A 144,179-nucleotide genomic window follows, 5' to 3' on the forward strand; every position below is an offset into this window, starting at 1 on the left:
ATGAAGCTTGGAGGTATAACTGTTTTAGTATTTTCTGTCGAAAAGATTCTGTAATTATGTCCATCATAATTGTCAGCACCAAGCCCAATGGGATCTTAATCTGGCCCTGCATATTGTATTCCAGATGAAAGGAATAGAACATATCTCAACGAAAGTCAAACTTTTGCTCTGTGTATATGTGAGGAGTCAATAATTGGAGTACTCATCACTATTAATGTGTGGGTCATTTGTCGGGACCAAGCTAATTTGAACCCTCCATAAAGTAGTTATGAGAACTTTCAAATGTTCGTGCTGGTTATCTATTTTATTTTTAATGTTTACGAAATATGAAATCACACGTCAGCCATGTCTGCCAAATCTACCCCTTCTCATTAGTCAGACATAATGAGTGTTGCTGCCAATTCTTAACATTTCCAACAGGAGAAACAAGCATCAAAAATGGATAAGCCTAGATACATAAATTATGTATTCTCCTGTGCAATGTGTATATAATGGCATGTGATCCTATTTAAATAAAATCATCATTGCACTGAAAGGTAGCTTGTTATGCAGTTAATTTCACAACAGATCAAAGTCTGCTATCTAGAAATAAAGGGTAAAGGTGAGGGACCCAGAACACTTTAAAGGAACACACAAAAATACCAATTTGGGGAGGTGGAGGGGAGGTAGAGAGGGTGTTTTTTTGGCAGCCAATCACATCAGTGGTTTAAACATAAACGGTAACTATTTAACTGTCTTTTGACATATTGGACATCTGACCACTGCAAGACAAGTTTCTGTCAAACAAAATGGTAAGGATTTATTTTGTGATGTTGATTTTGATAATTATTCTTAAATTGTTCCAATATGGCCATTTGACTTGGCATATTTCAAATAAGCACACTATAAACTTGAATAAACAAAATAAACAAACCTTAAAATAACCAAAGATAAGGATGAATTTTTAAACCAGACTAGAAATATTGTTCTATCCTGCAGTCTATATTGCAATGTGCACCTGCTGAATTTTTATTTTCAAACATGCATTTATTTTTACTTACTGCATTCATGCACTTATTACACATTTTATTTTGCTTGTTACACTTAACCCATAAGGGCTCTCTTAGTCTTGAAATACAGATTTTGGAGGTGAGGTGACAGACTTATTTACATTTTGTGACTGTATAGTTTACAGCACGTAAACTTTTAAGGTAAGATATAATAGCAACATCTTCTATGACACTTTTCAACAGGCAAGCAAAACATACAACTAAATGGTGAAAAACATATAAAATATGCAGAAATATACTTAATCTACACTTTAATGGAGTGGATATCATATTATGGCAAGTCCATAACCCAGAGGGCATATTTAGGTCCCAATCCAAGCAGCAAATGGGTTTCGACTGAGGATCTTCTTCATGTACTCATGGAGTATGCTGCTGCTAGACAGATATCCTGTAGCCCATATTGGCACATTGAGGCCTTTTATACAGAGCTGGCGTGGCTTTAATTCATGGGAGTGTGACTCCAAACCCTTACCCTTCACTTTACTATTTTTTATGTACTTTACACTGTTATTATGTTTTTTACCTATTCTAGATACAATGTATTTAAATTCAGTATTCATGTAAACAAATCTCTGGAAGAATAAGTATTTTTCTATGTATTTTATATGTTTTTAACCATTTATATAGAGTGTATATAACTTTAGTACTGGTATATTATTTGTTGTTCTATGTATATAGTTTAAATGTTGTGGAATCACTATTTATACCAGTAATATACATACTGTACAAATATCTGCTGAAGTAGTTGATGACATCCAGACAATATAATTAAGTATTGGTATCTTTTTGGCCTCATCTCAAACAACACCATTTGTAAAATCTTTCAAATGTGTGTGGTAAAAATCTGCAACCTAACGTAAGTAATCGATTAGAACACAGATTAACACATAAATGATTTGCTTTTCTTTCAGACTTCTTACACAGACAAAGGAGAAAAGGTAATTCTATATATTTTGTTTCTATCAAATTGTTACTAAATTAAAAAGAGTATATAATCTAAGCAATTATTTGAAATGTCTCTAGTAAGGCAGTTCTTACGATATAGGTTATGTAATAGGAAAGAGTAGAACTGTAAAATGTTTTGCATAGCTCTAAATTTACTTTTGAATTGTAAAATATATCAATATTATCTAAATTTAACCCATATTTGCCATTTAGAGGAACTGGGAAATTAACTCTAGAAGGGCAAATTTGCATTAATAATTCATCTGTTACCTGCTAAAATATGAGTACATGACTCTCAAAAATCTCTTAATGTTATGCACATTTCCCCAGAATGTGTTAGATGGTATATTGAAACATTTCAGTTTGCCTGCTCCTGCTTTAAATTGTGAACTGAAATCCGCAATCAGCCACTGGAGAGTGGAAGTTAAAGCATTGGCAATGTCAGTGGGTTATAAACTGAAACACAGGATGCAGGACACATAGCATGAGGTAGGGGACCTTACATGGGAAAAATCCAAAAATGTGTAGTCCAGAAACGTCAAGGTCAAAGTTCAGATGACAACACAGATCTGGGAACACAGTATGTTCCCAGCCTAAAAGACAGGTCAGGTAGCAAGGCAAAGATCAGACTCTAAGTGTACCAAATGGTTAAAGTTGAGGAACACATGATCAATGTAAAGACAAGGTCAAGTAGCAGAGCCAAAGTTATAGAGTGTAAAAGACATGCAAAGAGCACAAAACATCAGAGCACTTGCTCAGCCAGTTCAGTATTTTTAAAATAGTCAGTCAGGCCACATCTCCCTTCTAGACTGCCAGACCAACCTCCATATTTTAGGGTCCAGCTGATACACCATTGTGGATTATGCAAATTGTGTCAAGCGAGACACAGGACCTGGCCATTCCTCCTTGAAATAACTGTGTGTCAGTCCAATGATGTATTCCACTCGGCTAGGCATATCTCTTGAAATGGAGACACAAGCCATCAGGACAAGAAGATGGAGACCCTGAAAGGGACTGGCAATTGCAGATGCTACACAGGAGCCCAATGAAGTGGACCATGCAGCCCTCGTTGGTGATGCTGGAGCATGCAAATGCAACCATGATAGATGAATGGAATTGTGCCATGGACCCACCACTGCCTGCCTATCAGAACAGATATCTGCGCCATCAAAAGTAACATTAACTAACGGAATGAAGTAGTATACAAGTTGTAAAATTATGCATGTCAATTAGTAGCCTTAACCCAACTTAGGCACTGTATAAAGAGTACTTCAAATGTTGCAAACAATAGCCTGTATGCCTTCCAGAAAGGCTGACAGATTTATAGAGTAATGTTATAGCCTCCATGGGCTTCCCTTACCTGCATCTTGGTATCTGCATGGCCAGACAGGTGAGCATCTCCATGGTATGTCTGGACCATGGTGGCAGTGAGCATTAAAATAATTTTGTCTACAACAGTCACCCAGGTCAGAGCATCAATTTCTGATTCTGAAACTGGCATTGTTATGTTGGTGACAATATGGCACCAAGGCTGATGTATTTTGTGTTGCTATTGAACATTGGGGATGCCCCATTTCCATCACTTAGGAAGCAGCGAAGAGTCATGTCACATGCCCCATAAGCCTGTCCCTGCTGATGAAACCCCCTAAATGAGTGCTCACTTATTCATTGCATGCTTGCTATTAGATTTCACCTTATCACTCATGCTCCTGATCTTTGAATCTTGACATTGACTACGGGAACCTGCCCTGAACTCCAGATCTCTTTGGGAGTGGTGCTCTGCATTCTGCCACGTAGTCCCTTCAACTTCAACTCACAGATCCATCTCCATTCACACTGACAATGGAGAGAGATCTCAGTTAAGATCTCATTCCACGCTCCTCCTCACAACTGCAGAACACATAATAAAAGATGCTAATCATAGTTAATAGTATACTGATTTCTCTATTTGCGCTACATATTGAGCTATGCTAGGGCAAGCTTGGAAAGTACTCCAGAAACTCAGATAACACAATGTTTAAAATGCCTTCAAAGAAAGCGAGATGAAAAACAAGAAAATGAAAAAGAATATAACACATTTATTCAAATATATTTATTTTAATAATAACCGTACTTATCAGATCCTTGCAATATGTAAATAAATAATGATATTTTAGGTGGGAAGAAAAAGTAATACGTTTTACACGTGACTGGAGCCACACTTTTCTTTTTATTATTTATTAGCGTCATTTACACTATTTATTATTTATTTGGTGTTTTACTTGCAAGAATATGTTTATAAGTGTCCTAAAATACTAACAAACTGTGAGTACAATACTCGGTTCTTTATGGCTTTTGATGAATAAAAGATCTCATTATATATCTAAAACTAAAGTGTCCAGTACTCTCCTCTAATTATTGCAATTTTAAAGGTGGTGTTGACATTCAGTACTGGTCCGTACTCCAAAAATAAGCCTTGTTTGTACGCAAGATTTACAGTATGTTTTTGCTGATTGAATCTTTCTTTCCCAACAATATGCCTTTGTACAGCTTCTCCAAGTTGATTAATTTAAATACACAGCCACTGTTCAATGAAAGCATTATCTATTAGGATCTCATGATATGATTTCACTGTTAATTTATAATTTAATTTCAACTATTTTAAAAAAAAAATGTTTTACATCTTGTCTATTTTCAATTTATTTAGATGCTTGATTAAACCACCATTATACAAATCACCATTATACATACTTAATCATCGTGCCAGATTTAAAACACTGTCAAATGAGAAAAGTAATGCTAATTATAGTGTGATAGTGAGTGAACCTTTCAGATTACAACTATAATTTTCATCTGCAAATGTGGTAAGACCAGTGTATATAAAGGCAAGCTGATCAAACAATTAAACAAACCCCAAAACATACTTGTCAAACGCGACTGAACATAGATAACCAACAATCACTTTCATTATTAGAAAAAGATAGGTCAAAAATGGTATATTGAATAAATCTTTCTAAATTAGATGACACTAAGAGGTGATAAGTAAGAGGAATAACGGTCTGGACAATGTTTTAGGGTTTGGACTAAGCTCCTTAGTTCCAGTAGAGGGCCATCTTAATGTATAGAAAGACAGTTTAGACAATTGGGTACTTACAACTTTGTGCCAACGGATTAGGGAAGGCGGTCCCAGCATGCATCTGCTACTGTGCAGCAAGTGAAGACATGGCTTGTTGAGTTTCGTGTGGAGAAACTTGAGTGGCTGCGCAGAGCCCTGATCTCAACCCCACTGAGCCCTTCTAGAGTGACTTGCAACGCAGACTGCAGTGCCTGCCCTTAGGACGCTTGAATAGGATCCAACAAGCTCATATAGCTATGATGGTTTGGATTCTACTAACTTTTAGCCATATAGTGTATCAGTAACTTGAAGCAGTTCTGGAAAGAAGACTGTATTAAAATTCCTCCAGGCTGACGTGTGGAACTGGTCAACAGGTACACTAAACATTTGGTTAAAAACAAGGAGAGGGGAGGCTACATGTCAGGAGACTGATATAACGCAACAGGGGCTAAACGTTTGCATGTATAAGTATGTATATGTTTTGTTTTCCTATCTTTTCTCCTCTATACTTGGGTGTGATATATATATATATATATATATTTTTTTATTTAATGCTTTGGAATGCCGAACATAGTATAACCCTGTATAGCATGACTTTACCTACCTTATCCAACAGTTTTTACTTTATTACCTATTCTTAGTTTACCTGATACTACAGGGAGTGCAGAATTATTAGGCAAGTTGTATTTTTGAGGATTAATTTTATTATTGAACAACAACCATGTTCTCAATGAACCCAAAAAACTCATTAATATCAAAGCTGAATATTTTTGGAAGTAGTTTTTAGTTTGTTTTTAGTTATAGCTATTTTAGGGGGATATCTGTGTGTGCAGGTGACTATTACTGTGCATAATTATTAGGCAACTTAACAAAAAACAAATATATACCCATTTCAATTATTTATTTTTACCAGTGAAACCAATATAACATCTCAACATTCACAAATATACATTTCTGACATTCAAAAACATAACAAAAACAAATCAGTGACCAATATAGCCACCTTTCTTTGCAAGGACACTCAAAAGCCTACCATCCATGGATTCTGTCAGTGTTTTGATCTGTTCACCATCAACATTGCGTGCAGCAGCAACCACAGCCTCCCAGACACTGTTCAGAGAGGTGTACTGTTTTCCCTCCTTGTAAATCTCACATTTGATGATGGACCACAGGTTCTCAATGGGGTTCAGATCAGGTGAACAAGGAGGCCATGTCATTAGATTTTCTTCTTTTATACCCTTTCTTGCCAGCCACGCTGTGGAGTACTTGGACGCGTGTGATGGAGCATTGTCCTGCAGGAAAATCATGTTTTTCTTGAAGGATGCAGACTTCTTCCTGTACCACTGCTTGAAGAAGGTGTCTTCCAGAAACTGGGAGTTGAGCTTGACTCCATCCTCAACCCGAAAAGGCCCCACAAGCTCATCTTTGATGATACCAGCCCAAACCAGTACTCCACCTCCACCTTGCTGGCGTCTGAGTCGGACTGGAGCTCTCTGCCCTTTACCAATCCATCCATCTGGCCCATCAAGACTCACTCTCATTTCATCAGTCCATAAAACCTTAGAAAAATCAGTCTTGAGATATTTCTTGGCCCAGTCTTGACGTTTCAGCTTGTGTGTCTTGTTCAGTGGTGGTCGTCTTTCAGCCTTTCTTACCTTGGCCATGAGTATTGCACACCTTGTGCTTTCGGGCACTCCAGTGATGTTGCAGCTCTGAAATATGGCCAAACTGGTGGCAAGTGGCATCTTGGCAGCTGCACGCTTGACTTTTCTCAGTTCATGGGCAGTTATTTTGCGCCTTGGTTTCTCCACACGCTTCTTGCGACCCTGTTGACTATTTTGAATGAAATGCTTGATTGTTCGATGATCACGCTTCAGAAGCTTTGCAATTTTAAGAGTGCTGCATCCCTCTGCAAGATATCTCACTATTTTTGACTTTTCTGAGCCTGTCAAGTCGTTCTTTTGACCCATTTTGCCAAAGGAAAGGAAGTTGCCTAATAATTATGCACACCTGATATAGGGTGTTGATGTCATTAGACCACACCCCTTCTCATTACAGAGATGCACATCACCTAATATGCTTAATTGGTAGTAGGCTTTCGAGCCTATACAGCTTGGAGTAAGACAACATGCATAAAGAGGATGATGTGGTCAAAATACTCATTTGCCTAATAATTCTGCACACAGTGTATCTGGCACTCCCAATGACAAATGCATTTTGAGGGGGAGGAGACTTTTCCCTGTTTACATCTTAATATTACACTTTCCTTCTGTTATAATGTGAACAAACTGGCTTTGGCTCACGGTCTACTGACCTGCTTTTCGGAGCGACACCTGGCTTCCATACTTTGGAATCCATTTCTAGGGTACAGTTCATATATCCCGGGTCCTTTATCCCCAATTTTAAGTCCTTTCTTTAGCTATAGGGGGAAGGATTGGGGACTGGGAAGGGGGGGGGGGGGGGGGGGTTCTGACCAGGTCAGGTGGTGGCTTTGTGCTCACTGTCCATAACTCTTTCTTTTTCATCTTGTTACAATTTTGTCTTTAAACATCAACAAAATTTGGTATGTTGATTATTGTATCATTTTAAATACTGTAAACATGCTTAATTTCTCATGATGTATAATAATCTCTGTACGTTTTCACCTTTTTCAAAGAAAACTGACATTCCACATAAAAATGTATTTTCAAAAAATCAAATCAAAAACAACTCAAGTTAAATATGAACCCCATTACCAGATTACAAAGTCTAAAGGTTCACATACCTTTTCAAACAAAAATTATATGAGAAGGAAAGGATCCATTTCTTGCACCCTGCTGTGGATACTTATAGCAGGAAATACAACTCAAAATATGCTCTTGCATATAAAATGTCTTCTTCTTTTCTGTTTCAGCACCAAAGAGGCCGCTTTATAAGTTTTCATCATCTTTCTTTTTGGGTTGGAAATGCCAAACAGGTATGTAGTACAATCTAATCAAATACATGATGCAAATTTGTATAGCATGTGCTTTACTAAGAAGAATGCATTAAAGGGCTACTAAAGTCACCAAGACCACTTCATCTCAATATATAAAATTATGTTATTCTGTAAATCTAAGTAATTAAGTACATATAATGAACATCTTTAATTTAAGTTGTTCTCTAAATATTAGTGATTTACTTATAAGAGATGTACTTTTCTTACAGGCTGCATCATACTACTGTGATAAGTTTGGATTTGAACCTTATGCCTACAAAGGTCTTGAGACTGGCAGTCGTGAAGTGGTATCCCATGCTATTAAGCAGAACAAGGTAAGGATGAAAAGACAAAACTTTTGTAAAATCATAATTGATGTGTTAAATTTTGTAAATTGATTTCTTTTTCTACTTTCAAAATAATACATTAAGAGGGATATTCATTGAAGTCCGGATAGTCGCGTACAGAGCAAGGCAAAACCATTGCATGCGGCCATTTGGACTATAAAATCCGAACATTGTTAACACTGTTTAACAATGACTGAGAAAATCGCTAGCTGAGAATTTAACAATACAGTATGTAACTTGAAAGATTGATGATTGCAACTTCTTTCTTTAGAATACTGGATACTTTGTGTTCCATGATGTCATTGCCTGTGATTTGCCTGTGATTTGGCTTCCGCATGCTACTTGAAACCCTCTTGCATTTGAGAATCCCCTTATAGTGTTGACTATTGACTAAAAAACATGGCATGATGATGCTTCCAAATCTGGGGACTTCCACCGTCACCAGAATTCCCATAATAGGTGATTCTTTGTTTTCCTTTCCCTTTTACATGAGCAGCTTTTACAATCATGGTTTGAGGGCATTATTCTGTTTATGTCTCTATGGAATATTTAGTGGCCAGGGAGCAGGAAAGGCCTGGCATAGGTCTTTTCAAGAGGATTTCTTAGATTGCACTCTGAAAGTTTATTGCCATGGTTGATTGGACTGTTTCAATGGAGAAATGAACATTCTAAGCATCAAACAACTTTAGATTAATGAAGTAATTTTTAGTGTATAAACCATACCCCAGCAGTCTCGCTGCTCAATTTTACCACGACAGGAGGCCTCATATTTTGCATAAACTTTCTTTACTTCCAGCAGCACTGATTAATCATAAAGTTAAACCAATCAGAAAACAAAGAGTCATGTACTATATAATAACCTTGTGATGCTTGACTCCTCCTCTTTCTTTGCTGCTCCTGCTGTGCACAGGTCAGAGTATTGAATCTCCTACTTTTATTTGATTGTTTTATACTGTTCTCCTGTTGTTTTACCATCTAAATTGTACCTATTCGGTATACTTTTTTATTGCCTTTCTTACAGTCCCTGCTACTCCTTCCTACTAACATTTTTCACCCTTTGATGTTTAATCACCCTTCTCCTAACTGCCTTCTGCTACTTCCAGCCTGTCTGTATCTCCTGACACTTTGTGCCGCGGATGGCTCGTCCTCACACACGGCACAATTCTGTTTGGCTCTTTTTCCCCTTACTGTGCTTTGGGTGGCAGGGGGTGGTTGGGTGGCAGGGACCCGGTTACCACATTCTGCTTGATAAACCAGGCAAAAGTCTACTCTAGACAATATAATTTGCTGTAACTTTCCAACACACGATAAAATCTGTACATGCATGGTTCTGTTGTACTCAGGAGACTTCGCGAGTGTTTAAAAACAGTTAAATGTATCGTATCAGGTGAAGTGCAGGTTAGGTGTGGGAAAAAAATGCAAAAAAAATAATATGAATGTTAACTTTGGCCAGGGTTTGTGACTAAATGGCTACTAAAAACTGGACATATTCCATTTTGAATACCCTGGGTTGTCTACTTTTGCAAATGGTATGCCATGATGAGGTAATTTTCATTCCTAGGCAACATTGACTCAGCAAACCAGTATGGCAAATTTCCATGTTTAAAAACTGAAAAGGGGAAAGCCCTATATTTGACCCTGTAACTTTCCAAACCCCCCAAACTCCTGAAAAGGCAGCATTTACATTAAAAAGCCTGCAGGGACATGCTATAGACACCAGAACCACTACTTTAAGCTGCAGTGGTTCTGGTGACTATAGTTTCACTTTAAGCAAGCAGGAATGTGAAAAATAGCTCAGAAATCAGTTGAAAGGGTTTCTAATGTGTTATGGCTTGAACATAAGACATGTTTTTATATAAGCATAGTTGGATTCTAGTATCCAATTCTAATGCAATTATAAAGCTGCATTACGCTAAATGTACCATTAGGGAGCAGCAAAATACCATAATTTCCTAATACATCTTAATTTAGCATACATTGATCAGCCACAACATTAAACTGCCTGCCTAACCTTTGCGTTGCCAAAACAGCTTTGATGCATTGAGGCATGGACTCCACAAGACCTCGGAACACAAAGGATCTGCTGATATTTTTTTGTTGCCAGATACCATAAAGTCCTGTAAAGTACGAGGTGGGGCCTACATGGATCAGATTTGTAGTACCAGCACATTCATCTCATCTGATTGAGATCTGGGGAATTTCGAGGCCAAGCCAAAGCCTTGAATTATTTGTCAAACCATTCCTGAATAAATTTTGCTGTGTGGCAGGGTGCACTATCTGCTAAAAGAGGCCACTGCCATCAGGGAACACCATTGCCATGAAGAGCATAACACTGCCTCTGCCGGCCTGGCTTCTTCCCATAGAGCATCCTGTTGCCATCTCTTCCCAGGTACACCACGCACACAGACATGACCATCCACCGGATCTAAAAGAAAACGTGATTCATCAGACCAGGCAACCTTCTCCCATTGCGTCATGGTCCAGTTCTGACGCTCACGTCTCTATTGAAGTTGCTTTCGGTGGTGGACAGGGGTCATCACTGTGACCAGTCTGTACCTATGCAGCAAACTGTGATGCACGGTGTTGTGACACCTTTCTTTAATGGCCAGCATTACGTTTTTCAGCAATTTGAGCTATAGTAGCTATTCTTTGTGATCGGACCAGATGGGGTAGCCTTTACTCCCCAACGAGCATCAATTAGCATTGTTCGTCCATGACCTTGGCCGGTTTGTTCTTCCTTGCACCATGTTGGGTAGGTGCTAACTACTATATACTGGGAAAATCCCCACAAGAATTGCAGTTTTGAAGATGCTCTGACACAGTTTTCTAGCCATCGCTATTTGGCCCCTCTCAAAGTCACTCAGGTGTTTTTGGTTGCCCATTTTTACTGCTTCCAACAAATGAAATGCAAGAACTGACTGTTGACTTGTTTCCTAATATATTTCACCTCTTGACAGGTGCCATTGTAAAAATGTAATCAATGCAATTAACTTCACCTGTCAGAGGTTTTAATGTTGTGGTTGATCATTATATACGAGACATATCACATTGTAGTACACTAGCTATATTCCTACATTTTGTCATGAAACAAATTAAGCATATCAGCCACTCTTTTTAGGTAATATAAGAAGAAATGAAAGCAGTTCAAATATGCTTAAGTAAAAAAAAGAATAATAAAACCGATGAAGGGACGTGGATAACACAAAGAATTATCACAAGAAGCTGTACCATCACAGAAAGGCCTATCCTGTCTATGGCAGATAGCAAGAACTAGTTAACTGTCAGAAACAAAACTAAAGGCTTATAGGAGTTATCAACTATGGGTAAACGCTCCTGAGATACACCCCAAAAGACTGGGAATCTCCTGGCCCCATCATGTGGATATTACTATCTTTATTCCTAAAGCCCATGGGTTGCAGGAAAGGTAGGGGGGACTCCCCTACTCCTTGCTCTCCTACATGGTATATCTCTGTTCTATCTCACCAGACAAATGATAGAATAAGAGGAGAGGTTGCTCACTGCCACTTTCAGTGCCACACGGGAGAGCAAAGCATCATGTAGTTCTCTCCTGCAGCACTGAAAGTACTAATTATGCTGGTTTAGGTAGCTTATTGACACTTTGTCTGGGATCACTAGATAAAGCCTTCACAATGGTAAAAATGCTATTGTTTTAGCCCTGTGAAACCACCAAGACACTTAATAAGTAGCAAATGATTTTGTTGTTGGATAGTTTCCTATAGAGAGTTTATGAACCATTTTCAACCCTTTACTAATTGGCACTGCACCAAATTATACCACATTATTCTTATGTAACTTTGCTACAATGGCAGATAAAATAGCGAATTGGATGGACAGAATAAAAAGCTGCAAATTAAAAGTATTTTAAGTATTTTTAGTTTCAGTTATGGAAATAATCCTCACCCATTCTCACATATATTCAGGGGCAAGGGAAATTGGTAAAGAAACTTTTGTTTTATTTGTGGCCCCTAAGACTTTATAATTATTTTTTTTTTAGTTTGTCTTATGGTATATTTTGCAAACACATACACAGAGTATCTGAGATACATTGATGCTTTCCTTAGTGATAGAAATTAGGTAACATTTATGATGTGGTATAGATGACATTATTAGAGGATCCCCTTAAAGGACGGGTCTCCATATTGCTTAATCTTTTTTTTTTTTTTTTTATTCTTTATTTTTATTGTGCATGGGATTTACAGCAGTGCTTGCATAGCCACAACAGCTTCCACAAGAGCAATAATATTTGAACATAGGTACGTTATGCGTTAAACTTGCACATTTTTACATTTAGTGGTTTGTATAAAGGGATTGTGTTAAAGAATCTCCAGTGGGAGATTTGCGTTATGTTTATAGATCTTATATGTTAGTCAGGTATGCCTAGATTGGGTGGGTGTGTAGTGTTGGTTCATCTGAGAGAGTCTAGGCAGGTGCTTAGGGGGTTTAAGCTGTTTGTCAGCTTACGTTTGGTTGGTGGAGGCTGAGGGGCCCCTGTGTAGGCGCTACATATTGGTTCCATAGGGGGTATGGATCGTTCCTTAGGAGTTTGGAGGAGTTGTGCGTATAGATTTGCTATGTGTGGAGCATTACGTACATCTGGCTGAACAGGCTCATACGCAGCCAACTGTTAGGGATTGCGATAGTAGGGTATCTTATTGTGTGGTAGGTGGGTTAGTAATTCCCGTACCTGTCGGCTAGCATAGACCCCGCTGTGTCAGAGGGATGGGGGGGAGGAGGGTGCTTGGGCCCCTCGGAGTAGTTCGCCCTCATCTGAGAGGGGTGTTAGTGGGGGGTTGTGAGGGGTGGGTGCCATCTCGGTTCTTTATATTTTTAGCCCAGTTTTGGGACATTCATAGCTAGCTGTTGTGCGCCTTAAAAACATATACATGAACTGAAAATATTAAACGTTAAACACATTCTAAACCAGATTGTGATGCGTTGAGCTCTGCGCGGGTTTTCAGCCTCCTTGTCTAGTTGTTTCACGTGAATTATGCTCAGTCCTGCCAGGGTTCAGATTCCCCGGATGTGGTGGCTCTTAGTGTGAACGTGGTTGTGGTCGTTGGGTCCCATGTGATGGGTGGCTTGTCTCGAGGTGCGCTCGTCTCGAAGCCTTCTATGCCTAATGATGTAAGGAAGGTGGGTATGTCTGCTCCAAATTCTAGCGTGCGAACAGTCCCGTTGTGTGTAGCTAGCAGAGTTCCAGGGGGGCCCCATCTGTATACCACCCCTGCGGAGTTGGGAGGTGACCGGTGCTAGTGATTTGCGCCATAGCAGTGTTGCTCTTGTTAAGTCCTGGTAAAAGGTTAGAGAGGCGCCTTCAAATGACAGCGGTGTTTTATCCTTCAGAGCCAGCATAATGTGGGCTTTATCTTGCGAGGTGGAGCAGCGGAGTATGACGTCCCGTATTTGGCCAGGTTTTGCCGTGGGCGAGCCTGATATTCTGTGTGCTCCTTCAATGGATAGTTTCCTGGCCATTGGGTGGGGTAGAATGGTCGCCAGCAGTCGCCTGGTGTAGTGTGGTAGCTCGTCTGCTGTGATGTTGGCAGGGACACCCCTTATCTTGATGTGGTTGCGGCGTTGTCTGTCTTCGAATGCCATCATCCTGAGGGACAGGGCTGATTGATGGACCTGTAGTTGGGTGACTGTGTCTTTAATTGTGGTCAGTTCAGAGTTGATGTTGCTGATGTTTGTGTTACTCGGCCTGTGACTGCCTGTATGTCTGATCTGAGTTGCTGGAGGTCTGCAGCCCAGACCTTGTGGATGTCTGCCAGCAGTGCTTTTAAATCTGCTTTGGTGGTGGGGGCAGTGCCATCATAGGGCTCTGGGGGTGAAGCCTGACCTTTCTGAGGGTCCTGTGTGGCCCCTACCTCGTCGCTTGTCCCTGTGGCCTCCAGGTGTGAGGGCTGCTGTGCGTCCGTGGGAGTTTGGGCCTGTGCCGGCCTTTGCAGCATGGAGCTGATGTCTCTGCCCTCAGCCGCCGTATTCGGTTTTTGGGACCGACGTCCCATTGCTGGCATCAGAGTTTGTCGCGGGGGCGAGGTGTCTGACCCACACAGGCTGATTCCCGCGTTTCAGATAGCCAGGAGATCGCCCAGGCTGTAGGCTTGTGGTGCGCGGTAGGCCCCAGGCCTGCGTTTTCCCTCAGGCTGCTTGGGCGGCTGAAAAAATGGCATCGGCGGGTGCCGGACCGCTCCGTGAGGCAGGTCAGTCTGGTTGGGATGCTAGATGGGGCAGGGTGCCTTAGATTTTGGGGTATAATGTGGGCTATTTGCGTGGAGCTGGCCGAGATGGCGTCCGACCCAGTTGGTGGCAAGCTCCGCCCCCCTATAATTTTTTCAATGGAAGACAACACTGACAATCTCGAACACTGAATATCACCCATTACTGTATGGTATGGTATGATTTGGTATGGGTGGGCATAACTGTTGCCAGGGGACTTGGTACTGGAACTATATTATTGAGCAGATAGGCATACTCAATACATGGTATTTATATTTAGTGTTTAAGGTTGCTATAGTAATCTCCCAATAAAAAAAATAAAAAAAATAAAGAATCCACTTCTCTACCAATAAAATACATATTACTCTTCTACTCCCCCATGTGATAATGGGTAAGGGTTTCTTCCATAACCTTGTCCTAAAATTAAAAATACTTTTTACTTACCCAATCCACCATAGTAAAATAATTTCCAGCTATTGTCAATTTCTGCCCTTGAAATTTGTCATCTGTTGATGTGGCGGGGGGAGGCATCACTTCCTAATTAAGGGGTAAGTATGCAGATGAGAACAGACAAACCATCGCATTTCATAATAGTTGTAACTCATATCAAGAGATAAGGAAATTGGGAGAACTACAGGTACTTATGATTGATAACTGTCTAAACTAGACTACAGATCATTATCTTTAGTGCACCCAAAAAAAACGATCTCCTTTGTATATACAGGATCAAAGTACTTTTTGTTTTCTGTGCATGAAAATACAATCCAGCAGGTAAAGCCACAACAGCAACAAGGACATAAAAGAACATATAGTGGATTAGTTGCACAACATTCTTATATACAGCACATTTTTTTAGTATTATATATATATACACATATAAAGGCTCTAAATCTGTATCGGTAGAAAGTGAAGAGGTTATCAGAGGTAGAGACATGCGTACAAGATTCAATAACAGATTAGTCAGGATAAATCTTTGCATAGGTAGACAAGATGAAGGGGTCCACCAGAATTTTAGGAACCTATGTAAAGTGTCCTTCTGCTCCCAGTGATGGTGAATTCCATCACAATTTTTTTAACCCCCTTACCTGGTGCACAGCAAATACAGGGATAGGAAAGAGACCATTGACCAGACCCTCCTAGCAAAATATATAGTTACCTAAAGTGCTTCCTCTGCCTTTAACATGGGGTTTTGCAAATGATGAGCCATCAATAAAAACTAATTACATTATTTTACAAAATGACACTCTCAGTCTAACTCTAAAAAGCAGTTAAATGCCTGATACAAATAAACATTAAAACTATATCATACTTATTTCATACTTATTCACTATGTAGACTATAATTGCAGCGTGTGGCAATGGTTGGAGATTAGTTGCCCTCTTTGATCACGACAGATACAATAAATACAATACAATGAGACTGTGGCGGAACTAACCTCGCCACTGGGCACTGGAGAAGCCTGGTTGCTCGCCTGCTGCCCCTGGACTATGGGCTCCTTGTTAAAACCTTTATTTCTCCATACAGAACGGCTTGTTCGTGCCTTTCTGCTATGGCGTTTGGTAAATTGAGTTTATCGAACCAACATACGAATGACCGGAGCACCTGTGTAGGGAGTGTGGCAGCAATTTACTGCCCAGAAGCTGCGCTTAACCGCAGCTTAATTGACGAACGCTGGGTGGCCGTTGTTCGTATTGCCATCTTAAACCGTCGAACGGCCAGCGGTGTTCAGCTACAAAACTCTGGAACTAAAAACTGACACTTTTCTTCACGAACACCACTGAAGCCGCCGATCTCCCTTCTCCTACCTCATTCGTCCATATGAACGCCGGCACATTCGGGAGATTAACAGACGAACAGAGCTACCTCAGATAGCTATCCCATGGAGCCCATTCATATAACGAAAGACTATGTGAAAGACTTTGGCTCCATGGCGATTGAACTGTATGTATGTGATCTGAGCGCCATTCGGTAATAATGTCCGCTCAGATCTAAGCAATCTGGGGATATGTTGAATGTGGGCATTCGGTTCGGGAGTTTTAGTGTTATATATTGTTATGTCTTTTTATTAGTATGTACAAAATGGAGTTTGGTCTCTATCTTTGGAGATAATTGAGTTACTTCCCAATTATCTCCAGGATAGAGAGGAGGGATTACAATGTACCTGTGGGAGTTGTGTATGTCTGTGATCAGTCACTATGTAAAGTTGTCACAGTTTTCCACCAGGTCCCCTAGGGGTGTGTCCACCTGGTGGGAGACCTGCATAAATACCGGGCAGGTAGCCCACATTAAACGAGATCACCTGCTGACCCTCAATACGGAGCCTCGTCTCGTACTTGGGGGGGTTATTCATATGGTTATACTATTTGGCTGTTTGGGAGTATAAACCTTTCGTATGGTTTGGAGTATTCGTATAGATATCCTGTTCGGCGGATTGGTGTATTTGGTAGCTGCCTTTATATCTGGAAATGGAATATCTCCTAAACGGCGTTTAACCCCTTTTATGCCTGTGCCATTATAGAGACTAAACCGGGCACATATGGATACCTCAAAATACCACAAACTGATCACCACTGTTGTCACTGAACATTCTGACATATCTTTTCCATATTATTGTCTTCCCTTCAGTACATCTGTGTTTCACTCCCTGTTTGAATAAACACCTTAAATCTGTTTTAGATAAAGCTAGTTAAACGTGTAAAGTCTTATTTATCCTCTCCGAACTCCCCTCAAGTGTTGTGTGATTTGTGAGAGCATCTAAGTCTTGTACACTTCTGGTGCCTCAGTAGAGACACATTTATCTGGAACCTCTTTGTTTTGTGAAATGATCTTGATCTCACATATATTTTGCTATGGGCAGTTCCTATTATTTATGAAGACATGAAATCTTGAAAAGTTTTTGTGTCCTACATATATCGTCCTTCATTCTGTTGACCCTCTGTAGATCCTGCGTTGATCTGGAGAATCTTATCACGTTTTCTAGTGCTTGCTTGGTTAACCTTGTTATGTTCTTGGACTGAACTCTCCTTGTCAACATAAATTGGATCTTGTTGATTCTGTAAGCTCCTAGAGCCCCTTAACATCTATTCTACATAAATGATATGGCAATCTGATCATTAGAAGCAGATAATTATAATTCCGTTTAACTCTTTGAGGTGAAAGGATTTCAAACTGTAGTTCTGAAGACCAGCAAAGAAATCTGATTCTCATTATGACTACACAGCATTTCATTCCCAGTGTTAGTTGTTTGACAACCTGATAATGAAAGAAATACTAAAACTCTGGCTGAATTACATCCCTTGTGGATTGAATTAGAGATTGTAAACATGGAATTCTGAGTTTTCCTCTAATCTGATATCTATATTAAACAAGCACACTTTCAATTCTATGTTTGGCTCTGGAAGCAGAAAAAACAATATGGGATCTATTATGCTTTTCTTTCTCTTTTTTTTAATTTACATCCTGTGAAATTATGTACTTAAAGGGAGACTCTAAATAAAATAACCACTACAGCTCATGCAGTGGTAATCTTACAAAGAGTATCCTGGCACTGTTTCAAATTGAATGTCAGCGCCAGTTTCATCCAATTTATGTGGCACTAATTAATTTAGAGCGCTGGCCTAACCTGCAATCACCACCATTCAAACTGGACAATATTGTGGAAATGTGGCTAAATGAGGATAAGGTCTCTGGGTGTATATAAAAACCCAGGTTTATGTTCTTAAATGGTTTCACATTAAAACAGAGGTAATTTAATATTAGGTGAGTTTTAAACAACTCATACCATTCTGAACACAAATTAGATGATTTTTTTTCCAAGTATGTCTGGCAGTAGGTGGTTCTGGGAGTGTTATCAGTGACTATTAGGCTTAAGTAGCTTATATGGTTGATGCATTAAAAAACTAAGCTATTTTTAAGTGTAACATGGTGTCTGGAGTCTCAAATAATGTTATTAACATACCCAAGGACTCTTCTAACTTGCCTGAGCACCACTGAGTAATCAGAGGATTCTGGGGAAGCAAAATAAATTATATAGAGAAGGAACACTATAGGGTCGGGAACATAAACATGTATTCCTGACCCTATAGTGTTAAAACCACCATCTAGCTCCCTCCCCCGACCCCCCCCAGGCACCCCTTGCCTCCCTAAATATAGTAAATCTTACTTGTATTCAAGTCTGCAGCTGCTGCCTCTGCCCCTGATCTGCCTGCTAGGCTGACTTCATCAGAAGTGTTGAACAAAAGCCAATCACATATAGGATTGGCTAAGACTGTCAAGGAGGCATATCAGAGGCAGAGCAAGCACAAGTCAAACACAGCCCTGATGGAGCTGCAGCTCCAGGCCCATGGAATAGACCCATTGCTAAAAAAAAAAAAAAAAATGTTTTACTACTTTTCATATGTGGATGTAGGGAAGCAAAACTTGTGTGGACTGGTTGAAAATGAAATTAGTTAATGTAAAGATGACTTTGCGCACTATGCAAATGCTCTTGCTGCTTCAGTCGCTCTAAATCTGTGGCATGTTCCCTTTCTTTTACACTCACTACATACACCTTTTTCCTGTCCCAGACTGTATAACAGACGCTTCTGCATGCTAGTAATAAGGTAAGGAGAGGGGTGGACAAGTGAGTGCTACGATATAGTCCTTAGAAAGTGTGGAGCGAGTACATCATTTGACGCATTTATGCCAAGTTCAGAGTGCTGTCTGCATAGTATCCCCTTATTGGCCAGCCTGAATGATTGGCAGGCAGCCTGACATGCATTCATGCCAGGTTGACCTTCTAACTCCTCGGACAGATTTTTTTGGGCATGATTGCCTCTTTGGGCAGTACTGGTTACGTGATTCGCGTCAGTGGCCCACCCTTGTAACCCACGCACCGAAATCCTGCTTCACCGGACACTGCTGTTAGGGGGTATGGATTTACTTCAAAGATGTAAGCGAGATATTAGCATAGGGTATGTGTTTTCTGAAAGCTATATCCTGTGAGCCTGCCTCCAGCACCACCTCTTTCAGATACATGAATATTGGGAGGTATGACTGTTTTAGTGTTTTCTGTCGATGCGATTCTATAATTAGGCCCATCAAAATTGTCAGCACCAGGCCAAATAGGCTCTTAATATGGCCTTGTCTTCAGTGCCATATTAAGAGCCCTGGAGACAGGGCCATATTAATGGAACAAATACAATAAGCTGTAGTTGTTCAGGTGACTATAGTGTCCCTTTAATCCATTCTTCCCATATATGATAAATGTCATAGATTACGTAGCCAAGACATTGCATTTAACAACTTTAAAGCATTACTCCAAACTTCACTGATTTGAAGTTGTTATGTTCCTTGAAATCTGTATATGCAGTGTTTTGTTGTAAAATGTACAAACAGAGTACAGCCCCTCTGCTGATGTAACTCTCTGCTGATGGACTCTAAGGTAAATTATGTGCATATTTGGCGTCTGACATCAGCAAACACTGGATGCTGGTGAAAGAGTACCATTCTCTTCTCAGCCAATATTCCCTCTAAATCCCTTCCCAGGAAGTGGAGGAGGATGAGGCTGCCAGTAGAACTAAGCCCCAGCACTGAAAGGTGAGTTTGATCTATTTTCCTTTTTTTTATATATACTTTTTTTGCAAGGGGAATAGCCATGACCCTTTAAGCATGACACCAATTAAAGGCTGGCTGAACATTTAATCAATGCTAAATGTTTAGTTTAAAAAAATGTATTTTAATTCTTTATTTTTTCCGTCCCCAGATTATTTTTGTCTTTCAATCTCCACTGAACCCTGGTAATGAAGGTAAAAATCAACATTTACAGTATTTAAATCAGCACTCTGGAATTTGCAAGAAGCCATCTCATGAGAATTTATTCTAATCTGAAAACTATTTGATGTGTGTGGGCCTTTGAACTAATCTATTCATTCGCCGCAATGCAAAGAATGCTGTGATTATTCATTTATGAAAAGTAACTGTTCCTTGTTGGTTGTCACCCCAGTAAACATTGTAGTAGTTAATCAGGGTGAACAAAGCAGCAAAGTAATACAAAATGCACTTACCTCTGCTGCATGTTGTATGATTTTGTTGCCCCCTGATACCTCTTAGCACTTATGCTGAGGCATCAACATAAAAATTCCATAAGGGCACAAGTAAATTCAGGCATTCTTCCAGTAGTGCTGCATGCATGCCGGAGTCGTACCTACAGCTCTACCGGGGTTAAATTAACTTACATGCTCTGCCAAGGATACATATCTACTTAATGTATTACAAAGGACAACAACAAAATATTTACAAAAATGTAATTATAGGCACCCAGACCACAGCAGCTCATTGAAGCACTGTCCCAGGTCCATTAACCCTGAGCAGGTAATTATTACAGTTTTAAAGAAACTTCAATAATTACCAGCTAGGGTAAACTCCCCCTCTATAGGCTGTCTACCAGACAGCCATTAGAGGGACTTCTGGTTCTTAGACAACTTCCGAGCAATGCATGAGGACTTCCAGCGGCTCCCAAATTCCCATAGGAAAGCATTGAATAATGCCCCATGGAAAAATCCTAAAGCACATTAGTCCTCCCCCACCGAAGGAGGGGCCTTGATGGAGGGAGAAGCTATAGTGTCAGGAAAACAAGTAATTTCCCTTTAAAGGTGAGTTGGCCTAGCACTAGGTAACTTACCATAGTGCAGATTGTACCTTGAGTCTCCATTAGTAGCAAGAGAGTCCTGGAGCACTCAGCCAATCAATGTCATCAAGATGATAAAAATGCTTAATTGTTATAGGACTACTATAGACACCCAGACCATTTGATCTCAATGAAGTTGTCTGGGTCCAGTGGTTTGCAATGTTTACATTGCAAGGTTAAGTCTATCGCTTTAAGGAGCATTGGATTGGACCGTGCCTCATTGACGATGTTGCAAGAGGCTGGGTCTCAGGTGCTGAAATTAGATGAGTAAAAAAGAGGGACCCGTGTATAATTAGGAACAGGGGCACTGCAACGTTACAAATACAGGTTTGTATTCCTGAAGTTATTGTGTTTTTTCAATACCACATAATCAATGTGGCCACGATGAAGTGGTGCCTCATTGCTCATTCTCTGTTTTTTATTAAACCATTCATAAATAGTATGATATTAAACAGGGGGGTGGTGCCAGGGCACGCTAAGCAACAGAGACACGAAAGCAAGCTGTAGTGGTTATGCTGCTTAGGGTTACTCTTTAAACAATCTAATTTAATATGCCTTTCTGGGGAGGGTATTGTTGCTTTCCAGAAATGGCAGTGAATAACACTAACAGGGTTATTCAGAAAATTGAGAATTCAAAGTGAATTCAAGATGAATTTGAAATTTAAGGCCAAACTTAAAGCAAAGCTGACTTAGAGAGTTTTTTCCAGTTTGACTATTTTGATCTTAAATTTGTGATTCTCTTTGAATTATCACTTTAGTGTATAACGCTGTAAATATAATGAACAAGCAAATACAGGTGGTACTCATTTAGCGACCTACCTGTTTTACGATGGCTCGCACTTACGACCAGGCGTAAGTGCGAGCAGTCCTGGGGATTCCCTGCTCTGGTGCGCATGTCTATGTTCGGGGAAACTTTCCCGAACATAGACGAACACACTAGAGCAGGGAATCCCTCTAATCTATGTTCGGGGAAATTTCCGCGAGCATAGACTAGAGGTATTCCCTCAAATCTCTATGTTCGGGGAAATTTCCCCGAACATAGATTAAAGGGATTCCCTGCTCTGGTGCGTTCGTCTATGTTCAGGGAAGTTTCACCGAACATAGACGAACGCACCAGAGCAGGGAATCCCTTAACTCCTCACTTACCGACCAATTCGTTCTACGACCAGGTCATAGGAACGGAACCCGGTCTGTAAGTGAGGAGTGTCTGTAATAAATAAATACATATATTAGCGTAATTACTCTTGGGGACAAACCTGATTATACCTTTCTGCACAGAGATGGGACAACACATGATCAAACATGGAGATGGTGTAAAGGATGTAGCTTTCCAAGTTGAAGATTGCGACTTCTTATTTCAGGTATTTTCAATTACTGATTGCATTTCTCACCATTTATTTTATCTAACATTCTGCATTTTACAGTTGGATTATCTGCTAAACTAATTTCAAATATAGCTGAAACTGCAAGGGTCCCCGTCCATTCTACATTCCATTCCAAAAGTTTTAGATTTGTCTAATCAAAATCTGTAACCCGGGGAGAGAGAAATGTCGATGTAACGTGAGACACACGAACTGTGGTTTGACTTTAATGTAAGAACAAACAAGCCGGCACTTTGAAAAATGGGTTTGTTTAATTTTTCTGTTTAAGTGTTTGCTAAGGTGCAAGCAAAGTGCTGAGCTCAGTGACATCACAGGCCAAATCAAATAAGCTAATGGAATAAAGAGGAGGAGGTGAGGGGTATAGAGGAGGAGAAATGGGCAGCTGCATAAAGGTACCAATTAAAGTAACATTGAACGCCCACTTCAGGAAAAGTCAGGAAATATTAACAAGTAAACAGGTGGAGAAGGTGTAGCATAATAAAACTGTAAATTGTGCACTTGTAGCTTTGTGATCAAACCTGATGATGGTGTCTTTAAACACACTAGAGGGCAGATTTATCAAGGCAAAAGTGCTAAATAAGAAGAAATCAACCATGTTATGTCTCTTAACATTTGGTACCAGAAATAGCACCAGTTTAGCATTGACAAATCTCTCCCAGTGCATTTAGTGGATCTAAATAACACTGTTCTGCAAAAGGACACTCTATACACCTTAACAGATTTTCTACATTTACAGGGTAATTTACTAAATTGAGAATTCAAAGTGAATTTCAAATATAAGGCCCGAGTAGTTGAACTGAAAGCATAGCTGACTTAGATATTTTTCCAGTTCTGTTATTTTGACCTTAAATGTGAAGTTCACTTTGAATTCTCGCTTTAGTGCATAACCCTACTCTGCACACACTCTCAGTTCTAAAAGTGGCTTACTTAATATCAGGTCAAGTTGGGTAGTTACTATTTAAGTGAAATTGCATTAACGTAGGTATGTGATAAAATACCTATTTTTTACTCTCGGCATTCGATACGTTTGGAGCACTCTCAAACCTGAAACTCAATGCAACAAAGTCGGAAGCTCTCCCCCTATCCCTGCCACACGGGATGGTGGAACAACTGGAAGCACACTTCCCCTTTCAGTGGTGCCCGCAGCGACTAAAATACCTAGGGATCTGGTTGACAAAAGACCTGTATCGGCTCTACCAAGAGAACTTCCTCCCCATCTTCCGCACACTTCACACGGACTTGATACGATGGGGGAAACTCTGTGTGTCATGGTTCGGACGGATAAATGCAGTGAAAATGAACCTGCTACCACGCTTGTTGTATCTGTTCCAAACCATCCCGATAGTTATCCCACAAGCCTTCTTCAGGTCCCTAGGCTCCGCGATATTGAAATTCTTATGGTCGTTGGGCCCCCCCGAGAGTGAAGAGGGCACAGCTCACCCTCCCGAAGCACCGAGGAGGCACGGGACTGCCATCTATGCAGGGATACTACCAAGCCTCCCATCTTCTACGTGTCATCGATTGGCATGTGCAGGACACGGAAAAACAGTGGGTACATCTGGAACGAACATGGGCTGGGGGACGAGTCCCGCTGGTGACGTGGACGCGGGCCCCGATGCGAGACCAAGAACTCAGGAACCACCCCTTTATTGGGATATGGTCGATCATCCGATACAAGCTGCAGCTCACGACCTACATTACTACGCCACCCTCCAAGGGAGACAACTACTGCACAGAGACCCCACGCAATTCGAGACATTCTGCTCTAGCGGAGAACATTTGACCCAAGGGATTTCGATACTCTATGCAATGCTCTTAGCGTCTGACCAAGGGGCGCCGGCGCTTTTCCACTCCAAGTGGGAACAGGCCACGGGGGTTACCCTAACGGACCAGCAATGGGAGAAGATACACATACTTGCGCACCAAGGGATACTAAGTACCAAAATGCAAGAACTTAACTACAAAATCTAGACCTGCTGGTACAGGACCCCGTCCAAATTAAGAACCATGGGGTTGACATCTGATGGTACATGCTGGCGATGCAAAGCCGCAGAGGGAACGGACCTGCACGTTTGGTGGACATGCCCTCAGATCACAGGCTACTGGCAACAGATCCACGACAAGCTCGCGGAAATCCTAGACGAAGACATTCCCATTTAACCCTTGCCTATGCTGCTTAACAACACACAGATGCCTGTACCACGCTACAATAAATCTCTAATTAGGCACTTCCTCAATGCTGCCAAAAGCCTGATCCCTGCCAGATGGAAATCGACGGACATCCCCACGATAGCACAATGGATAGACAAAGTGGACGAAACATACACGATGGAGACCCTCACGGCTGAGCTACGGGGGACACAGGAGCGCTGCACCCGCCTGTGAACCCCTTGGATCATCTACATGGCCGACCGGGGGCGGGGCTCGCCGGCGTGGGTTCACCAGGGGCTGGGGAGAGGAGCTGAGGACGGATAATGGGAGCCCGCGGGACACTGGGACGCAGGACCCCCCCCCTTCCCTTTCCCCCCCGACCAGCTCCCCTACGCAGAACAGGAGTGGACAACCCGCAGACGGCCACTCTAGCCTCGCACTAGCGCCCAAAGGGACCCGACCGACTTCCTCAACCAAAAGGATTAGGAACAAACGACAAGGGCCCCCACTTCCCTAAGACTGACCCCACACGACTTACGCATGAACATGAAAGGGACTGATAGAGCCACACATACAACACAGCCGGCCCAGGCACCATAGGCTGTCACAAACTGGAGTGAGACGGTGCAGGGAGAGACGCACACGCTGCAAACTGCTAGACGACCGGACCGAAGGGTGTACACCCCACACAAACCACCCCCACAGGACGGGACGGGGCCCTCTGGGAAAAGGGGGACCACACGACCCGGACGGGCTCTGAAACCAGACAGACTCCAGAAGAGACCATAAGGTACCGCCATAGTACCGAATAGATCACCCAGGGGGGTGGCCAGCACATAGACCCCCTCTTCCCCGACCGGGAACTGGGTGATGCCGGCAGCCTATGGGCAATACTAACCACCCTTGACAGTACATGGTCACTACATCACCCAATCCCACGATAACGAGGATGAGACATAACTGACCCCGACTAACTAGGGTTTGTCAAATCAGTCACCTTGAACAAGAGTGCCGCCCGGCGACGGATAGTCGCATCGACACGCAAAGGCAACAACCTAACAGTAAGATACCACCTACTCACCTGGCTGGCAATGCCGGGCCTTAGGGGAGGGTAACTCCACAAGACAACTCCCTCTATTCCCACTAGAGGACAGGGCACGACCCACCCTCGAACCGACACTACACTACACACAACCCTCTTCGCCCAAAATTCGAGACCATGGGACGGGGGTTCGAGACGGAGGGAGGGGAACGGGAGAAATGCACCCTTAACAGACATTTTGAGGCTGCACCACCAACCCCTACGGACCCAAATACAAGCGGAGCCCCATCAGTAGCCCTGTAGTACACCAGAGAGAGCGATACGGGGTAGGGTACGCTAGAACAGAAGGGGAGCCTCCCAATAGTTCCCACGTGTTGGCCAGTTAGCACTCCAGACGAGGTCATTAGCGAAACATTGTTACATTGAAAAATGTTTGTTGGTTGCACTGTTACCTACTGACGAAAAACAAAACTAAAAAAAGAATGTCAAATCTTTATTATTTTTTTTTTAAATACCTATTTTTAGTGCATACAGAAATAATATACACCTCTCCTATACAAAACAAAGACATTCTACACTTTACCAATTTAAAAAACATAGATTACACTCTCTTTCAGGTCAAAAGACATTTTTTCCAATGACAAATTCAGACTGACAGTTTATTGTCACATGATACTGAAAACCTCTATCTACTTATATGAATATAATGGTATATTTTGACAAACACTGGTGCTGAATATTTTTGGAAGAGCAAAGGCTATGAATGTGTTTTTTCATAGATGTGACAGATCAGATATTTGGCTATTATAAAAGGCAATAGCACATGTTGTAGAAAGGGCATGCCAGAGCTTTGAATCAATTACTAAATGATGTTTTAAGGATGAGAGGGACTAAATATTTTCTTATGCCTAACGCAACAGTTGAGGAGCAGCTGGACAACAAAGAGATTTATTCACTAAATGGAAAATTATGGAGCATTATGGAGAACTGAAAATCCATTTGCAAATTTTATTTGGGAAATTTGTTACCATTTGGCTATTCTAGCATCACATGCACAATTCCCTGTGTAAATGCAAACTATATTCTTAAAAAGAGAGGTAGTTTCCATATAATATAAGCACTAGCAGCAAACAGTTATACCTTAAGGCAGCGTTTCCCAGTTAGGATTTGCCTGTTTGGTGGCCCAAGCATTTAGGTCCACCCGATGGGTATCGCTAAACACGGGTCCAGTCAGGCACCGCAGGCTTCTAAGACAACTGTTGTATGGGATGCTGGGAGTAAGTGACAGCACTTGCTCCCAGACAGAACACGCCGGCTGGAGGGAGAGGGAGCACAGCGCGGAGTGAGCAGCTTTTGACCTGGCACACCATCGTCAGCTAGCAGCCTAAAGGAGTGTGTGTGTGTGTGTTTATGTGTACCTGTGTCAGTGTGTAAATCTGTGTGTGTGTGTGTGTGTGCCAGTTTGTGTATCTGTGTATCAAGGTGTGTACGTGTCATTGTGTGTGTATATATGTCTGTCAGTGTCTGTGAGTGTCAGTGTGTGTATGTGCCAGTGTGTGTGTGTTTATATGTGTGTCAAAACACACTGGCACATACAAACACAGATACACACATCTTAACACACTTGCATATACAAACACAGATACACACACTTTGACACACAGATACACACACCTTGACACACAGATATATGCACATACAGATACATACACACACACACACTGTGTGTCAAGGTGTGTGTATCTCAGTGTGTCAATGTGTGTGTATCTGTGTGCCACTATGTGCCAGTGTGTCAGATACATACACACTGACACACAGATACACACACCTTGACACACACAAACACAGATACACACACCTTGACACACAGATACATACATACACACTGTGTGTGTATATCTATGTGTAAAGGTGTGTGTATCTGTGTGCCACTATGTGCCAGTGTGTGTGTGTGTGTGTGTGTGTATCTATCTGTGTGTCAGATACATATGCACACACACACGGATATACACTGACAAACAGGTACACACACTGGCACATACAAACACAGATACACACATCTTGATACACAGACACACACAAAAAAAAAAGGTTTATGCAATGATGCAAAATTGTTTTTTTTTGTTTTTTTTTTATGGGGGGGCAGAGGGGTTCCATGATCTTGATACACTATGTGAAAGGGTTCCACTGGAAAATTAATTGGAAACCCCTGCCTTAAAGCGTTACTATAACTATCTGGGGATTTAGCAAATTCAAAAAGCCCCAACGGTGATTTTGCAGCTGAGGATTTGGTGGCAGGGGTAGTCCTGATAGTGGCAAGGGGGAGCAGATTGGGACATTTATTTACCTTAAAGGGACGCTATATTCACCAAACAACTGTATGTTAAAGGGACACTATAGTCACCTGAACAACTACAGCTTAATGTAGTTGTTCAGGTGAGATCTATAGCTCCGTGCAGGCAATCTAATGTAAACACTGTATTTTCAGAGAAAATACAGTGTTTACATTGATTGATAGGAATACCTCCAGTGGCCGTCACTCAGACGGCCACCAGAGGGACTTCCTATCATGTATGGCCCTAAAAAAGCCATGTACACGTCAAATGTATTAAAATACGTCTGACGCTTGCAGGAGTGTGCGCGCCTTCTCTCTCCTGCCTGTCAGCAGAGGAGAGGGGGCAGGCAAAGACCGCGAGCTGAGCTGTCAGTCAGCTCAGCCCGCGGCCTCGCACACCGCGCGAATGCGCGGTAGTGCGCTCAGGGCTTCATAGGGCAGTATGAATGCCACCCTATGAAGTATGTGCGCATGTGCGGCGAAGCCGCGCATGCGCACAAGGGAGCAATGACGCTTCCAATCATTTTGACGAAATAGGGGGCGCGGCTTCACGAGGCTCCCGGCGCTGGAACCAGGTGAATAAAAACTGCTGCCTGGAGAGTCCCTTTAATGATCAGTTTTGGTGTACAGATCATGTCCCTGCTCTGCTTTGTTAATTGTCTTGTAGACCATGTGGCAGTCTCTTGTGTGTGATTAAAGTTCAATTTACTGAGGAGAAAAAAAGTACCACTCCACACCCAAAAAGCACTTCAGCTTGCTAAAGTGCTTTATGGGTGAGGAGTACCCTCATTTATCCCTAGTTTATAAAATTGCTGATTTCTATGAGAAATAACAGCCAGGGAGGATTCCTTCCCTCTTTACTCTACTTGAGCATGCCTGCCTCCCCCTCCCTCCCTCACAGACCTCAGACCAGCTCCTCAGCAACAGAAGTGCACACGTGAACCAGCGCGTGCGTGCATGTAAGGACCAAGTCAGAGGCTTCTCAATGAGAGACTGAAAGTCTCTTCCGGGAAAAAAGGTAGGACTTACAAAGACTGTAATCATTAGAACTGCAGCTTTTGTAAGCTCTTTTAGACTATACTCCCAATGAATACATGGCAATATGCATGCATGTATTCATTGAGGGTATATCTACTAAACTGTGGGAGTTAGGAGTGTGTAGTGGTCCTTTAAAGGACCACTATAGTGCCAGGAAAACATACTCATTTTCCTGGCACTATAGTGCCCTGAGGGTGCCCCCACCCTCAGGGTCCCCCTCCCGCCCGGCTCTGGAAAGGGGTAAAACTAACCTTTTTCCAGCGCTGGGCGGGGAGCTCTCTGCTTCCGATCCTCCTCCGTTCCGCCCCGTCGGCTGAATGCGCACGCGCGGCAAGAGCTGCGCGTGCATTCAGCCGGTCGCATAGGAAAGCATTTACAATGATTTTCACAGTGAGAATCACGCAAGCGCCTCTAGCGGCTGTCAGTGAGAAAGCCACTAGAGGATTTGGGGGAAGGCTTAACCAATTTATAAACATAGCAGTTTCTCTGAAACTGCTATGTTTATAAAAAAAAAATGGGTTAACCCTAGCTGGACCTGGCACCCAGACCACTTCATTAAGCTGAAGTGGTCTGGGTGCCTAGAGTGGTCCTTTAAGATCTGATTGAAAATCAAACCAAGGTGAGTGAAGCCTCCTGGTTTTATGCCCTTAATGCATAACATAATCCTTTAGCCATATACATGCAGTTTTGGTCAGGTAGTGTTTAAAAATAGAGCGTTTCAGGGGCGGAGCTTGACTATAATGGCGACTAGACAGTGTCCATTCTCTGGCTGTTCTATTCATATTTTTGCAGCGTGCAAAATATTTTCTGCTGCACACAGACAAACTGACCTTTACAGTCATCCCAGACGCTGATTACCAGTGAGGCATAACAGGCGCTGAGGAGGGGAGAGGCGGTAGATCTCCTGGACCAACGCAGGCAGGGCTCCTAGCATTATTCTGATACCCCGAAACCCCCGCCTCCTTTGAACCTGTGATGGCTCCCAAGATTCGTCAAGGAGCCGTGGCGGTGCAGCAGAAGTCAGTGATACTATCGGAGGTACATTTAAGATGACAGATGCCGCGAGTACCCCAGTTCTTGTAGGAGAGACATCCACTACTCTCCAACGCTTAGAGGCACTCTTTGATGTATTCTGGAGGAAGCTGAGGAGCAAGCAGACCTTACCTGAGATGGTAGAGGTTCCCTCCAAACCATCCAAACGCATCCTGAACCATCCTGCAGCTCTCTCAAAAGGACAGACACACCTGAGGCGGCAAAAGCCGCACCGGTACACCACGAGGAAGGCAGTATACCGGCAAGCATTGAAGCTGCATATCTCTGGGTCCAGCATGAAGGATGTGCGGAGGGGGAGGCTGACCGTCATAATAAGCCTTTTGTTACATGTCATATCTCAGTATGCTGATTCTAATCATAACACACTCTCTTATTTTCCTGTTTGATTTATTTAGACTTTCTTCTTCTATAACCTATTTTAGCACGCTCCAGATAATATCACAATTTATTAATCTGCTACATAAGTAAGATGTCTCTACTAAGTCTCTAGAGCTGTCGCGGATGGTATATTTTGATATTGTCCTATTCCAACCAGGTCTAGAAATTATAGATATGTTCTACTTTTTTTGTTAGCCATCATATCTAGATATGTTTATTTAGCCTGTTTTTATTTATAATATAAAATTGTGCATAAATGTCTTATGCCATATACATACCTGTTTAACATTTTAATTGACCTGGGTCCCCCTGACGACCCCACAGACTGGTCAGACATATGGGAAGCTACAGTCTCCATATCCATTTGTGTGACACACAAAGAACAACCATACAAAATTTTATTTTGCTGGTATTTAACACCCCAACGCCTGGCCACCATGCACCAAGCACCATCCAATCAATGTTGGAAGAGGTGCAGAGAGGTGGGGACTTTCCTCCGCTGCTGGTGGACATGCCGCAAATTAAAACCATTATGGCAAAGAAATTACTGCACTGATTTCCAGACTGCTTGACATACTGTGCCCCTTATACCACTGGACGATGTTGCTCTCCAAGCCCATGGACTCATTTACAAGAGCGGACAACAAACTAATTGCACGCATACCACTAGCAACACGTAGAGCATTAGCCGAATTATGGTCGACACTGAACATCCCTTCACACACTGCCACCGCCAAAAAAATACAAGATAGTGTAACTATGGATAGCCTCAAATCTCAGATACACGAGACACCCAAACAGTTCCACAAGACTTGGGACTCATGGCTAACAGGAGATACATACTTACCCTGGTAAGAGACACACCCCGCAAGAAGAATCTAACCTGGACTCCCTAGAGACCTTACCCAATATAGCAAGAGCTGGCATGAAACTAACATAGTCCAAAGACACCTTTACCTTTCACCCGCTCCCCCCCCTCTACCTCTCCCTGGGTGGGGAGTGGCGGGGGTCAGTGGACCATGCGATACACCTAACCCCTAAAACTTCCCCTACCTACATGTTCACCCCTATACCAACCATCCCCTTCGACCTCGCTCTTCTCTCCACTTCCCTTCTCCCCTATCAAGACATACATACACTTACCCACACAAGCGCAGATAAACCTGGGGCCAGGCGCGGTACCTGAACATCAACAAAATAGAGATTTACGAACAAACTACCTACCCCATGCTCACAACAATATAAATCGGGGCATACGCCAACAAGGCAACCAACAGCAAGACATGCCACAATCCTGGCATACCCCACGATAAACACAGCAGACCACCCCTGACTCCTACTAGCCGTCAAGCATGATTGTCCCAACACTTACCATGAAGTACCTCAGTGCTAGCTTCCTCACATAATAATGAGAACCTGGCTGGACAGAAACAACAAAAGCAAGAGGGAATAACTGATTCTAAGCAGGGAGTCAGCTTAAACGCATGTCATACTTGAATGTCTGAAACTGCAATGTATAACCCGGTTCAATTGCCTGTATTGGAACACTGTTACAAAAACTATTCTTGTATGTCACTATGTACTACTTCTATTACCCGGTTTCTGTACTACTCCTGACAACTCTAAAGCTAAATAAAACAAACAAAATAAAATAGAATAAAGAATTGAAAAAAATAATAATAATAACTGCTTGCTCCAGCTAATAAAGGTCAATAAAAGCTGTTGCTGGCTGCCATGCACTTAAACAAGTGGATCATGTTTTTTTTCCCCCCAAGTACCTGAGATGCAGTTCCCTGCTTTATTGCTCATTCAACACCTTCATATATATGACTAAGTACTAAGGTTTGAGTAAGGGGTTATTCACAAATCAGAGATTTGTCTGGAATTGACTAGAAAATTACAAGTTTTACCGTAAACTATATCCAGTTGGAAAAACAGATTTTTTTCCAGTTCAGCTATTTTTTTTGTGAATATTTCTTTTATTATGGCACATGCGATATGGGGTACAGAAAAGAGAGAGGAGGCATTGTGAGGTAACACGAGTTGATGATAACAATATAGTGAACAATACACCTCTAAGAAAGACTGCCATATTTTTTGTTTTTAGAAACGTCATGCAAACAGATTGATACAAGCTTGGTTAATAAAATAAAAATTAAGTATGCTAAACAACGCTTACGTTATGGTTACTGAAGTTAATATCAAGGGTAGGTTACATGTTAGGCAGGGAACAACTGTGAATATCCTGGTCAAATCTGATTGGGAACACGCTAAATATCACACAGTAGGCCCCTCAGGAAGTTAAATAATCTGCACAAGCTGGGTACACGCTATGACCAAAGCCCTCATAGTAAGTCGCTTAGGTGAACTGTTTGAAAAACTTCCTGTTAGCCCCGGCATCAGGCTATACATGAGTAGTTTAAGGGTACTTACTTAAAATCAAGGTGAGAAATAAAGAAAAATATTGAAAAATATTGAAAAAACATTGAAAAAACAGCACCCGCATGCATTATGCAAAAGGAGACCTCTAGGAGGCAGTTAACTGGTGAAGGCATAAAACGACTATAATATCATTAATCATTGAGATTACTCATGTCCCGCTGCAAAACATCACATTAGCCCTCTTAGACTGTCAAGTAGCCTTGTTACATTCTCTAGACCGTACAAGGCGTGTGTTCTAGTGTAGCATGAGATCTCATAACAATATATAGAACTTAACACGTAAGACATCCTTGCTAACATTTGCATTTAAAACGAGTGCCGTGCTATCAGGGCTAAAGATCAAAGCATTATGTATCATGAAAACATGCGTAGAACACTATTTAAAGCGGAGTTCGATTACTGCTTAATATGGTATCTAGCCTGATACTGTTAGAGGGCGAACCCCAATAGGCAAATTAGAGATAGTGCAAGAGAGTGAAACAAAAGTAAAACGAAAACAAAAAGTCACAGGCAATACATCAACACCAAAAGCAAATGCCATGGTAGTAAGTGAGGCGGCTGCAGGAGCGTGGCTTGTATGAGGCCTGAGTCCATAATCTGTGGCATTGTCCCATGTATTACGAGTGCAGGCCTGTGTTTGGAGTCCCGATCAGCTCACGCCTGCGCTGGTCAGAACAAAATAAACGAGGGATAAGGAGCTTTACTGGCTAGAATTATCAGAGTCAGGTGGGGTAGTCTAGGTATGCATCAGTTATTTCCCAAAGGCAAGCGGTATCTGTGTGGTTCTTTTAGCCGATGCCCATGAGTGGGGGGACAGTGACCAAGGTGTGCAAAAGTCTCGGGTGTCGTGGCCCTAACTGGGGCCAGTTAGGCTGGCTGGGGCATTGCAGGAGTGGGACAAGCACTGTCCTACCTCGCTCCCTTGGATATGTACGGCCTTCTCCGCTCGCGCGGCAATTGGCAGGTGTTGTCAGTCCTGCAACGTTCCGGTTTTTCCATGCGCCATCTGGCTGTATGTGCCACCGTTGGGTCCCGATATTTCGGTGTGGACGTCTCGGATCTGTTCCCAGAACTGCTGCAGAGGTTCGGCGTGTCGGCAGTAACGAGGATTTCAGCCTTACGTCTCTGGGTGCCCCTTCGCTGTGTCGACTGCGCTGTTGGGCCTGTGTGCACGGGGGGTTTGGTGCCTCACCCCGCCTCAGAGCCCGGCGGTATCTGTTGTGCCGGACGGCCATCTTGGAAGCCTGGGGTATCTGTAAATAGTAGCTGCGCCTCGCTGCAGGACGTATCCATGAGGCCACCTTTAATTCAGCTTTGCGGTGGGTTACTCCCCGGCTGTGTAAAGCCTTCCTGAGGCCCGTGCAGAGCCAGTCAAAGGTTTCCAGTGAGGACCTGTGCGTCCCGAGGCTGGCGCTCTGTTTTTCAGGCCCTGGCTGAGTGGCCCTTGTGGGCAGGCTGTGTGGATTTTTTGCCCCGCTTTGCTTCACCACCCTTTTGCTCGCTTTAGGAACGTGAGTGGGTATTGCAGGCTGCTGATGTGTGCCTCGAGTTCTGTGGTCGCTTGTGTCCGCCATTTTGGGCACCCTCACCTCCAGTCTGTTTGTTCCGGCTGTCGGTCCCGACTGCAGGCGTGCAGCCGAGCCAGCTCCATGTGGCGGGGACCGGGATATCCCCCCTGGTCCGTAGGGGGGGGGGAGATGCTTGGTGCCTGTTCGTGGCCCGGTGTGGTGAGCAGGAAGCGGCCGCCTTCCCAGCCCGTCCAGCCCCGTAGGCCTCACTCTGCCGTTTCGGTTCCCGTGCATTCTGCGTGGCAGGTCGGGTGTCCACAGGTGTGTGCTGGTTTCCCCAAGCTTTGTATACGCTGAATGTGGTTCCTTCTGCGGTTCAACCCCAGTTATTAGGCGTTAAGCGTTCCGATCGGCGGGAGCTCGAGCAGAGCACGTCTTGCTCGCTTGCTTGTCAGGCTCCGCCCCCCCCCCAGTTCAGCTATTTTAACCTAAAATGTTAAACTCCCTGGTCAATTTCAGGTTTAGTGAATAATCCTGTATGTAGCTTTTTTTTGCACATTTTCCTGATAATGTTACCACTGAATACATTCACACAATAAGACAAATGAGTAATATCCCTAGGAGAGAAGCAGATTCAATTTTAACCCCTTAAGGACCAAACTTCTGGAATAAAAGGGAATCATGACATGTCACAAATGTCATGTGTCCTTAAGGGGTTAAAGGGACCCTCCAGCACCAAAACAACTTCATCAGAATAAAGTGAGTGGTTATGGTGCCAGGAGGTCCCGGGTGCAGGCTTAGATTTAGGGTTTAAGCTCAAAGTCTCCTCTCCATTGTTGTTTTACTTCAACATTTTCATTTTCTGAAAATGGAAGCCTTGGATTGCCAGGAGCGTCACTGACTGGCTTAGAGCAGTCAGCTGATGCTCTAAGCTAATCAGTAGCTCCCCACTCACAAGACTGTTTAACAAAAATACGTTTTTCAAGCCGTTTTTTTTTTGGGGGGGGGGGGGGATGTTATTAATTGGTATAGACTAGAGCAGAATGGTGCTGGAAAGGAGACTTTGGTGTTAAACCACTTGTGAACAGTTTAACCTCTAAAAGTAAGCTAAGACCAGGGACCTCTTGGCACCATTACACTTTAATTTCAATGAAGTTGTTATAGTGACCAGAGTGTTCCTTTGAGGATTTTTTTTTTCTTAAAACAAAAGGGAAGACTGTGAAAGTTCCTTACTTGCCAGTGCTTCATTTCTCCTCTTCATTGGAAGTTTTTTTTTTTTGCTCTTTGCTGACTGCCAGGTACACATGACTTATAATAACGACTGACAGGGGACTAAGATGGAAGTGCCCATCTGCAGAAAAAAGAGATGTAAATTTCTACATTTCATTTTATTTTTCACACCTTGAAAATACATATTTGCTAAATGTAGGGATACGAAAACATATTATAAATCGTGGGTGACAATCCTTTAAAGGACAAAACAAATTTGTTTTTACAGTTACAAGTCTAGGGCTTGATTCTCTTAGCACAGTAAGGGTTTGTGTTAATTGCTGTATAACAATATTCACAGACTTCAATGGAGGAACTGCTATTCAGCAAACCCTTACTCTGCCTACTGGAAAATCAAGCCTCGTCATTGTTCATTTTAGGACTCACAACAACTTTCTTTTTTTTTTTTTTTTTAATTCACAACTAATACAGAATTATAACTATTCAACTGATTTTATCAATTTTACATTGATTTCCTCACCAAACAGTAATTATTCTTGTTAACTGTGGGGTGAATTGTGGATATACTGTAGTTGTTAAAAAAAAAAAAAAAAAAAAGATAAAGCTCAATGTATTCTGCAAGGTAAAATACTTTTTATATCAATAAATGCAACTATGGTTAATGTTTCTGATACTTGCTGCTAAAAGTCTTTATTTTCTCTACAAGAAAGCAAAAGAACGTGGTGCTGTGATTGTTAAAGAACCTTGGACTGAAGAGGATGAAGGTGGCAGAGTAAAATATGCAGTTCTGCAAACTGTAAGTTTTACAGAGGATAGGGTTAATTATCAGTTTCTTTTCTGACACTGAAGATTACTGAAAGCTGCTGTTTGTTTCCCTTTTCCCCTCAGGCACTGTTTTGTCCAGTGATTAAACTTTCTTTCTTTGATCTCTGGCTTCTTTCTGATGAGTTAGTTTTCTCTTCTGACAGTGGCTGGGAGGGAGAACTTAATTTTACTTCCTGGGGTTTTTGCCTACAGCACATTCTTTCCAGGAGTAATGATAGAACTAGTAGCTGTTGTTAGATCTGCTACAATTTCACTTTTGTCTTTTCAGTATGGCGATACTACACATACACTGGTTGAATACCTGGGGCCATATCGAGGTATCTTCCTCCCAGGTTTTAAAGAACCAATGTTTAGAGATCCACTGTTATCTACACTGTAAGTGCAAAGACAAGCATTCACTAATTATACTGTGCAATGTCTGTAAATCATAGTACAATGTCTTACATGGATAGGTCTGAATGACATATTAAAGCAAAGAAGCATATTGAACCAACATATATTAAATTCGAATTTAGTAATAATAGGGTAAAATAAAAAGTACTAGGGATATTGTAAAACAGTTGCCTCTGAGAATCTTCAAAACATTAACCCTTTGATAAACAATTAGAAAGGTTCAATGAAGTGATTTACTGAACCATTTAAACAAATGGTTCTAATGTTCATAGAAGCTTACACAAATATACTCAACAAAACACACACACAGCAATCGCATATAGTACACAAACTTATCCTTATCTTAGTCATGTGAATTCAATCACTGATTTCAAATAAAAAATGCTCATTGGAAATGCAATGTATCAGTTCAATTATCATTCAAAGCTAAGTATAATAGAATTGCCTCTAGTCTGTGATATCCTGAGAATCTCATCACTCACCTTTACATTGGAATAAAAATTCTGAATCAGAGGATCAACTCTCGAGATGGCTGTGTAGGCAATGCATGTCAAACTCAAAGGCTAGCACAGGCCAAATAAACAAGGTTTAAGTTTATATGGGCAGCAAAAAAAAAAAAAAACTTAAATTTTCATAGGAATGTAGGTGTATTTTTAAAAGTACAGTTAAAAAAAAAACAGCATCCCCTCTTATAAACCCAAGCACCTTCCTCTAATAAACCCCAGCCCCCCCCACTAAACCCCAGTCCCACCATCTATACTTAATCCCAGTCCCCCCCATTATATTAAATTCCAGTCATCGTCCCTTCAACTAAATCCAAGCACCCCCTCTACTAAAAAAAATAAAATAATAATATTAGCCAACAAGCAGACTCCACTCATATTGCCGCTGCCAGACTCCGGAGTCCAGTCTCTGATATACCCCCAATGGCGCCGTCCGCACCCGGTGCCAAAGCGGATCCTTCCTCTACTCCTTGAAACCCTTTGAAGGTGGAGCACGTAGACGTCACGTCGGACTGTGGCGTTGTGTGTCTCCATGCACCTCCAGGTCCTCCACTGTCCGGCCACGGCCATCACAACACTGACCAGCACACATGCATTGACAGACACACACACACTGACAGACGCATACATTCAATGACAGACACAAACACACTCATTGACAGACACAAACACTGACAGAGACACACACACTCATTGACTCTCATCTTCTCTCTGGAGATCTCCCTCCTGCTGCTCATTGCTCCCTCACACACGCAGTTTAGTGATGCTGGGCCTGAATGATTTCATATTCCGGCAACCGGCATCACTACAGAGGGCACATGCGAGGGAACAGTGAGGAGCAGAAAAAACAGACTGAGCTCTCTCACTGCCGCCAGCGTCCTCTCCCCCGGCCGGGTAGATTTGAGCAAAGTAGGCACCTGTAATGTAGGGGGTGAGCAGGTGCCTACTTTGCCTCAACAGCAAGGATTTCAAACTCGCGGCTCGCTGGGCCGCAAAGATATTCATCCTGGGCCGCGAGTTTGACATGCTTGCTGTAGGCCAACCCAGTAGTAATCGGGTTCCTGTTTGAGAATACTTTCTTAAAATAAAAAGCAGTATTTTGATACCCTGACTTTGGCTTGTTTCGGTCTATCCCGTTTTCTCTGTGCCTGATCTTGGCTTGTTCTCTTGATTTGTTGCAATCTACTGTCTCTGGCCTAGGTTAGTTCTGTGGCCATTCTCTCATATAATTTGGATCATTGAGCGCGGCCAACTGTAAGGACTGATAAAACGTATCTTAGTAATTCTGTTTCTGCCTAAACTAAGTAAGGCCTAAATCTTGTTTTGCTGGGTGATGGCTGGTGAAGTTTTAAGATGGTGAGGCACCAGACACCAACCCCAGAATTAGACTTTGTCCTTTAACTCAGTAGCCACCATCTTCTGACCTGTGGTATCAGTCCACTTAAACCCATTTACTCAACACCTAATGGTAGTCTCCATTCAAAATACAGTTACCCATAAAATACACAGAGCCAGGTACAATAAATAGATACCTATACGACACAAAGAACAGAGTACAATAAGAAGATACCAATAAAATACACAGAGCTAAGCATAATACAGAGATACTCATACTATACAAACAGCTTGGCACAACACAAAGATACCTATTAAATACACAGAGTTGGGCACAACACAAAGATACTCATACAACAGAATGGCAAAATATGGAAACACCTTTAACTATCCCACACAACCAATGGCACTGTCGTGAATTTCACAAAGTTGCAATACAGATAGGGTCGATACAAGATACGGACAGGCTTGTTACACTTGCAGCTGGCAATATGGTTCATCTAAAGTCAATACGGAGCCATGGGGTTTGGGGCCTGACAACCATGCCATATGAACATGTCCCGAATGAGCTCTAGGATCTTACACAATTATTGACCATTTTCTGGTCAAACTTTATAACCATCCGCAATCTAAGCAGATATTTACACATTTATAGCCTTGGTCAGGCTCATCATAAGTGACCTTTGCTTACCCTAAGAAAACAGGGGCTCACTGTTTCAAGCTGGGCATAGACTTAGAATTATTTATATTTCTTTACAAGCCACAGTGCTCACTTTGAACGGGCACATAGCTCATCTGTCATTCTGGGCCCACTAACTGTGGCCTCAGCTAACAGTTATCCAATCATACCTTGTGCCCAATGGTACCAGCAGAGATTTAACCATGCTGGTATTTTAAATGCATGATGGTCCATGCTTTCAACAGGTGTTAAATCCCTGCACTGCACTACAGCATAGACCGTCATGTTAAATAATGTGCTTTCTATGCATACCAAAATGAAAAACATTTACACATAATTTTCCAGGGAAAACAAACAAACAAACTTCTGTTTCTGGTGTTGGTTTTTGATAAATCACTTGATAGTAAAGTAGTTAAAGGACGTGTTATGATGTCACTTTCCAATATACTGAACTATGTTCCCCAAGGATCATCATAGAATACTTCTCAGGCCAAGGTCATTTGTTCTTGAGTTTGAGTGCAGCCTGCGTATTCAAGTAAAGAAGAGACTTGATATTCAGCTCATGTTGAACTGGAAACCTTCCTTAACAAATAACTACTGGGTCTCTAATTTATCAATTAACTTTGGTAAATAGCTTAGTATTTGATTGTCAATGCTTCATGTGTTCAGATTCAACCTTTCACTAGTAAGTGAACCACATGGGGCTGTTGCACCAATGTAATTGCAATAAGCTTTCCTGACAGTTCAAAATGTGAGCAAATAAGTCAGAAGATAGGAAGTGGGGAATCAGCAAAATTACTAAATAATCATGGTATTGGTCATAGGAATCTACTATAAATGGATTCTCTCACGCATAACATGACATACTAATTGGAATATCAGTTCATCTATTCACTGTGCTAGCAGAAAATGTAAAAAAATGCACAGATCAGAAGATTTAAATAAAATTTTAACTCAAATCAATTTCAAGACTGACCACAGAAGTTGCTATATGGATGTCCCACCTCACTTGGCATCCTCTCTTATACATTCTTAAAGGAACACTATAGGTTTAGGAACACAAACATGTATTCCTGACCCTACAGTGTTAAAACACCATCTATCCCCTCTACCCCGGTCCCCTCTTGCCCCCTTTATTCCACTCTGCTGCTGCTGACTCTGTCATTGATCTACCCACTTGGCTGACATCATCAGAAGTGTTGACTAATGCCAATCACAATGGTTTTAATAGGAAAGCATTGGATTGTCTGAAACTGTCAAGGAGGTAGATCAGGGCCAAAATTCTTAAAAAATACATTTGTTTTATGCCCTGTATTGTATTGAATGTTTGGAGCTTGCTAAATTATCAGCTAAAACACCAATCCATTTATATTGCAGGGAAAAGAGAAATGTATGCAAGTGAAAATAATAGCCGTTAGTAAGCTGACAAATGCAAGGGAAAAAAAGGGCAAATACCCCAATATTATAAGAGGGGGAGATTTAGCAATAAATAAGACAATTACAAAAAAAAAACCTTACAGGAACAATAGGTTGAAGAGGCCCCTCCTCAAACGAGCTTACAGTCTACAGGAGGTGGGGTATAAAACACAATAGGAGAGTTGAGATGGTTTTTTTTTTATTCTTTATTTTATTATGACAGAAGGCATATTTATAAACAAAAAACAAGGCTTACGCAAAAGCCATCTTGGAAGGCATAATGTAAACGAAAAACAAGGCTTGTGCAAAAGCCATCTTACGAAGTCTTAGTGTACATTAACATTGTGCAAGAGTACAAAATGAGTAACTGAGTAGGTTGTTACACACTCTGTGTTTGTAGGAAGTGTGGAGTCTCGCTGGTTGTCTGTCAAGGTTTCCAACATCTGGGTGATTTTGGAGTAGAGGGTTGGGCGGGTGGTGGGGAGTCAGTGTGTGCCTGGGGGGGTGAGTGCATGGTGAGCTTTGCTTGGTGGGTGATCTGGTCTGGTCTTGCCGGTAGAGGTTGGGTGTAGTAAAGTGGCGTAGACCCGTTGCCATTGAGGGTCGTTTTTACTTGGGTCCCTCAGAGTTGGAACGTATTGTGTGTCTCCAGGTGGGGAGGGGGTTGTCGTGTTATGTTCTGGCGTGTGGGTTTCCGGTGGGGAGGGGGGGTTCGCAGTTTTGGTCTTGTTTGGAATCGTCGAGCTTGGTCATCCTCCATGTGAACCCTTTGTAGGTAGGGGTGGGGGGAGAAGGGTGGTGTGACAAACTGCCATTTGCCACTGGGCATTGGAGATGACTTATCGCTAGCCTCCTGCCCTGCAACTATGGCCCTGGAATGTATTGCCCTTTAAGACTCACATTTGGGCATAATGGATTTTTGTATGCTGTTCCTGGCCCTTTAAATGCTTTGGAGCAGGGTTACAACGTTTAAACTGGCACTTCGAATGCAGTCGAAGTGCCGAAGCCGTCGAAGTGGCCGCCATTCGACAAACGAACACGTGGCGGCGGCCATTTTAACTTGTTCGAACGCGGTCAGCGGTGTGTGCAGCCAAATCTATGGAACTGTTTGCGGCTACCCAAATGCACGAACACCGCTGACCCGTGCCTACTTCGACACTGCGGCTGGAGACTAAGTCCTGTTCGAAGATTTGAACGCCCGTTCGAATGGGTCGTTTTATCGGTGTAAAATAGACCGACCGCACAGCCCGAATCCATGGAACTGTTTTGGGCATGAAAATTTACTTGCGGTCGGTCATAAAGGACTTATACCTATCTCCCGAACGGCTGGACGGATTTGAATGATTTTTGGGTATGTTTGTATTTGGAATGTGCTAATTAATAATATGTAACTATATGTTATTAATATTGGATGTATGGTTTTAGAGTTATGAAAGTTGGGTAAAATGTATGTTTAAATTGTACGTTATAATTGGGTTACCTCTCAGGCTAAGGGGAGGGAATCTGTGGGATGTAACCATTGTGTGATTAGGTAATGTTTAATTGGATGTGGGTGTCTCCCTTGCAGGGGAGAATTGCATAAAAGCAGAGTGTGTGCAATTAATCCCTTAAGGACCAAACTTCTGGAATAAAAGGGAATCATGACATGTCCCACATGTCATGTGTCCTTAAGGGGTTAAACCAGAGATCTTCTTGACCCTCAATACGTAGCCTTGTCTCTTATTGGAGGGAACTGCTATATCACACTGGGGATTGCTATGCTCTGCATACTCCCTTGAGCTTTAATCACTTAGCTCTTTTGAGAGCTTGATCCTGTTATGCTCTCCTTGGAGGAGAGGTCTTCCCCACACGGTCCTGAATACTGGAGGTTCATACAGGGTGGAAGTTAAGCTACGGCGGTTGTGGAGTCTGCGGTGGTTGTGGTATCGTCTGCAGTGCGTGGAGTCCTCAGGAAGCGCTAGGAGCATCCGTCAACGGAAGGCGTCCGTTACAGCTGGTAGGGTTGAAATGAGGGGAGGTAGTGTGGGAGGGGAGAGAGGGGGAGAAGTAGAAGAGGAGAAAGAAGAGAGGGGGGAAAAAAAGGGGGCAAACCTCTCCCTCCCCCGTGCCGCCTCCCCACCCCCCCGAGGAGGGGGGGGCGAGTGGGAGGGTGTGGATAGGTGGGGCTTGGGAGGGGGTGGGAGTACTGGGGGGGACCCTTTGTTGCGGGGGCTGGTTGGAATCTGTAGAGTCTATGATGCTAGTGCTGTTCTAGTTAGCCATGGGTCCCATATTTTGTGGAAAGATTTGGAAGTATCATGGATCAGAGCAGACAGTTTTTCCATTTCGATTGTTTCATCTATTTTTCGTAGTACTTTTGTTGAGGTGGGGATAGCGTTGCTGCCCCAGTGTCTGGCTATGGTTCTCCGTGTGGCCAGTGCGACTCGGGCTGTGAGTTTATTTTGGGCCCTTGTTAGGGATTCGTGGGGTTTTGAAAGGAGCCAGATCCAGGGATCCATTGGGAGGTCGCTGTGTAGTGTCCTGTTGACTGTTTGGGCCATTTCGCTCCTGAGCCGAGTGATGTGTGGGTATTCCCACCATTGGTGGAGATGTGTGCCCTGTTCTCCGCATCCCTTTCAGCATCGGTCCGAGGTGGTGAAGCGCATTTGTTTTAATCTCAGGGGGGTGATATACCAGCGGAACATGGTCTTATAGGCCTGTTTCTTATGTGTGACACAGATAGAGAGTGATGCTGTGCCCTCCCAGACGTCCCTCCAGTCGGAGTGGTCCTCCGGGGGGCCTATGTCCCTCTAGGAGAGTTAAGATGTTTTAATGCTACCTAACACAATTGTGACTGAAAACTCAATCTTTACTCCCTTTGGGTTTGTGGTAACATGCCAATTGATGGTTGATGTAGGAGTGATGTATATGCAATGGTGGTTGAAAATCGAACATTTTTGTGGGAGGGGAGAAATCTGATTTTTTTTTAACTTAGATTTCTTTTAATAAAATGCTTTTGAAGGCATCCCAAAATATCTCTAATTATTCTCAAAAAAAATTATTCTAAGGGAGGTACATCTTTTCCTGATGTCGTTAAACTCCATGAAGCACATATGATATCCCATTTATCACTGTGGCTTCACAATTTTCTTGTAAATTTCTTTACCCGGTCAATCATTTTGACTACTTCAGTCGTATGGCCTGGGAGGCTTACCGGATGGGAGACGCAGCCAATCTCCCGAACTACTGCACCTAGATTTCCAGCACATCCACTCTGAGCGCCATCCCCCTACCGCCCCCCGGACCTGTGGAGGTGATCACTGACATGCTCATAGGAGCTACATGGCTGAGGTGGGCCCGAGAGGTGTTGCTGAGTGAGCAGGAACATAGTAGTGAGACGTTAGTCAGAAGCCTGACATTATGTCCAAGCTGGACCGCATTTTTGTTGCTTTCTGGAACAATTTGAAATTTAGATTGCGACAGGCTACTATGCCAGATGCGAATGATCACTCACCTATGGTGTCACCTCCATGCTCCCATCCAAGGCCTATGGTTCTCAAAATGAGTAGAACAGGAAAATGGCAGCGGAGCGGGTGACATTTCCCACCTAAATTCAAATCAACACTGCCGAACTCGCCCACAGCTGGACTCTACTACAGTCGACTGATTAAACAACCAATGTCCTGCTACTTACTCTGGCCCACACCGTTGGGAAAACTGATGGTGACATTGCTCCTACATCTTCTGCACATGCCTGTACTGTGAGGTCTGAAGTACATTTTATCCATAATGCTGGACTGTTATCTGCCGCTTGAGGGAACAGGTTGAGATGAACTATGATATGGGACTCTTTGGGGTTGTTGGCCAATCATTATTCTTTTTTCCTCATACCTTAGTTTAACCCCTTAAGGACACATGACATGTGTGACATGTCATGATTCCCTTTTATTCCAGAAGTTTGGTCCTTAAGGGGTTAAAAGAGGACTATACTTTATATTTACTCTATACTCTCTTTTGCCTTTTAAATATTTCATTTTCTCTGATTTGATATCCTAATGCTGTTTCCCTGCCCTCACTTAAGAGTGTTCTATAGCTGTCTGGTCTGATAGTCTCCTGAAGGGATACTTTTAATAGTTCAGCGACAATACATGCCCCTTTTCTTTATACTACCTTGCTAAAATTATTCTTCATGTCTGGTTGGTCTCATACGCATAGTAGCTTATCTCTTGTTTAACATTCAGACCTTTCCAAATCTGAACTTTCTATTCACATAATGTGCAGTTTACGCGTTACTGTTTTGATTTCTCATGGCCTGTTTCCTAAGTCTTATGACACACAACAGTACAGAATGTAGTCTTGTACTATCCATGCACCACAAAAATAAAGAATAGAAAAAATCTAGAAAGGGGGATCAATCAATTATCATAAAATTGTGTATTAGACTATCAGTAGTTGACTCTACCCCAGTGGAGTTTATAAAGCAAGGGGATCCTAGCTTAGATTGCAGAAGCTGTAAAGTATACTTAAAGGGTGCGCTCTCCCAGAACCCAGTAACAGAGTAAATATGGTTATAACTCGTTATATTAGTTGCACCAGCAGCGTTTGCCTACTAAGTACAAAAGATTATAGGGGACGGGAAGGTAGCTTAATTAAAATTCAGTTGGATCAATTAGCCCTGGCCATAAATATGTGCCTCGGTAATTAGGGATCATAACAGCCTATCAACTATCTTGTATCCGATTTGCCCCATATGTAGTGGAATCTATAGCGTGAGCTGTGGAATATGCTGAAGGAGCTACATTCACAAAACCCACTTTCAGAATACACAAGGTTATACCTTGGCTATTAGCTATACCAGCAGCATTAGCCTACTAAATACCAGAGAGTAGAAGTAAGGGAAAGCTATCCTCAAAAAAATTCAGGTAGATAGGATAGTGCTGACCATAGTAATATGCCTCTTGACAGTCTATGAAGTATAAAATAAACAATCTACCCTAGATCCACAGCCTAATTTATTAAGTCATGATGGTCTATGAAATCTATCTACCTCTAGACTGTAAGCTCGATTGAGCAGGGTCCTCAACTACCTATTGTTCCTGTTACATTTTGTTACTGTCTCATTTGGTAAATTCCCCTTTTATTGTAAAGCACAGTGGAATAAGCTGGCGCTATATAAATACCAATAATAATAATAATAATAATAATACCCTACATCCACAGCCTAATTTATTAAGAGGTCATGACAGTCTATGAAATATTTAATATACAATCTACCCTAGATCCACAGCCTAATTTATTAAGGAACCATCCCCATACCTCAGTTACCAGGTTAATGATACTTGGTACATACAATAACGTGTCCATTTAAGCCAAAGTGATTTTTTTTTTTTTTTTTTTTTTTTTAAATCTGTGCATACATGACAGATATGAATTCATATTAGGAGTGATTTCATTTATGTTTTATTTTTTTTATTTTTTATTTATAGACCTCCAGGTGGCCTAAATTTCATTGACCACATAGTGGGAAATCAGCCAGATGATGACATGGTGCCTATAGCAGATTGGTAAGTATTCAAAACAAAATGGAAGAAACTTAATGTTTCTTATTAGTTGATGATTTATATGGTTCAATACCAAATGCAAGTTAGCACGAGATGAATTCAGATGTATATTCTAAATTAAGTGTATGAGAACATATATTATATCCCTATTAAACGGGAGGCAGACGCTTGACTTTTTCCTATTTCCAAATCCTGAGTTATTTGCAGGCTAAATGTATATGCCCCGTGACTAAACCTAATTCCCCAACCCCATACACTGAACTGGTATGCCCAGATCCCTGATATAATAATGGTGCCATCCCCAATCCCCATACTGACAGGGGACAGCCTGCTTTTCAAACCTACCTAATACACAGTAGTACCGGTATAGACATTAAGACCACAATGTGTGTACACATCTGCTCATACAGAATAGGGTTCTGCAATCTTTATTTGCAGAAACATTATCTTTAATCAAGCAATTCACTTTTGTGTTTATAAAAATGGGTAGTTATATTTTATGACTAGTTATAATAGATCTCCTAAAGATATGTTGTTGATCACAATATCATATATTACTTTAATTTTAATTACATGCAAATACAGAATAAAAAAAAAACATAACATTTTGTCTGTCTCTTAAAGAAATACGCATACCACCAAAAAAATTTTAGTTAATTGGAGCAGCTTTAAAATAATGCCCCTGTAGTCTCACTGCTTAATTCTCTGCCATTTAAGAATTAATTTGATGTTTATGCAGCTCTAGTCACACCCTTTTCCAAGCTTTAACACATACCACAATCCTGAAAAAAGTCTTGATGTTTACAGCACAGTGTGTTTAGAAGAATTAAATTGCTGAAGGAAATTCACTGGAGAGGAGAAAATTCTAAATTAAACATCATTAAACAAGTGAAGTTAAACAATTTAAGCTCCTTTTCAGAAATTATTTAGAGAGACTGTGTGAGTCAGATCCAGGTGTGTCTTCGGTTACCAGAAACAAAGAGATTTATCCCCTTCCCGACCATGGATGTATCGGGTATGTCCGATAAAAAAACGGTACTTAAGGACTGCGGAAGTACCTGATACGTCCACGGCAAATTTGAGCGCTGGAAGTGATCAGTCCACCCTCTGCAAATTAGGACCCCAAGGGGCCATGTGACCGCTCCGCAATAGATGTCCATAGTGCTGCTAGCAGGGGGACTGCCTGAACTGACAGGCAATCCCCCTACTGGTGAAAAGTAAAAAAAAGTAAAAAAATTTAATTAAAAAAAAAAATATATATATATATATATATATATATATATATATCTTATGTATAATTTCATACTAAGTGTATTTTTTTATTAATATATACATATATTGTATAAAAATAAATAATTAATTAAAAATAAATAAAAAACTGTAAAAATATATATATTTTTTAAAATGTAACCCCTTCAGCACCGGACTGTTTTGGCCATGTTGTACTTTAAGGACCAGAGCTGTTTTAACACTTTTGTGGTGTTTGTGTTTAGCTGTAATTTTCCTCTCTATCATTTACTGTTCCCATACAAGTTATATATTGGGGGGTTTTCAGGACAAAATGGGCTTTCTTTACATACCATTATTTGTATCATGTCATAATTAGCTTTAAAAAAATATATATATATATATATATATATATATAGTGAAAAATTGAAAAAAAAACATGTTTTTTTACTTTTACTTGAAAAATCTTTTTTTTATCTACAAAAGCTAATGAAAAAAACTGCTAAATAGATTCAACATTTCGTCCTGAGTTTAAAAACACCAGTATTTACATGTTTTTGTTTTTTTCTGCAAGTTTTTCTCACCATGATCACATCGCCGCAATAGGACTCTAGGAGCTTCAAGCAGGGGGACTGTCTGAGCTGTCAGTCCCCCAGGCTGCTAAAAAGTAAAAAAAATAAAAATAAATATATTATATATGTATAATGTATTATAAAATTATGGAGAGTAAAAAACGGGTCGCAAGAGTATTCTGAGAACGGACAGCAGCTGAAATAGCCTGTCCTTCGGTGGGTCCCCGCTCAGAACTCAAGCTGGTTTTAGCTCATCTTGTGCCATTACAGAGAGAACATATCTGAAGCATATCAGACTGGTCCCACCCATACAGGCAGTCCAGATCCGAAATGCCAGCAAGTTCTCTCTGCACGAGAGATACAGCAACCCCAGACGATCGTTTCAGCCTTGTTAGGCATCATCAGTGAGGCATAGCTGATATCTCTCTAGGCACCGTGAGCAAGGGGTCCACGTCTGGATTACCCTTTAAACTTATGGAGAGTAAAAAACGGGTCGCAAGAGTATTCTGAGAACGGACAGCAGCTGAAATAGCCTGTCCTTCGGTGGGTCCCCGCTCAGAACTCAAGCTGGTTTTAGCTCATCTTGTGCCATTACAGAGAGAACATATCTGAAGCATATCAGACTGGTCCCACCCATACAGGCAGTCCAGATCCGAAATGCCAGCAAGTTCTCTCTGCACGAGAGATACAGCAACCCCAGACGATCGTTTCAGCCTTGTTAGGCATCATCAGTGAAGCATAGCTGATATCTCTCTAGGTACCGTGAGCAAGGCTGAAACGATCGTCTGGGTTTGCTGTATCTCTCGTGCAGAGAGAACTTGCTGGCATTTCGGATCTGGACTGCCCGTATGGGTGGGAGCAGTCTGATATGCTTCAGATATGTTCTCTCTGTAATGGCACAGGATGAGCTAAAACCAGCTTGAGTTCTGAGCGGGGACCCACCGAAGGGCAGGCTATTTCAGCTGCTGTCCGTTCTCAGAATACTCTTGCGACCTGTTTCTTTCTCTCTGTATTATAAAATTATTAAAGCTTTTTATAATATGTTATACATATATAATGCATATATATGATTTCATTATTGCTGTACTTTGATATATATACAGATATATTTTAAAATACACTTGTAATGAAATCATATATATGCATTACATATGAATAATATATTATAAAATGATTTCATTATAATATATTATACATATGTAGGAAATAAAAGTGTGTGTGTATATATATATATATTCATATATACACATACACACACGTATTAAATGTATATGTTATATATATATAAATATATATATATATATATACATACACACGTATTATGTGTGTGTATACATATTGTGAAGAAATGACTATATTGTTCGGTATTTTTTTGCCTAGTTCTTGCTTTTTCTGTGTATTTTCATTCGGCAGATGGGACTGCCGAACAAAGACCACCCCTGGCTCACTTAACTTCAAAGCCGGCATCACTTTCACTCTCTATGTGTGCGGTCAGCGTTCGTACTGCCGAACGCCACGTGGCAGAGAAAACCGCGGCCATCTTTTTTTCGTCAAACAAAGGCAGCGGGACTTGGTCGTCGAGTGTCTGGAACTAAAATCGGACACTCGACTTCCCGAACACCGGTCTCAATCATACGAACGCTGGAACTAGTGATACCGATTAGCTAGAAGAGCGCTATTCGGTACAAATATGCACACGAATGAGGGGAACAATCGCTGCTAGGAGCCAGGGGAATTCATTCGGTACTTTTATTCGTTTTTTCCCTTTTTCTAAAGTGACCGGCAAAACCCCACGAATCTCTGGAACTATTTTGGGCAGCCCACCCACAGTGAACCGGTCACAAAAGACTTCCATAGTTTTTGCGAACCCCTGAACCGATCTGGGTGAAATTTGGATATGTTGGTCACCCAGATCGGGGCTATCAGGGGACATAAGATTTGTGGGGATACCCCAGGTATAAAGGGGTGTTCCAGAAATGGGGAAAAACAGTGAATTTTCAGCCTGGAGATAATTAGGTTGTTACTATATCAGACCTGATTATCTCCAGGACTAGGGGAGGGAACTGCCTGTTTGTATTGGGTGTGTTTTATATTTTTACTGTTCAGGATTGGATAAATGTTACTCCTCCCTGTGGGATGTCCCCTTGCATGGGGACCTGCATAAAAAGCCATGTATGTGAATAAACGTTAGTTCTACTTGTATCCTGAACCTGGACTCTGACTGTTATTTGGAATTCGTATGCTGTAACAAGGGAATTATCTTATGCAGCTGTTATATTTCGTATGGATTTTCGTTTCCTGTAACTACCGAACAGAACTCTCACTACCTTAGGCTCTGACCTTTCGGGAGGAAACTACCGAACGCGGTTTGGCTAAACTTGGTTTCCTTACACATATATATGTGTATATAAATATGTATATACACCCTGTTCCAAATGATTATGCAAATTCTATTTAAGTGTCACAAAGATTAAATATTTTGTTTTTCAGTTTAACTCATGGATGGCATTGTGTCTCAGGGCTCTTTTGATCACTAAAAACAATCTCGGACACCTGTGACAATTAGGTTGCCAGGTGAGCCCAATTTAAGGAAAAACTACTAAAGGAGGGTGTTCCACATTATTAAGCAGGGCACCATTTTCATGCAATATGGGGAAGAAAAAGGATCTCTCTGCTGCCGAAAAGAGTGAAATAGTTCAATGCCTTGGACGAGGTATGAAAACATTAGATATTTCACGAAAACTTAAGCATGATCATCGCACTATTAAGAGATTTGTTGCTGATTCAGAGCACAGACAGGTTTGTGCAGATAAAGGCACATTGAGGAAGATTTCTGCCAGATCCATGCATCGGATCAAGAGAGCAGCTGCTAAAATACCATTACATAGTAGCAAACAGATATTTGAAGATGCTGGTGCCTCTGGAGTCCCACGGACATCAAGGTGTAGAGTCCTCCAGAGTCTTGCAACTGTGCATAAACCTTTTATTCGACCACCACTAACCAATGCTCACAAGCAGAAACGGCTGCATTGGGCAGAAAAATAAATTAAGACTAATTTTCAAACAGTCCTGTTCACTGATGAGTGCCGTGCAACCCTGGATGGTCCAGATGGATGGAGTAGTGGATGGTTGGTGGACGGCCACCCTGTTCCAACAAGGCTGTGACGTCAGCAAGGCGGTGGTGGAGTCATGTTTTGGCCCGCAATCATGGTAAGAGAGCTGGTCAGCCCCTTTAGGGTCCCTGAAGGTGTAAAGATGACCTCTGCAAAGTATGTGGAGTTTCTGACTGACCACTTTCTTCCCTGATACAGAAGGAAGAACTATACTTTCCTTAATAAAATCATGTTCATGCATGACAATGCACCATCTCATGCTGCAAAGAATACCTCTGCATCAATGGCTGCTGTGGGGATAAAAGGAGAGAAAGTCATGGTGTGGCCTCCATCCTTCCCTGACCTCAATCCTATTGAGAATCTTTTGAGCATCCTCAAGCAAAAGATCTATGAGGGTGGGAGGCAGTTTACATCCAAACAGCAGCTCTGGGAGGCTATTCTGACATCTTGCAAACAAATTCAAGCAGAAACTGTCCAAAAACTCACAAGTTCAATGGATGCAAGATTTGTGAAGCTGCTATCAAATAAGGGGTCCTATGTTAAAATGTAACGTGACCTGTTAAAATGTTTAAAAAGTTAAAATGTTGTTATAAGTTTGATTGAAATAGCTTTTGATTTCAGTAAATATGCTGCAAACACAACAAATGACATTGTTCAGTTCTTTACAACCTATAAAGTGTTTTGAAACTTAATTTGGAACAGTGCATTGTAAGTTTTTTATGTTTAAAAAAAATACTGTTACCATTAGGAGGTTTGTTCAATAAAATTTGAATTGTACTCTTAATAGTTGATAACATGAGAATTATGCTGACTGTTATTTACATCAATTATTTAGGTAAATTGGAAAAATATAATTTGCATAATAATTTGAAACAGGGTGTATGTATATATATATATATATATACACATACACACACAAACATATATATATATATATATATTTTATTTTTTTTTATAGAAAACAAATAAAAACGCTAACTTCGCCAGCGTTTGTGACTAAATGGCTACTGCAAAAGATTGGACATACCCCATTTTGAATACCCTGTGTTGTCTACATTTGAAAATAGTATGCCATGATGGTGTTACTTCACATTCCTGGGCTACCATATGGCAACACAGGCCCAGCAAACCAAGCTGGCAAACTGAATTGGGCAAGCCCTATATTGACCCTGTAACTTTCCAAAACACTATAAAACCTGTACATGGGGGGTATTGTTATACTCGGGAGACTTCGCTGAACGCAAATATGAGTGTTTAAAACTATAAAACTTATCATGACGATTAAATCACCAGTAAAAGTGCGGTTTTTGTGTTAAAAAAATGCAAAAAACAAATATGAACGCTAACCTTGGCAGGCATTGTGGCTAAGTGGCTACTACAAAAGACTGGACATACCCTATTTTGAATACCGTGGGTTGTCTACTTTTACAAATGGTATGCCATGATGGGGTTAATTTTCATTCCTGGGCTCCTATATGGTCTCAAAGGCAACATAGTCCCAGCAAACCAATCTGGCAAATTTCAATGTGCAAACATGGAAAAGGGAAAAGCCCTACATTTGACCCCTGTAAGTTTGCAAAAACCCATAAAACCTTTACATTGGGGGCACTGTTGTACTCGGGAGCTGTTACTGAATACATATTGGGGTGTTCTTTGTCAGTAACACATAACAGGAACTTAAAATCCATGCCTAAAGTACAATGTGAGAGGAAAATAACACAAAAAATGACTACCTAAATGTTTGACAAAGACTGGTGGTAGAATTAGTGCATGGAAAGTGCTAAAATACCACCATTTGAGAAATGTCTACATTTCAGAAATATATGTCTACATTTCAGAAATATATGGTTTGATAGGGGTAAATTACATTAGCCGGCTTAAAAAAATGTCCCAAATCGGACATGGATGCATGATGACCAGCTGTGAAAATTCCAAGTTGGAAAATTGGAATGCGCACCCTCTAAATAAGGTATTTTAGCCCTCAGAGAAACATATTGGGGTGTTTTTTGGCAGTAACCCTTGAGGTTCTCTGTACATGTATTCTTAGATTGCTCCGTGTGTCAAATCACCATTTATTTTTTTTATTTTGCATAGATTGGTGGTAAAATGGTTGCATGAAAAGAGTCAAAATACCCCTAGTTTAATACCTTAGGCTGTCTTCTTTAAAAATATATATACATGTGAAGGGTTATTTAGGGATTCCTGACAGATATCAGTGTTACAAAGTAACTTGCCTTAATTTTGAAGAAAAAAATGGTTTGGAAATAGCAAAGTGCTACTTGTACTTATTGCCCCTATAACTTTCCAAAAAAAGCTAAGAACATGTTAACATTGGGTATTTCTAAACTCAGGACAAAATTTTGAAACTATTTAGCATGGGTGTTTTTGGCAGTTGTAGATGTGTAACAGATCTTGGGGGTCAAAGTTTGAAAAAGTATGTTTTTTTACAATTGTATTGGTTATGGTGTTTGAAGTGCTACCTAATGACAGTGTATGCAGCTTTTGGGTAAATCTTTCATACTTTAATTGCTGTTGATTTTCTAGGTATCAAAGGTGTCTGCTGTTCCACAGATTCTGGTCTGTAGATGACAAGCAGGTTCATACAGAGTACAGTGCGTTACGCTCCATTGTAGTAACAAACTACGAGGAAACAATCAAAATGCCAATAAATGAGCCAGCCCCTGGGAAAAAAAAGTCTCAGATTCAGGTATGAAAAATAGTGCAAATTCCTAACTAGCAAACTACTGCAGCACATCCTATCTTATGATAACACACATAAGGTTAACAAATATTTTGTTTGTTTTTTGTCACTAATAGTTAAAAAATATATATTTTCAATTCTTTATTTTTGTTGTGCTTCAGATTAACAGACAGTTTGGCACTGCCCCAACAGCAGTGGCAAGATATGTAGCATATACAGTTATACAGTATAGGGCAGTCTATAATACAGCACAATTTTAGTAAGGGTAAGGTTTGCGTTCAAGACTGGTACGTACAGGCTAAGAGACATTTTAGCTAATAATCATGAGAGTAAACATTTATTCAACAAATGTCATAAGAGAGACATTGAACTTTTCATGGTACAGAACATGCTAGGCACTTAGGAAATATCTGACGGCTGATCAGTGCTAACGGGTAGGAATATAGTTAATGCTACAGTAACATGGTGAAAAGTCAGTAGTTAGCTATGACTAAAGAAATCACTATAATAGGGAGGCTGGTTACAGGCCAATATGAGTGGGAGTCAGAGTATAGAGATGCATGCTTTAGGAACTGTGGCTATGTAAAATCTATCCCCTAGGTCCCCCAGGTAAGTTTAGGTTTGAGTCCCTCATTGAGAGCAGAAAAGGAAGGTTAAAAATAAATAAATAAATAAAGGAAAGCAAGAATGGAGCGCAGGAGGAGGTAAATTGAACTATTATTATGCTTTGCGCATGGTGTAGGTATCTTGGGTGCATTACTGAGAGACCATGTGTAAGATGGTGGTTCCCATGGCCAGTCTCATGGTCATCCAATGCCCTGCTGGGGAGTTCCACACGTCCAGCCAGGAGAGTCTCATTGCCAGGCTCAGGAGCGACCTGCAGATACAGTGTGGTAATATGGCAGGGGTATTGAGGCTTGCAGGGGCTGACCGGGAGGTCCTGGAACCCGCGGTGAGCTGCGAAGCAGGCTCTTCGAGCTAGCCGGGTTTGGATGTGCCAGGTGTCTCGGAGCCGGATTAGCTGCATTTCTCCATGGTCATGTACTGGATTTAGGTGGATTTTAAGTTTTCTTGCGGTGGAGCTTAGCCATCTTTAGGTTTCGGCTTATGGGTTTGTATGCCCATGGGAGGCGTTGCCGTCTTCGGCGCCATGGTCTGGCCCTCGAAGGTGTGCATGCCCGTGAAGGGAGTGTGTCGGCTGCACCATAGGTGAGTGCTCTTCATGGTTGTGGCATTTGGCCTGCTGCCAATTTTCTCTAGAAGGCATTGAATAGGTCGTCTAACCTAGTCTGCAAGTAAGGCTACTCTTCGTCGTGCTTGGGAGCACACATGGCTTGCGCCATGTTGCTTGACTAAGCCCGTACATTCATCTTGTGCAGCAGCATTGTTTGAGTTCATTAAAGGTGGGTTGCCTCTCAGGAGCAGACCGGGTTAACCCCCACCAGGCGGGGGGGGGGGGAACGGGTAGAATGTTGGTGGCTTCACACCCTCGTGGTAAGGACGAGGAGAGCGGCCGTCTCTCCCCAGCTGCGTCACCCGCAGGCCGCGATGAATCACCTCAGGCCTCCGATCACCTAAATCGCTCGGGTAAAGTATCAGGTTGTTCACCAGGGTGTCTTCTACTCCGGTATTGCACTCTGGTTTGTGTGGGTTCTCGATTATGGTGAGTATTCTCAGATATTCAGCTTTTGAAGCAGGAGCCCAGCTATCATGCGACTGTTCAGCTTGCTTGTTAGGCCCCACCCCCTAATCATAGTTACTTTTTAAACTTAATTTCAAGTAAATCCTACCAATTAAAATATATAAAAGGGGCACTCTAAACATTATAAATACTACAGTGGCAAGCTATTGGTGACAACCCTGAGTTTTGTGCCAAACTATTTTTCAAGCAGTTTGACATAAAACCAGGGCCCCTTAGGAACCTGTGGCCTTGCCCAATTGGTGGCCTGTTGCTCAAGTCAGGGCGTGACAAATACCAGGCGCCAGGTCACCATGGTTGTTTGTCAGCAGTTCAGCGGCTGTGAAATGAAGCCACGAATAGGGGAATGGAGGTGGGCAGCTGTGCGGAATGGAGGCGGACGGCAAAGGAGCTGTAATCTTCCTTCTCTTCTCACTCTACTCCCTCGCGCTCCCTGCTGTAATGCTGGGAGCCGGAATATGATGTCACTCTGGCCCAGGCATTATAAACAGGACACAAGAGAGCAGAGCAAGCTTAATGCAGAGAGCAGTCACACTGGACCACAATTAAAGGATCCACTACAGCCATCCCAAAGGTAGGGAGCCTGGGTGGACATAAATTAAAATAAATAAATAAAAAGATCATTTGTAAATGTATGAGAAAACGTGTGAGTGTGTGTCTATATCAGTGTTTGTGTGTCTGTATATATGTATCTGTGTCTTTCAGTCAGTGAGTCTGTCAGTCAGTCAGTGAGTGTGCTTGTCTGTCAGAGTGTGTTTCTTTCAGTGAGTCATCAGTGGGTGTGTCTATCTATGAGTGTCTGTCTGCCAGTCAGTGTGTATGTTCGTGATTGTGTCTGTTTAGGTGATTGGACTCATTTTAATTGCATGGGAAAGGAGTTTTTCTCACCTTTTTTTACTATGCTGTGCTGGCCTGGCTCCTAACCATTTTAGCTGGCTCCTAGATTCCAAGCAAAATTGTCAAGCCCTGGCTCAAGTGTGAGTTACATTTCCCCAATAGGAAAGTACGTTATTGAACTTTGCATGGCATTGGTAGGCTGAGAGTATCAGCTGACTTTGCCAGCCAGTCAATGTTGTTTAAATTAGAGCAGTGCTTCACAAATTTGTTTGAAATCTAGGTGCCAGCTAAAAAAGTTAGGAGCCAGTCATTTTCAAGGAGAAAATAAAATTCTTAAAGGGACACTACAGTCACCAGAACCACTACAGCTTGATGTAGTTGTTCTGGTGTCTGCAGCCTGTCCCTGCAGGCCTTTCAGTATAAACACTTTAAGTGTCTCCAAGCTCTGCATTCCTCATAGAGACTCAATATCTGAATATCTCAATATCTGAATCTGTTTACCTTATTTGTTAAAGGGACACTATAGTCACCTGAACAACTTTAGCTTAATGAAGCAGTTTTGGTGTATAGAACATGCCCCTGCAGCCTCACTGCTCAATCCCCTGCCATTTAGGAGTTAAATCCCTTTGTTTATGAACCCTAGTCACACCTCCTGCATGTGACTTGCACAGCCTTCCATAAACACTTCCTGTAAAGAGAGCCCTATTTAGGCTTTCTTTATTGCATTTTTGTTTAATGGTTTCTTATCCCCTGCTATGTTAATAGCTTGCTAGACCCTGCAAGAGCCTCCTGTATGTGATTCAAGTTCAATTTAGAGATTGAGATACAATTATGTAAGGTAAATTACATCTGTTTGAAAGTGAAACCAGTTTTTTTTTTTTCATGCAGGCTCTGTCAATCATAGCCAGGGGAGGTGTGGCTAGGGCTGCATAAACAGAAACAAAGTGATTTAACTCCTAAATGACAGTGACTTGAGCAGTGAAATTGCAGGGGAATGATCTATACACTAAAACTGCTTTATTTAGCTAAAGTAATTTAGGTGACTATAGTGTTCCTTTAAATATTATACATGCTAAATTCATGGTTTGGCAGATATATGTAAATGTGTTTTCCTACAATACCTCAAACCATGCAACCACTAATGGGTGGAGTTATGGCACAGGGATTTCCCTGTAATATACAGTGAGGGAAAAAAGTATTTGATCCCCTGCTGATTTTGAACGTTTGCCCACTGACAAAGAAATGTTCAGCCTATAATTTTAATGGTAGGTGTATTTTAACAGTGAGAGTCGGAATAACAAAAAAATAAAATACAGAAAAACACATGTCAAAAAATAGCAGAATGATTGCATGCTTGATGCTCTATAACTAAATTACACAATGTGAGGCCTGCCTATAGGAATGGATGAAGTGACTAAGTGGGTTTCAAGACACTTATTCATTAAAGGACCACTCTAGTGCCAGGAAAACATACTCGTTTTCCTGGCACTATAGTGCCCTGAGGGTGCCCCCACCCGGCTCTGGAAAGGGGAAAAGGGGTAAAACTTACCTTTTTCCAGCGCTGGGCGGGGAGATCTCTGCCTCCGATCCTCCTCCATTCCGCCCCGTCGGCTGAATGCGCACGCGCGTCAAGAGCTGCGCGCACATTCAGCCAGTCGCATAGGAAAGCATTTACAATGCTTTCCTATGGACGCTTGCGTGCTCTCACTGTGATTTTCACAGTGAGAATCATGCAAGCGCCTCTAGCGGCTGTCAATGAGAAAGCCACTAGAGGATTAGGGGGAAGGCTTAACCCATTAATAAACATAGCAGTTTCTCTGAAACTGCTATGTTTATAAAAAAAAAATGGGTTAACCCTAGCTGGACCTGGCACCCAGACCACTTCATTAAGCTGAAGTGGTCTGGGTGCCTAGAGTGGTCCTTTAAGCCTGCTGAAGTGGTTATGATGCCAGGAATATACTGTTGCGGTTAGCCAGTAATGAAGCAAACTATTTAGCAATGTTTTGCCTACTTATTTGGGTCTCTGCTGGGAGCACAGGCCCCTCTGTTGATATGCTTCTAGCTTCTGCAGAGCTCCATAAGATGGTACCCAATCCAGTTGCCTTTCACTGGCTGAGACTGTAAGTTGAACGCTGTCAGTGCAAGGAGTGACATTTTGTGGAATGACATTTGCACAGAATGGCTAGCCCAGATCTCTAGTTCCAGGCTGACTAACAATGTCCCATTCTGGAGGTATTATATATTGAAACACTGCACAAATAGACTTTAGGTACTATGACCACTTCAAATGACTAAAGTGCTCATGGAGCTTGGAGTAACTATTTATATAAGAGGAAGGTTTGGAGACTCTTTTATGCGGATTTACGAATTCTGTCAGTAAACTAACTAGTAATTAAGGTATACAAAGGTATCACCTGTGCTAAAATTAATTTCCCATGACTCTTAGTTTGTGATGCAATGTGTGCAGCAGAAAATTATATATTTTGCCTGTTTACAGTATTAAAAGGTCAGTGTAATATTTCTTTGAGTATTAGTAAACTCATGAACTGTGTGCTATACCTAGATTTTCTTGTAGTAGTACAAATATATCAATTACAGCTGCAGTTCAAATGCAGATAATTACCAAACCAAAACTATCAAAAACTTAGCCTTATTAATAATGTGAACTTATTCTACATATTAAACTAGTGAATCTTTTACAGAACAGAATTCTGATAATAAGAAACCACTAGACTGATGTCAAAGTGAAGGATTTTTGCAATGAGTAATGTCTGAGCCTTACTTCCCCTCTTGTTTTCAGGAATATGTGGACTATTATGGTGGCGCTGGAGTACAACACATAGCACTTAACACTTCCGACATCATCAAAGCAGTGAGTAACTCAGACAGTAAGGTACAAAGGAGCGGAGAGCATTGGGGAGGGGCGAGTGTTTCTCTGACTAAGGCTTTGATCTCTGCACTGTTTGGCCAGAAGGGTGGTGTGTTTACGTGTGCGAGTCCGTGCATGAATACCTGTATATGTTTTGAAACATACCTCTTGTTATGAATCTTTTAGTCTCCTTTATGCAGTTGTTATAATAGAATTAAATGCAATGCGTGTGTGGGCACTGACGTTTGTATAAGCAGATAGACAGCAAGACTAAAACTAAGGCACAGTTAGCAGTCATACAGCATTCACTACCTGATAATTAATTAAAAGTCATGTTCTAGTTCTCTACTTGCAGGATAAAAAATACTTCAAGATAATTATGAGAAGAATATATAATGGGTCTATTGTGCATAAAGCAATAATTTACTGAAACATTGCTTAAAACAGTTTTTTTTTCTCATTTTATTGTATCTTAAAATGATTTATTTATTGTTTAAATTATTTGCAAATCTACTTTCAGATTTTTACATACTAAACACCGCCAGTCAATTTACCTTATATGCATGAAATCAATATGTTAAAGTGGACAATCTCCCTTTTGAAATTAAATGGCAAAATGGCAGATTTCAGTCTGTAATCTATGACGACCTGCCTTTAGAGATTGATCATTTCCAGAATAATGGACTTTATATGTTGTGTAAGAGAAGAAGGTAGCTAGCTCTTGAAGAATTGAGGCAATAGGAGTAGAATACAGGATTCGCGCTTCAGATATTAGATAGATGTTTGTTTTTAAGCAATAATTCTAACATACTATTTTCCCGTAGGTGAAACATTTAAAATCCCGTGGCGTAGAGTTTCTTTCTACCCCAGACACATATTATGAACAGCTGAGGAAAAACCTTAAAACTGCCAAGATCACTGTGAAGGAAGATATTAGTGTGTTACAAGTATGTATCACAAGAGTAATATAGTATGCTGAATAATTCATGGTTTTGCGTGTAATTGATTATTAAGAGTGTTAATATTATTGTGTTGCTTATAAAAATAAAATGGCAATCTAGGCACTGTAAACACTATAGAATGCTGTAGTGTAGTGGTTATGGTGTCAAAAGTACTCAGAGATTCTCAGGCAGCTGGTGTACTTGAGATCATTGTCCTTTTGCATGACTCAATTTTTACCAAGCCTTTGCTGTCGGAGAGATGGCCTCACATTTGACTCTAGAATACTTTTGTATACAGAGGAGTTAATTTTTGACTCAATGATTGCAAGCTTTCGAGGTACTGTGGCTGCAAAACAAGCCCAAATCATCACCCCTCTGCCCCTATGCTTGACAGTTTAGTACAAGTTGTTTGTGCTGATATGCTGTGTTTTTGCCAAACGAGGCACTGTGCATTATGGCCAAACATCTCCACTTTGGGTCTCATATGTCCAAAGGACATTGTTCCAGAAGTCTTGTGCAACTTTGCAAACCTAAGTCATGTTTATTTTAGAGAGAAGAGGCTTTCTCCTGGCAACCCTTCCAAACAAACCATTCTTGTTCATTTTTTTTCTAATTGTACTGTCAAGAAATTTAACATGCTATGTTTTTTTTTTGCAATTTCTCTGAGCATTGCATGGTCTGACCTTTGAGTGGATTTGCTGGGATGTCCACTCCTGGGAAGATTGGCAACTATCGTGAATGTTTTCCACTTTTGAATAATCTTTCTCACTGTACAAATCTGGACTTTAAAATTTTGGAATTTGCCTTATAACCCTTTCCAGTATACAGCAACAATTGCTTCTCTAAGATCATTGCTGACGTCTTTCCTCATTGACATTGTTTTAACACACACCTGAATGCTCCAGACCAGCAAACTGTTAAAACTTCGACTTTTGTAGAGGTGGTCACACTTGCTGGTGATCAGTTAATCAGGGGCATTTGATTGGCGGCACTTGTCTGCCACTGAGCCTCTTAATTCCTATGGAAGCAATAAGGGTATAGTTAGTTTTTCACACCTTTTTAATAAATAAATCATGACACGGTATATGTCATGTGTTGTTGTTCATCAGATGTTGTATTTACCTTATTGTAAGACCTGCTAAGGAACAGATGATTGTTATTATGTCCTGATATGAAAAACCATAGAATTCAAAGAGGTAGTACTTTCGTTTTCCCATGACTGTATGTATACACACACACACACACACACAACACACGTTGTTAATATTGTTAATACTTTAACTAGTTAATACATTTTTGTGTTGCTTTCAGGAATTGAAAATCCTGGTTGATTATGATGATATGGGATACCTTCTCCAGATCTTCACAAAGCCAGTGCAGGACAGACCTACACTATTCCTTGAAGTTATACAGAGATACAACCATTTTGTAAGTAATATCCTGTGTTACTAAAATGTACTTGTCACTCTAAACAGGTTTGATTTTTTTAAAATGTAATAGTACCGGTAATTTAAATTACATTTATAATTATCCTATGTAATACTTACCCGTTCCAGAGCTTCCCGATCCGGTGGATCAGACGCTGCATGCTCTGCGTGCGCGCCCATTTGTACAGAGTCGCACCGACATCATAACGGCGCAACTCAAAGTGCCGAACCAATCGGTTCGCATGAACTGAAACTCGCGAATTCGGCTTTTGGACTAATTTAGGTGTTTAGACGCTTTACAGTGATGCAGACCAATGGGATTGATTCCCTGGCTTTATAAGCCAGGGCCTTTCAGTAGCAAGTTGCCCTGTTGTCGTTCTTGTTGACCCAAGAGTGCGCTTTATATTATATTTGGATTTCTTGTTACCAACTTAGGCTTGTTTATCGTTTCTCTGCTTTCTGTGTTTCTGACCTTGGCTTGTCTTACCATTTATGCTGTACTCTCCTACGTTTGACCTTGGCCTTCTTCCTGACTACTCTTTACGTTAAATCCGGCCATTCCAAGGCCCGATAATATGTTATACATCTCCTTTAGAAAACAAGGCGCTGGCTGCACTCACCTAAACATGCTTAAATGGGGTGCTGCTGGGGGCCAATAAGTACAGTAAAAATAGAAATCCAGCGCACTCACTTATCAACTAAACAGCTACTTTGATGCTGACAGATTTGACTAGTTTTACTAAAAACACCTAATCTAGGCAAAAAATAATGGGGGTTTACAGGGAGTGCAGAATTATTAGGCAAATGAGTATTTTGACCACATCATCCTCTTTATGCACGTTGTCTTACTCCAAGCTGTATAGGCTCGAAAGCCTACTACCAATTAAGCATATTAGGTGATGTGCATCTCTGTAATGAGAAGGGGTGTGGTCTAATGACAGCAACACCCTATATCAGGTGTGCATAATTATTAGGCAACTTCCTTTCCTTTGGCAAAATGGGTCAAAAGAAGGACTTGACAGGCTCAGAAAAGTCAAAAATAGTGAGATATCTTGCAGAGGGATGCAGCACTCTTAAAATTGCAAAGCTTCTGAAGCGTGATCATCGAACAATCAAGCGTTTCATTCAAAATAGTCAATAGGGTCGCAAGAAGCGTGTGGAAAAACCAAGGCGCAAAATAACTGCCCATGAACTGAGAAAAGTCAAGCGTGCAGCTGCCAAGATGCCACTTGCCACCAGTTTGGCCATATTTCAGAGCTGCAACATCACTGGAGTGCCCAAAAGCACAAGGTGTGCAATACTCAGAGACATGGCCAAGGTAAGAAAGGCTGAAAGACGACCACCACTGAACAAGACACACAAGCTGAAACGTCAAGACTGGGCCAAGAAATATCTCAAGACTAATTTTTCTAAGGTTTTATGGACTGATGAAATGAGAGTGAGTCTTGATGGGCCAGATGGATGGGCCCGTGGCTGGATTGGTAAAGGGCAGAGAGCTCCAGTCCGACTCAGACGCCAGCAAGGTGGAGGTGGAGTACTGGTTTGGGCTGGTATCATCAAAGATGAGCTTGTGGGGCCTTTTCGGGTTGAGGATGGAGTCAAGCTCAACTCCCAGTCCTACTGCCAGTTTCTGGAAGACACCTTCTTCAAGCAGTGGTACAGGAAGAAGTCTGCATCCTTCAAGAAAAACATGATTTTCATGCAGGACAATGCTCCATCACACGCGTCCAAGTACTCCACAGCGTGGCTGGCAAGAAAGGGTATAAAAGAAGAAAATCTAATGACATGGCCTCCTTGTTCACCTGATCTGAACCCCATTGAGAACCTGTGGTCCATCATCAAATGTGAGATTTACAAGGAGGGAAAACAGTACACCTCTCTGAATAGTGTCTGTGAGGCTGTGGTTGCTTCTGCACGCAATGTTGATGGTGAACAGATCAAAACACTGACAGAATCCATGGATGGCAGGCTTTTGAGTGTCCTTGCAAAGAAAGGTGGCTATATTGGTCACTGATTTGTTTTTGTTTTGTTTTTGAATGTCAGAAATGTATATTTGTGAATGTTGAGATGTTATATTGGTTTCACTGGTAAAAATAAATAATTGAAATGGGTATATATTTGTTTTTTGTTAAGTTGCCTAATAATTATGCACAGTAATAGTCACCTGCACACACAGATATCCCCCTAAAATAGCTAAAACTAAAAACAAACTAAAAACTACTTCCAAAAATATTCAGCTTTGATATTAATTAGTTTTTTGGGTTCATTGAGAACATGGTTGTTGTTCAATAATAAAATTAATCCTCAAAAATACAACTTGCCTAATAATTCTGCACTCCCTGTAGTTACACTATATGATCATACATTGCATAAGCCTGCCACAAACGTCAATGTACCCCATCTTTGGCAGGTCCTACTCTCACTGCCAACTGTCTACTAAATGAGCTACTTACTTGGGGGAAATCCTTCCATCTCGAGTTCTCTGCAGTACAAGGCTTAAATAGGGTCCTGAGATGAGACACCTGTGACAGGGGGCGGTGCAAAACCAAGGAGCTGGCTAGACTCCTAAATATATATGGGAAAACAAGGGGCTGGCTGCACTCACCTAAACATGCTTAAATGGGGTGCTGCTGGGGGCCAATAAGTACAGTAAAAATAGAAATCCAGCGCACTCACTTATCAACTAAACAGCTACTTTGATGCTGACAGATTTGACTAGTTTTATTAAAAACACCTAATCTAGGCAAAAAATAATGGGGGTTTAGTTACATTATATGATCATACATTGCATAAGCCTGCCACAAACGTCAATGTACCCCATCTTTGGCAGGTCCTACTCTCACTGCCAAAGTGAGTGCGCTGGATTTCTATTTTTACTGTACTTATTGGCCCCCAGCAGCACCCCATTTAAGCATATTTAGGTGAGTGCAGTCAGCCCCTTGTTTTCCCATATATATTTAGGAGTCTAGCCAGCTCCTTGGTTTTGCACCGCCCCCTGTCACCGGTGTCTCATCTCAGGACCCTATTTAAGCCTTGTACTGCAGAGAACTTGAGATGGAAGGATTTCCCCAAGTGAGTAGCTCATTTAGTAGATAGTTGGCAGTGAGAGTAGGACCTGCCAAAGATGGGGTACATTGACGTTTGTGGCAGGCTTATGCAATGTATGATCATATAGTGTAACTAAACCCCCATACATCTCCTTTAGCACATTAGGGTCTGTGTGTTTTGGGTTCTCCTAATTTAGCCATGACATCCTATCAGAATTGCTAGCAAATGTGTCGATTGGGATAAAATCCTATGTAAGAATAGGTCCCTCCCTACTTGTTAATTAACTCTCTGGTACAGAGTCATGGACCTCTGTGCCGACAAATGACTGAAAGGGAAATGATGGAGAACTCTCCTACTGGCAGTTCTCCAGGACAGCAACTACAGCATGTGTGCTATTGTTACTTCCTCACCAGAGTAGAAGTTTTGAAATATAGGAATAGAGTCATTGATGTGACTTCATCTATGCGGATACACTACCAATTAAAAGGAAACTATAATGCCAGGAAAACAAACTTGTTTTCCTGGCACTATAGCTTCTCCCTTTGTCAAGCCCTCCCCCCCCCCCCCCCCCCCTCCGTGGTGCAGAAGGGTAATAACCCCAGCTGTCAGTTAACTGAGTCCAGTGCCGATGTCCCTCGTCACTGGTTGGGCTCCGCCCACGCTCCTTCCCCGCCGATGTCAGCCAAGGGGGGAGACCTGGTGCGCATGAGCAGCAATGGCTGCCCTCGCATAAGACTTTCCCCATAAGAAAGCATTATCTAATGCTTTCCTATGGGGATTCCGGTGGCGCTGGAAGTCCTCATGCAAAGCGTGAGGACTTCCAACGTCGTTTAGGCGACCAAAAGTCAACTTTCCACCCAGAAGTCCCTGCGCGTTAACCCTAGCAGGTAATTATTGCAGTTTATAAAAACTGCAATAATTACATTCTCAGAGTTAAGGGTGATGGGACATTGCACCCAGACTACTTTAATAAGCTGAAGTGTTCCTTTAAGCCATTGTGTTAGCTTCAAAAGGAATTACACTTGTCCAAGCAGGCAAAAAAGACCACAGATTCAATTGTCTTGTACCTCAATCCTAACTCAATAAAAAAAGAGATTGACAAAAAAATATATCTACAGTAAAAGGATAAAGTTATTTATTTTATAAAGAAAAAAAGTTTCATAATCAAAATTCATTCTTCAGACTATATTAAAAACAAACAGCAGTATAATTATTCACCTTTCCACATTATACAGGGTTTTGGAGCTGGAAACTTCAAGTCATTGTTTGAAGCTATTGAAAATGATCAAGATGCCAGGGGAAATCTAACAGTCTATACGGACAATGGAGATCGTCGAGCCTTTTACTGAAAATACAGTCATCTAAGTGGAGATGAATGAGTCAAGATGCAGTGCCCTGGAACAACACTTGGCCAAAGGGGAAAGGATTGGTCTGCTTGAACAGACATAGTTAATCACTGCAAACAGACTGTATATTTCTTCTGGTTATTAAGTGAAAAGATTAACAACTGAATTTAAATATATGAATAAAAAAATATATAGTTCTTACAGTGAGTGGCTAGGTTCTTTGGCACATTACTTACTCACTGAGTGGTAAGTTTAAAGTTGCTCCGTAACCCCTCCTACCCAAATTGAGAATTTAATGAAGATGAAAACGTTATGAAATACTCACGTAGAATGTGTTGAAATTACACTGAAATTCCAACAAAGCCAAAAAGAGTTTTAACTGTTTAGTATATTACCTACACTTGACAATATAGAGAGAGGAACGTCAAGTTTTGTGATTTTTTTCCCCCAGCCGTCACTTGGTACTGTCTATAAAGGATCACACGTTTATTGATAGATCTTCCATAGACCTCAGTGTTTTACTCTCGTAATAGATGACTGAAGGAAGAAGACAGTAGCCGCAAGTGAAAAGTTCAGGTAAGTAAATCGAACCTTCCCCTGCACCCAATGGACACCAGGCAGAGCAGTCATCATCGGGTGACTTTGCAAAATATGCAAAGACTCTAGATCAGGGGTAGTCAACCTTTTAATACCTACCGCCCACTTTTGTATCTTTGTTGATGGTAAAATTTCCTTACCGCCCACCAGTGCCACAGTAACAAATTTTGTAGAACAAGTGTAATTTGATTTATTTTTTAATATTTTTTGAAAGGAGGGTTTAAAAAAAAAAAAGTACTTAAATGTATCTATACTTTTTCTTCCATTTTTTCCCTTTTTTTCTATTTCCCTTTTTTTCTATGTGTGTCTGGGAGGTGCGGTGTGTGTGTGTGTGTGTAGCGCGCGTATGTGTGTGTGTGCGAGAGAGGTGTGCATTTTGTGTGTGAAGGGTGTAGTGTATGTGTGTGTAAGGTTAAGTGTGTGAGGGGGCACTGTGTGTGTGTATTGTGTGTGTGTGTGTGTGTGTGAGGGCTGCAGTGTGTGTGAGGAGGCCAGTGTGTGTGTGTGAGGGGTGTAGTGTCTGTGAGGAGACAGTCTGTGTGTGTGTGTGTGTGTGTGTGTGTTACGGGGCAGTCTGTGTTTGTGTGTGAAGGGTGCAAAGGGTCTGTGCTGTATGTAGGTGGGTGAGATGTGAAAATCTATCTTAATGTCTTCACCTCCCTTCTTCTTACCTTTTACCAGGGAGGGGGGATAAAATGCTGCAAGCCCTGGTGGTCCAGTGGTGGCATGTTCACTTTAGCGTGCAGCTCCTCAATCTGCAGGCTGACTCTCCATGTCCAACCTGCTCGCGTGAGGAACACAGAGCATGCCAGGCCCTTCCCTCCCTCTGCTGGAACTAAGTGCTTTGATTTTCTTACCAAGGCTGGCTCTGCATTGGCCGGCAGGGGAAATCAAATGATCTCCACTGCCGGCCTTGGTCCACGGCCATCGAGGCCCTCTGGGGGTTTTCTGCAGAACCCACCATCGCCCACCTGAAATCCCAAACCGCCCACTAGTGGGCAGTAGGGACCAGGTTGACTACCCATGCTCTAGATGGTCATAGAACCACTTTAAAACTTTTTATATTTTAATGCAATAAAGCGACCCATAGAGAAGCACTGTGGACTTAAAGCAGCACTGTCATGCCAAAATTACTTTCTTTAACCCCTTAAGGACACAGCTTCAGAAGCTGGACATACCCTTAAGGACTCAAGCAATTTTTGCATTTTTTGCTGTTTGTGTTCAAATGCAATTTGCATCTCTCTCATTTATTGTACCAACACATATTATATACCGTTTTTTAGACAACAAAAAGGGCTTTAATTTGATGTGACATATACATATATAAATTTTCATTTATTACCATAAAAAATGCAAAATAATGTGGAAAAAAAACAAAAAATGCTTTTTTCCCCAAGTTTTGGCAATAATAATGTGTGTATAATATGTTCAGCTTAGGAAAAGTAATTCAAAATAAATTCATGTATGTGTCTTGATTTACAAAATGGATAATATGTGTAGGATTTCAGTTTATTTTGAAAGTTACAAGTCACAAACTACAAGGTCTAAAATAAAATTTCAATGTGAAACAATTTTAGAAGTTGGTATGTTTGTCTTGGAAGTTTAATACCCATTACAGGAAGCAAAATTGCCACACAAAAGTATATATTTATATCAAGTAGACATCACAGGCTATTTACCTAAGGTTAGTTTGACACTTTTTGCGTAGCCATTTCACCGCCAATCTCTGCTAAATATTGGAGTAAAATTTAATTTTTTCTCTATTTTTGGCATATACACATATGACAAGGTTTTTGTAATGTGTATTTCGTAAACCTAGTGTGTGCTATCCCTGTACGGAACCCCATATTGTGTTCAGCTACATCTGCTGAGTAAAACGATACCCCCATTGTATACCTTTGCCCCTATTCTGTGAAGCTACAATGCCATATAGGAGACCATTCTATTTCAGTTTCTATAGTTGGAATTTTCATAGATGGTCATATGTCTGATTTTGTGGCATTATAGCCATTTGACTGTTCAAATAACCCCACAAAGGCCTTCCATTTGAGAAAGCAGACACTCCAGGGTATGTTATTATGCATATATTATACCTTCACTTGTCACAATTTTTTCACCAATTTCTTTCAAATTTTGTGGTGAGAATTTTATTTTTTTTGCATACATGTTGCATTTTCACTGGGTATTTCTTAAATTTTATAAGTGCCACTGTCATAAATTCCCCCTAAGTATGCTCAGTTACCTCTTCTGAGTAAAACAATAAGCCCAATGTATGACCTAGACACTATTTTGTGAAGTTACAGTGCCGTGAAAGAGATGTGACAAGTTCAGGTTTTTAAGTGTGAATTTACATGGAGAGTTTTAATGGGTCCGTATTCTATTTTTAAATATGTTAGCAGGCTGCTTTTTCCAACTACCCCAAAAAGGGCATACTATTTCTTAAAGAAGACGTCGGAGGGTATTTCAAAAGGCAAATTTTGAACCTTAGCGTGGGATAATTTTTCCGTTAGCTAGTATCAAATGTAGTGGTTATAATCATTTTTTTTCTGCCTTTTTGACACACAGTGAGTTTGTACTGTGTATTTTGCAAACCTTATGTGTGCTACGGCTATATAATACTTCCTATCTTGCTCAGCTATGTTGTCTGAGCACAGCAATACCCCCAAAACATTGAAGGGGCCATTTAAGTTTTTTCAAACTTTACATTTTTACGCTGTGTCCATACCCCACTTTGGAGTTTTTTTTGTAGGTTAATTATTCCAGCTACCCTATAAAGGCATACCATTTCTTTAAGAAGACACCCTAGGGTATTTCAAAAGACGTATTTTGAACCTTAGCGTGAAGTAATTTTTCCGCTAGCTTGTACCAAGTGTAGTGGTAATAAACATTTTTTTCTGCGTTTTTGACACACATAGTGAGTTTGTACTGTATATTTTGCAAACCTTATGTGTGCTATGGCTATATAATACTTCCTATCTTGCTCAGCTATGTTGTCTGAGCACAGCAATACCCCCAAAATTACCTTTGCCAGGTATATGCAGACATTGAAGGGGCACATTTGAGACACAGCCATTTAAGTTTTTTCAAACTTTACATTTTTACGCTGTGTCCATACCCCACTTTGGAGGGTTTTTTTGTAGGTTAATTATTCCAGCTACCCCATAAAGGCATACCATTTCTTAAAGAAGACACCCTAGGGTATTTCAAAAGACGTGTTTTGAACCTTAGCGTGAAATAATTTTTCCGCTAGCTTATACCAAGTGTAGTGGTAATAAGCATTTTTTATGCCTTTTTGACATACTCAATGAGTTTGTAATATATATTTTGCAAACCTTATATGTGCTAAGGCAGTATAATACATCATATGTTGCTCCGCTATGTCATCTGAGTACAGCAATAACCCCGTATGTACCTTTACCAGGTATATGACAACGTTGAAGGGGCACATTTGAGACACAGCCATTTAAGTTAGAATTTTTACGCTGGGTCCATGCCCCACTTTGGAATTTTTTTTCAAAGGTTGTGTATTCCAATTACTTCACAAAGGCATACTATTTCCTAAAGAAGACACCCCAGGGTGTTTCAAAAGGCATATTTGAAACCTTAGCGTATAATTTTTTCGCTAGTCTGTACCAAGTGTAGAGGTAATACGCATTTTCCCCCTTTTTTAAACATTTTTTTTAACTTTTTAAAAGTTTTTTTTAACTTTTAAAAAGTTTTATTTAGCTTTTAACAACTTATTTTACTATTTTAAAACTTTGTGTAAACTTTTCAAAAGTTTTTTTTCACTTTTAATTGTTTTTTTTTTTACTTTTAACCCCTAACTAGCCTAACCGTAAATCCCCCAATTTCCCCACTAACTTCTACCCACCCTAGCTAAATAAATAAATATTTTAAAATATTTAAATGAATAAATTAAAAACATTTAACCCCTGAGGATTAAAAAAAATAAAAGTTAACCCTCAGGGGTTAACAAAAAATAATCAGATCACAGTGAAATACTTTGATCTGTATTTTGATCACTTCAGACAGTGATCAAAGGGCAGGGAAGGGGTTAAATTTTATTTGAAAGAGGTGAGGGGGGTGGGATTTTATTGCTAACACTTTTTTTTCTTGCAGAGAGAAAGATCAGCGCCTATCTGTCTCTCTGCAGTTCACAGCTCACACGGAGGTGCAGGGAAACAGATCAGGTTTCACTGCAGCACGTGTGATCGCTTCCCGGTCAGAGCGATCACATGGGCTGAATCAGTGAAACTGCCCATGGTAGTGTGCCTCCGATATGGAGACACACTACAGGAAGATTAACCCCACGATTGCTGCGATTGTGGCAATCAGGGGTTAATTTTCATTTTGGACGGAAATTTTCCGTCCAGCGTCCTTAAGGGGAGTGCTGCAATGACGGAAAATTTCCGTCCAGCGTCCTTAACGGGTTAATCGCTTCCTCTTCTCCCCCTCTCTCAGGATCTGTTCTTCATTTCTTCCTGTCTATTCTTGTTTTCTTTAAAACATAATACCCATTGTACAGCGCTACAGTATTTGCTGACGCTATATAAATAATAAAATAATAAGACAAAGTACGGACTACTTTGTCTTATGTATTTTTCCTACGCCTGACCAGCGGCGTGCTCCACTTCCTGTGGTCAGAGCAATTTCCCACAATTCTTACCTTTATTCCATGATCTCGCGATCCTTCCTGTCAGTATTCCCAAACGTCCTGTCATTTAGACAAACGCCGGCGAAACTACTCAATTTCGTCCTAACAGAATGACAACAGTTTGTTCATTCATGTAAGTTCAACAATCGATACTTTTAGGTCGGTTTGAAATTTAATTTGAATGAATGAAATTCCGATCCGTGCTGCGCTGCATCTTCAAGCTGCTCGAGCTCCCACCCGTGCCTTGTGAGTGGGCGATATTCAACTAAATGGGAGCATAGGGTCCCCCCGGCCCCCACCCATGAGCGGCGGATGGGGGCCCTAAATTAAAATGGGGGGGTGCCTATTGTCCTAACCCCAGCCCCCACCTATGAGCGTTTAGTGGGGGCCCTAAATGACAATGGGGGGGACCTATTGTCCTCCCCTGGCCTCCACCCATGAGCGGCGGGTGGGGGCCCTAAATAAAAATGGGGGGACCTATTGTCGTTGTCCCCGTCCCCAACACATGGGAGACGAGTGGAGGCTAAATGTAAAAATACCCCCCCAGGGGTGACTAGGTGTCCTCAAGCCCCTAGTCACCCCCCCACCCAAAAAAAATTAAGTACGCCCTACCTTCCCCACTCACACTAAAAATAGTGAAGGGGGAGACAATAAAACTAAATACCAGTAAATAAATAAATAAAAATACTTACCATTTGATGTCTTCTATTTTCAACCCCAAAAAAGGCCAAACAAAAATCCATAATACCCGTCAAACTTATAAAAAAAAAAAACCTGAGCGTAAAAAAAAAAAACCCCAATGCTGAAAAAGTCATTGAGCTTCACCCAGCGAGGGCACGGTTTAGACTGAGCTCCGCAGGATGGGGAAAGGCTTATAAAGTGAGTTAGAGCGCTCTGATTGGTTGGTTTAAGCCAACCAATCAGAAGCTCTGACAGGTAAATGAAGAGATGAAATGGCCTGGGTGACTTTAGTGGTCCTTTAAACAAGTGCACGGCTTTGGAAATTTGGAAAAATAAATCTACTCGGCCACAAGACTAAAGTGGTAGTCCAATCCACTTGTCCCTCATGACAAGCTACTTTTATAACAAGCTACTATTATTTTGTGGGTCAAAATAATTTAATTAGAAGGATTAGTGCCCTTCCAAGTGCATTTAGGAGTCTACTTCCTCCCTCATTGTGTGCTGGAAGTGAGTAGTGTGTCTGGTGTGTGCATGCTGGCTGTGTTTAGTATTTGTGTGTAATGTGTGTGTTCTGGCTGTGTGCAAAGGTAGGAGGTTTGTTTTCGTTGTGTGGGCTGTGAGAAATCTGTATGAGGGGGTTTACGCAAAATGTGTGTGAGTTGTTTGTGTGTGTGCTCTGTGCGCTTACCATTCTGTTGGTGGGAGGGGTTACAATCCTTAGTAGTCCAACACAACTAAATTATGGGCCAGTAGGCTCCATGGTAAAAATGTAATGAAAATTTAAAAAATGGTCACAGTAGCTAGCGCTAAGACCAGGAGGACAGCAAACAAAACAGCAGAAAACTGATTGCAATTGTACAACCTCTCTTAAAACCAACCCTAGGTCACTATGTCAACTGTGCCAGAACTGTGTTGCCCCTCTATTTGGTACAGACCATTGTAATGGCTCCCTTGCGGTCCAGTGCTCATTGTGAGCAAAGGGCTGCCAGGGAGCAATTACTGTGGTTTGTATATTGCCCGGAACTGCCTATCCCTGGTGTAAAGCGATAGGAATTCTACATCCCTGGAACTGAGCTAAAATTCCCAGCATGCTGAAGTGGTTATGGTACCAAAAGTGACCCAAGCCTTGCCTGGGGTCCATCTGGTGCCAGTAACATTATTCATTGGGACTTGGAAGCCCACTGCTGTGAGCTAGCCTGGAAAAGCACTCAGTTGACACTTAATTGATTGACTGGCCCTAGCTCATTGCATGAGTTTCCAGCTCTCTAAAGCAGTAGTAATCAGTACCCAGTCACTCTCCACAGCACAACTAAGTCTAATGATACGCTCATCTGTTTCAGTCACATCCAGGTACAGCAGGGAACCAATTATGGGGGGGTAGTAAATAGGTGTTTCTACTGCATTTCTTTTTTTTTTTTTTTCTTTTTCTTTTAACATCAGAGGTTGGTGATCAAAACTACAACTATGCGACCATTCTATACTTTCCAGGATATAAACACCATCATTTCTTTATTTTCATCTTGATTATTTTGTTCAATTAATCTAAACTTATATTAGCTTGATACTAAGAGTAGAGAAACAAAAAAGATAGTTCCAAGTGTATCCATTTTCTGCTTGACTAACTATATGCCAAATACATACACATTCATACTACATCCATACCAACACTTACAAAACATGAAGACAGTGTAACTAGATTTTTGGAGAGTCAATTAAATCCTTGTTCTTCTCCATTTTTTTTTTTAATCAGTCAATAACCTCCAGATAAATTAAAAGATTTTGCTCCATATTTTTTCTTCTTTTTTTTTACCATAGGGACCATCTTATTTTGTGTGCCTCCAGATTAAGTTAATTATTAAGCCCATAACATTTTTCCATTAAAGCTTGATATTCAATTTGTTCGTATGATTCTGTAAAGTTTATTTTTTCTTTGCTTCTCCATTTTCTTACCAATTGTAATTTAAAAAGGCCATGAAAAGATGAATAGCCATACATCTGATGTCTATAATCAACAGCTGTTATGTTAGTATTAACCCCTTAAGACCGCAGCCAAATGTACAAGTTGTGAACCAAAAAAAATGTAAACAAACCACAGATTTTGACTATATGTCTGTTCAACAATAATTTACCTCTTTCATATTAAATGCACCCACACTTATTATATATCATTTTGTTCAGGGGAAACAGGGCTTTCATTTAACATCAAATATTTAGGTATGGAACATAACGTAATATGAATAAAATATAAAAAAAATGAGAGAAAATATGATTTTTTTAAAATTTTCTTAGTTCTATGTGACATTCTAACTGTGAATGTCATAATACTGTTTGCTTTTACTGCAATAAAATACACATATTTGTATTCAGCGATGTCTCACGTGTAAAACAGTACCCCCTATGTACAGGTTTTATGGTGTTTTGGGAAGTTACAGGGTCAAATATAGCATGTTACACTTTTCAGTTTTTTCACATTGAAATTTGCCAGTTTGGTTATGTTGCCTTTGAGACTGTATGGTAGCCCAGGAATGAAAATTACCCCCATGATGGCATACCATTTGCAAAAGTAGACAACCCAAGGTATTGCAAATGGGGTAAGTCCAGTCTTTTTTAGTAGCCACTTGGTCACAAACACTAGCCAAAGTTAACGTTAATATTTGTTTGTGTGTGAAAAATGCAAAAAACTAATTTGAAAGCCAATTTTGGCCAGTGTTTGTGACTAAGTGGCTACTAAAAAAGACTGAACATACCCCATTTGCAATACCTTGGGTTGTCTACTTTTGCAAATGGTATGCCATTATGGAGGTAATTCTTATTTCTGGGCTACTATACGGTCTCAAAGCCAACGTAACCAATCTGGCGAATTTCATTGTGAAAAAACTGAAACGCAAGCCTTATATTTGACTCTGTAACTTTTGAAAACACCATAAAACCTGTACATGAGGGGTACTGTTATACTCAGGAGACTTTGCTGAACACAAATATTTGTGTTTCAAAACAGTAAAAAGTATGACAGCAAAAATATCGTCAGTGTAAGTGCCGTTTGTGTGCGAAAAAGGCAATAAATTTCACTTTCCCTGACGATATCATTGTTGTAATAAATTTTACGGTTTTGAAACACAAATATTTGTATTCAGCGATGTCTCCCGAGTAAAACAGTACCCCCCATGTACAGGTTTTATAGTGTCTTGGAAAGTTATAGGGTTAAATATAGTGCTAGCAAATTAAATTCCCTATACTTTCGGCCTGGGTTGTTAGGCAGGTCCCGCTAATTGTAATTAATTAGGATACCTAATTATGTAAAATTATTACATAAATATATATGTAAAATTATTATATATACACGTGTGTGTATATATATATATATGTATATATATGTATATAATTTTTTTACTATTATTTTTATTTATATATAGGTATACATATAGTGATGTATACGTATATACTTGGGTATATACATATATATATTATTTCGTTCTACGTGTATTTTGATATCTATATCTATATATATCTATATATATATATAGATATATATATTATCAAAATACAGTTAGAATGAAATTACACACATATTTTTAATTATTTATTTTAATTTTTTTTTACGTATTTACATATTTTTTTATTATATATATATATATATATATATATATATATAAAATTATAATTATGTATATATTTAATCAATATCCTTCTACGTGTATTTTGATATTAATATATATATATAAAATTATATATATAAATATTAAAATACACTTAGTGTATGTGTAAATGTGTGCGTATATATATATATTATATATAGATCATATATATAATATATATATAAATGATGTAAGTGTATTTTATTTTTAACTTTAATTTTTTTTTTTTTTTTTACATTAAGGGGTTAATAGGGGAGGAGAGGGGCAGAGACAGTGTCAGCCAGTGATTTTACATCACTGGCTGACACACAGGATCAGTGATCACAGTGACAGGCTGTCACTGTGATCACCTCCTGCAGATCGCGGTAATTGGCCACAGGGGGAGTGCCTGGGTGGCCAGGCATGCCCCCCACCGCGATCTGCAGGGGGATCCTGCCTGCAGTTACTATGGGTCAGCCAATAGGCTGACACATAGTAACTCTGATCGCAGTGACAGGCTGTCACTGCGATCAGATCGCAGGGAGAGGCTGTCTCTGCATTCAGATCGCAGAGACAGCCTCTCCCTGCGATCATACTCTGCAGATCGCGGTCACTGACCGCAGGGGGACTGCCTGGGGGGCCAGGCATGTCCCCCGACCGCGATCTGCTGCAGAGAATTCCGCCGTCTCCATGTGTCAGCTGATTTTAAAATCGGCTGACACATGGTAAATACCGATCGCAGTGACAGCCTGTCACTGCGATCGGAAGCTGCAGACCGCGGTCCCCAGGCACAGGGGGGCTGCCTGGGGGGCCAGGCATGCCCCCCGACCGCGATCTGCAGCGGCCATGTTCCGCCGGCCACGTGGGGGGGTAAGACCGCCCAGGACGTACCATGCCGTCCTGCGGCGTTTAGAGCCGCCCAAATAAGGACGGCATGGTACGTCCTGCGGTCTTAAAGGGTTAAATAAAGCTAAAGAAAGTTCTGGGCTAATTTTTGTTTTGGTTAGTTTTGAAATTATAACGAATCATTTGCCCCATGACTGTTTAATATCATCATATTCCCTCCAGAGATGAACAAAGGAACCTACTTCAACATCTATCACTATTCTGGTTGTTGATTTTATTTTATTTTTCTGGAGTCATATACCATCGAAAAAGCAGTTTGTAATATATTTCTAGAAGGGTGCCATTATGAACATGTTTTGTGTAGTTTATTGCTGTTATCCAAATTTTTTCATCTAGTGCCACTACCCCCTCATCTTGCCATCTCCTTATCTGTGGCAATACCAAGAATAATTCTTGCTGGTTAATTATATTGTACATGACCTTCCCCATCTTCTTTTCTAATTTACCAACAAATATAGTTTTAATTTACCAACAAATATAGTTTGTTTTCCATGATCATTTTAAGTTTCAATATCTCATTTTCCACAACATTTTTTAATCTTGAGTAATTGTAAAATTCTTTTCACGGCAAATTCAAATTTTTATATATTTCATTAAATTATAGCACTTCTTGTTCCTTAATTATTTGATATATTTGTGTAATTCCTTTATCTAACTAATTTTTCAATTTTATGTCAACTATCAGATCAGGAGTTCCAACACTTCTAAAGGGATATAAAACCTCAACTCATATGATGATAGATATCTTAGTTTTATATTTTTCCAAATGAGGCTTAGATGTTTGAAAATTGGATTCTCTAATACAAACAGGCCCGGACTGGCCATCGGGCATACCGGGCAAATGCCCGTTGGGCCGCGATGGCCGTGGGGCCGAGGCCGGCAGGGGAGATCACAGAATCTCCCCTGCCAGCCCCTGCAGGGCCAGCGCTATCCGAGCGCCGGCCCTGCTGTGTGTCTCCATGGGCCGGTGGGGAGATCTCCCTCACCGGCCCAGAGACCCTGTAACATGCGGCCGCTTGCTGGGGTGTGAGGGAGGGAGGAGAGGACCGGCGGAGCTCTAGCCAGCAGCTCCGCCGGGTCCTCTCGCGGGATTCTGAGCGGGATTCTGAGCAACGCTCAGATCTCGCGAGAGTGAACTCTAGCCTGCAGGTTAGAGTTCACTCTCACCACTGGACCACCAGGGAAGGAAGCATGGTCCCCCAGGCAGAACGGCTCCCCCCCCCCCCCCTCCTCACAGGCAGAACGGCTCCCCCTCCCCCCTCCTAGGCAGAACGTCTCCCAGGCTAAAGGTAAGAAGGGAGGGGAGGGGCGGTATAACTTTTTTTTATTACTAAAAAAATACATTTAAATAAAAATACATTCACACCCACACATACAGCACCCCCAGACACACACAGCACCCCCAGACACACACAGCACCCTCAGACACACACAGCACCCTCAGACACACACAGCACCCAGACACACACAGCACCCTCAGACACACACAGCACCCTCAGACACACACAGCACCCAGACACACACAGCACCCAGACACACACAGCACCCTCAGACACACACAGCACCCAGACACACACAGCACCCTCAGACACACACAGCACCCAGACACACACAGCACCCTCAGACACACACGGCACCCTCAGACACACACAGCACCCAGACACACACAGCACCCAGACACACACAGCACCCTCAGACACACACAGCACCCAGACACACACAGCACCCTCAGACACACACAGCACCCAGACACACACAGCACCCTCAGACACACAGCACCCAGACACACACAGCACCCTCAGACACACACAGCACCCTCAGACACACACAGCACTCAGACACACACAGCACCCTCAGACACACACAGCACCCAGACACACACAGCACCCAGACACACACAGCACCCAGACACACACAGCACCCTCAGACACACACAGCACCCTCAGACACACACAGCACTCAGACACACACAGCACCCTAAGACACACACAGTACTCAGACACACACAGCACCTCAGACACACACAGCACCCTCAGAGACACACAGCACCCTCAGACACACACAGCACCCAGACACACACAGCACCCTCAGACACACACAGCACCCAGACACACACAGCACCCTCAGACACACACAGCACCCAGACACACACAGAACCCTAAGACACACACAGTACTCAGACACACACACAGTACTCAGACACACACAGCACCCAGACACACACAGCACCCTCAGACACACACAGCACCCTCAGACACACACAGCACCCTAAGACACACACAGTACTCAGACACACACAGTACTCAGACACACACAGCACCCAGACACACAGCACCCTCAGACACACACACAGCACCCGCAGACCCACACAGCACCCCCAGACACACACAGCACCCAGACACACACATAGCACCCTCAGACACACACAGCACCCACAGACACACACAGCACCCACAGACACACACAGCACCCAGACACACACATCACTCAGACACACACACAGCACTCAGACATACACAGCAACCCCAGACACACACAGCACCCTCAGACACACACAGCACTCCCAGACACACACAGTACCCCCAGACACACACAGTACCCCCAGACACACACAGCACCCCCTGACACACACAGCACCCTCTGACACACACAGCACCCCCTAACACACCCCTCACTCACACACAGCACCCTCAGACACACAGCACTCTCGCTCACACACACAGCACCCTCGCGCACACACATATACAGCACACTCCCCCCCCCCCACACACACACACATATATATAATATATAAAATAACCCTCAGTGAGTTAACAGACAAAGAAAATTAGAAACCTAGAATGTGAAGGCAGATAAAAACACCCTCACACACAGCACCCCTCTTACATACAATACGTTCAAATCTATATATATATATATATATATATATACACACACACACACACACACACTACAGCACCCCTCACACTGCACCACTGCACACATTACGCTCCAGATACAAACTAGATCCCTTACCCTATATGCACTCTTAATCCTCTACACACACACACACACAATCTCCTATACACACTCTGGGTCCTTTACACAGTAGATCTCCTACACACACACACTGCACCACCTACACACACACTATATTCCTTGTCAGCAAACACATACAACATTCTCTAAACACACCCTCTCTACAACCCCTACACACACTACATCACCTATACACACACACTACAGCCCGTATGCACACACTCGCTACATCCCCTATAACACTATGCCCCTATACACACACTCTCTACAGCCCCTAGCCACACATATTACACCACAAACACAAATGAAATTGACCTATTTACACAATACCACACCACACTCTACACACACGCAATCCCACAAGCAGGCTCCAAACATATGCACCATGCATTTTCCTGGCCCTTTTGTCCTCTGGTATCCCACTTGAGGAGACACCAGAGACAATTTAAAAGCAAACACAGCGCAAGCATGTTAATAAATTTGCTTGCGCTGCGCAGAACAAATTCAGGGCCTTTTTCTAATGCCAGAGCTCTTCAGCGGGGCTCTGCGCGTTGAACTAACATGCTCACTTTGAGAGGGGGCGTGCTTGTCATTAGTGATGACAAAACACACCCTCTCTGGTCCCGCCTCCTTCTTAGGGGGCCGCTCTGATTAAAAAATGCCCGGGCCTAATTTTTTTCCCAGTCCGGCCCTGAATACAAAATTAACTTCTTTAGAACACAGAATAATTCTGACGTCCTTTTTATTAAGAGCATAATTTTCTAGATCTAGCAATTGTAATGACTGATTTTTATTACACCATTTGGCTTTATGTGCAAACATTATAGATTCAAGGATTTTATTTACATTAGGCAACCCCAGTCCTCCTTCTTGCCTGGACCTAGATAATATTTTGAAAGCTACTCTTGGTTTTCTATTAATCCATATACCGTAAATTAATTTTTAAAAATTTGAAATTCATTCAATATTTTTTTTGATACAGCCAAAGGGATGGATCTAAAAAGAAAAGTAAATTTTGGAAGTATATAATATTTTATTGTGTCAATTGTCTACCTAACCATGAAATAAAAAAAAAATGTTCCACTCATTTAGTTTGTTTTTGAATTTATTTAATAAGGATTCGTAATTAAATTCAATCATTTGGAGGGGCGGGGCCGGACCGCCGAGCTGGACGGTCGCAGGCAAGCAGAGCTCCTGCAACACCGCATTAAAAACAACTAAAAACCATGCCTTAAAACTGAAAAGCAGACCGATAGCAACGATGCCTAAAGCAGAGGGACTGCTGGATCCAGGGAGAGGCTGGCTCATCAAGCTACAGTCCCCTGGAGGAGAAATTCTCGCTGAACTAACTGAGGCCTTCTCCGGCGGTGAGCGGGACGGCCGGCCGCCGCCCCACTATCCTGCAATACAGCACCCAACCTGGGGCACAAATCTGAGCGGACCCAGCCCTGTTGATCGGGATGCCACGGCTGAAGCTGAGGGGTCAGACCGCTAGGTCCAAGATGGCGGGCGCCACGTGCGCAAGTGACGAAGGGAGGAGCAGCACCCAGCACCAGTGCCCACGGCTGACAATGCGACTCCTGCCTTCAGACCCGGCTAAGCCGAGAAGCGAGATCGTTATCTCCTACCCCCGCAGCCATTTGAATCAGCGACGACAACAGCGGCACAGGGGGGATGGAGGTAACCCGCCAGCGCGAAGACACTCCACGGCTGACGCTGACCCGCAGAGAACCAAGAGAGACAAGCATACTGAAGCACAGCTGCAGACTCAGAGGAACCAGCGAGAACCTTACAGCGCAGCATGGGTGGACTGTGTCCTGATGCCTGCTCTGATGGACACTCGCTCCATGTTACACAGACAGGGCAGAGCAGGTATCGAATGATAGTGGGACTCCCACTGAGAGTGAGGTCTCTGGACCACCAAGAAGACGGCTCCCCGCAGAGGCAGCATGGGTGGTCCCGGTCAGCAGGGGTGATAATAGCATTAAAGCGATTTACCTATATGTAGCCTGTTGCTAACCAAGGCACGATTATTGTTTAATCATAAAGCTTTAGTTTACTTTCATAATATACATACTAAGCATTGACCCAGCCTAAATTTATCATATAAGCTACTTCTACAATCGATTGTTTATAATTGTCATTAATTTAAAATGTGCTTGTTCATCTTGTGCCCCGCATGTTGAGCGTGGGAAATGCTGGAGGACTGCTCTTGGAACACCTCTTGCCTGCCTGTACTACACATATGCACAACAAAAATAAAGAATTCAAAAAAAAAAATCAATAATTTGATTATTTTCAAAAGCAATTTTTATCCCTAAGTATTCCATAATATTTTCTTTCCAATTAAATTTGAATATTTCTTGAAGAGTATTTTTAATTTCCAATTTCTACTGCATTTCTCTTTCTTCTAGTGACATCCAACAAAGAAGTGGTTGGCAAATACAGTCAATTGCATACATTTTTATAGGAGATTCACTGTGTGTATTCACTAGATATGTGAGCAAAACAACAAAAAACTAATTAAATCATTTCAGAATACACAATATACACTATAGAGTTACTTAATTAGAAATGTGTTATGGTTGTACTATTACCGTCTGTAAGTGAGATAGTTAGCATGAGCATACAGCTTTACATATACTATTGACTCTACAACAAACTGAATGTTCACTAATTTAATAGTGTGCAAAAGAACTGAGAGCATATGTCTCAAGATTGTCTACATTTTGAATACTGAAAAAAAAACGTGTTTGGGGGTTTCCACTAACATACCCACTCTTGATGTAATGTATATATTTCAGTAAAATAGGGGGACCAAAACCACCCTACACCCTTACATAAATGTAAAAAAATACACACCTTTACTATTTAAACTGTAAAAAATGTGTGTATTTGTCAAATGTCACTTCATCAAGATTTATGACATATCTATGATACAGCGAATGACTTAGCCCTGATGATGAGCCACTGTGAGATTTCCCAGCCTGAGGCAAAGGTTTGAGTATTTTTTTATCACATTTCTCACAGAAACAGCATTGCATAATTTAAGAAAGGTTTGAAAATACATAAATAAGCATCAAACTCATCTTTAACTATAAAGTGAAACCCAAAAGTTAATTTCAGGTGCACATACAGCCTTCAAGCTAAAATAGATACCCATTTGATGAGTAAAATAGTTTATGCACCATTTCATGAAGTCAACAGCTAAAAAGTTTTCCACTTGAGATTATCTAAGTTGTGAGTTTACCAGTAAAATCATTAAAGGAACACTATAGGAACCACGACCACTTTATCTCATGCAATGTTTACATTGCAGGATAAAGACTGCCTCTAGTGACTTTCTCCCAGACAGCTATTTGAGGCTCTGCCTGGCCTTTCACTGAGTTTAACTCCATGAGGTGACGCTGAACGTCCTCACACTCTACATGAGTAAGTCAACTGATTCAATGCTTTCCTATGGGAAATGTCTAACCCGTGCGCAGAACGCAGACTATGTTCCTCCCATCACTGATGTCAGAGGAGGCAGGTGTTTAAAGGGATTTTTAAGCGAACAATAACTTTAGGGCAGAGGGACACTATAGTGTTAGAAACACAGTTTTGTATATCTAGATCTATATTGTTTCTTTCAGCTCTTCCCGACCTTGGACATATCAGGTATGTCCGACAAAAAGCCGTCCTTAAGGACTGCGGACGTACCTGATATGTCCGCGGTGAATTAGGGAGCACGAAGCAATCATGATCGCTTCCAGCCGCTCTAACAGTATTGCAGTGGTGCCTCGATGCATCGTGCAATACCCCCCCCTCACTGCCGGGCCGTAAAACATATCACAGCGATGATATTGTCAGTGAAAGTGACGTTTTTTCATTTTTCACACACAATTGGCACTTTCACTGATAATATCATTGTTGTAATAGGTTTTACTGTTTTGAAACACTAATATTTGGGTTCAGCGAAGTCTCCTGAGTAAATCAGTACCCCCCATGTACAGGTTTTATAGTGTTTTTGAAAGTTACAGGGTCAAATATAAGGCCGTTTTTTTACATTGAAATTTGCCAGATTGGTTATGTTGCCTTTGGGAGCCTATGGTAGCCCAGGAATGAGAATTAACCCCATGATGGCATACCATTTGCAAAAGAAGACAACCCAAGGTATTGTAAATGCGGTATGTTTAGTATTTTTAGTAGCCACTTAGTCACAAACACTAGCCAAAGTTAGCGTTCATAATTGTTTTTTTTGCATTTTTAACATACAAACAAATATAAATGCTAACTTTGGCCAGTGTTTGTGACTAAGTGCCTACTAAAAAAGACTGGACATACCCCATATTGAATACCCTGGGTTCTCTACTTTTCAAAAATATATGGTTTGATTGGGGTAAATTACATTGGCCGGTATAGGTCATGGGTGCATGATGACTAGCTGTGAAAATTCCAAGTTAGAAAACTGGAATGCGCACCCTCCAAGAGGGTCTTTTAGCCCCCAGAGAATGCGACACACCTATACTTTGGTGGTATCACTGTACTGAGGAGATGTTGCTGAACACATATTGGGGTGTTCTTTGGCAGTAACCCTTAAAGTTCTCTGTACATGTATTCTTAAATTGCAATCCGTGTCCAAAAAAAATCACCAATAATTTTTATTTGGCATAGATTGGTGGTTAAATGGTTGCAGGAAAAGAGTTAAAATACCCCAAGTTTAATACCTACGGTTGTCTTCTTTTAAAAAATATATGCATGTGAAGGGTTATTCAGGGATTCCTGAAATATATCTGTGTTACAATGTAACTAATTAAAAAAAATAAAAATAAAAATGGTTTGGAAATAGCAAAGTGCTCCTTGTACGCCCTATAACTTTCCAAAAACAGCTAAGAACATGTTAACATTGGGTATTTCTAAACTCAGGACAAATTTTCGAAACTATTTAGCATGGGTGTTTTTAGCGGTTGTAGATGCGCAACAGGTTTTCGGGGTCAAAGTTCAAAAAAGTGTGTTTTTATAAAGATTTTCATTTATTTATTTTTTTACATTTATATTTTTTGTCGTGGGTACATCACAGCAACAAACGCCACAACCGCGTATATGTAGGCATACAGGGGAAACAATGGCATAGGGAATTGCACATTTTCTTGTTTTAGGATTAGGCTTAACAATGCTGGTATATATCATTGTTGAGGCAAGATTTCAGCATTACAGGATTAGAAAGTGGGGTTTAGTACACACACTAGCTATCAATAGGATATACAAACTCTTTGCACGTAGCACCAATGCCCCATATTTTCTGCCCCATTTTATATTTTATAAAAATAAGGTAGCTAAGAAGTACACAATAATATAAGTAGTGATTAATGAAATAAAAAAGAACTGCTGTCAGTTGTGTGAGAGTGAAAACATAAACTTAATAAGGTAAACTTAAGATTAAAATAACTGGTGGTAGAAGAGAGTAAGTCTCTGTGGTGTTGGGGACCTGACTGTCAGCTCCGAGTCCTTTTCAAGTGTTCAGGTCACCGCTCTGGAACTTGATGGATCCAGATGAGACAGGGCCGCTGTAGCTAATGCAGTCTGGGTGAGAAGGGCCATCTTGTGGAGGTGATCTTCCAAGTCCTGCAGTGTGCTCGCTCGTCGAGTTTCTCCTTGGGAAGTAAAGATCAGGGCTCTTGGTGTACCCCAGTGATAGGGAATGTCCTTTGCTCGCATGAACTGGAGGAGAGGGCGCAAAGATCGACACCAGGCCAGTGTGTTTCTGGTTAAGTACGGGAACAATTATAGGGTAGCTCCCTCAAACTGCAGTGAGTCCTTTTCCTTGACGGCTGACAGGAGTAAGGCCCGGTCTTGTAGAGACTGAAATTGGATTACGATATCTGGCGTGGTCGTCTGTGGTGCGGTCGCCGGTTTAGGAATGCGGAAAACACCATGTTAGCTATGTTAGCTCGGAGCTCCGGCAGCATCTGTTTAAGCAGCGATGTGGTAACAGGGTCTCTATCCTTCGTCAGAGGCAGCCGGGGTTCTGTCTGCATGCTCTGAGTGCTCCCCTCTCCCAAGTCCAGAAGGTTTTCAGATGAGCAAGTGGAGCCCCAATCGAGGTGCGCCATGTTGTCCCATGTGGCCCTCTGGGAGTTGCAGAACAATTCGCCGATATCCCGGGCTGGCAGGCCCTTGTCTGATCTGAGTTTCTTATTTTTCTTATCCATGTTGGTTTTCCCAAGTGGGTGAGTACAATTTTCTTCCGTTTTGCGGGTCTTTCACTCTGTTTCACAGCTTTTTCAGGGTATCACTCGCAGAACTTTGAAGATTCGGCCATGCAGGTCGACCGCTAAGCTCCGCCCCCCCCTTTTCATCATATTTTATTATTTTTGTTATAGTAAATTATATGATATGATGAAAATAATGGTATCTTTGGAAAGACCATTTAATGGCAAGAAACATGGTGTATATTATGTGTGGGTACAGTAAACGAGTAAGAGGAAAATTACAGCTAAACACAAACACCGCATAAAAGTAATAAAAGCCATGCTCCCAAACGGTAAGAAAATTGAAAAGCAGTCTGGTCACTAAGGGGTTAATCACAGAGCAACTCACTGCACATTTAACAGAACTCTCCAAGTACCACAGCAACTACAGTCTGCTTTAGTGGTTATGGTGCAAGGAGGGCCCAAGGTCTCTATCAGAGGAAGATGTCATGAGGGAATGTCAATTTGTTCAAACTAGCAACTCATTAATTGACTAAGAGAACTTAGCTGACACTCAGCTAGTGAATGAATAGCACTTCGGCATCTGGCTTCTTCTCAAGAAGACTGTAAGTAGTGTGCAAGCCTGGCAGGACCTTGTAAATTGTCAAACTGTGATAAAATGGTTTGACAGATTATGTTGAGATGGCAATGGCATTTCTGGCACTACAACCACTACAATTGTATTAAGTAGTTAAGGTGCTTGAAGTGTTTATTTAATATCAGTTTAGGAAGGTTTGATATAAACTGGGGTTCTTTCAAGCGCCAAGGTACCACACCCTTCTCATCCAAATTGACCACTACCGTATTGCCAATATCATCTTTGTGCAACCTTGACAACAGTGATTTGCTCTTCCAGCACTCTCAGACACTTGGTTTATGTCAAAACAGAGAACACCAGGGAACTCTGGGCATCCTAGCCACTATTGAAAATTGTAATTGCTAGACTGGCTTAAAACACTACGTTAAAATTATCCATCTTGCAAATTTAAACCAGAAGAACACATTTCAGTGGTGTTCTCTATGTGCGTTTGTCCAGTTTTATTATTTGGGGTAACTCAAAAAATAAGAGCAGGATCGACCATAAGGCGACCATAGGAGCCCTCTAGTGTCCAGAGATTAGACAGAACCATGAATTTGCTTGGCCCCATTTCCCATATTTATGTGAATAATGGTGGGGTGGGGGGGGTGGGAGTGAGGCAGGGAACAGTAACCGGTAATGTAGGACCTTAATTCTTCTGTGAATGTTCCTGACCAACTGACCTGGTAATTATTGCCTAATAGCACAATACAGTTTTCATCTCGATATTGGGCTAGACATATTACAAATATGTACATAGACATTTAATAAAACATGAAGATTAAAAATTATAATTATATGCTGCATACATGTAATGACACAGTCAATTTGGCTCAATCTCAAAAGGCTATGAATTATGGGATTGCATTGTGTAGGTTATGGAAACACATTGATATCCTACTGAGCAAACCAACAGTTATATTTAAAAGAAGTGTATCTTTAAAGGATCACTATAGTGTCAGGAAAACAAACCTGTTTTCCTGACACTATAGTGCCCTTGGGGTGCCCCCATCCTCAGGATCCCCCTCCCGTGGTGCTGAAGGGGTTAAAACTAGGGATCGACCGATATTGATTTTTTAGAGCTGCTACCGATACCGATATTCTGTGAACTTTCAGGCCGAAAGCCGATATAATATTCTGTACATTTACCATTTTGGAAAATAAAAACTATTTCTAAAGGTAAATGCACAAAATATACATGCCACGTGCAGTGGATGCAGTGTGTTTAGACAGGGGAGCTGTGTGTGTTTGTGTAGTGTGTGTAGTGGATGCAGTGTGTTTGTGTAGTGTGTGTGTAGTGGATGCAGTGTGTATTTGTCTAGTGTGTGTAGTGGATGCAGTGTGTATTAGTGTAGTGTGTGTGGCGGAACCAACCTCGCCACTGTGAATTGGAGAAGCCTGTTTGCCCGCCTCCTACCTGCTGACTATGGCCCCTGGTAAATTTGTACCTTTGAATGCAATATTCGGGCATGTGGTATTTTACATTGCTGCTACTGGCCCTTTAAGGGCCATCCGTGGTCATATTATGACTTTTAGGAACAAGGCCCCTTTAAGACTGTGTAGCAGATTGCATTCAGGCTGTCTTTAATATTATGTGTTCAGTAAACTGTGTTATGTGTATGCAGCATTCTTTTGATTGTTCGGTAGAATCACTCCATTCATTATATTGAGTGAAATTACCGAACATCCAGACCACCCAGGATTAAAGTGTGCCTCCAATTACCATTCGCAACAATGTTGCAAACGGGTAATTGGCAATGTGTGTAATGTGTGGTTTTGTCCTCTGGGTGGCCGCCATTCAGGAAACAAACACGTGGCGGCGGCCATCTTAAACTCCCGAACAGCAGTGTTTTGCCGTCGAGTGTCTGGAACTAAAATCGGACACTCGACTAGGCAAACACAGCTGAGACCTCTAGACTTCCACGAATTTGTGTAGAAACTACTGAATGGCCCGCCGTTCGGTAGAAAGAACCCCACGAAAAAGGGGATTCTTTCAAATCCTCCCCAGGCTCTATAACCCAGGCAATTCGTATGTTTTCATTCACTTTTCTGTGACCGACCGCAAGGCCAAAGTATATGGAACTATTTTCGGATACTTTGCCTGTGCGGTCGGTCAAAACTTTAAACAGCCATAACTCCCGAACCCCTGGTCTGATCTGGGTGATTTTTGAGTATGTTGCTCACTCAGATCAGGGCTATCAGGGGATACCTACCATATTTGGGGTACATCTAAAACTTGGGGGAAATTGTGGACTGCTTAATTATGTTCACAGATAAGTTAGTGGGAGGAGATGGGTGGGAGGTAACTGGTACATTATTGGCTGTTGTACTAATTGTTGTGGATCCCTCCCTTGCATGGGAGAATGTCTTAAAAGGAGGTTGTGTGAATAAATCTGGAGATTCTGCTTAACCCTCAAAACGAAGTGTTGTCTCGTTATTGGGGGAATTGGATTGTATGCTGACTGCCAGGAGTGTAAGCTGTTTGTATGTTTTTTCCTGTTCGGCTGTTTCCAGTGTTTGTGGGTTTCCTGGTCGGGAGTTGGAGGATTCGTGTAGTTTGGAGTTCGGGAGATTGGTGATTGCAGTAGCTGTCTGGGCATCCAGAATTGGAATATCGCCTAAACGGGTTTTAACCTCTGTGTGCAAAACGGTCTGTTACAATTGGTGGCAGCGGCGGGATCATTCCCACAGCCCAGAAGGACAGCTACAAAGTAACACCATTCCCTGTATTTACAAATTGAGGGCAACGTTAGTACCCGTACAGCGACCCTATCTACAAAAGAACCAACTTCAGCAGAGCAAGCATGGCACCCGGCTACACTCAGGAGGAGTATGTTGACGATATGCTGAAAAGTCTGCTGGTGTACTTCGGACCCAATCCAGAAGAGAAATACGTACAGAACACGAGGAGAAGAGTGGCAGAGTACCTGCAGTTCAAAGCAGATGTGGCCAAAAAGGAGTTACAGGGAGCTGAAGGTGCCGTCCTTCCTCCCCAGCGGCAGAGTGAGTCCCAGGGAGCTGAAGGTGCCGTCTTTCCTCCCCAGCGGCAGTGTGTGTCACAGGGAGCTGAAGGTGCCGTCCTTCCTCCCCAGCGGCAGTGTGTATCCCAGGGAGCTGAAGGTGCCGTCCTTCCTCCCCAGCGGCAGTGTATGTCACAGGGAGCTGAAGGTGCCGTCCTTCCTCCCCAGCGGCAGTGTGTATCCCAGGGAGCTGAAGGTGCCGTCCTTCCTCCCCAGCGGCAGTGTGAGTTACAGGGAGCTGAAGGTGTCGTCCTTCCTCCCCAGCGGCAGTATGAGTCACAGGAAGCTGAAGGTGCCGTCCTTCCTCTCCAGCGGCAGTGTGTATCCCAGGGAGCTGACGGTGCCGTCATTCCTCCCCAGCGGCAGTGTGAGTTACAGGGAGCTGACGGTGCCGTCATTCCTCCCCAGCGGCAGTGTGAGTTACAGGGAGTTGAAGGTGCCGTCCTTCCTCCCCAGCGGCAGTATGTATCCCAGGGAGCTGAAGGTGTCGTCCTTCCTCCCCAGCGTCAGTGTGTACCCCAGGGAGCTGAAGGTGCCGTCCTTCCTCCCCAGCAGCAGTGTGTGTTACAGGGAGCTGAAGGTGCCTTCCTTCCTCCCCAGCGGCAGTGTGTATCTCAGGGAGCTGAAGGTGCCGTCCTTCCTCCCCAGCGGCAGAGTGAGTCCCAGGGAGCCGAAGGTGCTGTCCTTCCTCCCCAGCGGCAGAGTGTCCTGCAGGGAGCAGAGACCGTCGGTCTCGCACCCCAGCCGCAGGACAAAATATTGAAAGGGGAGACAGTCGGTCCCCCCCTTCACCAGCAGAGAGAGTGTCAGGGAGAGGAGCCTGTTACCCCCTCTCCCCAGCGGCTGAAAGTGTGTAAGGGAGAGGAGTTTGTTACCCCCACTCCCCAGAGGCAGCCTAGCCCACCAAGGGGAGACAGTAAGCCCCACAACAGTGCAGATGGGACCGTAGTCTCTGCACCTGCGCCACTGGAGATATGGACAGTCTGTTCTGGTCCACAACAACAGGACAATGTATTGGAAGGAGAGGCAGTCTGTTTTCCCCTACAACAAGAGAGGGTGTCGCAGAGAGAGGAGCCTGTTACCCCTTCCCCCCAGCAACAGCTTTGTTCAACCAGGGGAGAGGGCACCCTGGTTACCTTTTCCCCAAGTAATGGATCTACAACTGGGCACAAGTGGCAGGGGGCCATATGGACAACTACAACCTGTGAGAAAGGCCGGCTATCAGAGCCCCAGACCGACTGGAGGTCTGGAGTCTGGATAGTCTCAATGGGAAAGGGGAGAAATGTGGCGGAACCAACCTCGCCACTGTGAACTGGAGAAGTCTGGTTGCCCGCCTCCTACCTGCTGACTATGGCCCCTGGTAAATTTGTACCTTTGAATGCAATATTCGGGCATGTGGTATTTTACATTGCTGCTACTGGCCCTTTAAGGGCCATCCGTGGACATATTATGACTTTTAGGAACAAGGCCCCTTTAAGACTGTGTAGCAGATTGCATTCAGGCTGTCTTTAATATTATGTGTTCGGTAAACTGTGTTATGTGTATGCAGCATTCTTTTGATTGTTCGGTAGAATAACTCCATTCATTATATTGAGTGAAATTACCGAACAACCAGACCACCCAGGATTAAAGTGTGCCTCCAATTACTGTTCGCAACAATGTTAAAGGTGTACCTACCATATTTGGGGTACATCTAAAACTTGGGGGAAATTGTGGACTGTTTAATTATGTTAACAGATAAGTTAGTGGGAGGAGATGGGTGGGAGGTAACTGGTACATTATTGGCTGTTGTACTAATTGTTGTGGATCCCTCCCTTGCATGGGAGAATGTCTTAAAAGGAGGTTGTGTGAATAAATCTGGAGATTCTGCTTAACCCTCAAAACGAAGTGTTGTCTCGTTATTGGGGGAATTGGATTGTATGCTGACTGCCAGGAGTGTAAGCTGTTTGTATGGTTTTTCCTGTTCGGCTGTTTCCAGTGTTTGTGGGTTTCCTGGTGGGGAGTTGGAGGATTCGTGTAGTTTGGAGTTCGGGAGATTGGTGATTGCAGTAGCTGTCTGGGCATCCAAAAGGGGAATATCGCCTAAACGGGTTTAACCTCTGTGTGCAAAACGGTCTGTTACAGTGTGTATATAATGAAAGCAGAGTGTTTGTGTAGTGTGTGTGGGTAGTGTGCGTAAAGTGAATGCAGTGTGTGTGTAAAGTGAATGCTGTATATACTAAATGCAAGATGTGTGTGTTTGTGTAGTGTGTGTGTGTATATAATGAATTCAGAGTGTGTGTGTGTATTTGTGTAGTGTGTGTATAGTGAATGTAGTGTGTTTATATAATGCAGTGTGTGTGTTTGTATAGTGTGTGTATATAATGCAGTGTGTTTGTGTAGTGTGCATTATATAAACACACTGCATTATACACACACACTATACAAACACACACACTGCATTATATAAACACACTACACAAACACACTGTGTATATAATGCAGTGTGTTTGTGTAGTGTGTTTATATAATGCAGTGTGTTTATATAGTGTGTGTATATAATGTAGTGTGTTTGTGTAGTGTGCATTATATAAACACACTATACAAACACACTGCATTATATAAACACACTACACAAACACACTGCATTATATACACACACTATACAAACACACTGTATTATATACACTGTGTGTTTGTGTAGTGTATGTGTATATAATGGAGTGTGTGTGTGAGGGGGCATTTTTGATTAAATTATTATTTTTTTTTATATTTCATTATTATTATTTTTGTTGTCCCCCCTCCCTGCTTGTTGCCTGGCCAGGGAGGGGGGATATAGCAGTCTCTGGTGGTCCAGTGGCATTGGCTGAGCTGTTGCGGGGCAGGCAGCAAACGTTTACTTACCTCCCAGCAGCTCCTCCAGCTCCCCAGTGTAAGTCTCGCGACCAGCGTGCCGCACGGAGCATTGCCATGGTAACCCGTGGCAACGCTCTGACGGCCGCGGGTCTCGCGAGACTTACACTGGGGAGCTGGAAGAGCTGCTGGGAGGTAAGTAAACGCTTGCTGACGGCCCCCCCAGGACCGCCGGGCTTGTAATGAGCCTGGCAGTCCTGTTATATATTATCGGCAATATCGGCATCTGAATTGGCCGATACCGATATTGCCGAAAATACCGATAATCGGTCGATCCCTAGTTAAAACCCCACCAGCAGCTTACCTTTATCCAGCGCTGGGCTCCCTCGGTGCTGGTGACCTCTCCTCTCCCCCCGATGTCAGCTCCCAAGTGGAGCAGAATGCGCATGTGCGGCAAGTGCCGCGCGCGCATTCAAACTGTGTACAGGAAGCATTTCTCAATGCTTTCCTATGGACGTTCTGCACGCTGGATGCGAATTTTGCATCCAGCTTTGCAGATGCGCCTTTAGCGGCTGTCAGGAAGACAGCCACTAGAGCAGGCATAGGCAACCTTTGGCACTCCAGATGTTTTGGACTACACCTCCCATGATGCTTTGCCAGCAGTATGGGCGTAAGAGCATTATGGGGGATGTAGTCCACAACATCTGGAGTGCCGAAGTTTGCCTATCCCTGCACTAGAGGTTGGATTAACCCTGCTATGTAAACATAGCAGTTTCTCTGAAACTTACATGTGAAGGGTAAAACCTTAGGGACCTGGCACCCAGGCCACTTGATTGAGCTGAAGTGGTCTGGGTGACTATAGTGTCCCTTTAAGTGTAATTTAAAGAGGTCACAGTGCTTTGAGTATGTATGTGCAGCGTTTTGCTATTAAACACTGCACATACAGAGTTTAACTCCTTTTTCCACATCCAGCAGTGTCGATGGAGAATCATTACCGCTGGCTAATGTCAAATCTATGCACAGAATGTTATCCATTGGCTGAGAGTGATCAGCTAATGCACTCAGCCAATGAATGACTGACGATAGCAGCATCTATCTTCAGCAGCTCAGGTAAGAGGGCAAACCTCAAAACAGTTTACCGGGGAACGGAACCAGAGTATTACATCTATGGAGTACTATGTGTTGCCACCTTGTAACACACCAAATACAGTTTAATAGAAAACAAATAAGTACACAGTGCAAATACAGTATAGATATATATGTAATAAATGTTGTAAAAAGTGCAAATGTTACTAACTTAAAATACAAAACAAAAACAGAACATTCAGTGAGACTGAAGGCTAGCCAGCTCACACATTTTGATTATGTCCCATACAATTTCTCTCAGTGCCCCTGATCACCCAATTTTGATGAGTTTCAGTGCATTTAAGCCATACAACAATGCATAAGCAGTGCTCAGTGTATGGCAGCCCTGTTTGGCAGGCAAGCCTGTCATTCTGGTATATACGTACGCAGATGACAAGTCCCCTTTACATACAGACAGTATGTTTGTGACACTAATTACGTCACAGATATGCTCGTTTGCCAATTCTGCCCTCTCCATCCCTTTTTCAATATCAGACCTTCCAATGTTCACCGGTCTGAGAATGGCTCTAAACTCACATATACATGAACCATAAAAATGGGCTCAATACGGAAAGCAGACATACCGGTATTCAGGTAGTTCTAATTCTCGTTCAGGTATTCATATAGATATCTCACTGCCAGATATACCTACATTTACGTTAAATCTACGGAGAATTTTAATGCAAAAAATAAATAAATCAAACAACCCCAAAGTGGCAGTAAATGAGAAAGTAGTTTTTTTTTTTAATCACAAACATACCTGTCTAGTAAAGGTATATGTTTACCTTTGTGTGTCAGTGAAAATTTGCTAAATTATACAAAAAATAAAAAAAATTCAGCAATATACACCTTAACATTCAATACCCTAATTATTATTATTATTTACTATTTTTTGTTCACCATAATGTTTTGTTTATAGCAGAAATTACCTGATAGAGCCCTTCCCAGACTGTACTTATGGATGGGCCACCATTGAGGTGATGGCAAACATTACGCTCTGTTCCCACTCTGCTATATTATAATAATGAATAGCTACTAGATATACTTATCAACTCCCACTGTCAAACCTGGACCATGGTCTCATGCCACGAAATGCGAGCTCGGTTTCCCGCGCTTTCCATCACGTGATGCGTATCCGCTCCAGCTCTATAGACAACATGAGTTCACGCCTGGAGATAGCGAGCTATTCGCTGATTGGACGACGACCTGTTGATCTCCAGGGGAACACGCGCGACACAAGCCGCACGCGAGTCCCCCACTTGTGCCGCTTACAAAGTCGCTATGGAAGCCGCCAGGGTCCAGTGTGGCCTCCGCGCGGGCCTCGCCAGCGCTGCAGGAACGTGACCGTTGGTCAGTTTGCGCAGGAGGTGGGCGGTGACGCAGAGGCGCCTCGTGGGCCAGGGTCTTAAAACTCGGCGTCTGATTGGACAGAGTTTGGAATTTAAAAACGCGCTGTTCGGGAGCGCTGAGTAACGGTTCCATAGATCGCCAGGAACCCGGCCAGGGAGGATCAATCGTCATTTAAACTGAGGGCGATGGCCATCACAAGGGGCTTGTAGGGGGATAGGGGTGTGAAATATACCGAATAAAAAGAAGGGCAGCTTTGAAATCTTACAACAGGCTCTGGCTTAAAATAAGTGGGGATCAGATCTCTTAGGAAGTCAGTGAAGTGTGTGATCTGATGTGTTAAAACTACATTTCATAGCCAGGGAGGAAAATATAGAAATAAGATCTGTGAAGAAACGATTCACATTAGACCAAAGGAGATATATTTAATAAGACAGGTGGGATGCCATCAGATGACCATAGAAGGAGGAGATCAGGGGCCTAGACTTGTCATAGACCTACAGTAATGGAGAGAGAGCCATCTAAGTGGCTGTTTTTATATAACTTATAGAGTCTTTGTAAATTCTGTATGTGTTTGTTCTGAAGGCAAGTTTCATATTCAAAGTCATTTAAGTCTAATTACCTCGTTACTGGAAAAAAAACAAAATAAATATAAAGTTTAGAAGACGGCAGTAAAAAGGAATTCAATTAAGGAGATCTGGTAATATTTCTCTGTACCGGCCAGGCAGGAGTACATCCACCCATCGAAGAACAGTAACAAAAAGAAAGTTAGGAAACACTAGTAGTGTGGAAATAGGAAATTTAATGTGACTTGAATTCATATCCTGATCTATATAACTAGAAAGTTTTGGGAAAAGCGATGGAGGCAGGTGACTTTGTACCTTCTATTCCCATTAACCCAAATAATTTCCCGGCCAAGCTTTGGCGTCTAGTGAATAGTCCTCTGTACAAGTCCATTTGCTGGGATTCACGTGGAGAAGGGGTCCTCATAGATCAGCAGCTCTTTGAAGCTGAGCTGCTTTCAGCATCAAAATCAATGAACGAGTCCAATGAGCTCTTTAAAACATCCAATTTCACCAGTTTTATACGTCAGCTCAATCTGTATGGCTTCAGAAAAGTGATGTTGGGTGGTGGTAGCAACACTGGCTCGTTTCATCCCGGCGGAGACTTGGGTGCTGGTGATGGGCAACTTCATTACTTTCACAACATCTACTTTCGCAAAGACAATCCAGACTTGTTGGTCAATCTAAAAAGACTGACCAGCACTAACAAGGCTAAGCTAGCAGCTGGTCTCACAGTTAATTCAAGGCCTCCAAACCGCTTTCAAAGACTGCTCACCAGCTCTCTGGAGCAAAGTAAGGTTGAAGAGCAGGGTAAGTTTATGGAATTGATTGGATTAAACAACACGTTTGCGATCCAAAATTAAAGACCATATTTACAATTATTTTTTCTGCACAGTGTGTGCAAGTTGACTTTAAAGGATTACTATAGGGTCAGGAACACAAACATATATTCCTGACCCTATAGTGTTAAAACCACCATCTAGCCCCCTGGGTCCCTCATGCCTCCATAAATATAGCAAAATCTTACTGTATTCAAGCCAGAAGCTGTAACTCTGCATGCTGTTTGCCTTAAAAAAAAACAGCAGTCTGTTGACATCATCAGAAGTGGTGGCCTGATCCAATCACAGTGCTTCCCCATAGGATTGGCTGAGACTGACAAAGAGGCAGATCAGGGGCAGAGCCAACACAATTCAAACACAACCCTGGCCAATCAGCATCTCCTCATAGAGATTAATTGAATCAATGAATCTCTATGAGGAAAGTTCAGTGTCTGCATGCAGAGGGAGGAGACACTGAATGTTTGGATGCATTTTAGGCAGCCATGGCTCACCAAAACAAATTCAATAAGCTGTAGTTCTGGTGACTATAGTGTCCCTTTAAGCAAAACAATACACTGTGTAGTTTATTTTTGTTATTACTATGACATAATACTATAAACATAAAACATCTGTTTCTTTGGGGGAAATGGACATCATATCAGTGTGTTTACTGCCCTGCAGTTAAAATGCATGTTCACACTCTTTAGATATTAAAAAAAAAAGTGAATACGTGTTTAAAGAAAGAGTGAATATTTTATTATTGTATAATGATTTAATGCATATTATATTACCATAGACCTCATCTGGCTCTATGCTGTCCAGCATGTTAATATGGAAGACATAGACACATATTGACACATAACATATGATTTAAGATTTTTAAGTGAGCCGTCATGATAGCTTCTTAGGCAACAGATATGCCATTTATCATAATGGTAAATTATACATTATATTATCTAAATAAAGATGTTTATTAAACAGACCAGTACTTCTCAATTGCAGTAATGACCAGGTTTAAATGTCACTAGTGGCTGCCACTCTGACCATCTTTTTAGCTCACAGTATGAGCACTCATATGCACTAGCCTCCCATCTCAGCCAAGGAGGTGGTGCCAGCCGCGGAGAGAGAGGTGTGGGTTAAAGGGAAAGTAATAGTTTGGTAACCCATGTGGTGGAGGCTGGTCACCTACATTGTGATTAGGACACTATAACGTTTGGAGGCACACAAGTGTTCCTTAAAATATTCACCCCCTCTCCAGCATTCCAGGAACATGATCCTCAGTCCGTGAAAAAAATCATATCTAACCTCCCCTAGATATGTATTTAGCCCTGCTTAGAGACTCTTCATCAAACAATGGCAATCCTTCCTCAAGCTGCCAATATGCTGGTGTTCCTGCCAGTACACCAGTGTCAAAATGCTGCAGCATCTCATGCTTGCTAAAGGAATATCACACTAACTAGAGGGCATGCTGTTATGGAGAGCTCGATAACCACCTGTAAGAGGGTTCACCTGCTCTCCTCTGTCATTCATTGTTTGACGTAGTTCTCTATGCTAAAGAACTGATTCACAGGCACCCTTGTATATTACTCTATTAAAAACATACATACATTTGCTAGCAATTCTGCTGACACAATGTATAGATACAATTTGTTGCAGTTTCATTTAATATTACATAGTGGTTACTGTAACTAATAGACTTTAAAGGGATTCTACAGTGCCCCCCTCCCCTAAAACCCCTTCAGTCACTTATCTGAATCCAGCACCGATGTCTCTTGGCGATGGGTCAAGCTTTGCCCACGCACCTCATACGTCAGCAGGGGAGACCTAATGCGCTTGCACGGCATTGAGAGCATTAATCAATGCTTTCCTATGAGAATTCTGGTGATGCTGGAAGTCCTCATGCATAGGTTAGGATGTCCAGCGTCATTTAGACAACCAAATTCGTCCAAGCACCTTGAAGTCCCTCTAGTGGCTGTCAGGTAGACATGTCAGAATGTCATGTTAATTCATTTTAGCCCTCATAATGCCGTATATTATGTGGGCACATTCCCACATATGCTACTATGGAAGAAATGCCACAGTTAAATGGGACAATTATGTTGCCCTGAACACATTGTGTCATTTCCTGGTTCTGTGTCAAAGCATTTTCAATTGATTTGGTAAACGATGAGGATCGCCCAAACACCTGTTGACCAGTCCTTTGTTTGCCATATTGCATATGTGATATTTGCACTTAGAATTTTGTCCATTGTTGTATGGCAGTGATAAGCTGTGAGTGTCAGTTGACAAACTGAACCTATCATTGCCATCCATCTACTGACAAAATGCATATTGCTAAATCAGAAATGTAAATTAAGGTGTGGTAATCATACCAGAATAGGTGGTTCTTGGTTTTCCTTTACCTTTTACATGAGCAGATTTTACAATCATGGTTTGAGGGCATTATTGGCATACTGCTTCTTACCTGTTTACTGAAAATCCCTTTGCTTCCTGCATTGAGCATAGCCATAACGATCTGGACGTTTTACTTGCCTTTGCAGGTTATGGAAACTCTTAAAATCAAATATTTTAATTGGCTCCTTAGAGTTTTCCTGGACTCATATATTAGCTTTCTATTCTTCTGTTTATGTCACTATGGCATATCTAGTGGCCAGGGAGCGGGAAAAACCTGGCATAGTGCTTTTTAAAGAGGATTTCTTATTCTTTATGACAAGATTGCACTCTGAGAGTTTATTGGTTGATTAGACTGTTTCAATAGAGAGTTAAATGGACATTCTAAGCACCAAACAACTTTAGCTTATTGAAGTAGCTTTTTTTGTATAAACCATACCCCATGCAGTCTCGCTGCTCAATTTTACCACTACAGGAGGCTTCATATTTTGCATAAACCTTCTTTACTTAAAACTCCAGCAGCACAGATCAACAAACAAAACAAAGAGTTATGTACAATAAATAGCCTAGTGGTGCTTGACTCCTCCTCTTTCTTTGCTGCTCCTGCTGTGCACAGGCCAGAGTATTGAATATCCTACTTTTATTTGATTGTTTTATACTGTTCTCCTATTGTTTTACCATCTAAGTTGTACCTATTTGGTATACCTTTTTATTGCCTTTCTCACAGTCCCTGCCCCTCCTTCCTACTAAAATTTTTCACCTTTTGATGTTTAATCACCCTTCTCCTACTTGCCTTCTGCTACTCCCTGCCTGTCTGTATCTCCTGACACTTCGTGCCGCGGCCAGCTCATCCTCGCACGTGACGCCATTCTGTTTTTCCCCTTACTGTGCTTTACTGTCTGGGCTGCGGGGTGGTTGGGTGGCAGGGACAGGGTTACCACATTCTGCAGGAGTTGTTTTCCGCATGTCCTTGTGCGTGGTGACCATCTTGGATCTCTTTTCAAACGGACAGACACAGCCTATCCGCAAGCCTGCTTCTGTGACAGGATCATCTCCAGGATTAACCCCTGCACTGCTTTTAGGGATTCCTCTGGCCCTTAAAGCAAAAAATACTACAAACTGTCCTGCTTTGCCCAAGTAAGAAGATTGATAAAAGGTGTTTTATACTGATTTCGTATCTGACTGTACTGTCAGTCTTTGTATATATATATGCCCAGTTTTCACCTGTGTTTTCCTGCTAGTGCAGATTGCATATTACAACTGCACGCAGGGGTGTTCCTATTAGGGTGAGCCCTTTTATTCTGAGAACTATCTAAGTATTTTGAGGGCATTACTAGTACCATAATCCATTTGGGAACCCCACCTGCTCATACTGATGGTCTAGCTCCGCTTGCCTGGTACCTCCCTGTTGGAACAAACAGGGTGTCAGTCCCTGACATATTGGCCGCTCTCCACGACAGGCGGTGAAGGGTGAACCCTGACACTCTTTTATCGACACTGTCATCCATGTAAGTGTCTCTGTGTTTGGCACCACCTGGTTGGCGTACCCCAATTGTACTACTAGGGGAATCCCCTTAAGGCTTTGTCTGCCTGCACCTATTCTAATTCATGTCCTCTCCTCCACAGGACAATCCCAACTCTATGATGTGTAACACGTCACTACAAACCCAGGACGTTCAGTCCATGATCAACGCTGCAGTGCCAGCAGTTGTGGAGAAAACCCTCTCCAAAATGCTCACCCAACCTCCTCCTGAGGTAACTGCTCCAAACGAGCATGTCCCCACCACAGGACGAAGATGCAGGGAGTTCTGAGGTGTCCGCTAGGGATCTTCCTTCCATCTCCAAACACCACAGGACGGGTGTCTCGTTCTCAGTCAGGCCTAAAGGGAAGGAAGCGCACTAAATGGGTGACGAGACTTGAACCCCTTCCCCCCATGCTTTCCTCTGCAGAGGACAATAACTACCCTATCACACTGGATGTCCTGAATGAGTGGCAGGCGGACGATTCCGCTTCTGATGGCGGGGACGATTGGCAGGACTTGCCTCCCCCTGACACCAAATACGTGAAGGAGTCTTTTGCATCCGACCCCTCCCCACAGAGGATATCACAAGACCTCTCCTCCCGGGAGACAGATGGCATATTCCTGGACACCCACGGATGTCCTTTGTTCGATCCTCGAACCATCAGAAACCCAAGGTCTTTGGACTGGAGTCTACCACACCACCTGGCGCAGTTCGTGCATTTCTAGATGTGCAAACCTCTAGAACGAGAGGTCAGTGTTAGACTACCTACGGGCTGAATGCCCACGACCCTCTCTGCTCGACAAGATTACGATAACGCCTTCCACACGTTGACACTGTACAGGGGTCCTCTCCTAATAGACCTCTTTGCATCGCGGACGAATCGCCAGCTTCCCGGATTCTTCAGTTGCCTTTCGGTTCTAAAATGCAAAGCAGTGGACGCATTTCTCCAGGTGTTGCCGACCCAAGGGGCATATGCAATCCCGCCTTTCTCCATGTTTGGGAGGGTCCTGCTCAAGATCCGTACACACCAGACATCGCTTCTCGTGCTCATTCCTCTATGGCCGAGCCAGGCTTCGTTTCCGAACCTATTGGAACTCTATCGCTCTAACACCCTCTACTCTTGCCTACCTTCCTGTTCCTCTAAGGGGAGACGCATCCATTCATACTTCAAGACCGGCTCCAACTCACGACCTGGATGTTTTCAGGGTATCATGGGCTGTCGATGGACTATTACAGATGGGTAAGGACCTGCTGTGGGATTTGTGGGCTCCACGCACTAGACGGTGTTACCTTGCAGCCTGGAACAAATGGTGTAGCTGGTGTCTGGGGACTCAGATCCCTTTACAGCCCCAGTTACCTTTGTCTTGAATTTCCTCTCGTCCCTTTTTTCGTCATGTCAATCCTACCGTTCGGTTAACGTTATCGACTATCTTGGCAGTTCACGTTCCTACTCCAGGACGCCCGGTTGAACAGGATCCCTTGGTTTGTTGCCTCATGAGAGGCATACAGTTATCATGACCCACTGCTCTGAAGTATTTGCTTCTCTGGAACGTCGAGATGGTTGTGCGTTTCCTTAAGGACTTGCCAGACAACGCATCGCTGTTTTTACGCCAACTATCGGCACTACTTACTTTATTGCTATGTCTGGTTTCCTTACGTCAGATATCTGATGTTAGGGCTCTTGACGTGGATGGTTTATCTTTCTCACCTGAGGGTGTTTCCTTTTCGGTAGCTCGTCGCACGAAGACAAATTCTTTTATCCGTTTTTTCCTTTTGCTCCCCATCTGTGTGTGGTTAACACTTTGCTTCACTATGTGGAGGTTACCTCTTCACTTCATCATTCTGCTTTGGGGTAGCTACTTATATCTTATGTACAGCCTAATAGACCCGTTTCATCTACAAATCTCGCACAATGGGTTCTATGGCTGTTGTCCCTAGCAGGCCTCAAATGCTCATTCAGAGCGTACTCTATACGTGATGCAGAAGTGATGCAAACTTTTTCGTCGGGTGCTTCGCTGGCTGACATTATGCGTTCTGCTGACTGGGCTCGCGAAGATACATTCCAGGTTTTCTACTTCCGTCCTGCTTCTCATACTTCTTTGGCTCTTCTTTCATGTAGTCATGTAGTAAAATTGTAGATTATGCTAACGTAGTGTACCTATAATCTTAATTTTAGTAATGACAGGAGGAAAATATTTTGCTTAAACTTTCATTACTTAAAACTCCAGCAGCACAGATCAATCATAAAGTTAAACCAATCAGAAAACAGTCATGTACTATAAATAGCCTTGTGGTGCTTGACTCCTCCTCTTTCTGTGAAGCGAACTAATAGTCCATCAAAACGGAAATCAACAATGAAGAACCAAATAACGATAATCAATCCAAGGTAGGCCAAAAGTACATCTTTAACAGGAACGATATGATGTCCATATCCCAGTCATAATGCCAATTTTCATACTGAAAAGAACAGAAAGAAGTGAAAGATAAAATGAAATTACCAACAAAACAGTTATGAACACCAAGTAATCTATTCAAATTACAACTAGATTAAATATAAGAATCAATACCAATATGGATCAGCGAAACATAACGTAAACTGAAAACGAACAAAGTAATACAAGAAAATAAAGAGACCGACAAAGAGAGAGGAGGAAAGGAGGGATATATTCACCTCCTGTCATTACTAAAATTAAGTTTATAGGTACACTGCGGTGTAAACGCATACATATACATACGTTATGTCAAAATGTAACTGACAACCATAGATAAACCTCAATATTTTGGTATGTCTTTTTCAAGGTGGGATGAAATTCATAATTTTCATATATTTTTTTAAAATTGTGACTTTGTTATTGCATTAGGTCTGCATTAAAAAAAATAATGCAGATAGTGTCTGCCTCCTTAACTGACATCATTAGAATTGACAATCTCAGCTAATCCAATGCTTTCCTTTAGGAAAACATTGTGATTGGCTGAGATCATCACTTCTGATGATGTCAGCCAAGGAGGCAGATCAGGGGCAGAGCCAGTACCAGCAGACTGGAATAAAGGTAAGATGTTACTATATTTATGGGGGGATTAGGGGGCAGGGGGCTAGATAGTGGTTTTAATACCGTTTGATCAGAAATACCTGTTTTTGCTTCTGACCCTATAGTGTTCCTTTAATGTCTCCCATGGGGGCCACAGATCTATAATACCAGATGTTTGCATGAACACACAAATCCATGTTCCTATACACACAGACACATACAAAATATTATACACAGCTACAAACTTCCACACACAACTGCACACTCCCATACACAAACAATATATATGCTCCTCAACAGCAACCGTAGTGTGGCCAAACTCTCAGTGGTGTTTGCTTACATGTGTTGTAAGCACCGGTCAGCCTCTTTCTTAAAGTTCTGGAATGCAACAGCAGAATGGCGGAATTTTACTAATGAGGCTGGAAGCAGCACACAGCTCGGGCAAACACAGCATGCCAGCCAGCAAGCCAGCACAACCACAGCAAATTAGGGTGAGAATGCAGACCTGGTCATTGGTAATCCAGGGCACATACAGAAATGTGTGTATGGGACTCAGACAAACCTCTACTTTAGAATAGGTGTCCACGGCCACATTAGAATTTTACAAGTTAGAATCTTCAAGTTTAAATAAAACTATTCTAAACTTATAATTTTTTTAAACGTACAATGTGCAGCTGGTTGAGGTATTTTGTTATCAGCTTTGCTGGTAAATTAGATAAATGCAAATGTTAAATTAAACTATCACCTGATACAATTTATAGTAAAATAGATGAATCATAGATATACTGTTTTCTAATTGTACAGGCCCAGTGATGCTTGGTCAGATTCGCCATCCTATTCAACAAGAAAACATATCTCCATTTTCTGCATCTCATAGCCATATTGGTTTTCCATTTAAAGGCTTGGATCGTACCCCAATTCCTCCACGGACATGGTCAAATCCCTTTGGTCTGCTGCAAGGACAGGAACCCCCGCCACACTTTCCTGAAAAACGCATCCTCTTTCCTATCCTGCAAAGATTCCCAACTGAAGTGCCCTGTGCAATCCCACCTACTGCTACTGCAATGCATGGCCAGCAGGGTCCCAACAACATTTCAGGGGGAATGCAGAAATATGGAAGCTATGCCTCATCCACTGTGCAGTATCCCCCAGCATACTACCCAACAGGTAAATTATACTCCTTGGATCATCCCTTGGCCATTATGTTTAATTTCACTTTACATGTTTATTCATTCTAATAGCTGAAAAAATTATAAATGGCATTAGTTAGCAGTAACTACCCTAAGCCTTTGCTAAGGTGTTACTTATTGGGACCAGGTTCAACTCTCCTGTTTTTTTTTGCCTTCTGGAGTCAGCTCCGCCACCAGTTGGACAGTATGTCTTCATTCCAGATCTAGCTGGAGCACCTTGGACAGCCACCATCAAACGTTAGTCACTTTTCACAATTATGAGTGCAAGAGCAGTCAAAAAATGATGGATGTGCAGTTACAGTAAATATGGTCACATTCCTAGGTTTAATGTATTTTATTAAAGGACCACTATAGTTCCAGGAAAACATACTCGTTTTCCTGTCACTATAGTGCCTTGAGGGTGCCCCCTCCCTCAGGGACCCCCTCCCGCCGGGCTCTGGGGAGAGTAAAGGGTTAAAACTTACCTTTATTCCAGCGCCGGGCGGGGAGCTCTCCTCCTCCTCTCCGCCTCCGATCCTCCCTTTCGGCTGAATGCGCATGCGCGGCAAGAGCTGCGCGCGCATTCAGCCGGTCTCATAGGAAACCATTTACAATGCTTTCCTATGGACGCTTGCATGCTCTCACTGTGATTTTCACAGTGAGAATCACGCAAGCGCCTCTAGCGGCTGTCAGTGAGACAGCCACTAGAGGATTTGGAGGCTGGATTAACCCTATTATAAACATAGCAGTTTCTCTGAAACTGCTATGTTTATAAAAAAAAGGGTTAATCCTAGAGGGACCTGGCACCCAGACCACTTCATTAAGCTGAAGTGGTCTGGGTGCCTAGAGTGGTCCTTTAATGTGATCATTCTGACATCCATATGGGTTCTTGTTGCTGTTGTGTTACAGTTTGTGATGTCCCGGACGGTTCGCTGGCGAATAGTTCCTGGCGAACATCGCTTGTTCGCGTTCGCCACGGACGGCGAACATATGCGATGTTCGGTCTGCCCCCTATTCGTCATCATTCAGGAAACTTTGACCCTGTACCTCACAGTCAGCAGACACATTCCAGCCAATCAGCAGCAGACCCTCTCTCCCAGACCCTCCTACCTACTGGACAGCATCCATTTTACATTCATTGTGAAGCTGCATTCTTAGTGAGAGTAGGGACAGTGTAGCTGCTGCTGATTTGATAGGGAAATTGATAGCTAGGCTAGTGTATTCAGTGTCCACTACAGTCCTGAAGGACTCATCTGATCTCTGCTGTAAGGACAGCACCCCAAAAAGCCCTTTTTAGGGCTAGAACATCAGTCTGCTTTTTTTTTTCCTGTGTAATGTAATTGCAGTTGCCTGCCTGCCTGCCTGCCAGCCTGTGTGTCAGGCTCACAGCGTATACTGTGCCCACTTGCCCAGTGCCACCACTCATATCTGGTGTCACAATAGCTTGCATTTAAAAAAACCAAAACTTTTTTGACTGTAATATAATAGCAGTCAGTTTCCTTCACACGTGTGCGTTTCAGGGCCTGCCCAGTGCCATCACTCACTCACTGGTGTCACAATAGCTTGCATTTAAAAAAAACAAAACTTTTTTGACTGTAATATAATAGCAGTCAGTTTCCTTCACACGTGTGCGTTTCAGGGCCTGCCCAGTGCCACCACTCACTCACTGGTGTCACAATAGCTTGCATTTAAAAAAACAAAAAACTTTTTGGACTGTAATATAATAGCAGTCAGTTTCCTTCACGAGTGTGCGTTTCAGGTCCTGCCCAGTGACACTACTCACTCACTGGTGTCACAATAGCTTGCATTTAACAAAAAAAAACTTTTTGGACTGTAATATAATAGCAGTCAGTTTCCTTCACACGTGTGCGTTTCAGGGCCTGCCAGGGCACAGTGTCACACCAGTGCCACTCATATCTGGTGTAACAGTAGTGTACATTTAAAAATAAAATTTTGACTGTAATAGATTGATTAGCAGTTAGTTGTCTGCCAGCGTGTGTCAGGTTCACAGCGTATACTGTGCCCACTTGCCCAGTGCCACCACTCATATCTGGTGTCACAATAGCTTGCATTTAACAAAAAAAAACTTTTTGGACTGTAATATAATAGCAGTCAGTTTCCTTCACACGTGTGCGTTTCAGGGCCTGCCAGGGTACAGTGTCACACCAGTGCAACTCATATCTGGTGTAACAGTAGTGTACATTTAAAAAAAAATACTATTTTGACTGTAATAGATTGAATAGCAGTTAGTTGTCTGCAAGCGTGTGTGTCAGGCCTACAGCGTCTACTCTGCCAACTTCTGCCACTGCACAGTACCACTCATATCTGTTGTCACAGTAGCTTGCACGCATAGTACCACTAATCGAAAAAAAAAAGGACAGGCAGAGGCAGGCCACCCCGCAGGGGCCATCGTGGTTGTGGTGCTGTGATTCCCTTTGGCCCTAGAATAATGCCCAGTGTTCAGAGGCCACGTACCCTGAACTGGAAACGTTCTGAGGACATAGTTGACTGGCTAACACAGGACACCCAATCTTCTACAGCTTCCGCTCGGAACCTTGACGCACCATCCTCCTCCAGCTTAGCTTCCAGCACCTTTCAAGTTACCACTCGCCCGCCTGCCGCCACCACTAACACTAGCACCACAGCCGCTTCACTTGGTATGTCAGAGGAGTTATTTACACATCAGTTGGTAGAAATGAGTGATGCGCAAGCATTATTGCCAGAGGATGTAGATAACAGGGATATGTCTCAGTCAGGCAGCATTACACACATGGACGTACGGTGTGATGATGATGATGTTGTACCAGCTGCTGCTTCCTTTGCTGAGTTGTCAGATACAAGTGAAGCGGTTGATGATGACGATGCGTCCGTGGATGTCACGTGGGTGCCCGCTAGAACAGAAGAAGAACAGGGAGAAAGTTCAGATGGGGAGACAGAGAGGAGGAGGAGGAGATGAGTTGGAAGCAGGGGGAGGTCGTTGCAAGGAGCTAGTGGCACAGTCAGACAGCATGCATCGGCACCCAGGGTCAGCCAGACAGCACGCCAATCAACGCATGCTGTTGCCACCACCAGAATGCCGTCATTGCAGAGCTCAGCAGTGTGGCATTTTTTTTGTGTGTCTGCCTCTGACAACAGCTATGCCATTTGCAACCTGTGCCAAAAGAAACTGAGTAGTGGGAAGTCCAACACCCACCTAGGTACAACTGCTTTGCGAAGGCACATGATCGCACATCACAAACGCCTGTGGGATCAACACATGAGTACAAGCAGCACACAAACTCAAAGCCGCCATCCTCCTCCTGGTCCAGCATCTTCAGCCACATCAACCACTGCTGTCCTCCTTGCCCCCTCTCAACCATCCGCCACTCCGTCTCTCGCCTTGAGCAGTTCCTGCTCATCTGCCCACAGTCAGGTGTCTATCAAGGACATGTTTGAACGTAAGAAGCCAATGTCACAAAGTCATCCCCTTGCCCGGCGTCTGACAGCTGGCTTGACTGAACTCTTAGCCCGCCAGCTTTTACCATACAAGCTGGTGGAGTTTGAGGCGTTCAAAAAATTTGTAGCTATTGGGACACCGCAGTGGAAGGTACCCGGACGAAATTTCTTTGAACAAAAGGCAATCCCCAACCTGTACTCAATTGTGCAAAAGGAAGTAATGGCATGTCTGGCACACAGTGTTGGGGCAAGGGTCCATCTGACCACTGATACCTGGTCTGCAAAGCATGGTCAGGGCAGGTATATCACCTACACTGCGCATTGGGTAAACCTGCTGACGGCTGCCAAGCATGGACTGCGTGGCTCTGCAGAGGAGTTGGTGACACCGCCACGACTTGCAGGCAGGCCTGCTGCCACCTCCTTTACTCCTCCTACTCCATCCACTTCCATAATATCCTCGGCTGAGTCCTCTTCTGCTGCTGCGTCTTGCTCCACATCAACAGCACCCCCCCAGCTCCCCAGGTACTATTCCACATCCCGGATACAGCAGTGTCACGCCGTCTTGGGGTTGACTTGCCTGAAAGCAGAGAGTCACACCGGACCAGCACTCCTGTCCGCCCTGAACGCACAGGTGGATCAGTGGCTGACTCCGCACCAACTGGAGATCGGCAATGTGGTTTGTGACAACGGAAGAAATTTGTTGGCGGCATTGAATTTGGGCAAGTTGACACATGTGCCGTGCATGGCACATGTGTGTAATCTGATCGTACAACGCTTTGTGCTTAAGTACCCAGGCTTACAGGACGTCCTGAAGCAGGCCAGGAAGGTGTGTGGCCATTTCAGGCGTTCCTACACAGCCATGGCGCACTTTTCAGATATCCAGCAGCGAAACAAAATGCCAGTGAGGCGCTTGATTTGCGACAGCCTGACATGTTGGAATTCAACACTCCTAATGTTCGACCGCCTGCTCCAACAAGAAAAAGCCGTTAACGAGTATTTGTATGACCGGGGTGCTAGGACAGCTGTGGAGCTGGGAATTTTTTTACCACGTTACTGGACGCTCATGCGCAATGCCTGTAGGCTCATGCGTCCTTTTGAGGAGGTGACAAACCTAGTCAGTCGCAAAGAAGGCACCATCAGCGACATCATACCATTTGTTTTCTTCCTGGAGCGTGCCCTGCGTATAGTGCTGGATCAGGCCGTAGATGAGCGTGAAGAGGAAGAGTTGTGGTCACCATCACCACCAGAAACAGCCTTATCAGCATCGCTTGCTGGACCTGCGGCAACGCTGGAAGAGGATTGTGAGGAAGAAGAGTCAGAGGAGGAATGTGGCTTTGAGGAGGAGGAGGAAGACCAACCACAACAGGCATCCCAGGGTGCTCGTTGTCACCTATCTGGTACCCGTGGTGTTGTACGTGGCTGGGGGTAGGAACATACCTTCAGTGAGATCACTGAGGATGAGGAACGGGACATGAGTAGCTCGGCATGCAACCTTGTGCAAATGGGGTCTTTCATGCTGTCGTGCCTGTTGAGGGACCCTCGTATAAAAAGGCTGAAGGAGAACGACCTGTACTGGGTGTCCACGCTACTAGACCCCCGGTATAAGCAGAAAGTGCCTGAAATGTTAACGAATTACGGCAAGTCAGAAAGGATGCAGCAGTTCCAAAATCAATTAAAAAGTATGCTTTACACAGCATATAAGGGTGATGTCACAGCACAACGGGAATCTAACAGGGGAAGAGGTGAAAGTAATCCTCCTCCTCCCACGACCACGCCGGAAGGACAGGACGCTTTACAGATGTGTTGTTGATGGAGGACATGCAGAGCTTTTTAAGTCCTATGCATCACCACAGCCCTTCGGGGTCCACCCTCAGAGAACGACTCGACCGACAGGTAGCAGACTACCTCGCCTTAACTGCAGATATCGACACTCTGAGGAGCGATTAACCCCTTGACTACTGGGTGTGCAGGCTTGACCTGTGGCCTGAGCTATCCCAATTTGCGATAGAACTTCTGGCCTGCCCCGCTTCAAGTGTCCTGTCAGAAAGGACCTTCAGTGCAGCAGGAGGTATTGTCACTGAGAAGAGAAGTCGCCTAGGTCAAAAAAGTCTAGATTACCTCACCTTTATTAAGATGAATGAGGGATGGATCCCGAAGGGACTGACAGTGGGCGATACATTCGACTAAAAAAGGCCTGATGAGGGGGACGTAACAGGGTGTCGCGGCTGCCGGCCTGCCGCGTGATATTTAAATCCCTAGCTCATCCCAGTACCTTGCCCTGTCGTGGTTTCCTGTTCCTGGTTTCCTGAGAGTGCTTTATCATTGTGAATCTGATTTCCTGGTATCCTGATCTTGGCTTTTCCCTGGTTATTCTGAATTCTGGTTTCCCTGACTTGGCTTGTGTAAACGGTATTGTGTATTTTCTGGCTTCCTTGACCTCGGCTTTCCCTTTGACCATTCTCTGTTTCTAGCGTATTAGTTAGTCCTGCCATTCTAAGGTCCAGTTTACGCTCTGTCCTTTTATTTTCCTTTTCTTGCCTATGTAAATGTTTATGGACTGTTTGCGGTTGTTTGCGGTGTGTTAAACGGGGAGTTTGGTCTGTCACTGTGAAGCGGGCGTAACCCTTACACTACCTGATCGATACAACATCATACCTGATGTTTTAAAGCACGTTATTCCAAACAATTTAGGAATGTTAGGTGATTTATGCCCTTTATGGATTAAAACCAGACTCTGCATCAACTATGTAATTTTCCATGGGAGTTTTGCCATGGATCCCCCTTCGGCATGCCACAGTCCAGGTGTTAGTCCCCTTGAAACATCTTTTCCATCACTATTGTGGCCAGAAAGAGTTCCTGTTGGTTTTAAAATTCGCCTGCCCATTGAAGTCTATGGCGGTTCGCCCGTTCGCGAACATTTGCAGAAGTTCGCGTTCGCCGTTCGCGAACCGAAAATTTTATGTTCGCGACATCACTAGTTACAGTTCCTGACAAGTAGTTCCTGCGATTCCTTTGGACTTGAAGTTACCAACCTGATGCCTGCCTGCGTGAAATGGCCCTGTTGCTTGACCCAGTATGTTTCTGACTACACTATCAGTCAGTCCTGTCTAATTAAAATGATATTCTTTCTGACACTCCTGTCTGTCTCAACTGCTGTAATTGTAATCCCAGTCGCCCTGGTGACAGTGCTATAACAGTCTTATAGTGCACGTTTACTACCCACCCTGCCCTTTGTATACATCATCTGTTCACGAGCCATCAGCAAAGTCCAGGGTCCAGTCCCTAAACTAAGAATTGTGGAGAACTGATGAGGAAATTGCAATTTTAGGCTTAAATACATCATCTGTACAATAACCGAATTGGAAGATTATTCAAATTAATCTAATCTGTTTTAAATTGGCAGTCCCCATGTAGGTTCTTCACAATTCCAATTTTAGTGAAAAGCGGATGTAGTCCACATTTTTCTTGTTTTTTCTTGTCGTTTAGTACTATATTGCAGATGTATCCTTTTAAAGCTATTTGGTATAAAGAGAATATATTTTTGCTTAATATCTGACTTTTGTAGTTTGTGTGGTCTGCTTTCTCCCAAATAGTTTGCCATTTTAGGTCGGCCTGGTCATTTGGGCTATTTGCATATTTTTCACATAATCCACATTTGTGCCTGGTCTGGTAGTTAGCAGAGGATGTAGGAGGAAAGGGGTGGGAAGACATTGTACCAAACTTTAACGTAAGATTAAAAGGACCAACTAAATGAGGGGAAGGTTGCATTGATTCAGATTATCATAAGAGGCAGAAAAAATGTAAAAGAAATGTTGACGGTTTTTAAAGGGGCAATAAACAACACAACCACTACTGCTTATTGTAGGATTTAAAATGCAAACAGTCTTTGGGTGCAGTCACAGTTTTTTCCAGACTGCTAAAATAAAAATTTAAGCTGTGAGCAACTCACCAAGTAGTTTGGGCCAATCATTGCCAATCCAAGTTAATCCTATTTCTTCAACTGGTCAATGGTGCCAGGAAAGACCATGTTTTTGTCACACTGCTCAAACCATTTTGAGTATTACTTTACCATTACTGCTTTTATAACTTTTATATTGTCAGTTACTTATTTGATGTAAAATTATACATCGGAGTTCCTTTGATAATTTGAACAATTAAGACATCTAGTAATGTTTTAATATTCTGTTTGCAGCTCTGTTTGTCTTACTGATAATATAGAACATATTTGTAATCCTTTTGTAGCTCTTTCATGGTTTGTTTGTGTTTTTTGTTGTCAGCTATTCTCCAGTGCTACCCATCTCCAGCTCACATGGAATATCTGGCTAGTTGTGCCACCCCTGCTGTGCCATCATACCAGCATTGTGGCTACTTTCAGGTAAGTGCAAGATTTTATGACAGGTTTTTTTTATTTAGTTTTGATATCAGGCTGAGTTGTCACATCATAAATAAATATAAAATGTATATCTGAGACATAAACAGCATAATTAGACATTGTAGAATAGGTACAATAATAGTAATGTGGAGCATATAATATAGGATTTACAAGTAGAACTGGAGAAAAAAGAGGGAGAATCAGATAAAAAATACAAAAAGCATAAAGCTGGTGTAGAGATATGACCACTGTGCCGAGTGGAAAGGGAAACATTTTAATTATACGCAAAAGGTCACTTTGCAACTGGCACAACTGCTCCTCTTAAAGCGGCACTGTCATGGCCGAATCCAGTTTTTTTTAACCCCCCTCCCGACTGTAATTGTCCTCCTAGTCACCCCCTAAGGTCCCCATATTACCTATTTATCTTCATTTTGTGCCCAGACCTAGGTCCCACACTAGATAGCGCTGTGTTAAACACTTGGGCATTCGCTATTGTCCAAAATTCGGACAGGAATTTCGTATATTCATTCATTCGTCAGAAAGACGAAGGAATGAATAGAAATTTCAAAAGAATAAACAAACACTGAATATCGGTTTGTTCGTTCAGTTTTTACAAGGAGGGAGCTACCGGTTCGCAGCTCCATCCTTGTATTATGTAAAAATAGAGGCGGCAGGGAGTAGTTCTCCCTACCACTTTCTAAGCCCCCCCGTGTCCTCCCTCACTCTATGAGGATTAATATGACCCTCACATTAGCATAAGGGAGATTGAAATAATTCAAATGAAATTTCGAACCGAACTTAAAGTACTGAATGTCGTCTTAAAGGGACTCTCTTAAAGGGACAATCAGTTTTCTTGGCACTGCAGGTCCCCTCTCCCTCCCACCACCCATTCCCGGTTGCTGAAGGGGTGAAAACCCCTTCAGTGACTTACCTGAGACCCCCACCGATGTCCCTCGGCGGTGGTTTCAGGTCGCCGCCGCTCCTCCCCTTCATCACGTCAGCCGGCGCATTAGAGCTCTCCATAGGAAAGAATTGAAAATGCTTTTCAATGCTTTCCTGTGGGGAATTGAGCGACGCTGGAGGTCCTCACACAGCGTGAGGACGTCCAGCGACGCTCTAGCACAGAAAACCTGTACTATGAATCAGGAAGTGCCCTCTAGTGGCTGTCTAGAGGAGGAGTTAACCCTGCAATGTAATTATTGTAGTTTATGAAAACTGCAATAATTACAGCTGCAGGGTTAGGGGTAGTGGGAGATGGCACCCAGACCACTCCAATGTGCAGAAGTGGTCTGGGTGCCTGGAGTGTCCCTTTAACACGAATGAACAAACTCTTCTCATTCTGTTAGGACGAAATTCGGTAGTTTCGCCAGCGTTCTGTCTAAATGACAGGATGTTCGGGAATAGTGAAAGCAGGCATCGCGAGATCACATAGGAAAGGTGAGAATTGTGGGAAAATGTATTTGAGCCACAATAAGTGGGTCAGAGCGGGTCAAGAGTTGAAAAAATACATAAGACAAAGTAGTGCCTACTTTGTCTTATGTTATAAAGAAAACTAGAGCAGACAGGAAGAAATGAAGAACAGATCCTGAGAGAGGGAGAGAAGAGGAAGCGATTAGGGAAAGGTAAGTTCAGCATGACAGTGCCGCTTTAATTTCAATTACCTAGTTCTCATGAACGTGTTCTTTGAGTTGGGTATACTATGTGCAGTTTCTGGCATTGAGCTGCATTTGGAACATAATAGTATATTACAATGCCTCTATTCCTTGAGCCACTCACCTTCACTTCTGTGATTTTCTCCATTTGAAAGCATTGCACTTGGCTCCCACCCTTGTTCTGCAATGTCTTACATACATTTTGATAAACTCCCTGACTGATGACAGGAAGAGAGCGACTAGATCACAGTGTCTCTTTTATTTTCTGTGTCCCTTCAAAATTTGTCGGGGAGTAGATTTTTTGCTGGGATTTTTGCTTTTTCTTTAAGCACATTTTTATAAAGCACATTATGTATAATGTGTTAGAAGATGCTTCTTCACTCAAGTCAGAAGTATCTTCTCATGGATAAAATGTCAAATTTGGAGTAAAGAAGTGTATTTTGCGCTTTTAAGAGTTAAATATATATAGCTGATTATTATGCTTTGAACAGGGGGACAATACCAGTTGAAATTTTCATAAACATTGAAATAGAAAACAGACTCCTGGAGTTCAAGTAGTAAAAAACAGCAAACTTTATTCTCCCCTTAGGTGTTTAAAATCTAATATATATCCAATCTTGTAGTACAATGCCTTATCTCAGCCGGTGGCGATATGGCATTATGAAAACCCTGTACATTGCAAAGCTCGTTATTATTCACTTGTTTTGTTTATAGTGTCCTCCTGGTTTATACTTTTATGGAGAGCAGTAAAACCCTTTAGTATATTTTTAGTTGCCAACTAAAGCCTACATTGCAAAGCTTTAATTATATTGATTATCCATATTGTGTTTCACTTGCTTAATTGACAGCGCCCGCCCTGCTTATACCTAAATGAGTATTACATGGTAGTCATTGATTAAAAACCAAAAAAGAACAAAGAAAAATACACCAGTTGGATCTACCAGATACATTGGTCCAGGGCTTAACCATTAATTCAAAATTAGAATGTTTTGTAGATCCCAATTGTTAAAACAGATGGGACCTGCTAGCTGGTATGTGCTAGTAGTACACAATTCAACCTTATCACAAGTAGTCATCCAATACCCATATAGTGTGTACTTTGTAAGTGGTAAAAAATATAGTTCAAGAAGTTCCTTCACTGATCTGTCTAGTGAGCACTTAAAACTTAACAGTATAAATAAAATAGTAGGGAATATACAAAAAAAATAATGGCCAAAAGGTCAGTACTATAATTGTATTGGTATTGTGTCCACTGGATATTATAAGTGACATAACATAGGGAGAAAGGCCGATAATGAACGTAAATATTAGGGATCGACCGATATTGAATTTTTAGAGCCGATACCGATAATCTGTGAACTTTCAGGCCGATAGCCGATAACTTACCGATATTCTGTACATTTACCATTTTGAGAAAATAAACTATTTCTAAAGGTAAATGCACAAAATATACATGCCACATGTAGTGGATGCAGTGTGTTTAGAGAGCGGAGCTGTGTGTGTTTGTGTAGTGTGTGTGTGTAGTGGATGCAGTGTGTATTTGTGTAGTGTGTATATAATGAATGCAGAGTGTGTTTGTGTAGAGTGTGTATATAATGAATGCAGAGTGTGTGTGTGTTTGTGTAGTGTGTGTATATAATGAATGCAGAGTGTAATTGTGTAGTGTGTATATAATGAATGCAGAGTGTGTGTGTGTTTGTGTAGTGTGTGTATAATGAATGCAGTGTGTTTGCATAGTGTGTGTATATAATGCAGAGTGTGTGTGTTTCTGTAGGTATGTAATTTGTGTAAAACGGGGGGAGGGAAGGGGGCATTTTTTTATTTACATTTTTTTTTCTAATATTTACTTGGCCAGGGAGGGGTGATATGACATTCCCTGGTGGTCTGGTGGCATGGACTGTGCAGTGGGGGGCCTTCAGCAAGCTCTTACTTACCTTCCCAGCAGCTCCCTTCAGCTCCCCTGTCTAAATTTCACGGCCAGCGTGCCACGCGGAGCTTTGCCATGGCTCTGACGGCTGCGGGACTCACGAGAGTTAGACAGGGGAGCTGAAGGGAGCTGCTTGGAAGGTAAGTAAGAGCTTGCTGCGGGCCCTCCAGGACCTGGTATGTATTATTGGCAATATTCATATATGGGGGGCTATATACAAACAGGCAGTCTAGATAACCAATCATAGGGTTCCCAGATAGATTGACTAAGGAGGGGTTAACATTCCTGAGCTGTGGTGGGTTATTTTCATCTTGCCATTTACATTTGGGGTGTGCGCAATCAATTTGTCTTGATAGTTATATCGTACATAACTAAACATGTGATGGTTCTTATATTGCCCCATTGGTACCTGCTGTATGGAAACTATTGGATGTGTATTGAATTTTAAACCCCTAAAGGGGGAATACAGTGTTTTTATTTATGTGTTAAAATTTCAGTAAGCCCATATTAAATCTTCTGCAGCCACTGCAACTGGAAGATAATGTTTAGTTCTTTGTTGCAAGTGGTGAGGCTCAGCACAATACTATGTGCTTTGTGAGCTAATGTACATTTGTTTATTACAATATTTCATTATAAATATTTTGCTGTTCTTGTTGCAGTCCCCTTCTATGCAATCTTCATACCCAATGGACTTTTTACCTTCGATTTGGCCAACTTTTGATAGTGACGAGTCCAAGAGAGATGACGTGAATTTAGAGGATGTTTTCCAGATTGTTGATGAGCTAAATTCTTCTTCCAAAGTAGAAATAGTAAATGTAGACACTCTAGAAAGTGAAGCTGGGACATTGTCGCCATCAAATAAAAATCAAGTACCAGTGACCCTTGACACAAAAGGTATGGGAGACTGTTGCAGTCAAGTTAATCAGCTGGAGCCCCTTACACCTGTACATACTGATATTGCAGCCTATGTGACAGAAGCTGATCCCTCGATTGCCGTTCCTGTACCACAGGCTTCTGATTATGTTTATCCCATCCAGAAAGAAATATGTAATAGAATGTCTTCAAAGACTAATACAGAGGAATCAGAAATATCTATAAAATCGGAAAAAGATGATAATCAATCAGAGCATACATTAACATTAATAAAGCAAGAATATTCTTCATGCCCTCTTAAGGTAACATTATTTGGTTCTGTAATAAATGGCTTGCCAAAACTTTTAATATTGTTAATTGAGTAACCAGAATTAATACTCAACATTATTTATTTAGCAGAATGGAGATTTGTACTACAGCCAGCTATAGTTATTTATTCAAACTTCTCTCTTTACAGACACAATATTCACCTTATGTCATATTTAATAAAAAAAAAAAATTACTACTGTTAATAAGACTTGTTTTTCAATATGGGATTAACTTAAAGGAACACTATAGGGTCAGAAACACAAAAATGTATTCCTGACCCTATAGTGTTGAAATACTATCTAGCCCCCCCCCCCCCCCCTTGCCCTCCTATATATAGTAAAATTATACCTTTATACCAGTCTGCTGGTGTTTGCTCTGTCCCTGATCTGTCTCCTTGACTGACATCATCAGAAGCGATGATCTCAGCCAATCACAATGCTTTTCCATAGGAAAGCATTGGATTGGCTGAGATTGTCAATTCTGATTATCTCACGCAAAGAGGCGGGCTAGGGAGAGGGGCCAAACGCAAGCCTGGCCAATCAGCATCTCTTAATTAGATGCTTTGAATCAATGAGGAAGGTTCAGTGTCTCCATCTAAATTAAGTTGTTATGGTGCCAGGATGCCCCAGAGCGTATGTCACCTTCAGGGGTTAAATCGTTCTCAAATGCTTTGTTTCACAAGTACAACAGTACCCCCAATGTACAGGTTTTATTTGATTTTAGAAAGTTACAGGATCAGATATAGGCCTTGCAAATGACATTACATTTTAAGATAAAATAGTACTACAAATCCTAAACTATGTTGTTAATTACCTAAACCACACTTCCAATAAAAAGAAAAACTATATATTTTATGCAAATACTATATGCTACATGTACAAGAAGATTAATAAAGATTGAACACAAATAAATAAATATGCAGTACAAAAAATCCTCTCTATTAATAAAACTAAAATAGAGACATATATAATGTAAGCAGAGTAAAAATAATAATACAATAAAACAATAAAATAACTGTTCCTCACAATAAATCTGCCTATTAAAAGTTCAATTTTGGGATGTACACATTGAAGTTAAAATTAGTTCAGAAGTGAGTTGTCTCAAAGTTAACAAACCATTAATATGAAGAGCAGTCAGAGTGATCTTAATGCAGCTCCTAGAAGGTAGGAGCTGCATTACTCGTTTCGTGATTATTCTGCTCTTACTCGTTTCGTGAGTTGCATTCACTTGTTCAGGTAGCTCCCTAAAGAAGTGAGTGCAACTCACGAAACTCATTGGAACAGAATGATCAGCTTTCTGCTCTTCATTGTTTTATTTTTGTATTTTTTACAGAGAGAGATGAATCCCAATAATTTACTTATGGGGCAAATACAATACCAGGTTGCTGAAAAAGAAACTTCAACACATGACAGGTCGGGTAAGTATAAAATATACTTAGTGTACGGTTTACTATTGAAATATTGGTGAACATTGTACATTGCAGTGTTAATTTTGACAGCAAATTTAAATTTCGTTTTAGCCATAGTCTTTTGACTACAAAAAGCCATTTAAGTTTGTCATATTTTAGTCATCTGAATTGTTTTAATCAACTAAATCTCCTGTAGATTTTAGATTTTAGTCAACACAACTAAACTTTAATGGGTTTAGTTAAAGCCTCTACCTGTCTCTTTTGCCCCTTCCCCAGTCCCTCTGTGTCTCTTTGTCCCCCCCCCTCCCCCCCCAGCTCATCTAGGTGTCTCTCTTCCAAGCCCCGGTCTGTCTCTTTTGCCCCTTTCACAGACCCTCTGTGGCTCTTTGCTCCCTCCCAGCCCCTCTGTTTGTCTTTCTCTCCATAGCCCCATTTGTGGGTGTCTTCCCCCCAGCACCTTGTCTTTTTTCACCATCTCATCTCCCCCACGTATCTCATTCCCCCGGCCCCCATGTGTCTCAATTCCTCTCTCAGCCCCTCCATGTTTCATTTCCCCCAAGCCCCTCCATGTGCTCATCCACCCAGTCCCTCCATGTGTCTCATTCTCCCAGCCCCCCTTGTGTCTCTTTCTCCCAGCCCCCGTATGTGTTTCATTCTACCAGCTCCTTCAAGTGTCTCATTCCCCCAGGCCCTCATGTGTCTCAATCCTCAAGTCACCCATATGCACGGCCGTCTTTAAAGCGGGGCAAACGGGGCAGCTGTCCCGGGCCCACTCACTCCTGGGGGCCCAAAGCAGCTGCCCCGTGGGCCCCGCTGTCTGCCCAAATTTATTTATTTTTTGCCCCCTGGGCCCGCCGGTGCTGCGGCTGCACCGGGAGCCCACACATTAAGAGGGCCCGGTCGTGCGCTGTGGCCCTTTAACAGCGCAACCGGGCCCCCTTGTTTTACTGCAGCAGGCTGGGAGAAAGTGACTGCCGTGAGTCACTTCCTCCCAGATAGAATGAAGCCGCGCGGGATGGAGGATGAGGCCGTCAGGAGGGAGCTGGAGTGCAGGAGCCTCACACTCTCAACTTCCTCAGCCTGCCACTGGACGCCAGGGAACCCACAAGGTAGGCTGGAGGCTGGCTTTATAAATGTAAAATTTGCATGTGTGTGTGTGTGTGTCTTACTATGTGTGTATGTGTGTGAGTATGTCTGTCAGGGTGTCTGTGTGTGTGCGTCACCATTTCTGTGTGTGTGTGAGTATGTCTCTGTGTGTGTCAGTATGTCTGTCTGTGTGTGTCAGTGTCTGTGTCAGGGTTTATTTGCTGTTTTAAACAGCAACCCTTCCTGTTTCAGTGACTGAGTTTTCAGCTGTAATTACTATCAGCTCCTTTAGTATGTTGCCACGGTTACTCACCTGAGAGTAGTAATCAACCCTGCTGCTAATCAGTTCAGCCTACTTAAGCAGCAAATCTCAGAACCTCCTTGCCCTTGCGTGGTTTCCTGTTCCCCAGAAGTCTCCTTGTTCCTGTGTTTCCTGTTTGTTCCTGGTTCCTGACTCCGGCCTTGTTCCTGACTCCGCTGCTCTCCGTGATCCTGATCCTGGCTTGGCTGACTACCCGCTCTGGTTCCTGGACTTTGCTTTTAGTTATTTATTTGTTATTTATTAATAAAGGTGTTTTTGCATCTAGTTCTGTCTCTGTCTGGTTTCTGGTCCTCGACAGTCTGTCAGTATGTCAGTGTGTCAGTATGTCTGTCAGTGTGTAAAAATGTAAACTTTGCATGTGTGTCAGTATGTCTGTGTATGTGTGTGAGTATGTCTGTCAGGGTGTCTGTGTGTGTATCAGTATGTCTGTCAGTGTGTGTCAGTATGTATATCGGTGTATCTGTTTTTAGTATATCTATGTTTCTCTATGTGGTCTGTGTGTATCTGCATGTGTGTCAGGTTTTGTATCTGCGTGTCTGTATGTGTGTCAGTGTGTGTATCTGTATGTTATCATTGTATGTTGTCAGTGTGTGTGCCTGCGTGTGTATATCTGTGTGTGCATCTTTATATAGTCAGTGTTTTTATCTGTGTAGGCATGTGTGTCAGTATATGCATCAGTGTGTCTGAGTATCCATATGTGTCAGTGTTTGTATATATGTCTATGTATGTGTGTCAGGTTGTGTATCTGTGTGTCTGTATGTGTTAGTGTGTGTATCTTTGTCAGTCTGTATCTGCATGTGTGTTGGTGTGAGTGTCAGTGTTTATGTCTGTGTATCTGCATGTGTTTCAGTGTGTGTGTGTGTGTGTGTGTGTGTTTGGCAATCTATGTGTACATGTGCATACATCTCATCATTCAAATCGCCAACACTACACACAAGTACACCCCTGCATTCAACCTTCAACACTACATACAAACACAGTCCTGCATTGAAACGTCAACAATACATAAACACCAAAAATATATATAAACACACCCCAGCATTTAAAAAAACAAGCAAAAAAAACCTACACATAGATGCATGCTTGCATTCAAACACCAACACCACATACAAACACACCCCTACATTTACACAAACATACTCCATACACAAACATGCATTCATTCAAACACACAAACACAACTCAGTGCTAAATACGATTCTGCAAGCATGAAAAAATGGTTCTGCTACTGCGTTGGGAAGTGGAGAGCGTGATTGCATGTCAGGGAGTGGGGGTCAGGGGGCATCAAATTCTTGCCCAGGGCCAAATCAATTTTAAAGACGGCCCTGCCCATATGTTTTATTCCCTCAGCCCCCCCCATGTGTCTAATTTCCTCTTCTCAGCCCCCCCCCCCCCCCCCCCATGTGTCTTACCCACCAGTGTTAATGTTGGTGGCAAATTTCTATTTAGTTTTAGTCATAGTCTTTTGACTAAAAAGTTATTTTAGTATTAGTCATATTTTAGTCATCTGAATTGTTTTAGTTTTAGCAAGTTTTAGCCGACTAAATTGCAAAAAGTTTAGTCGACTAAAATTGTTAGTCGACAAAATTTAACACTAGTACATTGGGAACTTTTACCATAATTTTTTCTTATTTTTATTTAGAATTTTGACATCCCAGTTTTAATTCTTCATAGATCCCAGTTTTCTAAATAAACCCATTAAGTCGTATATCCTTCTTCCTCTATTTTTTTTTTTTTTTTTTTTTTTGACAATCTGAGTGTTTATTTAGATTTTATCAAGACATTATAACATTACAAACATATAAGCAGTTATAAGGGAAAATGAGTAAACATACATAGTGGGGGTAGTACATCGAAATAGGTGAACAAAGCGGGTTGGGTGTTCTCCACTACATTGAGGGAACAGGAGACCCAACCGGGGATTTTCAGCCCCGTCTTGTAAAGGGGAGGCTCAGCTTAGTCGCCCAGAGTCAGGTGGGGTACACAGGACCTTTTTCAGCTTAGGGGGTCGTACTTATATCACAGAGATTGCTTGATAGGTCTTATATGCCACCTAACTCAGCTTTATTAGATAATTTCAAACTTAAGCCCAGGTATTTGTTAGCTTGGTTGACTAATCGCTTAGTTCAATGTTGGTATTGTCACCCTACTGAAACCCTAATTGGAGATGCCCTGAACCGGCGCAACTCCGCAACTATATTGTCCCTAGTCGGTCTCTGTCTGTCCCCCTATGGGGGGGGGAGGAGGGGGGGGGGAAGGGAGAGAGATACAGGTCGGGGGTAAGTCTGAGTGGTCAAGGGTCCCTTGTCAGGACTTGTCAACGTCATTTAGGTGCCCGGTGGAGTGGGTAGGCACCTCGGTCCATACAACTCAAGTGAAGGCGGGTAGATTCGTCGTCTGTATACAGTATGTTACATCCGTAACCTTAGCTAGGTCAGAGGGCCATATAGTGGGGGGACTGTTGTTTGGGCAAGGTAGTATAGGGCAGATGGGGAGGGAATACAGGGGGGGGGGAGAGAGGGTCGGCAGCAGCAGGGAGGAAACCAGGGGGAGGGTCCGCCAGCGACACCCCGGCCCATGGCCCAACAACCCGAGTCCACCCACACTCCCGTCTATTCAGCCCCACGTCTCCGGGAACCTGCCGGTACACGAGCCATGTATTCGATCCAGGGGGCCCAAAGCCGGGCGCACTTTTCCGCCATCCCCTGTAGGTCCGCTGTGAGGCTCTCCATACTGTATATCTCTTCTACTGCTTCCATCCAGTTAGCTATGGTGGGGGTTGTTGTGGATTTCCAGCGGGCGGGAATGAGGCTCTTGGCTGCGTTTAGGAAGTGTCGCGTAAGAGATCTCTTGTAGGCTCCCAGGGGCATCGTGGAGTGGTGGAGTAGCATCGGTAGGGGTTGCAGTGGTATGTCGGAGTCAAGGATCTCGCGTAGTTTCTCGTGTACTTGTCGCCAGAATGCCTCGATGGGCGGGCAAGACCACCAGATGTGTAGGTCCGTGCCATCGTCCGCTCCACATCTCCAGCACCTAGCCGATGGCAGCAACCCCATCTGGAAAAGCCTATTGGGGGTCCGATACCAGTTCGTCATGAGCTTGTAATTGGTTTCTTGAAGTTTCGCACTGGTCGTACCCTGATGGGCGAGGACGTGTATTTTCTCCCATTCCATTTCAGAGAGGGTAGTCCCCGTGACTTGTTCCCATTTAGATTGGTATCTCGCAGGGGGGAGCCTGGTAGCCTGCAATATCATGGAATACAGCGTGGAGATACCTCGTGGAAGATGTCGACTCTCCGTACAGAGGGTCTCAAAGCCCGTCTTTTTCCTGAATAGTAGTTGCTTTCCCTGGAGGGAGCTGTGGTAGTGTCGGATCTGTTGGTATCGGAAACGGGCTAGCCCCGTTGGAGGTGTTGAGGAGGTTAGTGTCTCGAAAGGTTTCAGACGTGTGTCTGCACACCAGTCGCCAAGACATGGGGCGTTCGGGTTACCCAAGCCGATGATGTCCCCGGGGGCCAAACCGCGGGCAATCTCTGGATTATAGATCACTGGGGTCAGCGGATTAGGGTTGGTGGTGAGGTTGAGCTTGTACCGTAGAGTCGCCCAGATCTGTAGGGTAGCTCCAATGAGTGGGTGAGACCGGATTTCTTTAGTCTGTGCGGGTTTTGGCAACCAGGTAATCCAGGGCAGGCGCTCCTTGGAAGCAGCTCGCTCTAGACTAACCCATTGTTTATCAGTGTCCAGCACGTGCCATTCTATCACCCTGAGGAGGTGAGCTGCCTGGTAGTATATTTGAATCGAGGGAAGTGCCACCCCACCCTGGCGTTTTGGTCTAATCAGGTGCGTGTATCGGAGTCTGGCTACTCCCGAGGCCCAGACGAAGCGGTTGATGGCCGTGGACATCTCGTTGAAGAAGGTTTTGGGGATTTTGATGGGGATCGTCTGAAACAAGTATAGGAGGCGCGGTAGGAGGTTCATCTTCACCGCGTTTATCCTCCCGAACCATGATATACAGGATCCCCCCCATCTTTTCATGTCCGCGGCCAGTGTCCGTAGGAGGGGAAGGAAGTTTTCTGTGTACATCTTTGCTAGATCACTCATCAGCCAGATGCCGAGGTATTTAATGCGTTGCGTGCACCAACGAAATGGGAAGTTAGCTCTCAGATGGGTTGTTAGGCCGGGGGGGAGCTCCAAGGGCAGAGCCTCGGATTTCTCTGTATTCAGGCGCAAGTTGGAGAGTGCTCCATACGTTTGAAAGGACCGTAGTAGGTTGGGAAGCGTGACTATCGGATTGCCGATAAAGAAGAGCAAGTCATCCGCATAAGCGGCCACTTTGTGTTCCGATTTGGCTACTTTTATTCCCGTAATACCCCCATCCTGTCTGACCGCCGCCAGAAAGGGTTCTAGCGTGAGGGCAAACAGGAGGGGGGACAGGGGGCACCCCTGCCGCGTGCCATTGCTGATGGAGAAAGCAGGGGATAGTGCTCCGTTAATCCTCAGGCGGGCCTTCGGTGACGTATATAGGGCTGCTATCCATGATCGGATGTTGGGGCCGAAACCCATAGCCTGGAGGGTTTCTTCCATGAATTGCCAGTCGACTCTGTCAAAAGCCTTCTCGGCGTCGGTGGAGAGCAGGAGGCCCCCTCGGGAGGTGGTTTTAGCGGAATGGATGATATTGAGGGCTCTGGTCGTATTATCTTTCGCCTCGCGTCCTGGGATGAAACCTGTTTGGTCCGGGTGCACCAGATCTGGTGCAACCTCCCCCACACGGCGGGCCAGGATCTTCGTGAAAAGCTTAAGGTCCGCATTAAGGAGGGAGATAGGGCGATAGCTGGCGCAGGACGTAGGGTCCTTACCCTCTTTGGGGACCACCGCTACTGTGGCCATCAAAGTATCCTCCGGGAACCTCCCACCCTCCAGCAACGAATTAAGGCTTGTCAGTAGTTCGGGCATGAGCAGCTCTTCAAATGTCCGCAGATATACCACCGGGAAGCCGTCAGGGCCCGGGGCCTTGTTTGCTTTTGCCGCCTTAAGGGCTCCTTTGAGCTCCTCTAGGGTGATGGGGGCGTCCAGGTCCTCGGCTTGGGTCTGCGTGAGTTTCTGGGTGAGATGTTGTTCCAGGTATTCTCGAATGTCGGCACGTCTCCGAAGTTTTGCCTCCGCTCCTACCTCCTTCGGTAGGTTGTACAGTTTCGCATAGAACTCTCCAAATTCTTTCATGATGGCTTGTGGCCTCCGTTCGGGGGGCGAATTAGCCCTTTGCAGGAGAGTAATGCGGGACTGCCTCCGTTTCTTGCGGAGCATGCGGGCCAACAGGCGACCGCATTTGTTTGAGTTCTCATAGAAGAATCTCCGGGATTTGCGGAGTGTGTGCGTCAGGTTCCGGGACAAGAGGGAACGTAGGTTCCTCCTCGCCTCTAGCAGGGGGCGGAGATTGTCTTCAGTCGGTTCGGCTCTGTGTACTATTTCCAGCTGCGCTGTATGTTTGTGTAGGTCCTTCAGTGCGTGATTTTGTTCCCGTTTGCGTCTTGTGCAGGTCTTAATAAAGTGGCCGCGGAGGACACATTTGTGAGCTTCCCATCGAACTTGTGGAGAGGTATCCGTAGCCGGGTTCTCCAGGAAGTAGCGCCGAATGACTTCTCTCGTGTCTGTGCACACAACTGAATCCCCAAGCACCTGTTCATTCAGTCTCCATTGTCTGTCACTTGGTTTAAACAAGGGTGAGCGCAGCGTGGCTAGAACCGGGGCATGGTCTGACCAAATTGTCGTCTGGATGTCGCAGGTCAGAAGGAGGTGCAGGTATTCCTGAGCAATCAGGATATAGTCCAGGCGGCTGTGACCGTGGTGGACCTGTGAGTAAAACGAGTAGTCCCTGTCTTCCGGATGGAGCACTCTCCAAGCGTCAGCCAAGCCCGAATCTCGCAGGGCCTTCCCGACCGTCCGGATACAAAGACCGGAGTGCGAGCTGCAACCTCTAGAGGTGTCGAGACGTGGGTCTAATGGGACATTTGTGTCCCCAGCTACAATGAGTAGTCCATCTCGGAATTGGTCTAGGAGTTGGAGGGTCTTTGAGAGAAATCGGTGTTGTCCCGAGTTCGGGGCGTAAATCGTGGCCAGCGTATATTTCTTATCGGCAATTGTACCCTTTAGAAATAAGTAGCGCCCGTTCGGATCTATTTTCGTATCCAGGCAGCAAAACGGGATGTGTTGGGCGAAAAGAATTGCCACACCTGCTCTCTTCGCTGACTGGTGGTTTGCGAAATACCCAGTTGGGAACCTCGAGTCCCCCAGGGGGGGGGGAGCAGCACCCTTAAAGTGGGTCTCCTGGAGGAACGCTATAGAGGCCCGAGCCGTCCACAGGGACCGGAGCAAATGAGACCTCCTTTCCGGGGTGTTCAGGCCCCTCACATTGTTGGTCCAGAGGCGCAGGGGGGCCGGGCCGAAACCCCCACCCGGGCTCCCCGCCATAGCCGAAAAGGGGGGGGGGGGTAGGTTCAGAGAGTGGGGAGGGAGGGAGGAATGCAGTCAGGGGAGGGGGGGGGAAGGGTAGGGCAACTGTCAGGGGGGGGGGGGGAAGAAGGGGGGGGGTCAGCGAGGTAGGGAGGGAGGTCAGGAAATAGCGGATTAACCGCTATCAAAAGTGAATGGACTTGACTGTGTGGAAGGCGTCCGACAGGCCTGAGTCCCCAATCCCTTTAAGTAACTCAGTCGCCCGCGGTCCTCCCGTCTGTAACCCGCAGTCTGTCCTCGGGGTCGTACACAGAAACCGCACAGGTATACTCAGTACATTCAGTGTAAATGTGGTACAGTGTGAAGAAAAAATTTAGTGTGTCGTAAACTACAACGTCCGGCCCTCGGCCTGTCTGAGTTGAGCAAAACTAGGACTAAGGTCTAGGTACTAATCTGGGTTCGGTTGACACTTTACAGGGCAGGGGGCCTAACTCACGGCTAACTGACCAGTCTTCAAACCCCAACCCCCCGGGCTTCGAAGCACACCTTATGTTACTGATCCCATTGCTACCTCTTACTCTCATTCATTTCCCCTACCCAAGCCACCCCAAATGCAACATCCAAGTTAGGTCGTTTAGCCAGTTCACCCGAGTCCCATCCGGGTGGTGTTGTCTGGAAACCAGTCCCCCACCCAAATCCCAGGGAGGGGCTGACGCTTGATAAATACGCTAACCCAAAGGCATCAATATGGGGGGGGGGGGGGGTGAGGGGGTGAGCTTAGTTACTGGATAGCGTCCCAAGTTCATGGTGATGCAGATCAGCACGGGGGGGGGGCAGCAGCAGAGTCACCTTAGGCCAGTGTCCGAGGTTCAGTCCCACCTCCCAACCTACTGACTATTGCCCACTATGGTCAACCGCGATGCCCACCGCAGGTACCTCAGTAGTAGTCCTCTTCTGGGCTCTAGTAGGAGGTCACTCCTCAGATCCCGCCGGGCCTCCAAGCATCCGAGCAGGGGAGTCTCTCACTCTCCGCGTGTCCGGCGGTGGGCTGCCCGTATCTCGCCTTCGGTTGGGTGCCAGTGGTGTCTCCAGAAGCCAGTTACGGGTGCGTACGAAGGGGATGTGTAGCGCCCCTAGTGTGGGGGCCACATCGTCCGGCCATCGGATGTGCAGCCAGGTATTGCCCTGTCGAATCTGCAGGCTGAACGGGAAGCCCCAGCGGTAGGGCACATTTTTCTCCCGTAGTATAGCCGTTATGGGCCGAAGTGCTCTCCTAGCGTCTAAGGTCAGGCCGGAGAGGTCCTGGAACAGCGCCACGTTTGCGCCCTGGAACGATATGGTGTCTGAGCCCCTGGTGGCCGCCATTAGTGCGTCTTTCAGGCTATAGGCGTGTAGGCAGCATAGCACATCCCTGGGTTTCCCATCTTGCCTCGGGGGGCCCAGGGCTCTGTGGATCCGGTCGAATTGGATAGTCTCTGGGCAGTTGCGGCCTAGGATCTGCCTAAACAGGGCCTGTACCTTCTCAGACAGCGGGGTTGAGTCCGGTTCAGGTAGGCCGCGGATGCGGATGTTCTGACGGCGGCTCCGGTTCTCTAAGTCCTCAACCTGCCGTCTCAGTGTGAGTAAGAGGTTACCCTGTCTTGTGGCGGCAACCTCAGCAGACCTGTGTTGGGACCGGCTCGCCTCCGCTTCTGTCTCAAGGGCCTCAACCCTCACCTCCACTGCCGTCAGCTCGGTGCGCATGGAGGCGATCTCTTCTCGCATAGCTGCGCGGAACTCTTTCAGCATCCCGGTAGAGTCTGCTTTAGTGAGCATGCTGGACGAGATCCGGGAGAGTTCTTGCCGGATCAGTGTCAGCGCATCTGTCTGGTCTCCGTCTTCGGAGGGGGCTCCCGCGCTTTCTGCATCAGGGGAAGCCGACACAATCGTTGCAGTAGGCCCGGCGGAGCGAGAGTCCGACGGTGTGGACACGAAATCGTCTAAGGTACCTCTACTGTTCCTCGGGGAACCGGTGTGAGGGGTACCCAGGAGCAGGTGCCTCTTTGTTCGGACCATTGAGGGCTCTTTTGCAGGCTTTGTTAGCTGTTAGTATAGGCCGAGGGCACGGAGCTCTGAGACTACACGTCTGCTCTCATGCACGGTCCGGCCACGCCCCCCATCCTTCTTCCTCTATTAGTTCACTTTCAGATATGATATATACCATATTTTTAAGGCCAAATGGGACTTTCTTATATGTTATACAATTAACATATCGCTTGATATGAATAAAAGAAGTGCATGAGATTCTACCATTTATTTGGAAGTAACAGGACCAGACTTAAATTACGCATTTTTACAGTTTCTCTCTCTTCTAGTTAACCTTTCTACCTTCCTTCTATATTTGCCTCCTCTATCCTACTCTTCCCTCTATAGCGTTATATTGTAATATTCACTTTCTTCTGCCATTCCCATTATATCCCTACCTTAATTCTATATAGAGTGTCCCGTCAAGGTTATCAATTTATTAATTTAACGTTTGCAAAAGTAATGTGAGGATCATATATCTCCCTTTCCCATTTGTGCGCATGGCCAGCAATTTTGTCTATTAATATGAAGAGTCCAGCGTTTTTGGTCCAAGGTCATGGTGTGGAAACTAAAGAGGTAATTGTTGGAGGAAAGATATGGGTGTTTAGTTTGCATGTAAGCAGGTAATAAGCACTTTTGCTGTAACTGTCTCTCTAAATATCTGGTTTGACTGCCTTTAAATGAGATGTTTTGCCTTCTTACAAAAATGGTTAGACATTTTAACTGCACGGTGCAGGCGTACATGAAGTTTGGGTAGGCTATACACAAGGCCCTTTGAGGAGGGCAGACATGTGCCCTGTAAGATGATAGTTTCGTATGACAAAGGAGGGGAACATAAAATGCAAAAGGGGAACATTGGTAAATTGCACCAAGAGCATGTATAAGCAAAATAAGGCACAAAAACGTTACAGGTATTAAAGGAGAACTGTACATCAATGTGAGTAGAAACCAACATACCAGAATGCAGACCACCCAACTGCAGCCTTTGGGGGAATCAGTCCGATATTAAAAATGATACCACTAGTTAGGGGTCCCAATCAGCAACTGTCGTGATACATATCTGTAAACTGATACCAAGATGAGATTTTGTGAGTCAAATTAGCAGTCAAACAGGTCATGGCCTTGTGTGTAGTGAAAGACTTTACCCAGGAGGGACAGTAAGTAGAATACTATGCATGAAAGTAAGTAGGTTGTTTCCTCTGTCAGAGCATAGAGGTTAGGCTGCAAGACTGGCAATGGAAAGTGGAATCTGGAAGACAGAGGAGATATTTTCTGACTGTTTTCAATTCCAGTGAGAGCTTAGGTTCAGCTGAGGCTTGGTTGGGTGGCGATTCATGACCTTTACAGGGTGTGTCCCATTATTTCAATAACTTCAGACTTCCTTGCGGTGTTGTTACCACTACCATAGATACATTTTTTGAGACCAAACATTGGTATATTTGCTAGTTTTGTAAAGTAGTCGTGACATCAGATAATTCCCTCTGAAATTTTATGGTAAATTAGGGAAGGTTTGTATGTCTGTGAATGCATTCAGGTGGGCAAACTTAGTATTCAGAGTGTTTAGCGAACGTAGATCTTCTCAATCTGAGCTTTAGTGGTGTAGTAGTGGATGCAATAGGAGGATTCCACGGTGTCCTAGGCAGGTTACTGATTTGAGGCCATCTCTTCATTGTTCACATAGGGATGGTGAGTGGGGCCAAGGATATTCATGACTCCATGGCCCCTGTCTAATCCCTGGCTATAGGCAGCCAACTAAAGTCGGCTTGTGGTAATCCTGGGATTTTAAATAAACATTTTTCCTGCTCTGTAATCATAAAATCAAAGAATGCTAAAAGAATAATATATTTTTGCATGATTTTATATGGTGGTTATGGACTTTCCTTTTTATGATACGGCAACCATATTTTAGAGCACTGTGTTAAAAGAGATAGTTGCTGAGCAGGTATGTAAGTTTCATTACAATTGTGCTCAGAAGAACACAGTAACATACTGAAAGTAGTCGATAACCTGTTGCTATGTTTCCACAACAGATCTCACCCTTTTAGTAGATGTCGCCTGCAAGGAGGAACAGTTTTCAAATGAGAGGATCATGGAGGAACACATATGAAGTCATACATTGTGACAACAATGCCAGTTGAGGGTTAACGTGTTTCAATGGTACCTGCTAGCCAAAGGCTTAATAATTACAGTTAATGTTATGGTACTTTATGAAGAACTGTTACAATACTTTTATGGTTTGTTTTGGAATCACAAATTATTGGGACACTCTAAGCATCAAAACAAATTTAACTTAATGAAGCTGTTTTGGTATATAAATAATGCCTCTGCAGTTTCACTGCTCAATTCTCTAAATCACTTTAGTGTTTTGTTTATTCAGTCTTAGCCACACCTCCCCTGGCTGTGACTCAAAAAGCATCCATGAAAAACAGGGTTTCATTTTCAAACCAATTTTACAACACAATGTGTTTACTTTAGAAGTCTTTATCTCCTACTCTGTTAATTGAACCTTAATCACACACAAGAGGCTGCTGCAGGTTATAGCATGTAATTAACAGAGCAGGAAATAAGACATTTTAAATTAAACACATTAGGCAATAAGATAAAGAATGTATACTCTTTTTTTTTTTCAGGGACTGAGTAGGGAGGCTGTGTACGTCACAGCCAAGGATGTTATTATTCTTAGCATTTAGTTGTAGCTAAGGTTTCATAAACAACGTTATTTAACTCCTAAATGGCAGAGAACTGCAGAGGCATAATCTATACACCAAAACAACACTATTAATATGAAGTTGTTTTAGTGCTTAGAGAGTTTTTAACTCTTTACAGAGTATGTTTTGTTATATAGGTTTTTGCCTGGTCTTACAAAAACTAGCAAAATATGATTCTACAGGTTGTTAGAAATATAAAAATAAAAGGATTTGTTAGGAGATGGATATATTAAAAGCTTATGACATTCACGGTAAGTTACAATTTTAGCTATCTTTTAGGGCTTATGGTTTTCTTTAAGGGTTTCAATAAATCAGTACTTTGTTTAGAATTGTGTTTTGTAAATGTATTTACCGGTATGTGGGAAACATTTTACAATTTTAAATGAAACATTTTTGCACAATGTAGACATGCTGTACTTCCTCTTTTTAAATATGCTTTTATTCAAAAATATAATATATTCTTTTAAAAAACTATAGGAAGTTTACTATGGTAGATATATTTTATTGGCATGTGGAATGCAAAGTGTCACTTGTGTATATACCAGGAAACTGTCTAGACTTACTTTAGAATATTGAGAATTATAATTACAATGCCTACTCTGGAGAGGCATTAATTGAAAAAGACTACATTCAATGTGGGCTAGTGATCTGTAGAAAGGACTAGTGGTATAGTTAGCGAGTGGGCTAGTTAAATGGGGATGGAAAAGCAGAAAAACATGATTAGGAAGGAGGTACGTGTCTTGATGAGGGAGAAGGCATGTGACATTGTGATATTAATTGGCAAAGGAAAGGGGGAAGACTTACCCCCTTTACCTTATAGTACCTCCTAAAATAGCACCCTCCAGACACACAGGTGGAGGAAGATGTGACGATAAGCACTGAGCTATAGACTATTTATTAAAATTGCAGTGTACGAGTGAGAAAGCCACTCGTATTTCTTAAATGCTAGAGTCATGGTGTAAATAATACAGAGTTTTTTCTGACTTCTTTTCACAACTCAATGTAGTGTGTTTTACTCTGGTGTGAGCCTTAAACCCTATATATACAATAATATAATATATGATGATATTTTGATGCTTATTTACATTTACTAAAGACACTTTGATTCTGTTTTCTGCTCAAATAAAACGTAAATGCACACAAATGTAATCTACTCAGAAGATATTTGTAGCGTCTTTGTTTCATTACACATTAAGATCTAAGTCTGCCAAAGGAGGCATCATTAAGTGACAACTGATATTCAGGACTTCTAAACATACAGGATAAATAACATGAAGATTACAAAGGTTAATGGTTATTTCAGAGGTAACGAAATCACAAAAGCAAATGTGATCTGTAATAAAGCCATTATCAGTTTATTGCTAGGTGTAATAAATATGTGCCATTCTTTCAAGCCCCACAAGAAATACAACGAATTAGCCTTGCTTTAGGGTATATTAGTTGTGCTTTGAACATAAACAGCTTTACAGGGCTCTCTCACATAGTACATGTAATAAAACGGGGTTGGTATACAGGGCCGGCCTGAGGCATTTAGACGCCCTGTGCGAAAAATCTTCACAGCGCCCCCCCCTCCCCCACGTCATCCATGTTTGCTGTTATGTTTGTGTTGTCTGTGTATGTAATAGTACGTGTGATGACTGTGTGTGATATGTATGCTATGTGTGATATTTGTAATGGGTATATTAACAGTGTGTGATATGCGTGTATTGGTTGTATGTGACACACACACACACACACACACACAGAGTCAGACGGCCATACACACACAGGAAGACATCCACACACACACAAGCAGACAGTCATACACACACACACAGGCAAACAGTCACACACACACACAGACACACACAGGCAGACAGTCAGTCATACACACAGACACACACACAGTCATACACACAGAGGCAGACAGTCATACACACACACACACAGACAGTAATACACACAGACACACACAGTCATACACACACACACACGCAGACAGTCATACACACACACACACACGCAGACAGTCATACACACAGACACACACAGGCAGACAGTCATACACACAGACACAGAGAGGCAGACAGTCATACACACAGAGGCAGACAGTCATACACACAGAGGCAGACAGTCATACACACAGACAAACACACAGAGGCAGACAGTAATACACACAGACACACAGTGGCAGACAGTCATATACACACACACACACACGCAGACAGTCATACACACACAGACACACACAGGCAGATAGTCATACACACAGAGGCAGACAGTCATACACACAGACACAGTGGCAGACAGTCATATACACACACAGTCATACACACACACACACACACACACAGGCAGACAGTCATACATACACACACACACACACACACACACAGAGAGACACACACAGGCAGACAGTCATACAGAGGCAGACAGTCATACACACAGTCATACACACAGACATACAGAGGCAGACAGTCATATACACACACACACAGAGGCAGACAGTCATACATACACACACACACACACACACACACAGAGGCAGACAGTCATACACACAGACACACAGAGGCAGACAGTCATACACACAGGCAGAGAGTCACACTCACCTGACAATCACACAGTTACCTGTGGAGTTCATTGTTGAGGCAGTGCAGCTCCTGGTGACTGTTTAGTGGGGAAGCAGGAACTCCTTCCTGCTTCCCCTGCAGCAGTTTGCCGGCGCTTTTAGCTCCGCCCCCGCCGCACGGTAAGCTCCGCCCCCGCTGCAAATGTAAAAAAAAAAAAAAAAAATTTTTTTTTTTTTTTTTTTTTTAAATCGGCTGTGCGGCCGCACGGCGCCCCCTGCTCCATGGCGCCCTGTGCGGCCGCACAGCTCGCACACCCCTAAGGCCGGCCCTGTTGGTATATAACCTGCACATTTTCTATCTATTAACAAGCCTCCTGTTTATATGTAAGATATCAAGATCTCTAAACAGCTTGCCCTGATTTTTATTCACTAAAGGGAAAATTCTGAGTGAATTTCTAAATTAAGGTCTATATAGTCACACTGGAAGCATAGCTGACTTTTTGACTGACTAGTTGACTTATTGATTTTTTTCCAATTAGACTATGCTGTTCTTAAATGTAAAATTTACTTTGAATTCTCACTTTAGTAAATAAGACTAAAACTCGTAGTCAAAGTTTCACCTCTCTTTGCAAGTTACAAATACTGTTCTCTGTAGGCTTGGAATGTTTACATTGAAGGCAATTTTAAACATACTTCGCTAGGCAGCAGACGATGGTCCTTTAGCTAGCTCCCTTGCCCCAATTGTTTTCTGTTATTTTCATAAAATATTGTGTGATGTTTTATTCTGTATTTATTTATTTATAAAATATTTTACCAGGAAGGATACATTGAGATTTCTCTTGTTTTCAAGTATGTCCGGGGCCCACAAAACATTGCATTGATACAATAGGGTACAATAAAATACAAAAACAATATTAATACACAACATGTACAAAATTTAACACAGAACAGGAAGGAAATATATAATCAACCATGACAGGTGCATTCTGTTTTCAGATATCTAGAGAGGGATCTCTTAACCCCGTAAGGACTGAGCCAAATGTACACGTTGTGAACAAAACAAAACATAAACAAAAACCTGAATTTGTGCTATATGTCTGTCCAACCGTAATTCACCTCTTTCATATTAAATGCACCCACCCTTATTATATATTTAGCTATGAAACATAAATTAATATAAAAAAAATGGGAGAAAATAAGAAATGTTGTTATTTTTTTTGTTCTACATGACATTTTAACTGTCAATGTCATAATACTGTTTGCTTTTACTGCAATAAAATACACATATTTGTATTCTCACGTGTAAAACAGTACCCCCTATGTACAGGTTTTATGGTGTTTTGGGAAGTTACAGGGTCAAATATAGCACGTTACGTTTGAAATTGAAATTCGCCAGATTGGTTACGTTGCCTTTGAGACTGTATAGTAGCCCAGGAATTAAATTTACACCCAAAATGGCATACCATTTGCAATAGTAGACAACCCAAGGTATTGCAAATGGGGTATGTCCAGTCCTTTTTAGTAGCCATTTGGTCACAAACACTGGCCAAAGTTAGTGTTAGTATTTGTTTGTTTGTGAAAAATGCAAAAAAACACCAATTTTGGCCAGTGTTTGTGACTAAGTGGCTACTAAAAAAGACTGGACATACCCCATTTGCAATACCTTGGGTTGTCTACTATTGCAAATGGTATGCCATCTTAAATTCCCTATACTTTCGGCATGGGTTGTCAGGCAGGTCCCGCTAATTGTAATTAATTACAATACCTAATTATGTAAAAATATTACATACATATATATGTAGAATTATGTGTATATATATATATATATATAAATATCTAATTTTTTAAAAATATTTATATTTATATAGGTATATATATAGTGATATATACGTATATATTTATGTATATAGATATATATATTATTTCGTTCTACATGTATTTTGATATAAATATATATATATATTAATATCACAATACAGTTAGAATGAAATAACAAACATCTATATATTTTTTAATTATTTATTTGTAATTATTTTTTTAATTGAATTTTTTAACGTATTTACATATGTTTTTTATATTATTTATAAATATATATATATAACAATAATTATATATATATTTAATCAGTATCAGTCTACGTGTAATTTGATATTAATATATATATATAATTATATATATATTAACCCCTTAACGCCGTTATGGCGTACCATGCCGTCACGCATTAAATGGGCTTTAAAGCCGTTGCGACGGCATGGTACGCCATAATGGCTTAAGCCCCCAAGAAGAGAGGTGTACTTACCTCCGCCGCGATCCTCTTCTGGGGGGCTGCCTGAGAGCCCAGGCAGTCCCCTTCCGGCAAATGAGGCCCCCGGGGGCCATGTGATCGCTCTCAAAGAGCGATCACATGGCCTCCTATAGCTGGCTGTGGATCTGCCAGCCGGGGGACTGTCTGAAATATCAGACAGTCCCCCTGCTGGTAGGAGGTGTAAAAAAAATAAATTAGACATGTGTAAAAATAAAATAAATATATTTATATATATATATAATATGTATATATATTATATATATATAATATATATACATATTATATATATGTAACGTCATACAAAGTGTATTTTAATATTAATATAAGTACATATATTAATATTAAAATACACTTAGAATTATGTTACACATATATAATATGTATATATATTATATATATAATAGATGTACATATATATATTATATATAAATACGTATAATTAAAATAATAAATAAATAAAATAATAAAATAAATAAATGAAATATTGAAACAAAATTTAATATAAATTATATATGCATATGTAATTTCATTCTAACTGTATTTTGTTATTAATATATATATATCGGTAACAAAATACACTTAGAATGACATTCTATATATATCTATCTATATATAAAATACAAAAAACCGCAAATATATATATATAGATAAATACATATAATTACATAAAAGATTACATTAGTATACGCGTAGAATTTAAATACCTATAAATGCATATATATTAAAATTCTACGTGTATATTTAAATAATCTTTTAACGTAATTATGTGATTTGATTAATTAAAATTTGATTGACATGCCGGACAACACAGGGAGAAAGTGCAGAGAATTTAATTCGCAAGCACTATATTTGACCCTGTAACTCTCCAAGACACCATAAAACCTGTACATAGGGGGTACTGTTTTATTCGGGAGACTTCGCTGAACTCAAATATTAGTGTTTCAAACTGGTAAATTGTATTACAACGATGATATTTTAAGTAAAAGTGAAGTTTTTCGCATTTTTTACAAGCGAACGGCACTTTTATGGTCTATATTATTGTTGTAATATGTTTTACTGTTTTAAAACACTAATATTTGTGTTTAGTGAAGTCTCCCGAGAATAACAGTACCCCCCATGTACAGGTTTTATGGTGTTTTGGAAAGCTAGAGAGTCACATATAAGGCTTGCATTTCATTTTTTTCACATTGAAATTTGCCAGATTGGTTATGTTGCCTTTGAGAGCGTATGGTAGCCCAGGAATGAGAATTACCCCCATGATGGCATACCATTTGCAAAAGTAGACAACCCGAGGTATTGCAAGTGGGGTATGTCCAGTCTTTCTTAGTAGCCACTTAGTCACAAACACTGGCCAAATATTCGTTTTTTGCTTTTTTCACACAAAAACAAATATGAACGCTAACTTTGGCCAGTGTTTGTGACTAAGTGGCTACTAAAAAAGACTAAACATACCCCACTTTCAATACCTTGGCTTGTCTACTTTTTCAAATGCTATGCCATTATGGGGGTAATGCTCATTCCTGGCTACCACACCGTCTCAAAGGTAACATTACTAATCTGGAAAATTTCAATTTGAAAATGGAATGTTCTATATTTGACCCTGTAACTTTCCAAAACAACATAAAACCTGTTAATGGGGGGTACTGTAGTACTCGTGAGACATTGCTGATTACAAATCTGTGCATTTTTTTGCAGTAAAACCTAACAGTGTTATGACATTCACAGTTAAAATGTCAGACGGAAATGCACATTTAAAAAAAAATCTAATTTTCTCACATTTTTTTAAATTTTATTCATAATAAATTATGTTCCATATATGAATAGTTAATGATAGATTAAAGCCCTGTTTCTCCTGAACAAAATGATATATAATAAGTGTGGGTGCATATAATTTGAAAGAGGGGAACTACGGGTGAACAGACATATAGCGCAAATTCCAGTTTTTGTTTACGTTTTGTTTTGATCAGAACGTGCACTATTGACTCCGTCCTGAAGGGGTTAATAGTAAAATACACCTAGACAGTGTATGTGTGTGTGTGTATATGTGTATATATATACTTAGATCATATATATATATAATATATATATATGATCTTAGTATATATTTTATTTTATTACACTGATTAATTTTATTTTATTTTATTTCCCGCCAGCAGGGGGACTACCTGTCATTACAGGCAGTCCCCCTGCTGGCATTGCAGCAGGCAGCTAACCCGGCCAAGTGATTGTGAGGTCCTCGCAAGGACCTCACTCTCACATGGCCGGGGGGGCTGCAGGAGGACGGACTTGCCGCGGGGGGCTCCTTGGGAGCCCCCCCAACCGCCATCGCCGGCGTCCGGGTTAGCAACAAAAAAAAAAACGGAAGGTGTACTATTATGCCCTGCGGCGTTTAGAGCCGCTTAGAATAGGGCGTAATACACTACAGATTTGTAATTTTTTAACATGAATCATCCAGTAAGTATATTTGTGAATTGCTTTCCATTGCCCTAGAAGCAAGGCAGTACACATTTTTGATGGATCGATATCTATTTTAGCTCAATTCCAACTTCCCAGTGAGAAACAATGAAATACAATTTTTATTTATATGTTAGGTCTCTGTGTTTTGGTTTAAGACACGGCATTTTGTGTGTTTGTTTTTTTTACAGTAAATGATAAATAATTCAACTTCTATTCATATGTAAGAGGTAATGGACCTGTTGCTATTGTCCACCTAAGCCAACACTGCAGCCTGTAAGCAAGATAGTAACAATGGGAAAATAAAAAAATCACCCTTTAAAAAAAAAGAATAGGGCGTAATAGTAGGCCCTCCGGTTTTAAGGGGTTAAAGGACTTTAGGCTTGGGGAAGATTTGAAAGTGTGCGGGAGGTTGTTCCATAATTGTGGTGCCCTGTAGGTAAAGGAGGAGCGAGATGCTTTCTTTTTTCTTCTGTATTTTCTTCTGTATTCTTTGATGTCTTCTATGTACTGTGGCACACAATATGATATGTGACTAATTGGAGTAAGAATAAATAAAGTATTACATATTTTTAAAAAGCATAAGACAAAGTTGGGACTACTTTGTCTTGTGTATTTTTGCAAGCTTGATACATCTTGACAGAGGGTGAAGCTTATGGCAAGCTGCACTACCTTGCAAAGAAAGAGTTTTCTTAAGCTTCACCCTTTGTTAAGATCGTCCCTACTTTGTGTTATGTTTATAGAGAACTAGATCAGAAATTAAGAAAAGAAGAACATATTTTGAAAGAGGTGGAGAACCAATTGGAGAAAGGTAAGTTTGAGGTATCAGAGCCACTTTAAGTACATTCTAGTGCATAAGTATATATTCATGCTGTGGTACTCCATTCCTCCCAACTCCGACAGCCTGAGAATCGGGATGCTGGTGGGAGGGATGTAAAGGGGGCGACCAGTTATAAAAGGTGCAGGTCCACCCGAGTTAATGGCAGGTCGCTGCCTGTCCATCACTGAGGGCAGGACATGCAGGGAGCACAGTGGTTCTGCAACCAAGAGGGAGGAGTACAATTGCAATGTAAAGCGATTCCACATTTAATTTTTTTTCACACCTTATAATTAAATATTTTTAAAATATAGGATAATAAAACATAATGTAACAAATCCTGGGTAGTGACAGTTCCTCTCTAAGCAGTGCATTAATAATTTTACGGCATTGAATTTAATGTGTTTATGGCATCATTTGAACAGAGGCGGCTCTCTAATTAGGCGGTTTAGGCGGCCGCCTAAGGCCTCGCGCTGGCTGGGGCCTCGCGGCCGCCTAAACCGCCTGTGGGCAGACGGTGTCATGTCCTCGGTCACTGACCGAGGACCTGACACCAGAAGGGGGCCTGGCGGCTTGCCCGGTATGCCACCGGGTGCGAGGCCCCTCACTCTCACATCAACCCCCCCTCACTCTCACATCAACCTCCCTCCTTCTCACATCCCCCCCTTCTCACCCCCCCTCCTTCTCACATCACCCCCACTCACTCTCACCATCACCCCGCTCTCCCTCTCACCATCACCCCCCTTTCCCTCTCACCATCACCCCCTCACACCATCACCCGCCATACACACAACACACTTCAGTCTCAGACAAAAACGCAAACATGCTCACAGAGACATACATTCTCACACACAAGGATACTCTCTGTCAGACACACTCTCAGGCACATACACAGGTAAACTGTGCATCAATGTGTATATTTGACACTTTTTTGTTAGTGGGGCCTCATGTTTGAGTTTCGCCTAAGGCCTCATAAAGTCTAGAGCCGCCTCTGCATTTGAAGTAGTTCGGGGGACACCCCAGTGCCATGGCTCTCTAGGACGCTTCTCAGATTACTTTTCTAGTACGTGAAGGTGAATTTTTCTGTATTTTTTCACGAGGTCTGATTTCAGACCATCATACCTGCACTTCTCACTTTGTATTTTGTTTACATCACACAGTCTATTTGCTCCTGTCTACTTCTTATAAAGCCCTGATCTCCATCAGCTGAGTTTTTGAGAGGGTGTACTAGTGTACCCAATGTTGTCAAGTTTTGAACAACTTCCAGAATCTGTGATTGTCCGAATGCTTTGGTTCTAGAAGACATTTCATCTGTATAATATTTTGTTTTTCACTATTAGTACAAATCCCACAGGAAATTACGCATTTCGTAAAAATAAAATGCCTGAATCATATAATATACTATAAAAAATGTACCAGCCATTAAAGTTATCATCAAAACATTCTTGATAATTATAAGTAGTGGTAAATAGAACGATTGGACCATTCCTCTAATTCTATGTACTGATGTTTGCTGACGCTTTGTGTATTTTACACGATAAGTAGTGTACCGCTCCTGATGGACGTTTTTAGAATATTAGTTGGATTAGAAATTATACAAGCGTCATTTGTACAGTATTTTTTGGGGGGGCGGAGCTCATTTTAAATGATGGTTGTTGGCTGGATTTTACCTGGACCTCCTTTATAGATTTATTGCGTTTAACTTTAAAACATGCAAATGTCTATTCCATGATAGAACAGGGTTTGAGTTCACCCTACCTCCAATTCACTGCAATGTGAAAAGAGGCTGAATTGTTTAAAACAAATGTGAAAGCAATGCACATGTGAGCATGTGACATTACACACACTTGCCCATGCGTCTGACTCATTATAAGAATCAATGGATAAGATGAGCATGTGATTTGTCATGTTTGTGAGTCTAGTGATGTCACAAGTAATACATATAAATGAGAATTTGTGTGCACACTACTTCAATGGAAGCTCTTTGTGTGCCATTCGAATATTGGGTTGTTAAAGATACAATAAGCTGCGATAGAGATAGATAGATAGATGTAAAATCACTATGTATGTTAAAGGGACATTACTACAGCCGAGTTTAATGATATATGTGCTGCCCCATTGGTTTTTGTTCTGAAACCATTTAGAGTGATCTGACAAAGAACACGACCTTCCCTGGCAATTATACCCTAGGGATTATGAAGTTTAATCCTTTTTAACTCAATAAACCTAATTAACCTAGCTTTAGGGTTATTTAGTCACTATTACTATGTGTTTGTTAAAATGAAATATCCCTGTTTCTAATAAGAGCACTTACATACATTAATGTTTTTTTTGTTTTATTTTTTTTAAAGAAAAAGGGTGCATACACAGGGACTCCAGGGGATGGACTCAGTGTCTACTTACTTTTTCCTCTAATCCCTCTCACTCATGATCTTCGTTGTAGAGAGAAGACACTATCTTGTCTGTTGACAGTCTTCTATAACCCCTTAAGGACCAAACTTCTGGAATAAAAGGGAATCATGACGTGTCAGACATGTCATGTGTCCTTAAGGGGTTAATGAGAAATGCGTAGTGGGGTTGAAACAAACTGCTTCAGTACCCCATTATATAATATTGCCATATATCTGGTGATCACACATACTGGCATTGCAGTCAATTTAAAAGTGTGATTTGACATGTCATTAAAGGACCACTATAGTGCCAGGAAAACAAACTTGTTTTCCTGGCACTATAGGGTCTTTAGGTTCCCCCCACCCTCAGGGTCCCACTCCCGCTGGGCTCAAGGGGGCTGAAGGGGTTAAACACTTACCTTTCTCCAGCGCCGGGCTCCTTTGGTGCTGGGGAACTCTCCTCCTCCAACTGAAGTCAGCGCTGAATGCGCCTGCGCAGCCAGAGCCGCACGCACATTCAAACAGTCCATATGAAAGCATTTCTCAATGCTTTCCTATGGACATCCAGCGTCTTCTCACTGTGATTTTCACAGTGAGAAGCAAGGAAGCGCCTCTAGTGGCTGTCAGTGAGACAGCCACTAGAGGCTGGATTAACCCTCTGAAACTGCTATGTTTACAGCTGCAGGGTTAAAACCTGGGGGACCTGGCACCCAGACCACTTCATTGAGTTGAAGTGGTCTGGGTGCCTATAGTGGTCCTTCAATATTAGGAATATGACATACACCATTGTTATAATCCCCACTTGCCTGTCATAATCCCCACTAACTGCCTTGTGATATACCACCACAGCGTCAAATTGCTATAAAAAGGATTTGTCTGTGACTGAATCCCTTAATATTGCCAGGACACGTTTTACTAACTAAAACTACACTGTGGATTGAACCCCAATAAAGTCAGAAGAGGTCTTTAGAGAGCCCCACGGTTTGGAAAGGTACATCATGATGAGCAAAAGGTTATTTAATTGACGTATTTTTTCCAATAAAGTGAGTTCTGATTTAAATCAAGAAGACGAATAGACACTCTTAATTGCCGTTACCATAGCTCAAAAACAAGGACGTGTTGCCTAAAATAGCAAATAAAGAACTCTTTATGAGCTTCAAAGAGGTGTCTGTAAAAATCACCTTTTGTCATTTTTGCCCCAAAGAAATGTCTACATTCCTGAGATATGAAATAGATATGAAAAAATTCTTTCTTTCAGAATTTGGAAAAAGAAGCAGAAGTAAGATTAGACACATGAAATCAGAGGCTTCAAAGTCACTAGATATGGAGAGACAAATTAAACATTAACCAATTATTCATAGAGCACTCTGTATACAACATATAGACATTATAAAGTCATAAAACAAGTCTGAAATAAATAGAATATCTGGATACAATTAGATAATATAGTCATCATTAAAAACTATATCAATCGCCTTTACTGCCTGTTACTGGTGAGTCCTGAAATTTGAGAAAATAGATTTCAGAAACCTTATTGAGAATTGAGGTGTTTACCGATGTGATCAAAGTGATATCTTGTTCTTTATTGGACAAGAGCTAGTCACAGAAAATACAAACAGCAGAATATTAGAATATTTGAGATAACATAGTTTATTCTTAAATAATTTGTTTCCATATATTGATAGCGTTACCCTACAGTTCAATGATCCTTCAGAATGGAGTCACTCAGCAGCAATTGTAGCTGAAGGTGTTCTGAAAAAATGTTTAAAAGTTTTCAATGTATTAATAGCTAACAAATAAGGGCTTACTCTGCCTACTGAATAGCAGTTTCCTCAGTGCGGAACTACCAGCAATGCAGCCACACCGGAAGGGAGGTGGGGGGGGAGGGCTTTGGGTGGCCCTCACACGTAGGGCCACCCGATGGGTATCTCTGAACAGGGGCTCCATGGTCCTTTAATAACTTCTTCCCAGCTTACAGAAAACAACACAGAAAGGAAAAAGAGAGAGGATGGGCTAGAGCAGACAGAGAGCTGCTAAAGACACCAATTAGCTTCCGCCAGCAACTGCTGCCTCAAGATCCAACTAGCAGGGCCGGCTTTGGGTGCCCTGTGCGAAAATTCTTTACAGTGCCTCCCTCCCCACCCCCTCTTCCCACACACCCTGTCACACACACACGCAGACAGCCACACACACACACAGACGTGGAAAAATAGAATGTGACGGCAGATAAAACCATTCGGCCCATCTAGTCTGCCCAGACAGTCACACATAGGCAGTCACACACACAGAGGCAGACAGCCACACACAGACAGCCACACAAAAACACACGCAGAGAGCCACACACAAACACACAGGCAGACAGCCACACACAAACACACAGGCAGACAGCTACACACCGACAGCCACAAACAAACACACAGGCAGACAGCCACACACAAACACAGAGGCAGACAGCCACACACAGACAGTTTCTATGTCTGCCTGTGTGTGTATGTGTTTGTGGCTGTCTGTGTGTGTGTGTGTGTGTGTGGCTGTCTGTGTGTGTGTGTGTGTGTCTGTCTGCCTGTGTGTTTGTGTGTGGCTGTCGGGCAGACAGCCACACACAGGCAGACAGCCACACACAAACACACACGCAGACAG

General features: G+C 42.4%; 2 protein-coding genes across 2 annotated transcripts; both read left to right on the top strand.

The window, feature by feature from the left end:
• Window positions 1-709: 709 nt before the first annotated feature.
• LOC134605813 (4-hydroxyphenylpyruvate dioxygenase) lies at window positions 710-66,522 on the top strand. The gene is made up of 14 exons (XM_063450069.1): window positions 710-791; window positions 1,961-1,987; window positions 7,982-8,044; window positions 8,275-8,379; window positions 20,372-20,414; window positions 22,574-22,656; window positions 36,561-36,650; window positions 36,948-37,054; window positions 46,471-46,548; window positions 54,002-54,164; window positions 59,495-59,566; window positions 60,388-60,510; window positions 61,816-61,932; window positions 66,215-66,522. Exons 1-14 carry the CDS (start codon window positions 789-791, stop codon window positions 66,326-66,328), a joined length of 1,188 nt encoding a protein of 395 aa, XP_063306139.1. The 5' UTR covers window positions 710-788; the 3' UTR covers window positions 66,329-66,522.
• Window positions 66,523-95,785: 29,263 nt separating this feature from the next.
• HSF5 (heat shock transcription factor 5) lies at window positions 95,786-121,454 on the top strand. The gene is made up of 6 exons (XM_063444355.1): window positions 95,786-96,299; window positions 104,056-104,418; window positions 112,133-112,230; window positions 116,466-116,981; window positions 118,321-118,405; window positions 121,447-121,454. Exons 1-6 carry the CDS (start codon window positions 95,786-95,788, stop codon window positions 121,452-121,454), a joined length of 1,584 nt encoding a protein of 527 aa, XP_063300425.1.
• Window positions 121,455-144,179: the final 22,725 nt, after the last annotated feature.

Source organism: Pelobates fuscus, chromosome 1, assembly GCF_036172605.1.
Source record: "Pelobates fuscus isolate aPelFus1 chromosome 1, aPelFus1.pri, whole genome shotgun sequence".
Taxonomy (NCBI): Eukaryota; Metazoa; Chordata; class Amphibia; order Anura; family Pelobatidae; genus Pelobates; species Pelobates fuscus.

Coding starts and splice junctions, on each gene's coding strand:
- HSF5 (XM_063444355.1), top strand. CDS start 95,786: ATGGAGGCAGGTGACTTTGTACCTTCTATTCCCATTAACCCAAATAAT. Junction 96,300..104,055: donor AAGTAAGGTTGAAGAGCAGG/GTAAGTTTATGG, acceptor CTAATTGTACAG/GCCCAGTGATGCTTGGTCAG. Junction 104,419..112,132: donor CCCAGCATACTACCCAACAG/GTAAATTATACT, acceptor TTTTGTTGTCAG/CTATTCTCCAGTGCTACCCA.
- LOC134605813 (XM_063450069.1), top strand. Junction 8,380..20,371: donor ATGCTATTAAGCAGAACAAG/GTAAGGATGAAA, acceptor TTCCGTCCCCAG/ATTATTTTTGTCTTTCAATC. Junction 22,657..36,560: donor ATTGCGACTTCTTATTTCAG/GTATTTTCAATT, acceptor TTTCTCTACAAG/AAAGCAAAAGAACGTGGTGC.